Source organism: Dasypus novemcinctus, chromosome 6 (genome assembly GCF_030445035.2).
Source record: "Dasypus novemcinctus isolate mDasNov1 chromosome 6, mDasNov1.1.hap2, whole genome shotgun sequence".
Lineage (NCBI taxonomy): Eukaryota > Metazoa > Chordata > Mammalia > Cingulata > Dasypodidae > Dasypus > Dasypus novemcinctus.
Window position 1 is genome coordinate 24,526,586 of NC_080678.1, and position 142,933 is coordinate 24,669,518.

Genomic DNA, 142,933 nt, shown 5'->3' on the forward strand with positions numbered 1-142,933 from the left:
CATTTCCAAAGCAAACAGTAATTTTCAACTGAAAGGTAGCATCCAACCAGATTCGGGGGAGGCAAAACATTTCTCTCACTTTCTAGGGCAGTTATTGGACCCAATTTCTTTTACCAAACAGATTGCTTACCATCTTGGGGTGAAGTGTGGGCCTCAGGTAACATGACCAACATTCAGGAATTCCCCAGAGTGATGGACGAGGAGCTACTTGCCTAATTACCCTGCCACCATCTAACCCTCACTGCTGCATGGAACTGTGCCCTGAAGCCACCAACCCCCTATTAGGAGATGCCCATTGAACTTGCCTCTGCTCCTCTAAACCCATGCGGACACCCTCCAACAACCTTCCCCAGGATGCCTGAAAGCCCCGAGGAGTGAGGGGGTGGGTGGTAGGGTGATCTGACCTGGGAAAGCAGAAGAGCTAGACACAAAACATTGCTTTGAGACGTCTCCACCCAAGTGCACGAAAGCAGTGCTGTGCCATGCGGAGTATGGAAGGGTCTCTGGAGATTGACCAGGGCTGACGCCATCACGGTGCATCACACAGGAACACTTCCTTTACCCTGCCCCACAGTCAGTTTCCTTGAGTGACTGACGCCTGGGGTACCCCATGCCACATTCCCTCCGCTCACTGATTTTTAGCTCCAGGAATGCTGCCGGTCCTTCCTCAAGCTGCCACGGCAGCATCTCTCTGCTTCCTTATCTCTGAGCTTTCTCCAAAGCTGCAGAGGCCCCTTCTCCTTTCTTTAACTCACTTGCCTTAAACCCTCACTGCTGCCTCTAGGGCCATCCCCCAAAGAAACCACCTATACAGGCATTCCAGGTTTTATTATGTTTCGCTTTATTATGCCTTGCTGATACTGCATTTTTTTTTTTACAAATTGAAGGTTTGTGGCAACGCTGCATGGAGCAAATCTATCAGCATCATTTTTCTGACAGCAGGTGCTCACTTTGTGTCTCTGACCCATTTTATTAAGGTACATACATTGCTTTTTTTTTGACATAATGCTATTATACTCTTAATAGACTACCATATAGTGTAAACATAACTTATTTATGTCCTGGGGAACCAGAAAATTCATGTGACTCACTTTATTATATATATTGCGATATTGTTTATTGCGGTGCTCTGGAACCAAGCCTGCAGTGCCTCCGAGGAATGCCTGTACTCAAGTCATTGGCGCAAGCTCTGCCTAGGAGGACCTAAACCAAGGCAGGCATTAACCCCGGTGTGGGAGAACAACCCAAAGCCAACCAGAGTGACAGTGCTGGAGTGACGTATCAGCTTTTCCCTCACTTGTCATTTGTCATCTCTATTATTTCAAAACTGCTTCACATCCACGGCCCGAGCGGGCACTAGAGTGATTCAGACCAGGGAAGAATTAGTTCATACCCTGGATGACGGAACCAAGGCACAAAAAGATCTTGGCCTGCTGAAGTAATGGGGTCACCAACAGAATGAAATTTACAAGAGTTAAATAAGGAAAGTTACAATTAAGACTTTTTAAAATGATACAAATTACCCTTGTACTGCATGCAGTGGTCATTATTACAGACAAAAAGCTAAGGGTATTTCAGCTCCGATGAGTCAAGGCGACTTGGGGTTGTGAATCATCCAGATCAAGGACAGACAAGGCTCTGCGTGACCTGACCCTGGCTCATCACCATCAAGCCAAGCCCTGGACCCTTGCTGATTGGACAGTGTATCAGACCCCTCGTAGGGACCACTTTAGATCCGCTCGGCTTCACCTGCCTTGGGGCCTCTGCCCACTTGTTGCAGCCCAGCCTCTGCAGTGGCTCCTAACTCTGGGTGGGCTCTGACCACAACCCAACAGGCCCTCTTCACGTGGCCACAGTCCATCGGGGTCTCTGGCCTCCTTGGTTGATATTGAGGCCTAATATGCAGAAGGACTCCCTGGGCACTCACTCACGCACAGGGGAGTTAACACCCAATGGGAGACAGGAGGCTGCAGGTCCACACTTCCCGTTCCTCCCAGCAGATGTTCCTGAGCACCAGTTGTCTATTTAGCCATTTGAAAGCTGGAGATCAAGGGACCCGACCGAATGCACTTTCTACCAGCTGGGGGCCGCCTTGAGAACAAACTCTCTGTCTGGCTCTCCCCTCCTTTCCTGCCTCCTAGTCCTGCTCCCTGGGATTACACTTCTAAATAAAGTCTTTTTACCTAAGCTTTTGCCTCAGATTCTGATTTCCGGGTCACCCAGCCTAAGGCAGATGTTCAAACCAATTCCTAAGGCCAGAGGAACATCATCTGCCCAAGGAGGAGCAGGGAGTGGTTGTACAGAAGGTAAGCACAGTGGAATGGATGGAGAGGAGACCACCGCAGCGTCTCTGAAGCAGCTGAGTGTCCCAGTCCTGCCCTCGTATTAAGGGTTTACTTCTATTAATAGTTCCTAAAACCGTCCCATTTTCAGTTCTCTGGGGTTGTTTCTCCTCACGATTTATGGTACCCAATAAATGTCTATTAAAATCAGAAATTGGGAAGCGGACGTGGTTCCACTGATAGAGCATCTGTCTGCCATATGGAGGGTCTGGGGTTTGATCCCCAGGGCCTCCTGACCCATGTGGTAAGCTGGCCCATGCACAGTGCCGCCACGTGCAAGGAGTGCCGTGCCATGCAGGGGCGCCCCCACGTAGGGGTACTCCGCGTCCCACGTGCAAGGTGTGCACCCTGCAAGAAGTGCCACCCCACGTGAAAAAAGCACAGCCTGCCCAGGAGTGGTGCTGCACACATGGAGAGCTGATGCAGCAAGATGATGCAACAAGAGACACAGTTTCCCAGTGCTGCCTAATAATGCAAGCAGACGCAGAAGACACAGTGAATGGACACAGAGAGCAGACAACAGGGGGCAGGGGGCAAGGGGAAGGAAATAAATAAAGCTTCAAAAATTAAAAAACAAAAGCAGAAATTATGTTACAAATCAAATTCAACATTGTTAATTTCAGTAATCCTTGTTTTCAAAGTGTGACCAAAGCGTTGTAACAGAACCACAACCTTAGGCAGAAAAGAAACGTTATAGAGCTTTTTCTTTAAGTAATTTCTGATTGAGATTCCTGTCCCTCTGGATTGGGGTAAAGCTCATTCTCAGCAATTAGTGGCGCTTCCACCTGGCGGAAGTGTCCCAGGTAAGGCTTGCGAAGTCTGATACAGAACAAAGCAGTTGGGAAACCTGCTGGAATTGGCCCATGCTTGTTGCTGTTCCCATTTGCTCAGGCTGGAGGTGTCCTGCTGCCCGGTCTCACCTTTCAGGCTGTGAAAGTCTTTCCTGGACCTGGGACACCTGCCCAGAGTCCACTCCCCATGCCAAGAGGAGGGGTCTTGTGCTCCGCTGTTTGGGGGCCCCTCCTTAGGCTCATGAGAACCCTGTTCTTCTTCACTTGCTGTACGCCCACCACTCTCACAACAGAACACAAAACACAGAAGGACTCTCCACCCCACCTCAGTACGTCCTGCGTAATCTTCCCAGAGCTCAGGTCAATCTTCCCAGAGCTCAGGTCAAAGGTCACAAGTTCATAGCCTGCTGCCCAAATACCGCCCACGGCCCTGTTTCATTGTTTTATTCCTAGTGTTTCACGAAACAGGGAATTTCACATATAAATGTAGGTTTCTGGCTTCTCTGGGAAAACCAGAGTATCTGCCAACGCTGTGCTGGGTCTCTCAGGATGACCAAAGGCCTGGACTGAGGCATGGTTGCCTGCTTTCGGTGGGGTGGGGGCTCTCCCCTTGGAGAAGGCCCCTGCTATCACTATTACTCCACACCTGGCCCCTCGAGGCCTTTTGACTGGAGCCGTACATTTATTTCATTAATTCAATAAATATTTACTGAGCCCCTTTCTGTGCCAGGCTTTGTTCTAGGCTCTGGGGAGACAGAAGTGGCAACAAGGGTCAAGATCCTGGTTTGATGGAGCTTGTATTTTGATTGGAGAGATAGATAGAAGAAAATAGTCCCTTAATATTTAGCATGTCTGGTGATGACACTGTGACAAAGAACATAAGGCTGGGAAAGGGTAACAGCAGGTGATGAATGGGGGTGGGGGTGGGTGAGGGGGTTCTCTATAGGTACTTCTCTAGGGTCTGTGGTAAGGTGACATTTATGCAGAGACTGAAGGCAGTGAAGGGCCTCACAAAGCCAGGAAGAGAGATTTTGCCTTTAAGCAACTTCTGCTCCTGGCCTGTGAGACAAGGCGGTAAGCAGGCCTTCTTGGAATGGTCTGGGATAAAACTGTTCTGGCTTTTTCCATTCCAACAAAAGCTAAACACAAATTAGTATCTTAATAAAATTTGCAGTCTCACTGCTGTAAACTTTGTAAATAAATAAAGCTTAAATTCAAATATGGTATTTACCCTGCTGGAGAATGAATCAATCTTATTTTATTTCCTGTACTTGGGGGAGCTGTCCTTTCTGCTGTAGTCATAGGACTCCCAGAGCAAGTGTTCTCATTTCGTCGTTGCGTGAAGGTGTGGCATCTTCCTTTGGGTTCTTTTCTTGGGTTATGACCACAACTAGAGTTAAACTACTCCACGCTGCCTGATCATACACTAGGATTTGGTCATCCACATAAACATGATGTTGTGAGTTCACTTTTCTATTTAGAGAACCATGTCAGCTAGAAATACCTCCACCTTGTTTCCCAGACGCATGCGTGCTGAGTGAGTTGCCAAAATAGCCCTTGGTGTAAGTAGCAGCTTTAAAACCCATCCCGCTGCTGACTTCAAACCAGAAGGTCAGCAAAGGGAAGTGGGAGTTGGATTCTGAACCACCCAAGTGGCCACAGGGATTTAAGAGTCACTGGGATTTGGAGACTTGAACAGCTAGCCGGGGTTGTCCTTGGATTTCTTACCTGTTGCGCATCTTTGTCTTTTTTCTTCTGACCTCAAGATGAATGTGCCAGTTTGCTCTAGGTGTGGGTATGGGGTTTATCCTGCCGAGAAGATCAGCTGTATAGATCAGGTCAGTAGACATTTCTTGGCCTTTGAGAAGACTAAAAAGGATGGAAAATTTATCGTCTCATATATGGACATGTATTTTTTTTATTGAACACAAGAAAAGGATCTATTTCCATACCTTTCTTTAGTTGTCCCCATTTCTGTGTCTTCTAAGTCATCTTGAGAAAAAAAAATTATCTGCTTATTTAACATATTATTGCCATGTTTTCTTAGTTACCACTTTATCACTGAAACATAATTTCTTGTCTTAAAAGACATAAAAGTTCTGAGTATGAAAAAAAGATAATTTTGCTAAATCTCTTTTATATGATTTGTAGATATGGCATAAAGCATGTTTTCACTGTGAAGTCTGCAAGATGATGCTATCTGTTAACAACTTTGTGAGTCACCAGAAAAAGCCGTACTGTCACGCGTAAGTGCTGTCCTCCTTACCAGCTTTTGAGTTTCCCTTGTTTTTCAGTAATCAGCTAAGGCGGGCTGGGGGGAGGTTCTTAGCCTTTTTTATTCCACAGACCCCTTTGTCAGGTGAAAACCACAGACTTCGCCTTACTAAGGTCATACTATACTGTGTAGCATTTAATAAGTATATTATACCTACACTAACATGTCCCCACAAGAGTAATTTTTTTTTTTGAATTTCAATTCAAGCTCATGGACCCCTGGTTAAGAACCCCTGAACTAAGGGTTCAAGTTGTACACTTCAGGGTTCAATCCAAGAAATGGCTTCTCAAAAGTTTTCGCTTACGTACTATCACCAAAGAGACCTGCTTTGGGATTTTATGCATTAAAAAGAAAGGTTTGAAAATTCCAAATTTCTTAAAAAGTCAAAGATCAGACTCTCCACTATAATCCCTAATGTCAAATTATTAAATATTATAGGAACAATGTAATTGCTCAGATATACATATGGAGCTTTATATTTTTTCTTTTAAATAATTTCAGAATTACTTTTCTGGTTTTTTTTTTCCCGGAAAGTTTTTAAATGACCCTTTTCAGTTAAATTTGGTCTTTAAATTGTATATATGGGATTCCTTTGTTTTGCTTTGTTTTGCTTTTTATTTCTGCAAAATGTATAGCCTGTAAATTCATCAACCTAATTATGTTTTATATTTATTTTGATTGATTTAAAATTACAGTAAAAAATGACTGTCCCTTTAAGAATAGCACACTCAGTCATCTTGGATAACGTGCCTTTCTAATTTTGATTCATATCTAATTCTTTGTAGCCATAACCCCAAGAACAACACTTTCACAAGTGTCTATCACACTCCATTAAATCTAAATGCGAGGAGGTCTCCAGAGGCCGTCAGTGGGGTAAGTTACTTCATTTTCTATTTCAAAATGGCCTTTAAAGACAATCTCTCCACTTGGGCACCTATTAAGTTTTTGAAAGTCTTAGTCTAGTTGTGAACCTGCCCATTCTCTCCTCATGCATATACAAAGCACATTTAACTAACATAGGGCCCCACACACAGGAGCCCTTCTGTGCAGGGTCATCTGTGTCTGACCTGTTCTGGGCGCATGGGTGACAGTTCTGCAAAAGAGCCTGGGCACACTAGGCACTTAGTGCATAAAACAGTACTTAAAAAATATTACGAGGGTCTTCTCTATCTTTCTCCTGTGATATTTTGGTACAGAAAATTTAAAACCTCTAATTAAACACTCTTTTTTTTTCTATCTGGTTCCATCATCGCCTTTTTGGCCTGACATGGCCCGTGGCTCTCCACGCCCTGCAGGGGCCCGCGCCCATCTGCACTGCGCAGGTCTATGATGCCTTTTTTATTTTTTTACCAGGAGTCCCGGGGCTCGAACCCAGGTCCTCCATATGGTAAACAGGACCCCAATTGCTTGAGCTACAGCTGCTTCCCTAAACACTCTTTAATGTCTCTGAATTCAGTAGTCACTTAAGATTATTTGCAACCCCTCTTCCCCTTGGGGTAGGGGCAGGTCAAAGATTTTTGGAAATGGTATTTTGTTTGGGGAGTGGGGGTGGGATGGAAGGTACACAGGGGCCACGCTGAAAAGCCGGATCTCATTTGAAGATCCAACAGTGGAGTTGTGTCATATAACCAGCTATTGGTTAAACTCTTGTGTCTATTAAAATGATGATTCGTTTGAATTTAACTTCTCTTCCCCATGCCCCACAAGAAAGTGCTCTGTGGGAGGAAGCTTTAGCGGCTTTCTAAAATTAGAAAACTGCACAGGAGGTAGAAGGTTCCTCTCTGGTAATCTCCCTCACCAGAGACTCCTTCCCCAAGGGCTCATTCTGACTCCTGCTGGCCCAGACCATCCTCTTCCTCGAGAAAATTAGTATTAGATGGAGCTCGCGTCCTTACTGCATGCGCCTACTCAGACTGCCAAGGCACTATTTTGCTAAGTGCCTTGCAAAGTGTCATTGTGAGTTTATTATTAACTGTTTAATTTAATAAGCATGAGGCATTCTCTGTAGAAGTGCTTAATTCATTTAATCCACATTATGGTACAATGAAGTAGATATTATTATCCCCATTTTATTGGTGAGGACTCTGAGGCTCACGTATCATTGATTTTTAAGGATTCACAAGCAATCCTAGATTATGAGAAGGCTGATTCTTAAACAGGCCTTTGTTTTCACTTGTTGATGACTCACGGCCGTTACGTGAGATTACAATCAATCTTGAGTTTAGCTCTTACTTTAGCGGAGTGCCAGGCACGGCTCTAAGCTCTTTGTCTATTTTGTCTCCTGTTATCCTTCACAAATCCCCTCTGCAACGCCATGGCATTACGGCTGGGGAAGCTGAGTCTCCGGGAGGTTGAGTAATTTCCCCGGTTTCACTCAGCTGTTGGAGTGGGTACAAATCCAGGTCTGTCTGAGTTTGGAGCATATATCCTGTCCCACTTCCCTATATGTGAAGAGGAGGGAAACTCTCCAGAAGAAAACAAGCATGTCTGTATTTTCAAATATCCAGATGTTTCTGCAGTTGTGTAGCCATAGTTTGACAGATTAAACACGAGGAAATGAACTGATACTTTGGAGTACTATTTGTATACATTATACTTTCTATCAAAAGATCCATAATATCTGTGTTTTCCCACCCAGCCCTAGGCCATGGTAGTCAAGCTGGCATGGCTCCACCGTACAATCATGCAGCAGGCCACACAATATTTACCCACCTTGGGGGTAGCAGTGGAATCACTTCTTTCAACGCCGTATGACAGGCCCAGCCTGGAGAGATTCTAGGATTACCCCTGGTTCTATTTCCAGCCACAGTGATGTGAGCTTTCCAGGAGGCCTGTGCATGTGTATTTGTCTGCACATATATGAACATGTGTGAATATGTATATATATGTATGTGTGCACACAGGGATGTGTCTATATATGTGTGTATACATGTGTATACATGCCTGTATGTATATGCAGAGGTATGTCTGTGTGGGTGTGTGAATCTATGTGGACGTGGTGTTTGTATATGTGTCTATGTGTCTATTTGTGTATATGGTATGTATGTATATGTGGTATGTATATGTGTATGTCTATATGAATATATCTATATATATGTGCTATACAAATGTGTGTACCTGCATATGTGTGTGTAAGTATGTATGCATACTAAGTAATTGATGGCTGAGATCACTTTCTCCTCCTTCCCCAACAAGGAAAAATTCACACGGACAACTGTGTTTCTTCTAGGCCCCAGATCTTATAACCACCACAAAGGATGTGATGGATCACTTACTTATCCCATGTCTCTGAGAGACTTTGCCAATGAGATAAAAAGTAAATTCATTGTGCCTGTGCTGAAATTAAAAGGGGAAAGAAAGGGCTGCTTCATTGATGGTACTTCAGTGAAAGAAGAAAATATTCTGAGTTGGCATTTGAAGCAGATTTATATTTTTGTTTCCTAAATGTCACTCTTTCAAAAAATTTTTTTTTACTAAGACAGAATTTTCCTGTTTGGTGGGTGTAAATTGCATTTTTAGAATCATAAAACATCTAGGTTCTCTTCTATTCAGAGAATGAGCTGTAGCCCCTCGTGCTTGCATACCCCACTGGTAACGCTGACGCTTCCTCAGTGTAGTCATGCGTCCGGTGAATGGTCTTCGGGGGAGGCAGACACTCCTCCCCGGTGGTAGATTTGTCCTGTGGGAGGAGGACAGCGAAAGCAGCTTCCTGGAAGTGGGGTGGGTGGAAAGTCTATTTTGGTTGTGTGTTCCTGATTCCTTAAGTCAGTTCTCAACTGGAGAGCGTTTGGTGAGGTCTGGAGACATCTAGCTGGTAGAGGCCGGGGATGTTGGGAAACATCCTACAATACCCAGGGCAGTCCCCTATGATAAAGAGTGTCAGTAGTGCTGCTCTGGGGAAAGCTTGCCTTGAGGCTGAGGACTGCTCGTGGTGGTTTCTCAAAACCAAGGAAAAAAGCATGCACAGATGTCTCAAATTATATCTTTAAATTATATGCACATGAGCTGCATTGATTTGGAGCAAGCCCAGAAAGTCAATGATTGGAAGTGTCTTGATAAGAAAGTAGAATTCCTGGGTTTGAAATCTGTCTCTGCTCACCTATGGTGTGATTTTAATAAGTTTATTTCTTTTCTTTGAGCTTTTTTGCTCATTTGTAAAAGTAAGGGTTTAACCTCAACATTCTACGGCAATGAAATCAGAATCACCTGGTCAGCCTGTTAAACTTGCAGATGTTTGGGCCCCATTTCAGACTACTTAAGACTTCTGAGTTTGGAATCTAAGAAGTTCCATTTTATTCTTTTATGGTTAGTCTTTCTTGTGTTCTATTTACAAAATATTTGCCTATGCCAAGGTCATGAAGTTATTGTTGACATGCCGGTTCTTCCCTGAACTGATTTCTAATACATTCAATCCCAATAAAAATCCTGATTTTTTTTTTGTAGAAATTGACAAGCCAGTTCTAAAACTGATATGAAAACACAAAGTTTCTAAAATAGCCAAGAAATTTGATGAAGAACAAATTTGGAGGACTTAAGCTATCAGATTTCAAGACTTACATAAAAGCAGTGGTAATTAACTACAGGCACAAGGATAGACAAATAGACCAGTGTAACAGAATACAAGGTCCAAAAATAGAGCTGCACATGTGTGGTCACTTGAATTACAACAAAGGCACCACTGAAATTTAATGTAGCAAGAATCATCTTTCAGTAATGGTACTTGAGTGATTGGCTATTTGTATAGAAAAATGAAACTTGACCCCTACCTCAAACCATATACAGAAATGAATTTAGGGGGAGCTGATATGGCTCAAGTGGTTGAGCCCCTGCCTCCCACAGGGAGGTCCCAGGTTTGGTTCCTGGTACCTACTGAAAAAACAAAAACAACAAGTTAAACAAGTGAAAAAACCAACTCAGGAAGCTGATGTGGCTCTGTGGTTGAGCGTTGGCTTCTCACATACAAGGTCTTGAGTTCAATCTGCGGCCCTGGGTACTTTAAAAAAAAAAAGATTTTGGGGAGCCAACATTGTAATAAGCTCTCTGGATTTGTCTTACACAGACTAAAGTGAAGCATCATTGGCCTATTGTCTTATTGTCCATGTTTTCTGAGCTTGCTCTAACCTGAATAGTGTGTGTTATGTGATGAGCTTGTAGCGACCTTGTCAGGGCCTTATTACTTGCACTGCTGTATTCTGTTGAACTTTGTACACAGCAGGTTCTCTATGTGTGCTGCCTGGCTGGTGGCATAGATGAAGCCATGGGAAGATTCACAGCACAGTTAGTTTGCACTGTATTACAGTTAAGATGCTTTGCAGTTAAGACTTAGGAAAATTCCCGAAGTGCAGCTCTCTATTTTCTTTCTTTTCTTTGAAGGAAACATTGTTGACAATGTCTTTCTTTAGCAGATTAATGGTCAAGAAGATGGTGAACGATTTCAATCAGTTTTTCACTGGGACCTGAAATCCAAGGATGGGGCAGCTGCACCTAACAGGCAGCCAAGGGGGAATGAGGTGAGAGAAGAGTTATAAATGGGTTTGGGAAAAGAGAGCACTGCGTGTTCTGCAAATGAAGTGTATTATCATTCTTCTGGAGAAAATCAATTTCATTTCCTTTGATCCCATCTGTATTTCTAGCTGTCTACAGCAGACTCCATCAACCTCTAGCACCTCTACAACTATATCAGCTCCAGTCCAAGCTCATTGACTTTTCCCAGCCAACCACAGTAGCGCTGTCACAGTAGCAGTCACCCTGGCTTACACTATGGCTGCCCTTTCTTTCTCTGCCATTTCATTCAGTTCCTCTCCTTCCTCTCCATTCTTTGCCATCCCAGTTCATACAGCATCTCCTGGGTCTGAACCTTTGGGAGGGCCTCCCGAGATAACCTTCTCTCTCCTGGGTTTGCCTCTCTCCAGTCAGTTATGTTCACGTTGGTCAGATGTGAATGTCCCTGACTTACTCTTCCCCCAACCCGAGAACTTATGGCCATTCTCTTTTAACAGCCTCACCATTTCAAAATTTTTCTGACACTGATTTTATTTTATTTTAAAAATTCCACCATTGATTTTTAATTAGACACATACTACTTGAATTTTCTGATTGTTAAAAAATCCAGACAATACAAAGCTAACCACTTGTCCACCATCTCCAATCCCAGCCCTCTTTGTAGTGGTGTACATTGTCCTTCTAGAGTTTTCTGTTAGTTTACTAATAAAGATTATATATACATGTTCTTTGGTAGCATATATATGTTATGATACTGGTGTGTGTATGTACGTATATATATATTTCTTAGTACTTATGTTTGGACGTGCCTACTGCTACTTATTGAGGGACTTTGAATGAGTTACACATTTTGTGACTTTGTGGGGATTTAAAGAGTGCATACATCCAGGGACAATTGCCGGACATTATATGTCCTCCCATGGTCCACTGGATGGAAAGTGGGAGAGTGTGGGCTATGGTGTGGACCACAGGACATGGAGTGCAGCGATGCCCAGAGATGTACTCACCAGATGCAATGGATGTGTCATGATGATGGGGGAGAGTATTACTGTGGGGGGAGTGGTGGGATGGGGGCGGTAGGGGTGAATGGGGACCTCATATTTTTTGAATGTAATATTTTTTTAAAAATGAATAAATTGAGTAGAATTTGGAAAAAAAAAATTGAATGGTGTTAGACATCATAACAGCTTCTCAAAAGGTACATGCACTCTAAAAAAACCTGAATGCTGTACTTACATTCCTGATGAATGTAAAAATAAGTCTACTCTTTTAACACATATGAATAAAAAAATTCAAGTTCTGTCAAAAAAAAAAAAGAGTGCACACATGTGAAGATCTTAGAACAGTGATAGGGCACCATAAGTATCAGCTATTATTTTTGTATTGAAAATTATATATGTATTTCTATTGAATATATAGAACTCATAATTTTGTTTTTACATAAAACAAGATACATTATTTTGCAGCTTGCTTTTTTCACTCAACAAGTATCTTGGCGATATTCTCATACTAACGTCCTTTTAAACTGTTGTGAAGCTTGTCGTGTTATCCTACTGACAGGCAAGTTTGCTTCTGGGTTTTTTCCCCTATTACGAAGCTGCAATTAAATACCCTTGTTCCTAACTCCTTATAGACACTAGCAAGTGTTTCTCTCAATAATGAGAAATGAGGTTGCTAGGACAAAAAGTGTGTGCATTTTAAATTTTAATGGACACTGTCCAATTGCCCTCTAAAATGGCCATATGTTTTATAATTCCACAGCCGGAGTCCAAGGATACTGTTTGCCCACACTCTCACTAACACTTGATAGTACCAGATAAATGTCTTGACAAACTGGATCTGGTTGTTTTAGTTTCAACTTCTCCATTCCCTGGCTTGGTTGAGCATAGCAGCACCTGCTGTGTGCAAGGCACTGTTTCAGAGACATGCCTTTGAGATACATTAGTGAGCAAAAGAGATGAACATCCCTGCCTCTGTAGAGCTGGCTTTCTAGAGTGGACGCCGTTCTCTTCCCCTTTGCCTCCGTGGTCTGATCTCAACTGCAGGGGCCCTGCCCAAAGTCCATCTTCCTGCCCCAGGCAGGGTCCATCTCACACAGATGTTTCATTTTTTAAACTCCTGTTGTACTCATTGTCAGTACAAAACATATAAGCACAAAAATATTTTCTAATTGCAAATGGTTTTGTTAGTTTTATCTTCCTAGGTAAATCATAAGTATCTTAGAAGTGAAACTTTGTCTTCCTTTTTTTTTTTTTTGCTTTTCTTCTCCCAATGTTAATTGTGTAACGTAACAGGAGGTTTTTGTAGCTTATCTGAATAATGCTGATTAATCTTTAATCTGTCACGGCCACTTGCCCTCTCCCTGCCCAATCTTGGTGCGATGATGAGCAAAGAAATATTAAGTTATGCTCTGATAGTTCCTATCAGATAAGTGACTCTCAGAAAGTTCAGTTATTGAGGATATTAGGTCATCTTGTAGGCTGGAAAAATGAACATTCGGGTTCGCTGAGAACTGCCTCAGAGTTTTACAGTTTTTACCCAATGTCGATCTTATCTTGCAAGGGTATGTGAGTGTTGCCTGGACGGTGGGGTAGGAGGATCTTCCCAAGCAAGTGTGTGCTTCCCTTGTAGAGAGCCTATTGGACTGGACACGGAGAAGGGGATTCTTGGTGCCCAGGAGCCCTGCCCGACCCTGAAATCGTAAGGATGGTTGAAGCTCGAAAGACTATTGGAGAGGTAAGGGCCCTGAACCTTACCTGAGTAATTAGTTTAGCATTAGTTTAGAAAGTCCCTTTATTTTTGAGACTGTGGTAAGACAGAATAATGCTGTAGCACCCCTCCCCACCACATACCACCATTGCCCCAAATACTCACATCCCGGGGACCTATGTATATGTTACCTTACATGGCAAGAGGGACTTTGCAAATGCGATTAAATTAAGGATTTTGAGATGGGAAGATTTCTTGGATTATTAGGATGGGCTCAATGTAATCACAAGAGTCTTTGTAAGATGGTGACAGTGGGGTCAGTGGTGGAGCAAAGGTGATATAACAGTGGGCACAGAAGTCAGGGATGTGGGACCCAGAGCCAAGGAATGTAGTGGCCTCGAGAAGCTAGAAAAGGCAAGGAAAGCTAGTCTTCCCTAGAGCCTCCACAAGGAATGCAGTTCTGATAACCCATTTTAGACCTCTGATCTCTAAACTATAAGAGAGACCTTAGCAGATTTTGATGTAGAAGAAGCAGTTTTGGACTGGATTGTAGAAATCCTTAATAATTTGCACACCCATGGCACATAATTTTTGAAGCATCTACTTTGAAAAGTATTGCTAATCTTTAATGACTTTTCCTTTAGACAATAGAAAGAAAATAGAAACAAATGCTAAGGTGATATGTCTCATTAGGAAAACTAATCATCTAAGATAATAAGTAAGGTGGAAAATTCTAGCAGACATTTTATTCCGAAGGTTATAGAACCATCTCTAGCAGATGAGTCACAAAAAAGTCTCTTGATTTTAATTGCTGCGTTATCATACAAGCCTTTGAATCAAAGGGCATACCTTGGGTTGTGTCCATGATTTGATGATATAATTGGAGGGGAAGCTCTTTGATCAGGGAAATGTGATATTTGCAGTGTTGATGGTGTTATTCAAATCACTAGTTAAATAACATTTTCAAATTTATCCAGATAATTGAAATATTTTCCAAAACATTAATCCAGTTTCATTGGTGCTGATGATGCTTGTCATGGCAGTTTTATTAGGTCTTATCCAATATCATGTTAATTCTCATTCTGATGTTGGTTCTGACCAGCAGGAGTATACAGAAGACTATGAGCAACAGAGGGGCAAGGGAAGCTTCCCAGCCATGATCACACCTGCTTATCAAAGGGCCAAGAAAGCCAACCAGTTGGCCAGCCAAGTGAGTGCTTTTGCATGTTCACCATGGATGAGGCCAGCTTTTTATGTTATCCATGAATTTCTGTGATTCAGAAAGAGCAAATAAGAGAGTAACTTGGGGCAATAGGTACTGTTAGAGCAATATTAAGAGAAAGTTATTTTTATCTTTCCCCATCACTTATCATCTGTACCTTGTTTGGCCCACATCTATGAAGTAGAGGGAAGACTATAGTACTTCTCCAGAGACTGGACCAAATGATTTCTTGAGGTTGCTTTAGCCTTAAGAACACCGATTTTTATTACCTGGATGTCGGATCCTTGTGAAGACCAGCATAGCTTGTTGTTCAGGAGCTCAGAATCTGGAGCCAAAATGTTCTCCTTTGAATCCTGGCCCTACTACTTACTAGCTGTGTGACTTTTGTCAAATTACTTAACGCTGTGCTCCTCAGCTTCTCATTTGTAAAATAGGGGAAATTATAGTTCTGTCTCATATGATTTTTAAGGAGATTAGATAAGTTATTTTTTAATGTCTAGCAGTGTCTGGTGGTCTCTTGGACTTAACACATAAGCATCTATTCTTTCTGAGGAGGAGCCTATAAAGTAAGCCATGGATGGTTTGCCACAGGTGTTTATTGAGTATAGCCCAGTGGAAGCACCTGTCCTTCAGCAGAGCTGCAAGGAGAGGTCCTCATGGAGGCTGTGTTGGGTGTGACCTTGACTCTGCCCTTTTTCATCAGGTGGAATACAAGAGAGGGCACGACGAGCGCATCTCCAGGTTCACCACGGTGGCGGATACCCCTGAGCTGCTACGGGCCAAGGCGGGGGGACAGCTTCAAAGTGATGTAAGACACGATGGAAGCCAAGATTCACAGATTCTTGTTCAAGATTCCTCATTCTTTCTTTACCTGGTGGTGGAGAGAGGGAGAACATAAGAGGCATTCCAGGGCGGTGTTGGTGCCAGGAAGAACCTTCTAAGGTTGGAGATGGGCAAGACAGACAAGTCAGCTAGCATATGTTGCTAAACCTCTTCTTTGGAGAGAAAACTTTAGATCAAATTGGTACCAAACCACATGTATCTGATTCATCTGGAAACTCTTCCTGCCACTGCAAATTGGAGAACCTAATTTCTAAAAAGATTTCCATCGTGTGCCTTTTCATAGCCGAAATGCTCTATAGCAAACCAAGACCAATAACTTAATGCTGTTCTGGGTGAACTTATGCATGAATCCAGGTTCAGCAGAATAAGTGGTTTCCACTTCTCTTAGCTCAGATCAAGGGTGGAGAAACTTCTCTCCCAACCTAACTGGCAGCTCCCTGTGGGCAGAGGCCTTATTCCTCAGCCCAGGCCCATGGCCAGATATTCGACAAATGTGTGTTGAATTCTGCATTGAGTGCCTCCCATGTGCTGGGCACTGTGGTAGGTATTATACCTTGAATAAAAAGATGAGTAAGATGTACATGGTCCAATCCTTTGTGAGTTTAGATTTACTGGGGAATCAGACAAAAGAACAGCTAGTTGTATGCCATGATGGGGACACAAAGAGTGTCACAGGAGGCCATAGCCAAGCATCTCACTCCAACTGCCTGGTAGACAATGGGACTGTGGCATGCAATTAACTTTATGTTTTTCACTTTCCAGGTGAGATATACAGAGGACTCTGAAGGGCAGAGAGGGAAAGGCAGTTTTCCTGCTATGATCACCCCTGCTTACCAGATAGCCAAGAGAGCCAATGAGCTGGCAAGTGATGTAAGTGCCTACAGCTACATGTTTAGGGGAAGAAACAAGAAGTTACTTGGGCCTGGGTAACCCAACTTCCTGTCTACTTTTGCATGAACTTTGGGGCCAAGAAATAGCTTTCTTTCATTGTCTGCAAATGATTTTATATGACAGTAGTCTGGCACTTTTATGTCTAAGACATATCCCCTGGACTCAAGTCAAAAAACACCCAGCATAGAACATGCTACAAGACATTAATTTCCACTGTACTGGACCCTATCCATGGGAGGCTAAATTCACAGGACTTATTCTTTCCCTTCAAATAGGTGAGGTACCATCAACAATATCAAAAAGAAAAGGGAATGGCAGGTCCTGTCACTGGAGCTGAGGGCGGAGACTGGTATGGCCAGGTATGTGACCACATGACTTCCTGGGACACTGCCGGTTTCCTCGGAAAGTTCTCAGTTCAGTCCCTTCTCACCTGCTACACAGCCTTTGGCCATTCAATCAGCATTGATCTGTGGTTTATCTTTGTCCTGTTTATGAAAGGGAGATTTTCCAAGCCATTTCACAAGAGTTCAACTTGACCTACTTAGGAAAAGAGATTCCAAGTTGTTTTTTGTTTTCTGTTTTTTAAATAAAGGACCTGTACCAATGTACCAACACGGTGGATTTACAGTGTCACCTATTCATTGAAGACATCTAGAATCAAATTGCATTTCTTAAAAAATATCGAACACTTGTCTGGGTAGCAGGGCTCATTTCTTATGAAGTGAAGGTTGTGAGATAAAGCAGTATGCCAGCGAATGCAAATCCTTTCCCCAATTTCACTTTTCAAATGAACTACATCTTGACAGGCAGTAAAAAGATCAAGATGACATTTGCAAGCTATTTTTTTATTTGCACAATTTTCTATTTTTGTACTAGCCAGGTATTGTAGGAGGGAAAAGGACATTTTCTCCCCCTCACAGTTGAAAGTAAAGAATATTGTAAGAGTGTATATTGGAAGAGTACATTCAATGGATTTAATAGATTTTTTTTCTTAATTCAGCAGTTCAGTCATCTGGTATTGGATAGATACATGACATATAAGGAAACCACAAATAACTTATTTCTCTTCTTTAGAAAAACAAGTTATCTCTAAATCTGAAGCTATATTATGTGAAGGTAGATTGTGTTCCATTTGCGAATGTCGCTCTGAGAAAAATACTTAGCTTTGCATTAAAATGTCTATTTTATTAAACTGTAAGTTAAGTTAATTAAATGTCACTTAGTTCTTCAAACCCAAAGAAAATATGCTTTTTCTGGCTTCATATTTTGATTATGTTTTTGGCTCAGAATCATGTTTAAAAGTCAGTTTTGTGGAGTGGGTGTAGCTCAGTGGTTGAGTACTTCACATACATAAGGTCTAGGGTTCAATCCCCAGTACCCCCAAAAAAATCAGTTTTATTAAAAGATAGTTGGCTTAAGCTTTGTTCTGTATTTGAACAGGTCCTATTTGACTCTAGTTATAACACATATACATACTATTTCATGTGTGTATTTAGATATGTCTATACACCAAAAATGAAAGGTAACTTCATAATTTCAGTGTTGATTCTTGATTATTAGGACATTTTGATCAAAGTTTCCAGTCCTGATAATAACAAATTCAAGAATCAAAGTGGGTGTTGTTTGATAGCACCATTACAGCTGGTGAGAGGACTCAGTCTGGTGTGACATTTCACTACGTGATTTGGCATGATTTGCCATGGCATGAGTAGGAGGGAGTGAGAGAGAGGCAGGCAGGCAGACAAGCTATAAATAGCTCTCGTACTTAAAATGCCCAACAATTCATTCTTCTTTCTAACAAGTAACTACTTTTTTAGGATAATGAAATATACCATGTAATCAGTTTATTATTTATAACCAATCAACTTCCCAGTAGGATAAGGTGATTTACAGAATGACTTACATATCTATCACATATGCATGTAATAGAGAAGTTAAAATAAACCTGGAAACAAATCCAAAAACCATAGAGCAGAATGGGCTCTATTATTATATTTGGCTCAGAGCATTCTGGCTGCCAAGTTAAAAAGGGGAACTCTGGTTGAACAGTTTTTATTATTGGATAAAAGGAAGCCTGGGAAGTCTAATTTGACCCAAATGTTTAACTTAAGAGTGCTTCCATACCAGACTTGAAGCCTAGTGCTTGAAGGGAGCAGGAGTTGAGAGCCCAAGAGAGCACAACCAGGGCTGTGGCAGCTTTGTGTGCAAAATGCAGTGGGAACACCGATGAGGAAGCAGCCCATTCTGCCCGGGGTGGGGGGCAGGAGTGAGGAAGACTCAGGGACTTCTTAAGAGAGAAGCGGGGAGTGGATGTGGCTCAAGTGGTTGAGCACCTGCTTCCCACACGGGAGGTCCCGGGTTTGGTTCTTGATGCCTCCTAAAAACAAACAACAAGCAAACAAATGGAAAAAAACCAACTCAGGGGAGATGATTTGGCTTAGTGATTGAGTGCTGGCTTCCCATATACAAGGTCCCGGATTCAATCCCTGGCCTAAAAAAAAAAAAAGAGAGAGAGTGAAAGGGTAGCATCTGAGCAAGGTCTTGAAGTTTGTTGGGCAGATTTACACCAGTCACGTGATGAAAGTTTCTGTAAACCAAAGTTTTCCTTTTTTGTGAGTGGTTGGGTTGCAGAGGAGTAGGGAAATGTAGAGGAAGGAGGCAAGATAGATTGTAATACTTTAGTCAGAAATATGTTTTAGTATGAAATATGTTTATTTCCACTTCATATAGGGCAAGTTGAAATCTCCCCGCCCCAAATTACAACATTATTATATTATGCTCCCTTCCTTATTTTATGCTCACATCCCTGGGAGAGGCAGTATTTGGGATGTCAAAGTACCTCTCTGTGTAGATCTGGTCTCAATTAAGTTAGTTTTCAAGACGGCCGAAAGACAAAGGGACTTTCCTGATGTCAGTTAAGAGACCTATACTCCACAACAGCGTGGGCCTGGGAGACTGGGCAAGTCTTAATTTATCTGATGGAAAGAATATGATAATGACAATGATTGCATTTATTAGGTGCTGTCTGTTTGAGGCACCAGTAAGTGGACCTCCCTCCAGGGTCTGCTGCTCCTAGGATGATCACTGCAAAGCCCCAAGTGGACGGGGCCTTTACGGGACCCCAGAGCCGGGGTGGGGGGCACTACTGATTAAAGTTTTGATTGTCCCAGCAGGGTTACTCAGAGGAGCATGAAGAGCACAGGGGAAAGGGCAGCTTCCCGGCCATGATCACCCCAGCTTATCAGAACGCCAAGAAAGCCAATGAGCTCGTGAGCGATGTAAGTACCCGGCAGAGCTGACACGCACAGACGAGCAATGAGATGTGAAGGCTGTGCCAACTGAAACCTCCACACGGACACATTGCTTCCAGCCAAACCAAAGTAGGATGTTGACCAAGCCCTCAAGTCCTATCTGGATTTTTGACATCTTCTTTTGTTTGGTCTGTTTGGTCACATTCGTCTGCTTCGAAGGCGACTGACAGAAGCAAACAGCATAACCCACTTTATTTAGGTCGAGTGCAAATGCTGGTGCAGATATGCTGAGGCTGGGAGAGTCTTCATAAAACAACCCAGATGGAAATTCAACACTTGGGGAGAATGACTGATTAAAACCAGTCACGTGATTATCAGACTGGGCGTAACCCAGTGGATAAACTGATTCTTCTTTTTTGGAATGTTAGCAAGCTGTCGGTCCTTGAAAGCTAGGCTATAATTAAACTTGCGAGGTGAAAGCCCTGATGCTTTGTTCACTGCAAGTCTGAAAACGCCCACTGGAACTCGGTCCATTATCAGGAAGTTGTGAGGTGGTTTCACACCTACTTTCCCCTTCTTAATCTGCGGCCTTTCCCCTATTACCTATTTTCCCAGAACAGCGCCACCTTTGCCCTAAGAAGGGAAGTGAAAGGCAGATGACCCCTACAGCCTCTCAGGAGCAGGCTAGATGAGGAAGGACGTTGAAACCCAGGGCACGATGGTTTGAAATTGTTCCTTGTGCTATGACCGTTTTAAAACCTATTTTTCATGCAAAACTAGAGTAGAAAGTGTAAAAAGTCTGAAAAGGATCAATAAAATTTCATGCAGAAAAAAAAGGACAGTGGTTTATAGACTTAATGGAAGGAAAAAAGTGATTTGTTTTTTCCTTTCAGAAAATTCCTCAGTAAATGTGGGATAACTTTGGGGTAATTTCCCTCATTGATCACAACTCCAGTCCCTCTTTGTGCATTTCTTGCAGATAAAATACAGGCAGGACTTCCACAAGATGAAAGGCGCTGCTCATTATCACTCCCTCCCAGCCCAAGACAACTTGGTCCTCCAGCGCGCTCAGACCGTGAACAAGCTCGCGAGCGAGGTGCGTGGGCGGGGCGTGGGGGGTGCTGGGTGATCCCACTTTCAAAGCAGTAAGTAGTTTTTAACAAAGATGGAAAGAATATTTCAAACATTGAGCCTCACTCAGTCTTAGTATTGTAGTTAGCATTGTAGTTAGCTTTTCGAGAAGCTGAATTTATAATGTAAATTCTCCTGACCTTAGAATGTGGATTTTGCTTGGCCTACCTGGTGTTCAAGATTTTTCTTTAATTTGAATGCTGTTTGGCAAGGAAATGTCCCTTCTAGTTCGTCGCATCCTCTTCACTCCCCGGTGTCTCTTCAAAGCAGTTTCTACGATTAGCATTTACCTATCTGGACTCGGAAAGGCATTTGAGTTGGCAACCACTTGCAACTGGAAGGAGTAAGGCTATTTAAAAAACTCACATAACATGTTATCTGATTATCAGAAACAGATACGCAAATAACCTAAAATATTTTTTTTCTTAACCTGTAAAGGTCAGTCCATCCCCCAAAACTGTTAGTTACCCCATGGTTCCCAAACGTTGGGCTGCTCAGAATCACCAACAACATTTCTGAGCCTCTTCAGGAGACTCAGATATTTTGAAGTAGTAGGTGGGTGCATAGGCCTGAGGATTCGAATTTTAGACAAATATTACAGACAATTTTGATGATCTAGACAAGGGGTCTTCAAACTACAGTCTGAAGGCCTGTTTTTGTAAATAAAGTTTTACTGGTACATGGCCATTTGCTTTAGTCTTGTCTATGGCTGCTTTTGAGTTACCACAGCTGAAGTGATTAGCTGCCACAGGGATCATGTGGCCCAAAAGGCCAAAAATAAGATGCTCTGACCCTTTAAAGGAAAAGTTTCCTCCCCTGCTCTAGAAGGACCTTTGCCATATTCAGGCCCTGAAGCTGTAATAGGCTTGGAAAAAAGAAGGGACTTGTGCTGCTGCATAGAAACTCGCAGGGACAGAACCAAGACTAGAGCACTGACAGTGAAATCCTACTACCCAGGAATTACCACTATTAGCCCTTTTAGCCATTTTTCTATATGAACATGATATAAATGAATATATAAGCCTGTATTTGCAGAATTAGAATTCAACTGTCTATATAGTTTCGTGCATTGCTGTTTCACTTTATATCCTATTGTGAGCATTATAATGTATTTTGCATACTTAAAAAGGCATACCTCCCCCATATACTTTATAACAAATTAAGTTGTATTTCCTTTAGTGATCGATCACAAGGGAGTCTTCCATTTCTTTTTGCACTTATGTTTATTGAGTAAGACAAACCAGCCGTACCTCTACTAATGGTAATTGGCCTTTGGCTGCCTTCTCCACTTACCTGTGATGACTTGAAGTCTATTTAATAACTACAGCCTCACATTTTACATTCAGCCACCCCAGGAGAGCTCAAATAGCCAACCCTTTTTAAATCAGAAGACACTATCTGCATCTGTGAGCGATCTCATTTATTATACTCCTTTTAAAGTGAGTTTTTTTGGTTGTTAAATTGCATTGAAGGATAACATACAGATGGAGAAATGAATGTATCTTAAGTGTACACTTGGATGAATATTCTCCAGTGGACACATCTGTGTGACTATACCTGGATAGAGAAACAGAACATGACCAGAATTCCAGAAACCCCCTCGGAACCCCTGCCGGGCAATTCCCCTCAGGAGTTACTACCATCCTGATTTCCAAAGTCGGTTTTGCCTTATTTGAGTTGTTTGAAACCTTACGTACAGCTGGAAAGAGACTATACATTTAAATGTTTCAGAACCAACATGTTTTTAAAATTACTTTTATAAAGGGAAATATGTCCTGTTACTTATAGCATCCTATGCCTGGTATTTTAAAATCTTTAGTTGAAAGTTTTCTGAAAAGGTCCTGGTCAAGTCCTGGAGATGTTTTCAAGAGTGACTCCAGATCTGGTTCTATGGTGCATGTGGTGTTTTGGTTTCCAAGGTGGAGTATAAAAAGGATCTGGAAAGTAGTAAAGGTCGCAGTATCAACTACTGCGAAACGCCTCAGTTCAGGAACGTGAGCAAGATCGCAAAATTCACCAGCGATGTGAGTGGCTGACACCAAAGCATTTGTTTGGGCATTTTTGTAATCTTGGCTTCTACATCTCCTTAGAAATGGTCGGCGTGACTGTTTCTATGTGTCTTGGGGAAGCATGGCCTCCTGGGCACAATACCTGAGTTTTGATAAGACTGCCTGCTGACTGTCCTCAGAGTGTCAGTTCTGCCTCATTCCTCCTCCTCCCCCACTTGATCATGAGTCCTCAGGGCAGGACCCGCCCTTTGCATCCCGTACCCCTCGTGTGACACAGATTCCAGCTCCTAGTGGGGACTGCTGGTGCGGGAGCCTGGCTGAGCACGCAGCATCCTTTCAGAACGCAGCTTTGTGCTTCTTAATTGATCCGTGATCTCCTTTAATCCATGGCCAGGTGGGGAGCCAGGCATTATCCCCCCATCTTGCAGATGAGCAGAGATATGCTAGAGAGGCATTTGCAAATCTGGAAATTCTCCGACAAGGTCTGGGGACGTATTCTTGAGAAACTCCAGGACCTGTACTAGATTATGTGATGTTACCTCTGTTCAGCTGTACATAATACAATTTAAAATCACAAGAGACTTTGTAAGTCTCAGTGAGTAATTTATTTTTCATAAACATAGTGGTTAAGAGGACCAGTTTTGGAATAGACAGATTTGGTTCCACAGTGAGTCAACTGACCAACTTTGGGAAAGCTACTCAGCTTTCTGAGCCCCATCGCTGTAAAATGGGGGTGATAATACTTCTTTCCTTCTCATAGAGTGCTTGTAAAGATGAATGGAGATGAGTGGAATCACGTCTGATATCTAGTAATGGTATTTTTTATTCTGTTTAAATGCTCTCAGAGCCTGGAGCTCAATGGCCCCCCAGTGTACGTGATTTCAATGTAGCTGCAGTAGAAAGTTCTCCCTTAGAGAATCTTCCTATTTGTGACTTCTTACCGTCCCATTTTGGTCTTCTCTTTATTTGATAAGGCACATCTGGGACATAAGGGACACATGGTCACAGTGTTAACCAATTTTTACATCACAGAATTTGGCGAAGCTCAGGTTTTATTCTTCCTACATTATCTTCTCATCTGACCATTTAGAAATGGAGGCAATGGCCCTCAGTCATTTGTAACAGCTCCTAGCTTAGAGCTATGCACACATAGCCTGCGCAATCAGTGCTTGACAATTGCAGTGCTCCATGCTCCTGTGGTGGGTTTTTGCATCGAAAAAATCTGCTATATTTACAAATGAAAATGAAAAAAAAAAATCAAGTCTGTTTCATGCTGTGTATGCTCATCGGATCCTGAGTTTTTCTTGTGTCTTGTCTGCCTGTCTCACTCTAATTTCTTATGCTGACTTGAATTTTTTTCCCCTGATATTTATAATGCAGTGATACCCTTAAATAGGTTGCATTTAATCCTGTATGTTTTGGAGTTAGTACATTCAGAAGAATAGTTATCGTCAACTAATTGGGAGGTGATTGCTTGTGCTGAAAGTTTTGTGTTTCCATGTAGAATAAATATAAAGAAAACTACCAGAACCACCTGAGAGGCCACTATGAAGGAGTTGGTATGGACAGACGGACTCTCCATGCTATGAAAGTTGGAAGCTTGGCAAGCAATGTGAGTCATTTTGTGTAAGCTCCTACAGGTCATAGTGATCTACTGGGGAGCAGGGTGGTGGGCGGGCGGGCACTAGGAATCCAGCAAATTCTTTTTCAACCTATTCCTGCTTTTAAAAAATCAGTATTCTCTGTTGGGTAAAAGGAGACCCATGAGAGTTTCTAAATGTTAAGCAAGACTAGACAAACTTTGAAAATTTCTGAAAGCTTCAATTTATTACCTCAGCTTTCCCTGGTTTAAAGAGTACTAGATCTATTTTAATTGACCCAGTGTGATTAAAAGAAAAAAAAATTCCAAGTTTCCAAAAGATAAGGCAAAGTGGATGAGCATGATTCTTACCTGAACCATCCTGACATTTCCAAAGTTTTTGTAATTTATTTGGGATTGGTTGGTTGGTTCATTTGTTCATTTAAACAATTACAGTATTCATGAAGATCTACCCTGGCCAGGCACTGGTCAAGGCAGTGGGATAGCAAAATAGAGTAGGTTCCTGTTTTCCCTATAGCTTATAATCAATTAATCTCTTTGGCTTTATCAATCAAGGTAATAGGTTTGCAAATGCCAGGGTATAAATCTTGGAGTTAAACATACAAATGTCAAACTTCCTCTGCTTGAGAATCTCAACTTTGACCTTTAGAAAAAAATTTAAGTTCTCTGAAGATTCTTGACTTTTCATTTGCTTTCTTGAAATTGGTCAAGAAGCTCTTTTATTGTATACTCATTTGCAATGCTTCTTTTCAATGAAAACTATAAGGAGGTCCATAATTAATAAGAAAGATAATAAATGTGCTACAGATAGAAGTTAGCTCAGTTTAAATTAATTAAGGGAAGAATTCAAATTAATCTACAGCAAAAGTGTGAGTGTAACTTAATTTTCCTTGGAGGTGATGAAGCTGACTTAATTTTGTTTCTGGTTATTTAAAAAATATTTCTTCTGAATATATTCCTAAGAAGAAAGTGGGGACTGATTTCTTTTCTTTATTTTTCAGATCGCCTACAAGGCTGATTATAAACACGATGTTGTTGACTATAACTACCCAGCCACTCTAACTCCGTCCTATCAAACAACAATGAAACTGGTTCCCTTAAAAGATGTGAGTTCTTTTCCAAAGCCCTTTCTGCTCTGCTGTTCATTGCTTCTCTCCTGTAGAGTGATTCTTAGGCAATAAAATGGAAAGAAACAAGAGACAACAATTTGTAGGAAATGGAAGGGATTGAAAAAGGGGAACTCTTTTCCACTAGTGAGTCAATTTATATTTGGTTGGAAACTCAGATTTTCAATGGAAAATGGGGACAACTCTTTTTTTTGTCTTTAAAATAACCCAAGGTTCTTTTTCTCCTCTTTGAATTTGGTGGGCCATGTTGACTGGCCATGTTCAAAATAATTGTTACTTAGTAAGGATAAAATTTATGGAGCCTTTGATTTTGTTCTTAGCTTTGCTGTGTGGTATATTTAAGGATTGAAGGAAGTAGAACAAAATGGATATAAATTGACTGAAAATGTTAATGTTGATTTAATTTTTTTATCAGGAACACTTGGAAAAGTATATGTGTCCCTTAAGTATTATACAATGAATATATTTATTTATCATTGGCTTGTCCAAAACAAAATACGTACAATTAATTAAGTTTATAATATTCTGATCACAAAATTTTAAGGCCTGTTTACTGTAGGACTTCTAGAAAATAAAGATAGAAATCATCTAGTATCTTTAAAAGTATTTAAGGTGGTTTAGAAGTGAGTTGGTATCATGGTTCTTCATCAGTGAGGTTATCGCCAATCATTAAATAATTTAGCAAATAATTCAACAAATATTTATTGAATGCCTGGTGCTGGCGTTTCCTTTGCATCACATTTCTTTCTAATATTTTTGTTTGTTTGTTTTGTGGTTGGTAGATAGATCTTCACATCTCTCTTTTGCTAAATGGTAAACCTTCTGAAATTAGGAGCAGTGTCACATTCAGCTGGGTATTTCTAGTGTCTCACATGGTGTCCAGGACAATGAAGGGCAATTATTGGCAAATGAGAGTTTAATGGATGAAAGACATTTGCCAAACCCATGATAAGGCAGGGGATGAAGAGTAGGGGAGCATGAAGTGTCTGAACGTTGCTTCCCCTGTCCCAGGAATTTTCATTCTGTTGACTTACTTCACTTTAATGTGACCCAAGGTCAGACTTGATCAGTGCCAAAGCTAGTTTATTTCTGTCTTGGTTGCATAAGTTACCTGGAAATCATGAGAATCAAGAGCACCTCATCCAAATTTGAGTGTGAGTTTTTGCAGTAGAATTCTATAAACTATTCTTAATAACATGGGATAGATTCCAGCAAATTTGAACTCCCATTATAATATGACTTGCCATTACAATTGTCCATTTAAGACTCTGGATCAAACCATGCTCCTGAAATATAGATGTCCCCCTTGCCCTGGGGACATATGATACAAGAATTAAGCTAAACAGGGTCATAAATATTATTTGGAAGCAGAGGTATGTTCTAAATTGGCAGCCCATGAGCCAGATCCTGGTTGCAGGGTGTTTTGTTTGGTCATGTGGTGGTTGTTTTTTTTTTTTTTTTAATTGAATGAACATTAGAAATTGTGAGAGTTCACATAAAAATTCATATTTTCAACTTTCCTGGAAAAATCTGAAAACTCTGGGTACTGTAGCCTGAGTCCTGTGTGGCAGTAATTGCCTAGGATGGAGGGGTGGCTTTGCTTTCCCTTCCTGGCTCCAGTGTGAACTTGAGTTTACTATTGCTAATCTACAGGCTCTCATATTCAGGAAGTTTGGGAAATCTGTTTACAAGAACACTTGTGATCTCTCTTTCTGTCCAGTAGCCATAAGGGTGGTCAAATGGCTATGAAATTGAATAAACAAGCCAGGTCCTTAACTGCAGAGCATTTCCTTCAGATGAATTTTATAAATACTCATAGCATTAAAATTAGACTCTATCCTCAGCAAAGAGACCCTTCGGAATGTAGATTGAAGCAATGACCAAGCATTTGTGATGTTGAAAATATTTGATTAATCATGGAGACTGTTAATTATGTCCTGCAGAGAAAAGTAATTGTGTTCTGTAATGTATTTAATTCAGAATTCTCAGGGAGGAATATCCCATTTAAAAGTATACTTTTTGTGGCATCTTATCTTGCATAATTCTCAATTCTAATGGATTCCTTTATTATGAGATGGTAATTTTTCCCTCTGAATTAATGCAGTAGGAAGCCACTGTAATCTCATTAATAGTTGACATTGAAATGACTTTATATTTCCAATTTTTCCCTACAGACCCTATGTCCAAAATTCAGAATGTGCAAAAAATTTTCTCCTTGAATCATTAACTAAAAAGCACAAAATGATGTTGTCCTTTATCTCCAAATCCAAGAAAGCACTTGGTGTTTGGAGAGTTCTATTTTCCTAGACCGTCCTAGGAATGCAAGTCATTTGTTTGCACCTGCGATACATTTTCCTATATAAATGTTAGCTCTGGCTCTTGGGAACCCCTAGTCCATCTATGAAATAACAAGTCATACTTCCAAGCACATTGCTTTGGCAGAACCAGGTTAGTCATGCAGAGGTTAAGAGGCACTGTGGGAGGCAGATGGCTGGGCTTTACACACTAGCTCTGGCACTAAAAAGCTGGGTGACCTTGAGCAAGTCACTTCAGCTCTCTGCCTCGGTTTCCACATTGTAAGGTGCCCAGCACAGGGTGGTTGTGAGGATTATAGGAGTTCATACTTGTAAAGCACTCAGAAAAGTGCTGGGCAGTAGCAAGCTCTATGCTTTAGCCATAATTAGCATTAGTTGGCATCGGGACAGTCAAGAATAGAGTGAGGGCAAGACCCAGGGAGAGATGGAGAACACGGCTGGCCGCCAGTGGGCCCAGAGTGGCCCCTTGATTAGTACACTTGGCTCACCGAGTGTTAAAAAATTATTGAATTATTTGCCAGCATTTAAAAAATTGCAGAACCTACATATCAATATGGATTTCTGGTTTCTCTTGAAGAACTGGAAAATCTGATTGCCCTGGGCGCACATGTATGCATAACCATCTACTAGACCTGGGTAGCAACTGCTGCCCTTGCCACAGTCCCCACCATTCCTTACTGCATCCCTGACACTGAGGCCAGTGTTGAGCCCAGACCAGTGCTTCACCTCTACCTACAGATATTTGTGACCTCTGAGCTACAAAGACTCTCTGACGTGGACTGTGATCCTGGGGAGGTGGCATTAGGAAATGGCAGCCGGTAGGTAGAATGGTAACGGCATCTGGTTCAAATCTAGACAGCAGGAAATGGTAGGAAAGTGTGATGGTGGCCACAGATGTGGGTCCCTGTGAAGGGCAGAGTTGGCTGCCAGGGAATACGGCCAGAGGCAACGTGTGGAGGTCCCGGCAGAAAGGGCAATAGATAGTGGGGCTACAGCAGAGGGTGTGGGGTGTCAGCAGAACCCAGGCTTGACAAGCTGCCACACAGCCTGCGATGCTGGGTGGGGCCCTGGGCTTTGGGCGATGAAGAGGTGGCGTGACGCCTGAGAGTGGGGTGTTCCATGGGGACTTGGTTGCTGTGAACAAAGCCAGAGCCCAGGCCTAACCCAGAACCTGGATGCAGGCAGGCTCGAGTGTCCCGAGGAGAGTCCAGGGCAGTTTGGGATCCTGGGAGCAAGTTCTTGTCCGAGTTATTCATGTGGGCAGGAGCTGTGTCTGAGTTTGCTCACTCTGCACTGAGTGGTCACCAGATGATTGTTGAGGAATGAATGAATGAACAAATGAATAAATGAGAGGGGCCCAGGCTGGCACTGGGAAGAAGGGAGGGATTAGGGATGAATTTAGTTTTTCCTTCTTTACATTGCTTTAGGGCTAACCTCGGTTCCTTTGTGAAAGAGGCATTTGCCATGCACAGCCCTGCCCTCTTTTCCTGCACCCTTGGCTCCCTAGCTCCCCTCTACTGCTACAGGTTCAGCTCATCTCAGCCCCTCACCCCTCATTACCTACCCTCAAGCCTCAATCATATTCCTTTCCTGCCCTTGTCCGAGTTCCCATTATCTCTGCTATTGATCTTGGCCAGGTGTCTTTGGAGGAAAATATGATTAAATGAATATATTCTCATGTACAATGGTAAATAATTCTTACTTTTCTGTAGGGCAATTTTTACTTCCAAAAGAGAAAATTCACTAGCAGGCAACGCATCAGGCTGCACTGATGGACTGAGGAGAGTCCACCTCCTCATATTCCAACCCCGTATTTTCTAAGAAAGTGCCAAGCTTTGGCACACAGCCTCAGGAGCTCTGGCAAGATGGAAGTGAGGGCCAGGCAGGCTGGTGTGCATGTCTGGGCCCTTTGTAAGTCAGGCGTGGTAGACTGGAGAGTCTATGTGATGGGATGAGTTGGCACCAATGTATACCCAGACCTTGGCATTCTGAATTCCGTGTACCTGTAACCAAGATCCATCCATGCCTGATGAACCATGAATTGTTCTGATGAGTTGCTTGGACCAAGAAATCCCTCAGCTGAGGTCAGCTCTGCTCATAGAACACTGAGGAAGGATTTGAGCTTTAGGGTGCAGCTGGAGGCACAGGGCAGAGACATGTTAGTCCTGTCCACACGTGGAGCAGTTGATGCGCTATCATTTCCCAATTAATGACACATAAACGGCTCTGATTGGACTTTCTGTCTCTCTCTCTCTTTCATTTTACTTTTCTCTTTTTAATCTCCTTTCTTGTGAAATATAATACAAGTCGAAAAATGTACAATAAACATAGATATGCAGCTTGAATTATTATAATGTGATCTTCCAGATCAAAAATAGAGTAAAGCCAGAAGCTTTTTGAATGTACTCTTTCTGTCTCACAGCCTCATCCCTCTGCCCAGAGGTAACCACCATCCTGACTTTTACGGAAATTGTATCTTTGTATTTTTTATAGTTCTGCCACCTGAGAATGGGTCTCTGAACCATGTAGTTTAGGTTTGCTTCATTTTTTGCACTTTATATAAGTGTAATCCCATAATACATATTTACTTATGGAAGTAATTCATTTTTCCTGTAGCATTAGTTGTTCTCTTTTATAACTATATAATATCCCATTGTTTGACTATAGCACAATTTACTATTTATTCAACAGTTGATAAATCAACAGTTGAATGGGTTCTGTTTTGAACCATTATGAATGTACTTATGTATTTCCCTTGGGCATACATTTTCACGTGGGGATGCATTTAGGAATAAGATTGTTGGGTTGCAGAGGATGTGTAGGTGCCAAAAATGCCAAACCATTTTCCAAAGTGGTTGTACCAATTTTCACTTCTACCAGCAGTGTTATGAGAGTTTCCGTAGTTCCCCATCCTTGCCAACATTCAGTTTTGTCACCATTTTTACTTTTTGCTCTCCAGGTGGGTATGGAAGGATATTTCCTTGTGGCTTTCATATGCATATCTCTGATTAATTATGTGGATATGTATCTTTTCCTACATTTCCTGCCCATTTGATTGGCCTCTTTTATGAGTTGCCTGTTCAAGGTATTCATTTTAGATGCACTGCTTTTCTTCTTGTGGGCTTAGGGTTTCTGTTGGATTCCAATTTGAATCTTAGCTTGTTTTTCCAGCAAGTTCAAGAATCACAACTGTTGAGTCTAGGAGGAGAAAGCTAAGCAAATCTTTGAGAAAAGAGCAGCTGACATCTTCTTGCACCTCTTTCTACGCAGGTCAACTACAGGCAAAGCATCGACAAATTGAAATACAGCTCTGTGACCACTACGCCTCAGATTGTCCAGGCCAAAATCAATGCTCAGCAACTGAGCCATGTAAGTAGTTAACCTTGCCCCCATAGACCTGGGGGTCTCGCAAGCTTTGTAGCCTCCGAACATCTAGTGCCCCAAGAATTTGGCTTTCATTAATGGTGACACATGTTTTAAAAATTTATTACAACCATGAAGTGACACCCCTCTTTGAAAACTTATTATGAAATTTCAAATATATCCAAAATTAGACAGAATAGTACAATGAATCCCCATATATCCATTACCCAGATTCAACAATTATTAATTCAGAGCCAATATTGTTTCATCCATACATCCATCCATTTACTCTCCTCCATATTATTTTGAAGAAAGCATATTTACACATTTTTAACATATTATGCCAGCTAACAATAATTCTTATTATCACCAGGATCCAGTTAAGATTCAGAATTCCAGTACAATATTTTTTGTAGAGTTTGCTTGAATCAGGGTCCAAATAAGCTCCATGCTTTGAGATTGGTTGCTATGTCTTTAAAATCTCTTTGAATTTTCATATTTTCCCCTTATCTCTTTTCTTTTCTGGCAAGTTGCTAATTGAGGAAACTGTATTGTTTCTTTCAAACAATTTTTTGAGTTTTGCTGATTGCATCCCAGGGTTCATTTCCTATAAAATAGTAGTTGATCTGTAGGCTTTATCAGGTTGAGGGTTAATTTGGGGAGAATTGGGCTTCTCAATGATGCTTTATTCTTCCATCAGGAATTACATGATGCCTCATTGGCTCTTTTGTGTGTGTGTGTTTTAAGATGGGCTTTTTCAATGTGGGCAGTTATGTAACAATTACTCTTTGAGTATCTACTCTGGGTATAGCCAGATACTCAGTACTGCAGCAAGTTAAAAAAAAGTTTACCCAGACATACCCTTAAGGAACTTGTAAGGAGAGCTCGTGAAGTCACAGGAAAGTCTTTTGCAAACTCATAACTCTGAGTGTGCCTTTGGGCTATTTTACTCTCCTTTTGACATCTTTAATCTATTGAATTAAAACATTGGTAAACTATAAGCTCCTTGTAAAGTGTCTTTTCCAGAACTTCTCAGCTATGGGTCTAAGAGAAAAGTAGAAAGAAGAGTGTGTTCCCACCAAATTTCTCTTTCTGTCCCTATAAAAATCCTGCATTTACCCTAACTGATTATTTTTTAATTATTATTTATTTATTTTTAAAAGATGCACAGATCACACAAAACCTACTGATTATTTTTAATTGGACAGGTGAATTACCGTGCTGACTATGAGAAAAACAAGTTGAATTACACGCTGCCGCAGGACGTGCCTCAGCTGCTGAAGGCGAAAACCAATGCTGAGCTATTCAGTGAGGTGAGTGAGCCGCGTGAGTGGGAACGTGGTAGTGGGTGACGCACACACGTGAGAGAGTAGATCCCGGGTGATCCCACAAGCTGGGGAGGTGCTGGTCATCCAAAGGCATTCATCACATTGTATATTTACTGGGGCAGGGGATTGAAAATGGGACTTTGAAAGTGGGAAGCCAGTGCTCAACCACTTGAGCCACATTGGCTCCCTCATATTGTCATTTTTTTAAAAAGATTTATTTTATTTTTTTATTATTTCCCTCCCCACCCCCCAGTTGTCTGCTCTCTGTGTCCATTGGCTGTGTGTTCTTCCGTGACTGCTTCTATCCTTATCAGCGGCACCGGGAATCTGTGTTTCTTTTTGTTGCGTCATCTTGCTGTGTCAGCTCTCTGTGTGTGCAGCGCCATTCCTGGGCAGGCTGCACTTTCTTTCGCGCTGGGCGGCTCTCCTTACAGGGTGCACTCCTTGCGCGTGGGGCTCCCCTACGCGGGGGACACCCCTGTGTGGCAGGGCACTCCTTGCACGCATCCGCACTGTGCATGGGCCAGCTCCACACGGGTCAAGGAGGCCCGGGGTTTGAACTGCGGACCTCCCATGTGGTAGACAGATGCCCTAACCACTGGGCCAAGTTCACTTCACTCATATTATCATTTTTAATTTTGCTGTCTCATGGCAGGTGGCAGTTCACTGGGGATAAATTGGTCCTAGCAATTAAATTCTTGTTATATGAGCATGTATAAGAAATATGCACACTATCATCTTAGCAATTTCTAGTGGTTTGCTGAGTGGAAAATGTGTATTTTAAAAGCCAATCATAATCATCAGATTCTTCCTGAAGTCACAAGAGGGGTGTGCTTATGCTTCTCATTCTAGGTGGGATTTGTGGGAAAGGAAAAGTAAAAAAAGGAGCTATCATTAAAAAAAAATTTACTGAGGTGAACATGACATAACATAAAATAACCACTTTAGAGTGAATAATTCCCTATCATTTAGTTCATTCACAATGTTGTGCAATCATTACCTCTGTCTAGTTCCAAAACATTTCCATCACTGAATGGTAAAACCCCATACCCCTTAAGCAGCTTCTCCCCATTCTCCATCCACCCCCTCCAGCCCCTGGCAAATACTAATCTGCTTTCTGTCCCTAGGGCTACACCTATCCTGGATATTTCATATTTTGTGTAAATGTAATCATATAGTATGTGACCTTTTGTCTCTATCTTCTTTCACTTAGTGTAATGTTTTAGAGACGTATTCACATTGTAGCATGTTATCAGGATGTCATTCCTTTTCATGGTTGTATAATACTCCATCGTGTGGACAAGGAACTAACATTTTTTTGACTGCCTCTTCTATGTAGGGCATGGTGCTAAGCACTTATGTGTCAAATTATTCAATCATCCTACCCACCCCCTAGCAGGTATTGTAGGGGCACAGATAGTGGCATGGGCTTTGCTCTTAGATAGACTTGGGTTCAGATGATGGCATTGCCATCTTTTAGCCATGTGATCCTGAGTGAGTGTTCTAATGCCTCTAAGCCTCGCAGTCTTAGTGTGAAGGTTCAGTTGAGTAGAAAGTTCTTAGGAAGAGGCCAATACACGATAGCTGTTATTACTACAGCGGTGTCAGTACCTTGCATATGTGTTGTACTTTATCATTTTAAGGTCTATTTTCATGCACTGTATCCAATTTAGTCTCCCAGTAACTCTGAAACAGATAATATGATATTTATTTTGAAAATGGGAAACTGAGGCCCAAAGCGATAAAGTGATTTGCCCAAGGTCACACATTCAGGAAGCAGCAAAACTAAGATGAGCACATCGTTCTCTTTGTCTGACCCCATTATAACTGCCTTGCTTGGCTCCATCTAAGGAATCAATTAAATGTACTAGTCATCACTATTATCATTTTGATACTAAGAGCCAATATTCTGTCCTGTGAACAGATGAAGAAACTAACTTTGTTTTTGTTAAAAAGAAGATCCTCTTTGGCTTCTGGCAGGAGTATGAAGAGCAACTCCTGTTCACCTGTGTTTTTGTTTGCCAGGTTAAGTACAAAGAAGGCTGGGAGAAGACAAAGGGGAAAGGATTTGAGCTGAAGCTGGATGCCATGTCTCTGCTGGCCGCCAAAGCCTCCGGAGAGCTTGCGAGCAACGTAGGTTGTCTCTCATTAACTCAGAGATGCATAAGAAATGGTTCCAATAAAATGTCAGTGGCCCTGCAGTTAAAAAAATAAGGACTGTTAACATTGTCAACATCATAATACTTTACTCTTCTGGGTTTGTGAAAGACTGAGAGGTGTCATTTTTCCCAGAACCGTTTCCCTTGCACTTGTTAAAGCCAGAGCCCTTCGATGGCAAAGTTTCTGTCTCACTCACGGTACCCTTTCTACTGTCTCTCAAGATTAAATACAAAGAAGAATATGAGAAAACAAAAGGCCGAGCCATGGGAACGACGGACTCCAGACTTCTGCACTCCCTGCAGGTCGCCAAGATGAGCAGTGAGGTAAACTCTTTCTTCACCCACCTACCCCTTAGAGTTGATGTACTTCACATTTTTTTCTGGGCTGACCGTACCTGGAATTGTTACTTTTTTGTGGACTTCCACCTAAAAGCCTTTTCTTTTCTGTTTCTTTGTTTTGCCAAAGCATAACCATTTTTTTTAAAAAGAAGATAAGGACTGTGGTCCTGGACGACCAACAAATGTGGATCAAGGCAGAAGGGTGTTCATATTTACTCATTAATGAGGTGTTTACTAAGCAAGTGCCCTAGGCGAGACGCTGGGCCAGACACTGGGGCTGTAAGAACAAGCAACACTTAAAGGTTCCTCCCCAGTTCTCTTGGGGGGACACAAAGTCCTGGGTGACTCTCATGGTCACAAGCACAAGAGTGTTTGTGATATTTAGCAAACAACTAGGACAGCCTTGCTCCAACCAATCCGAATGACACTGTTTGTAAACAACTGAGACAGTTGGAAATCAAGCTTGGTAAATGTCTCTTACCAAAAGCCTTTGGAGAAGGAGAGTTCTGCTGGAAGGGACACATGAGTCTTTCCTGCCAAAGCTGAACAGGCAAAAAGGGACACATGAGCATAGGGATTCAGCTCAACAAGTTGTCTTCTCCAGGCTAGGAGTCTGGCATGCGCTTCTCCGATGGTGCAGTTGAATATAATTATCTGATGCATCATTAAGGAGCCATGACTTGAGTAGAATAGGAGTTGGTATCTGAGCTGCCATTTTGAATATGTCTACAGAACAAGCCCTCTGAGGTATATAGTCATAAACCAAAAAGAGATGTTAAGAATCTGGCTTAAGTTTAGACAGAGAACAAATTGGTATTTCCTATTTTCAGTTGGGGCAACTGAGGCCAGAAAAATAGTTCACAGGTGGTAGAGGAGGGGTAGAGAATTAGACCCTCAAACTCTTACTTACTGGCACCTCACTCCTGGTACTGTAGCACACTACCCTTCCAAATCTTCATCACCATCACCACCATCATCTAATCCACCATCTCTAGCGTTATCAAGTGTTTGCTCTGTACTAAGCGTATCTCAGACACTATTTCCTTTACTTACCACAGCAGTCCTCTGAGGAAAACTAACCTTTAGAGAAGTGATGTAACTTTCCAGAACTCACCAATTCATAAAGGGTTTGAGTTCAGGCTTGTCTGGCTCTGATGCCTAAACTTTGTTATTCCACCTCTTAAGCTTCCATGTGAACCACGGGCAGAGCATTCTTCTGGAGTAGCCAAGTGAAAGGATTAGGATTAGTTGGGGGTGTTCCTCCATGAGACATTGCTCCCTGGAAATACTCCATAGAGAGCAGGAATGGGGTGACTTCTTTCTGACAGTGGCATGACCCAGCGTTCTGGCTCTCACTAACGGCTGGGATTCTTCCCTGATTTTCAAACCACTCCTGCATGGGCAGGCTTTAAGTAATAGGTCTTGTCTCCATACATTCAAGGTGGAATATAAGAAAGGCTTCGAAGAGAGCAAGACCCACTTCCACCTGCCCATGGACATGGTGAACATCAGGCATGCCAAGAAGGCCCAGGCTCTTGCCAGCAACCTGGACTACAGGACAAAACTGCACGAATACACGGTGCTGCCTGAAGACGTGAAGACGCGATGGGCCAAGAAAGCCTACGGGCTCCAGAGTGAGGTGAGCCCTCCCTCCTTGCCAGTTCTCCCCTCATGACTCTTGTCATTGATGCAGTGATGCTTTCAACGTGATATTGAACCTGGCCATGAGTCTAGGATAACTCGGAATGGAAAGACTGGAAATTTACTTTAAGATCCTTTGAGACACGATTGTTCACAATAACCAAATTTGCAATCACCAAAAGGTAGAAACAACCCAACTATCCGTCAACTGATGAATGGATAAACAAAAAGTGGTATGTCTATAAAAGGAAATGTTATTCAGCCATAAAAAGAGTAAACTACCATCATGTACTACAATGTGAATGAAACTTGAAAGCCTTATGCTAAGTGAAAGAAACCAGACACAAAAGGGCAAATATTATGTGATTCCATTCATGTGAAAGCCCAGAAAATCTATAAGGAAAGAAAGATTAGCTCTGCTTAGGGCTGGGGGCAGGGATTGGGGTGAGGGTACAGCTGAAGGGAATGGGGTATCTTTTTGAGGTGACGAAAATTTTCTAAAATTGACTGTAGTGATAGTTGCATGTATTTGTGAATATACTAAAAATCAGGGAATTGTATACTCTAAATGAATGAATTGCATATGTGAACTACAGCTCAATAAAATTTCTAAAACCAAATCCATAAAGATCCTTTGAGGTTCTGACAGAAGACTAGGATGAATGCTGGGGATCTGCTGGACCCAGGGAGGATGGAAGGGAAGTGGAGACATGGATGTGGTTGAGAGGGTGGAGCCTGGAGGACGGAGGAGTTCGGGCTCCAAGTGGTTGCAAAAGTCAATGTGTGTTGGTAATGGGGATGAGCAGAGAGGAAGTAAACATTGAACAAACTAGGTAAGTCTTGGAAATTTAGCAGCCTGGCAAAGAAGGTCCTTGGTCAGAAAGTATGAAAAGCCCTGTTTTCGGCAAGGTGAGGTATTTGAGTACCAAGCTTTCAAGGTGGACCCGGTGGCTTGGCCTGTAATTAGAATTCTGTCTGACCATAAGGAACAGGACACAGTTCATCCTGGAAGACAAATGCAGCATCAAGGGTCTTCTTTATTCTCCCTGACCTTGGCCTGTCTGATGTGAACTTGTGGCTTTCTCTTGCAGCTGCAGTATAAGGCCGACCTGGCATGGATGAAGGGAGTCGGGTGGCTGACCGAGGGGAGTCTCAATTTGGAACAAGCCAAGAAGGCTGGGCAGCTGGCCAGCGAGGTAACCCGAGCTAAGTCCCCGAGCCTCCCTGAGAGTAACCTTTCCCTGTGATTTCCTTCCGCCCCCATGCTGGCTTATTCTGAGTATAGTGTAGAGAAGAGTGCTTCTCCATTCTGCACCTGTGCACACCCTATGCAGACTTTCTGCAGACTTCAACTTCCTGTGCAGGTATTTCTAAGAAGCTTAGTAATTGTCTTTAAGTAGCAGTTGCATCCAAAGAATAATTTAGTTAAAAGGTTTCTAATATACAGTCAATTGACATGTGAGAAAAATTTGCCTCTTATGTGGGGTGTGTGGATTCTTACCAGTTAGAGCCTGATGTTGGCAGGTCAGCATTCTCACTATGGCTAATGCCACAAACTTGCTGCAGTCTTTGGGCAAGTCACTTAACTCTTCTGAAACTCTTTTCCCTCATTGGATAGGGCACTCTCCATGGTCCCTTTTGGCTCTAAGCCCAAGCTTCCTTTTATGCTGGCTTTGTCGGCCAGCAGAGGAGACTTGGGAAGGGCATTTTATTTGGAAATGTGACTATTTCAGGAACTTTATTTAGTCTCTTCAAAGAGGATGTTTGTGTCTGAACCAGGCAAGCTGAGCCAGCTTATCTTCTGCAAATGACAACAATAATGATAAAAATAGCTGCCATTGATCAACATATAATTTTATGGACTCATTGCTATCCCTTATTGACCACTTACTGGGCAAGAGTGTGTCCTGTACATACTGCTCATTTATTGTTCACAACAGCTCTATACGGGTAGATACTACAGTTATCCTATTTATACCCCATTTTAAATATGAGGCAAGTGAGACTTTAGTCGCACATCAAGTAAGTAGCAGAGCTGGGATCTGTACCTTTTGTGTTTGTCCAACATCCTAGTTCCTAACCACTTGGCAATATTGTATCCCCAAAGCACATTTTGTAATTTATTCTTATTTTTCTACTGTACTCATCCTTCTCTCCGACAAAGACGTATTTAGGGTTAAACTCTATAGATAGGGAAGATAGAGAGATGAGAATTATCCTTTAGAGTTCCTATTGCTCAGCTCCTTTGAGACCAGCTGAAACCCAGGGGGAGCAGCCAGGGCCCCTTCTGTTCTGGATCGGGCTGTGGTGGGGGACCCAACCAGCACATCCTTCAGCCTTATGACTGTTATTTTCTATCTCACTTCCTTTGTCACCTACTAATTTTTAAGCTCCTTGAAGGCCAGGAGGATACTATCTCCTTTGCTTTATTTATATCCCTGATGTGCCAGCATAGGGTAGATTCTTGGCCCTCAGTAAGTGCTCATGACTTGACCAGTGTAGAGTCTGGGATGACCTGGAATCTCCAACGACAGGAGGGCAATGCAATGGGGTGTTCTTCAATCGTATGGGGAGGGGATTTTCTCATTCAACCCCGTGAAACTAGGAAAGAAAATGAGAAGCCTATTTGGAATATTTTCCCACAGAATTCTTTTTTACCCTAAATAGCTTCACTAATTTTGGTTCATTTGGTGGCTCTAATGCTCTTGCTGATGGCATTGAGAGTTTTGCTGCAACCAGGTTGTAAGCTCATCTCTCACCCCCACCCCCCATATGTGAAGCCATCCTCAGGGGTCTCCTTTCCCATCAGCTCTGGCACCCCCTTTGGAAAAATCAGCGGCACTAATCTCTGGGAAGGACAAGAAGTCCCTGCGGGGAGACAAAATTAGCACATTTGAAATTTGGCCGACTGCTTTGTGTCTCTGAGACAGGGGACACTGTGAGGACAAGTCTCTGCGATCTGGAAACTAAGAAATGGTGAGGTCGAATCCCCACCTCCCATCTGACCACCAGGCTTCTGTTGGTGGCTCCGGGTGTTTCCTCGATGATCATGCTAACACCATGAGTAGCAGGAACAGCTAACATCCTGGGCACTGACTCGGTGCTGAGGGCTATCCTTGCAGCATGGCAGTGCAGCCTCCACTCTGCCCCAGAGTGAGGCAGCTTCCACTGGGGTGCCATTTAATAGTTGAAGCAAGAGCTCTTCAGGTCGACTACCTGATCTACCCAAGGTCAGGAAGCTGGAAAGAGGTGGAGGCAAGGTGTGAACCCAAGTCCTTATGACTGTAAGGCCCAAGTTCCTTCCCTCACCCTCCTGCATCAGATCTAGATTTATAAAATAGATACATCCCAGGACACATGGTGAAATATAGAATTGACTAGGGGAGGATAAAGCCCCCTTCAGTCAAACTAAGATGAGCTCAGCAGCTGTGACTGTGCAGGGCTGCATGATCCTGTTTAAGCTGCAGGACCAGTTGAAATGTTCCCCCCAAGAAATGCTGGGACCACAGAAAGTGTACCTTGTGTATGTGTGCATGTGTGCTTGTGTGTGTCCTAATGCCCTGGGGCCCCTTTTGTTTGGAAACAGAAAAACTACAGACAGAGGGTTGATGGACTGAAGTTCACCAGTGTGGCTGACAGCAACCAGATGGAGCATGCCAAGAAGAGCCAGGAGCTGCAGAGCGGGGTGAGTCCTGGGCTGTCCTTTCCCCACCAAGCTGCTGTGTCATGGGCCTGGGAACCTCCAGAGAGAGCAGCAGGTGCTGCTCAGGCACAACGCAGGAACCAGAGAGCCTTCCCTTTCAAAAGACTGGACGCAGCGCTCTGCAGGCTGCCAGGCTCTCTATGGGAACTGGCCTCCAGGCCTCCCTCCTTGCCCATTCCACTTCTGCCCTGGTTGTTAGGGATGGCTGCAGGACTGACTCTATTCCTTTTCTGCTTTTGGCATTCTCTAGTTTCTTTTTCTTTCTCCTTCTTCTCTCTCTCTCCAAAGACTCCGTAATCTGGAGCCACTAGAGAATTATCCTGGAGGAGCACAGCGTTTGCCTGTGGCACATGTGCAGGCCATGCCCACTTGAGCTCTAACAGGGAAGGCAGAACTGTGAGACACCCCGTGCACTGTTTACATGCACCTGTCAGCAGCAGGGTGCTGCACACCTACGTTGAACAGGCGTCATGGTTGTTGCTGCCCATCTGGCTTGGCCCTTCCTAGTTTTTCTTCCTAAAGGTCCAGGTACACCTGCCTCAGAATTCAGGGTCAGCAGAGAACCAGTGTTTGGGAACTCAAGTCAGGGGGTGGTAGGTAGAGAGAAAGAGCAAGAGAGAGAAATTTTCCACGTGGAGATGTTCATGTGGTGGTGGCCATGGTGGATGGAACAGCCTGGGGAGGTGACTACCATTCAAAGGAAAGATGTGACCGCAGAAACCTTGGAGAGGTTTTCAGGTTGGTCCCCCGGCCACCTGCTTCAGCCTCTTACTGTTTACTACTACCATCACCTCTCCTGCCTTTTGCTGTGCTCTGCCACCCGGGGCGCCCTGTCTGATTGGTTTTGTAATGCACTTCCCATACAAAATTAGAGACTCCATGAAAACTCCCCAGGTGACGTCATTTCCTCTCCCCGCCTGGCGTCCTGCTCCTCCTCAGTGCTGTCTCCCAACAGGTGGCCTACAAGGCAGGAAACGAGCAATCCATCCATCAGTACACCATCAGCAAGGATGAGCCGCTCTTCTTACAGGCCCGAGCCAACGCCGCAAATCTCAGCGAGGTACGGCAAGGGGGAGTCAGGATGGCCACCTGGTCAGCAAAGCCCACCAGCACATTGGTGGTGCCCTGTCATGCACCTGGTTGTTTGACATACAGCTCACCCCATACACCTTGTTCCTGATCAGTGTTTTGGGGGGAGGGGAGGAGAGCCTTTATAAGAATGAACTTGGGTGAGCCTTGAGTCATTGAATATATCACGGGGTAGGAGGTAGTAGCTATCCCAGGAGGGGGGAATTGAAATGGGATAAGAGTTTTGGTTTAGAGGAGTGGGTAAGAGGTCAGACATTTACCTCCCAACTGCCTGGGTTTGGTCCTTGGTTCTGCCACACATTAGTTGCGTGACTTTGGGCAAGTTTTATTCTCAGTTTTCCCATTGGTGAAATGATGCTGATAATAGTTTTGTCCTTACTGGGTTGTTGGGAGGTTTCATGAGCTACTACATATAAAGCATGCAGAAGAGTGTGCACGGTGGTAACTGTTTCTATGATATTAGGAAGGAAAGCATCCCTATTCCCAGCTTTCTAAGGAGGAGCCTTTCTTGGCACAGGCCTTCAGGGTCCTGATCTGAATAATGGGTGGAGAGGAGAATTGGAAGAAGAAACCGAGGCTAAATTGATTCACACATAGACAAGGAGGGGAACTTTCCAGAAAAAAGTTGAAATCTGGAGGCAAAGGCAGGAGAGAGAATGGGGAAGCAAAGGAGAGCCCCAGGTGGGCTTGAGGCTGGGGACCAGGCAAGAGAAAGCAGTGCAGCTGAAGCAGCTGCTGGACAAGGTGAGCTGGTGGAAAGAGCCGGAGAACAGGCTTTTCAGAAAAGCTGCTGTGCCTTGTGCAACGTTCTTCCACCTTCAGCATGTCCTTGAGACTTCTCCGAAGACCACTGTTATATTTCAAGGCTTCTGGAGTTGAACTGTTGATTTTTTATTTTTTATTTTTTTTGCTTGAAACCCCCTGTACTGAGGGTTCCTTAAGGCAGGAACAAGAAGGCCTGGTTGTATTCAGGTTGCATGGTTTCTGGGGCTCTTCGAGTTTCTATGGCAGGCTGTAATAGATACTTTCTTCCTAGAAAGTCTAGAGAAGCCCCCCTCACATAGGGATGATCTGTTCTCTCCTAAATCCCCTTAGAAACTGTATAAGAGCAGCTGGGAAGCCCAGAAGGCAAAAGGGTTTGAGCTGCGCCTTGACTCCTTGACCTTCCTGGCAGCCAAAGCCAAGAGGGACCTGGCAAGCGAGGTGAGTCAGGCCCCCGCTTTGACAAGAGGCCTCAGAATCCTGCCATTGTAAGTCTGGGAGAGTCTGGGAGTGCCTGGGCAGGTTCTTAAGCTAGCTGAACCTCAGAGTTGTTATCTGTGAAACTGGGATCAAAACGACCACCATGCAATGAGATAATCATGTCAATGCCTAGTACACTGCTTGCTACACGTTGGTTTTCTAGAAGCAGTAACTGTTAATATTAGTACCAGAAACAAGAGTGAGGATCCAGACTCCTCATTAATAGATAATCTGAGGCACAGAGACATTCTGTGACTTTCTAAAGACCTTATGGCCTGTTAACATTTACAAGTACAGGCTCTGGTGTCAGGCAGATCCTGGAGAAAATCTCAGCTTCATCACCTACTCTCTTTGTGACTTCGGGCAAGTTGTTTAATCTTTCAAAATCTCAGTTAACTCACTGGGAAATGGGGGTTAATGATAACTGCCTCACAAAATGGTTATGATGTAATGGGAGGAATTTGAGTGTATTAAATATTCTATAGTCCAATGTAGCCTGTTAGGAGTCTGAAGTGAGATAAGGAGCAGGGGCCAGAATGCAGATCAAGCTCTGCTTCCTTTACCGAGAAAGTCTTGCTTCAAAAAACAAACAAAAAACAAACACTAAAGAGTAGCTTGGTATTGTAGTCCACTTGCATTCTGATCCAAGCTCCTTATCCTGCTGTTGACTGGTAGCCAGCAGTTTGCAGAGCAGCTCTGCTCTGGATGTGGCCTTTGCATAGCGTAGGTTGATGCTGTGCCCAGCGCCTACGAGTGGTCCATCAGTGGGGACAGCTGTCGAAGCTGCTGCTGTTGTTGGTAGTAGATCCCAAGACTCCTGATGGCCACAGCAGTGATAGTGTTGAAAATAAAGCTGCTATCATCTTATTATTCTTATGACTTTTCGTATGTGTTCTTTCTTTTGATCCTCATTACTTATGGCTCAGTGATTTGTCTATGCTTCCTTTTGCTCCCCAGGCCCCTAAATATTTGCTCTCTAATGAGCACCTTTCTTAAACAACAATTATATTTTGGATATTCTGTGTGTGCTTTTTCTTTTTTTATTATTCCCCCCCTTGTGGCTTTTTGCGTGCTGTCTGTTCTCTATGTCCATTCACTGTGCGTTCTTCTGTGTCTGTATTTATTTTTATTTCCCCTCCACCCTTGCAGCTTGCTTGCTGTCTGTTCTCTGTATCCATTTGCTGTGTGCTCTTCTGTGTTTTTGCTTGTCTCCCTTTTTTGTTGTAGTTGTTGTTGCATTACCTTGCTGATTTCAGCACTCCATGGTGCTTGCAGGCCGGGCAGCGCTCCACGGCATCTGCCGGCTGGGCGGCACTCTGCGGCATGTGGGTGAGCCTGCCTTCACAAGACAAGAACCCAGGGCTTCCCATGTGGTAGATGGGAGCCCAACTGATTGAGCCACAGCTGCTTCCCAATATTCTGTGTCTTTTTCATTTCACAACTACTTTTTATTTATAATATTCACCCTATTACCAAGAAGGATTCATGGAAAACAACAGTCCTCTTAAAAATAAATCCAGAAAGAGCCATCACAAATAATATAAAGAAAAAATGGAATTTCTCCAGAAAACTGAAGGAAGTCTTTCTGGTGGGCCCTGCAAAAAGAAAAATAATGGGTAATAATGTTTTATTTCACTGTCCCTTGAAAGGAAATATCTTAGTTGTTCAAAAGAGGCATCCATTTCTACGACACAAATTCTGCTAGGAGTCCATGGTATGACTTTAAAAAAAAACAACACAAAAAACAACTCTCCTGCCTGTTGCTCTGAAGCTCAGCAATTCCCTTGGGAGACTCTAATGGGCCCTGCTCTGTTCCCCTTCTCTAGGTGAAGTACAAGCAGGATTATGAGCGGTCCAGGGGGAAGCTCGTTGGAGCCAAGGGGGCACAGGGGGACGCGCAGATGAGCCACTCGCTGCAAATGTCCAAGCTGCAGAGTGAGCTGGAGTACAAGAAGGGCTTCGAGGACGCCAAATCCCAATGCCACGTCTCCCTGGACATGATCCACCTCGAGCACGCCCGCAAAGCTCAGCATCTGGCCACGGACATAGGCTACAAGACGGCCTCTCGTCACTTTACCGCTTTGCCCACAGACATGAAGGTGGAATGGGCCAAGAAAGCCTACGGCTTACAGAGCGATGTAAGCGCTGTGTGTGTGTGTGCATGTGCTTGTGTCTGTGCCCACAGGCACTGGCTTCGCTGCAGGTATTTTCCCAAATCTTTCCAGGCTATAGTTTACACTTACGACCAACCTGCTGGTGTACCTGTCACTGGATCCCTAAGTGGAAATACGATCTCTTCCTTGTGGTCTAATTTAGATTAAATTTAGATGTCCAGTTCAGATTCTGTACTAACAAACATTTTCATTCCTGGGAACTCTGATCTATCTATCTTTTCCATGTTTCCTTTTATTACAAGGAGAAAAATATACCTGGGGCATTTTTAACTGTGACATACTCATCCCCACATGAGCTGTCCCAGTTTTAGAAGGAGCAGCTTGCTAGGAAACAGTGTCCTTCCTTCCTCCAATCCGCCATCCGTCTGTCCTCAGGTGACTCTTGTACAAGTGTGTGCACCGGTCAGCGGCAGCTGGGCTCTTGCACCCAGGGGTCAGTGTACACACACTCTTCCCGGTAGATTTGTCTCCTGATAGATAATATGCCGGTTTTAGAGAAGTGACCACTTAAATGGCTTTCCATTAAAACTACCTGTTCAATGGCAAGTGAAGAAACGAAGTGTGCTTGCCCCCCATTGAGGGACATGGGAAGGAACTGGAGCCACAGAAAGCCTCCGGCGTCTTGTGAAATGCCCTCCAAGAGCTCCCCACCTGGGTTCTGGTGTGAATTCTCCTTTTCTTCTCCCCTGCACGTTATTTTAAACAAGAAAACAGGTGTGCTGCCAGCACAGGTGGGCTTCTTTCTGAGGTCCACGAGAGTCTGTATGAGGGTCCGGGCCGGGTTGACTTCGCCCCTCCGGTGCCACCCGCCGGCCGTGTTGGGTGGGGTCTTAAGCCACCGTCAGCAGAGATGACTCCAATTAAGGGGACATTCATTTACATTGTGCAGCCCTACCTGCGACAGTGCAGCAGTGGGTAAGACAAAGGCGGCATCTAATTTGACTCAGCTGGCACCGCGGCCGCGCCGGGCGCCGTTAATGGCCCTTTCAATGTCTGTGCACCAACAATGGCCTGCCTTTTCTCCCTTTCTCCTTTGTCAGAACCAATACAGGGCAGATGTGAAGTGGATGAAAGGCGCGGGCTGGGTCGCCACCGGGTCATTAAATGTGGAGCAGGCGAAGAAGGCAGGAGAGCTCGTTAGCGAGGTGAGATTTCCTGACAGCGTGCAGCAGGGCCGGCTGCATTAGGCGGCGGCTGTTCGGTAAAAATTAAAATAATTTCCACTCGAAAGGCAAAGCCACATGAAAGGCCTCAAAACCCAGACTAGGGCTGGTAATTAGAGGGAATCCACATACCAAACACACCCCAGTAGGGACTCGTTGAGCCCTGGCAAAAACAAAGTGGGCGACAAATGATATTATGAATAATAATGACAATCAAACGGAGCTCAATTGCTACCCGCCACCTTACCTTTTTAATGAAGCAACACAGGAGAGATGATGAAAAGATGAATTATTGCACCCAGAGGCCCTTTTGTGCTTTTCTGTACATTTTCTCCCTCTCTTTCCTCTACAGTGTAAACAGCATTTGGATATTCACGTGGTATTGAACACGTGACACCGCTCCCTCTTGGGGGGGGGGTCTCACTTCTGTTTAAATCTCTCTCCTGCTTCCTTGTAGCCACCCTGGTTGGACCCTCAGTCTTTACGACTTATAAAAAGAGCCATTTCCCTCACATTTTAGGACGGTACCGTTGAGCAGCTCTTGCGAAGACTGCAGGATTTCTCGACCTTGGCACTATTGACATTTTGAGCCAGATAATTCTTTACCGTGGGCAGCTGTCTGGTCACTGTAGGATGTTTAGCAGCAGCATTCCTGACTTCTACCCATCAGAGGCCAGTAGCAGCCCTCCCACCCCAAGCGTGACAACCAAAAAATGTGTCCAGATATTGCCAAAAGTCAGAGTTGCCTTGGTGAGGACCACTGGACTAGACACCAGGTGTCTCCGTGCTCAGAGGGCTCAACACTGTCAGACAACCCCAACCCACCCCTTAGTTTGTGTCTGTCTGGGAGGGGCCTTGCCAAGAAGGAAAATGAGCATCTTTAGTTGCCTTTAGGATAGCCTGGACTTTCTGGACTTTTCTGAGTGCTGAGGAGGCAATAATGGCCATAGCCCCAGAGGACTTCAGCCCTGATGAGGAGCCTCCTGGGATGTCATTTTGAGAAGGCTTTCTACTGACTCTGTAGTCGAAACAGAGAGACACCTATGTTGGGCATTCAAATCATACATGCCCCGTGTTGATATTGTTCCTTAGGAGAACATTCTGGAGCTGAGTTCAAAAGTGGCCTCGCTCTGATTTTTCTGCTTTTTAGAGACATTGGTCAAGAATCCAAGGCTCAGAAGCCCCTGGGGAGCTCAGGGAGACTTTTCTGCCTTAAGTTGTTCAGTCCAATTGAGGAGAGGCACTTTCAGGACGATGAACACACTTCTGGCTTGAGGATCCGTGATCCCAAACTCTAAGTATTGGGTCCATTCATAAAAGGAAGTGAAGAAAAAAGACCATTGTACATGTCATTTAAGCCTCAAGATGATTCCTTCTTGTGTCTACATCTGGCAGCCAAGGGATCTTTTTGAACCATTTATCCCACAGTGGGCTCAGTTTTCCACCTCAATTTGCAAACTTACTACACAAATTTGCTTATCTTCCTTAATGTCTTTGCCTCATACCAGTCCTTCAATTTCTGTAAGTAAGACAAGGCATCTTTCAGCAACATTCCCAGCCATCTGATTTAAGGCTGGCATGTTTCCAGTTTAGGGTCAAATTGGGCTGAACTCTTAATTCTGAGACTGAATGTCAGGCACTGCTGAAAGAGCCACAAGTATACACACACATTGTCCCAAGCAGGTGCCAGCACATCTTTTTTGTAAATGATTAGCAGTAAATATTTTCAGCTTTGCAGGCCTGAAAATATCTGGTCTCTGTCATGACTCATCTCCACCATTATAGTACAAAAGCAGCCATAGACAATATGTAACCAAGGGAGCATGGCTGCGTTCCAATAAAACTATATTTACAAGAACAGGTGGAGGACCAGATTTGGCCAGATGTTGAAGGATGTGTTTTCTTAAGGTTACACAGCATACAAAAATCTAACCAGATAGAAGAAGGAGTGTTTATGAAATCTTATTTGATTTGAGAAAAGATATACTCCATGATTCTGCTAAAATTGCAACTTAGACCCCTGAGAATGTTTTTTGATTTTTAAAAAAAGAATTAATTTAGGCATGATTTTTCAGAATACTCCAAAATAAGTTACCTAGGTCTTTGCCAGCTTTTAGATTTTTTTTGTTTGTTTCAGTGTCTTTCAAATCGTATGATGACTCCTTTTGATAATAGCATCCTTTGTCCTGTTATTGTAATAATTTAAAGTTTATTGCATATCTTAACTGAGCCAGCCTGTAAAGTGACTAGATGGTATTCACCCACTGATTGTTAAATGTAGTCTCTGCCACACCCTTTTGTGAAAAGAAAACAAAAGCATCAATTGATAAATATACCATGGATGCTCTTTCTTGCTTAGAAGACCCCAACTAAAATAAGTAAACAACTACTGCAATGTAGTTTTTGAAGCCTCTAAAAATACTTTCCTAAGTGTATATCCTACAGTATTTCACTGGTATAAACTAATTTGGAGATGCTTTCTTTCTACTAGGTAGAAATACTTTAATGTTAATTGACATAAGGTTATTCTTAAATTGAAACAAATATTAACCTGAAGGCACCTAGGATATAAAGATGGAGGAAGCAGAATAATAATTATGTTCACAAATTCACTCTAATCTCAAGCAACCTATGATTTTCTCTTTCAAATGGCATGAAAGAGCCGCACAAAATTCACAGCTTTGATCTTTTCCTGCTCAACAGAAGAACTACCGTCAGCATCCAGATGCTTTGAAGTTTACCAGTATTAAAGACACTCCGGAGATGGTCCAGGCCAGAATTAGTTATACCCAAGCAGTGGATGTAAGTGATAATGTATATACATTATGACGAGAAGAGTGGGCTCTTCTTTCAACACGGCGATTGAAGCGGAGGGGTTCTTGGGCTTGCTCCTTCTGCGGTCCTAAGGATGAAGCAGCTTCTTGTCCTTTGCTGAGGCTTACCTTAGCAGGGATGCTTCCTCATTAGGATGCAAATGGGGTGTTACTGCACTTACAGGCCAAGTGGGGCTCCGCCACCCCACAGCCCCCATGCTCTCATTCTTTCCCTCTCGCACGTCTCACAGATTGGTCTGTAGTGGGGCCTTTTGCTCTCTCCTTTTGTTTCCAAGTGTTGTTTCAGAATTGGAACTTTTGGATGAAATTCTTAGTAATTGGAATACCCTTGGGGCCCAGTGTGGGAATTGTTGCTCTCTGAATTTACCAGAGACTTTGAAGATGATTTGGGTCGGATTTATATACATTAGATTAACTTTAAAACCATCTCCCGTACCCCTTTTATAATGTGAAATCCAATGTTGACCTTTGGTTCTCCCAGCACAGGGCTCATTTGGGACCATATTGAAAGATGAGGTCCTATAAAAATTCAGGATGTGGGTTAACCCTGTTGCCTGATTCTACTGGGAGAGGCCCACTGATTTTTGTGAGGTGCAGATATGGCTTTTAAACATCTTCAAACCATTTTACTTACTATTGGGTCCGGGTGTCAAAATTCTCTCCCTTGCTTCCTGATTGAACAAGTGATTCTGGTTGCACCTTATTCTACAGACATTCTGAAATGGCTTGAGTGTCTGTTAGACTACGTTCTGAGGGTGGTTTGCAAGGTTATGGATTTAAGAATTTCTAATGTCTTCATAATCAGCTCATTGGATTCAAATTGAATTCTGATAAAAGTCTATGGTCAAACAAGAACTTTCGTATGAAGAGAAAAAAAGACCTGGTTCTTTCTTCCAGTCACCAACTCTAGGGGGCACTGCTGTGATACGCAGAAACTAGGACGCAGCTGCTAAGATTTGGGACGCGAAAGCTCAGTTGAGAAACTTTCTCTGGTGGTGGGGAAATTCGCCTGATACCAGCTCCCTGTGTCATTGCCGGATGCTAGGATAGGACTGGTCCAAATCGGAGTTGGGGTGAAGAGAGCCCCGGACCCACATTTATCAGGGCAAAACTCCTGGAGCTGGGGTAGGGGAATGAGACTGAAGAAAACGTGGTGGACACTTCGCCTGTGGAAGTGCTGTCTTCTCTCGTGACTTCTGAATCCTGACGGCTTCTTGTAGCTTGTACTTAATAACAAAATTACTGGAGGTTAACTAGAACCCATTTTCTCATTTGACACCATCTCAGCAGTATCTTTACTGCAAGTGGGGCACTAAGGGAGGGGAGTTCCAGCCTGTCGTGTTCTGAGCTGGGCAGTAGAGCCGCAGAGGCACCTATTGCCAGGGGGAGGCTGGGAGCTTGTGTTCCCATCTGCGGGGAAGTGGCAGTGGCAGCACCTCGTCCTCTTGGAGTGTAATTTGGCTGATGGCTGCGTGCGGGGAGGCTCAGGCTTTCTAATCCACAACTTCTCTCCATCCACAGAGGTTGTACAAGGAACAAGGTGAAAACATAAAGCACCATTACACACAGACCGCAGACCTCCCAGAAGTCCTGCTGGCCAAACTGAACGCCATGAATATCAGCGAGGTGAGGCTGACCCAAGGGGCAGTGGCTTTAATTCTGGGAGAGCAGGGTCGGCTTCATGGGCCTCCATGCTTGGCTTAATGCTCTGCTGTCGCCATCTTGAGTTTTTGAACAAAGGGCCCCATCTTTTCACTTGCACGGGGCCCTCCAAATTTTGTAGCAGCAGGTCCTACAGAAGAGTTAAGCTCCATTAAAAGAACGAGATGGGGAGAAATGTCTATTTCAGTACAAAGGGCATTTGTAAAAGGAGCTGAAATGTGGGAGCGCCAAAATACAGCTGAGTATATTGGGGAGCTGTGCCAAGGAGTGAGTAGGGAACTCAAGTCCTCTTCTTCATCACCCCTTTATCTTATGGAAAGAGCCGTGTAAAGGCAACCTCATGCCTCCTTCTTCTCTGATCAAATTGCTGCTCAGAAATCCTGGGTCTGATCCAAAGCCAGTGTTTTTACTATCCCCCCACTAAGGCTCTACCCCCCACTGTTGGCATGAGGCAGGATCTACCTCCTGGGTGGCTTTTGCTAAGCCACAATGTTCTCTTAGCAAACCACACTCCCATTTTGGTAAACCAGAGTTTAGGAAACCACCAGGTCACTATGAAGTTCTTCATTGGTGCACATCTTCCCCACAGACTCGTTATAAGGAATCCTGGAGCAAACTTCGAGATGGTGGATATAAGCTGAGGCTGGACGCCATTCCATTTCAGGCAGCAAAGGCTTCCAGTGAAATCATAAGTGATGTGAGCATCAGCCTCCACTATGTGACAGTGTTAAAGCTACCCAGGTTTTATTCCACTTGCCCCCAAGTCAGGTCCTGTCTTCTTTTGCCTGTGGATAATATATACTCTCATTTCTGAACTGTATTAGGGCAATCAGGTAACGACCAGTGAGGAAGAACATATCTTACAACAAAAAAAAGTCCTAGCTTGGGGTACAAAGCCAAATGCTGGCCTGTAAACATGGGCCCTGGGCAGATGAAATACACTATCCACCAAGCGCTTTCATAAAGCGAGTCCATGTGAAGAGACTGCTAACAATGCACCCACCTTCTTCAAGCCTGGGCTGCCCAAGTGCTAACACATCCTGCCATTTCATATCGAGCCCTTTAGTCATTGGGAGTGTTGCATATGAAAGAATAGATCTTTTGATGAGTCCTGCATGTTCTCTTTTAACTCTCCCAGTTACTGTCAAAAGAACAAAACATTTTCGCCCAATACCCACCTCTTCCATTCCATGTCCCTTGTCCCTGAGCTGTTACTCTCTCCTGCTCTCTTTTCCTTTAGTACAAATACAAAGAAGCATTTGAGAAAATGAAAGGACAGATGCTTGGCTCCCGGAGCTTGGAAGATGATATCAGCCTGGCACATTCAGTGCATGCGACCTCACTGCAGAGCGATGTGAGTCGGAGAAAATGCAGAGGCAGCTGTATGCCCCTCACCTAAGGATGCTCAGAGCACAGTGGGTTAATGTCATTTGTCCTTCTGGATGTGGGTATTGGCTGTCACTAACTAGCTATGAGCACACTGTCACATCACTTGACCTTTCTGGACATTAGCTGCTGCTTCTGTAAAAGGAATCTCTAATCCCTAGTTGACTCCTGTACCAGTCAGGGTTCTCCAGAGAAAGAGAACCAACAAGATATCTGGTATGTGTATATGTGTGTGTGTGTTTATACATTTTATATGTATGTACATATACAGATACATGGTATATATGTATGTGTGTGAATATGTGTGAGATTTATTTTAAGGAGTCGGCTCATGTGATTGTGGGAGCTGGTGAGTTGGAATTCTATAGGGCAGGCTGAATTCCATAGGGCAGGGAAATTCCAGTAAGAGTAATGTTGAAGTCTTGAGAATGAATTTCTTAGGGGAGCCTGGCAAGCTGGAAACTCAATGTAGAAGGTATAGTCTTGAGGCAGAAGTTCCTCTTTCTGGAACCCTCAGTTCTTTGCTCTTCAAACCTCCAATGGATTAGGTGAGTTCCACACACATTATGGAGGTAAACCTGTACTTAAAGTCAAGAGAGTTTAGGTGCTAATCCCATTTACGAAAAGGCTCCATGGCAATCTATAGGCCAGCGTTTGACCAGACACCTGGACACATAACCTAGCCAAGTCAACCTACCCCTTAGTTCTCTTCCGGGTTGGGTGTTCTATGACATTGGCCAATGGCTATAAACTGGATGCCTATGGGGTCTGTAGAGGTGTTTTATGTGGTCTAAAGTATGTGGGGGGGGGCACTGAATTAATTACAAACCTTTAAAAATGGAAAAATTCACATAATAACTTTAGACTATTGGCCAGAAGTTGGATCTGGATTCCTCGAGGTTGCATATTACTGACAGGCTCATTTGGAAGGGATATGTGCTCTCCTGGTCACCAGCCACCCCTTCCCTCCACCCCCAAACCCCCACTTTATGACTCGCTTCACTTACTCATGTTACCTGTCTGGCTCCTGTAGAAATATGAGTTTGCAGCCCTTGATTGCAACCTCCTGGATGCTTGTATATATATGCTATCTTGTTGCACCTATATGAGCTGGCTAATGGCAGAGATGAAAGCCAGTATGGGTCTAACATGTTACAGAGGATGCAACACTTTTATATGCAATGTCTCATTTAGCCACCACACTATTGCTATAAACTTGATCTTGATATTCACCCTGGTTTACTGATAAGGGATGGAGACACTGAGTGGCTCAGTCCCTTCCTTAAGGCTGAATAGAAAGGAACAGAGCCAGGACATGGAGCCAGCTCTATCTCATGCTCTTTCCACAGCACTGTGTATTCTCTGCCGTTTTGTTCTCTGCCTCAGTTTCCCCATTTCTAACTTTTTTTTCCTTATTCTTTCCTGGGTTGGGAGCTCAAGAGTTGGTCATAAATTGTCTTTAGCCTTATGCTAAGTGAAGAGGGGAATTTCTAGGAGTGAGGAGGGGCTAGGAAAGATTGTCTGGAGCTGTAGGGAGGTGATTAGAAAGATGGAGGAGGAGAAGGAAGAGGGGGTGGTTCTGCACTTGATTCCCAAGAAAGCCCTGAATGAGCTCCATAGACATTTAAACAGCTCCGCGAAATACTGGCAGTGGAGCTAGTGGTAGGAAAATGGGCCTCCCTCTTGCTCCCACAGGATGCATGTTGGACTTTTGGGAATACCTGTCCCTCAGGACTGGATCTCTAAGCATCTAGCCCACTACCCCTGACTCCAAGATGTAGTAGACATGGTCATCTGACTCATTGCAGCTCTTCATAAGCTAGCATGAGATGAGAGTCCCTGGTGTCTAAAACTGAGCTGGTGGTGTGAAGGGGAGAAAATCTACCCAGCCAGCTGCAAGTTAGCCAGGCACCTTCTTGCACCAGGAAAATGGGAAGACCTAGAGAACTGAGCAAGGGAATCACTGACATATCTGTCCCTTGAACCTCTGCATTTTCCCCAACTGGACTTTTTTTACCCAAACCAGTGGCCTCCAGAAGCTGAGGCTGGTGAATGTCAGGACCTGGAGATGAGCCCAGCTTATTAGGCCAATCTCTGTAAGAAAGGAGCACTGACCCTGCCAAAAAATTTCTCCCGGGCTTACCTGGGATAATTGCATTGCACTTGCTCTCCCGGATGGTCCAGTTGCAAACACTGGCTTTGAAATAACTGCTGTTGGTTTGTCTGCCCCTCTAGGTAAATTACAAGAAAGGCTTTGAGCACACAAAGGCACAGTTCCATCTGCCATTGGACATGGTCACCCTGGTGCATGCCAAGAAGGCCCAGAGCCTGGCCAGTGACCAGGATTACAAACACCCACTCCCCCAGTACACTTCCTTGGCAGAAGACCTGAGGCTGAGCTGTGCCAAGAAAGCTCACAGATTGCAGAGCGAGGTAAGGGCTCCTGCCCCCTCCCGGGTGATTTTCATCTCAACTTTGACCACCAAGTAGGGACTTGCAAGCCCCTCCAGAGGTGAGGGATCCTAAACCTTGGTCTTCTTTGGAAACACTGCCCCAGTGTTCCCGTCTAGCCCTTAAGCAAGCTACACAAATCTAATAATAGCAACCACCATTTATTGAGCATTTATGTATGTTCGAAGCATTGTGTTTTCATGCAATATCTCATTTAATCCTTACAATAACCCTTCATGGATCATCTTTCTTCCAGCTTTACAGGTAAGTGTAGAGAAGCTCACACAAGTCACATAGCTTGCCCATGACAAACAGCTGTAAATGAGAAATGGGGAGGCTGGGATTCGAGCTTAGGTGGTGTCTTATGAAGATACCATGGTTTTGAATGTTCAAGGTTTGCCAGTGGTGTTGCCTCCGGTCTCGGCTGGACTGGAGGTTCCTCTTTGTATTTCTTACCTTCCTGTGCCATCGAATTCTGAGGAGTGCTAAGATCTGTTGGGTGAGGCTGCTCAGAGCCACTTGAGGACTGACCCACTTCAGGGAGAAGAGTGTTGGGAGGAAGGCAGGGAAATTGGTGCCCTGGAGATCCTTCCTGGGACCTCTCAAGGAGCCTCAACCTTCATGCCCCTCCGATGTGCATTTCTTGCTCATCACGCCTGTTTTCTGAGGCATGGGTCCTGGAGATTTGGGAGACACTGGGAGATTTCCTCACACCCCAGGAGAGGCAGGGCGTCTACTACCAACAGGCGAGAGCATCCTGTTTGCACACACCTTCTTTCCCCAGCTCGCTAAGTTTTCATCCTACACCACTGGCCAGTAATGGGCCTGTGGAGGAAAACAAAACCTGCACAAAACCCGTGTCTTGGTTTGGCAGTGCCTGCAGGCTGAGTGGCACTTGGATCTGGGTATCTGTCATCTGTTGGAATGTTACGCCTGTGTACAGCGTTTACTGAATGACATAAACTGTCAGGAGCCTGAGAGCAGCGGTAGGAACTGGTGATGAAGGAGCTGCCACATTCATCTCGGGGCCTGTTTGTCACTTGAGCAGAGCCCTTGCTTGTCCTGCCTCTCACGGTGAGAGCAATCGGAAGGCAGCACGCCCAGGGGACACAGCGGTGGCTGAAGGGGAGTGGATTTGGGAGCCCTTTAAACTGTCATTTCAAATCTCTCAGGTATACATACTCATTCCCACCCACACAGACAGGTTTTTCCTAGATTATTCTGGATTCATTGATTGGTTGTTTCTTAACCTATGATTAATTAATACCACCCTCTGCTGTTAGGTTTTGTTTTAGAAGACTTGCTAAACCATTTCCACATTTGCCTCAAGACAACTGACTTTCTAAACACAATCCTATCTAGCATTTGTTTTTTGATAGACCAGCATTAAAATAAAAATCTGTCTAGCATCTCTGTATCAGCTACTCTGAGCCAAGTGACAGCAGAATTATATTCTTCTGACCTACATTTTTTTTCCTCCCTAATAAGCTTTTATCAAGAAGTTCTTATGTGTTAGCCGAGTATAATATATTTGGAGAGACTGGTTGGCCTGGAGTTCTAATTATGACACTGTCCTGGTGATGACGTTTCACGAGTCCTTTGGCTTCTCCTTGCGTCCTTGTCCTGAGAGTTTGGCTTTTCTGATTCTTTGTACTGCTTCTTACAGAATCTGTACCGGCAGGACCTGAACTTCATGCGAGGTGTTGCCTGTGTCATTCCAGGAACGTTAGAGATTGAAGGGAGAAAGAAAGCATCTGAGCTCATCAGCGAGGTAACTGGCAACCCTGGAGGGGAGATCAGGGCCAAAGATATTTCCAGAGGAGGAGTGCACAATCCGTTTCTTTCTCATGGATAAAGCAAGTTGGATGCTACACTTTTAGCAATGGCAGTCCCCTGCTTAGCTACTTTGCCTGGCCTCTTTTCTTACTCTTTTCTCTATTCTAGACTGGACACCATTTAAGACAGCTTTGCAGGTGTGGAGTCACTGCCTCTATTAACTTTCAAGAATTATTCCCTGGCTTATAAAACGTGCTCTCCTTGTATCCCTTTGAGGAGTGGCCCTATGGACAGGCTTTGGAGATCAATGATGAAGATTGAAATTACAGGCCAGAACTCAGTTGCTGTGTGACCTTAAGTCAGGGACCTGCCCTTCCTGGGTATCAGCTTTATCAGTCAAACATGGATAATAATACATCCCTTGTTTGATTGATAGGAGGATTAGTAATCTCAGAATTCTCCCAAGAGTCAAAGAGAATCACTCTCTGAACTCCTGGGGGATCTTTTTTATTTTTTATTTTTTTAAATTATAATATGCTTTTTAATTTTTTAAAAAAGATACTTAGATTGCATAAATGTTACATAAAAAAAATGGGGGATTCCCATATGCCCCGCTCCCTATCCCTCGCACATTTTCCCACATAAACAACATCCTTCATTAGTGTGGTACATTTGTTACAATTGATAAACACATTCTGGAGCATTGCCACTGAGCATAGATTATAGTTTATGTTGTAATTTACACTCTCTGCCACACAATTCTGTAAGTTATGACAAGATATATAATGGCCTGTATCTGTCATTGCAATGTCATTCAGGACAACTCCAAGTCCTGAACATGTCCCCGTATTACACCTTTTTCCCTCTTCTTGCCTTCAGGACCTCCTGCGGCTACTGCCTCCACACCAATGATCTAAGCTCTTCCGTTGCTAGAATCACAATAAGTCTAAAGTAGAATGACAGTGAGTCTATTCTAGTGTCCTGGGGGGTCTTGGTCAACCCTGCAAGGGTGTTGTGACTTCCATTCATGGTCGATGCCAGGGCAGGAGGGCACCATGGAAGACACTGGAAGTAAAAACATTCAGTGCCTGACCTGGGTGAGACAGAAGGGCTTAGGTTTGCATACACGTGATTTAGGAACCCTGGGAAATCAAGGCTGGCCTCACTGTGGGAGTTTGAGTTTAGCTCTGTGCTTTGTTTTTCCAAAAAGATCTCCATAGTGAGTGATATCCAAACCCCATGATGCATCAGAATCCCCTTTAGGCCTTTTTACAAAAGCCCTAGGTAAAAGGTGCCAGAACCCCATTGATAATATACCGAACTCAGGTCTCCCAGGGCGGGGCACAGGCATGTGTAACTGCTTTTGCTGCACCATCAGACAATTGGATCTCCGCCGAGCACTGGGTCTCCAGTGGGCAAAGCTGGGGAGCAAACCTCCAATTCGAATAGTCGTGTTCACATTCATGACAAAGGGCTAGCTCTCCCGTTCCCATTGATAAGTATCTGATTCGGTCTGTCTGTTCTTCCTCTGCTTCTTCATCCCATTGAGTTCTGAGGTCATGAGAGCAGGGGATGGACTGGACTCTGGACTGACAGACTGACTAGCTGCCTTTGCAAAATGAGGTTTTATAATTGGTATTTTTCCCTTCAACTTTTTATTAGTTCAATATGATTTTATTTGGAAATTTGCAAACCTGGAGGAGGGATCTGAACTTTTGATATAAGAAAGCAATTTTCACAGTGCATATTTAGCTATTTTAGCTTTGTGTCAAATGACAACAGAAAAGGAAGTCTCTATGCAGGATCCTCATTGCAGAACACTCTGTCCATGCTCGGGCTCTTGTGGCAAGATGACACATCCCTGGAGCCAAAGCTTGCAGTAAACCTTTCACTCACCTGCAATGCCAGCTCTTCCCCAGGTACACATAGAAGGTCTTATGTCCATTGTTCTGCAAAGGATCCTGAGTCCTTAATTTTAAAGTTGAGGAAAATGTGAGAGGATAGTTGCAAAAATAATACAAAAACCCATACAGAGAACTACAACATACTCCCTGCTCAGATACCTAGATCCACCATTTTTAACATTTTGCTACATCTGCCTTATCATTCTATATTCCCATCTGTCCATCCATCCATCCTTCTGTATACCTGTCTCTCCATCTATTTATTTATTTTCTAAACATTTGAGAGTAGTTTGTTTACATCATCCTCCTTGAATGCTTAATACTTCCCTGTTCATTTCCTAAGAACAAGGATATTCTTTTTTAAAAAATTTATCTCCCCTCCCCCTATTGTCAGCTCTCTGTGTCCATTCACTGTGTGCTCTTCTACGTCCGCTTGCATTCTTGTCAGTGGCACTGGGAATCTGTGTCTCTTTTTATTGCATCACCTTGCTGCATCCGCTCTCCATGTGTGCGGTGCCACTCCTGGGCAGATTGCGCTTTTTTTGCGTGGCACGGCTCTTCTTGAAGGGCACACTCCTTGTACATAGGGCTTCTCTGTGCAGGGGACACATGGCACGGCACTCCTTGCATGCATCAGCACTGCGCGTGGGCCAGCTCACCACACAGGTCAGGAGGCCCTGGGTTGAACCCTGGACCTCCCATATGGTAGGCCAAATCCACTTTCAGTTGAGCCAAATCCACTTCCCAAAGATTTTCTTTTATGGAACCACTTTAAGTACAGTTACCAACTTCAAGAAATTTAACATTGATATAAAACTTACACTCTCTATTTCATTTTGCATATGTCTCAATTATGTCCTTTTGAGTTGTTTTTCTTCAATTATTAAATCCAGTCCAGGATCATGTATTACATTTAATTGTCATTGTCTCTTTAGTCACTTTTTTTTATAATTATAGAAATATATATACAAAACCTTTCCCATCTCAACCATGCCGAAACAGTGGGATTGATCACATTCATCATGTTCACTACCCTTACCAACACCCATTACCAGAACTTTCCCAGTAACCTGAACAGAAACCCTATACCCATTTCCTCCTTCACCCACCCCGGTAAACTGTACTCTACTTTCTGTCTCTGTGAATTTGCATATTATAGCTAATTCATATAAATTGAATCATAAGTCTGTCCATTTGGGTCTCAGTTACTTCATTTACCATGATGTCTCCAAGGTTCATCCATGTAGTGGTATAACTGACATTTAAAGAACTGGTTCTTCTTCTGGTTTTATACATTACGGAGTCTTCTTATTCCCCTCTTATGTGTCAATTCAGAGTAAATATCGTCAACAACCCCAGTCGTTCAAGTATACAGCTGTGACAGACTCTCCCAGCCTCCTCCATGCAAAATTCAGCAATCAGATTGCAAATGAGGTAAATTCTCCTGATGGTTTTGGAATGGGCTTTTTAAAAATGGCTAGACTGTTAAAAATATGTGTGCACATCTGTGGGGTGGGGAAGGTGGGGAGAGCATGGACGTTTGCATGGAGGTTTGAAAAGAAAAAAAACATAATTATCTGGAACCTAAACATTTTCCAGAGGAAAGAGGCCCAGTTGGAAATCCAGTTTGGTCTCTAGTCTCTACTAGTACCTCAAGTGTGGTCATGGGCCAGTGGCTGCAGCATGTCTTGGGAACTTGTAAGAAATGCTGAAGTCCCCTGTCCCACCCCAGACCTACTGAATCCAAATGATCCTTTAGCAAGAACCTCTGGTGGTTCCCTTTCACTTTAGAGCTTAAGAAGTACTGGTCTGTTATTCATTTGGTGTATCTATGCAGATACTGGCTACTCAATTTTATATTGTTATTCTGATTATTATAGGGAGGATTCTTGGTGATCCAAGGACAGTTAGTATGGTGTTTGTCATTCTTCTCGATTATCCACCTCCTCTTTTCACTCACCTTCTACCCAGTGAACACTAAAAATTTTCTAGCAGAGCAAGGAGAAAGAGGAAGGAATCTTATTACATACAGTTATCATTCTAGCCTTATTGGTTCTATTTCTTCTTAGTGACTCTCTCACAGGTTTGAAGTGGAAGGTGAGCTGGCAGAGAATTAAATTTTGAATCATCTCTAGTTTTTGAGATTCTCCTTCTGACTAAGGCAGTTGAGATTTGACTGTTTATGCTATTAGTTCCCTCCTCACCCCAAGTTGAGAGGTAAGAAGAGACAGCCTGAAATAAGAAAGTCCACAGAGGTAGAATTCAAAAGCTTGTTTGGTGACTTTATCAATGAAATTCAGATGTATCCTTTTATGCTCCTCTGTGATCTGGGCCCCGTGGAGGTAACAGTGCCTCTGGGGATGGCCGCTGGCCTTGGAAAACCCACCAATCACAGATCCACTTCTAATCGTAACAGGTGTTTTGGTACCAGATGAGGCCATCCAGGGTAGCGTTTGGTAAAAGTTCAGCAATGGAAAGGATCCTGGGGCTTTAGTAAGGCTAAGGTTTGGGAATCTCCATTTTGACAAGCCAAGTGTCTCCTAAATTTCCCAGGCCTTAGTATGGTCTTCAGGTTGTGTTGTCAAGGAAAACGCCTACACTGTAAAGAGCCTCAATAACATTGGTAAAGCTGTTTTTCTTTCCTTGGCCTATAATTGAGTAAAGCAAATTGCCGCTCCTTACGTATTCCTTTTATATCCAGTGAGTCCCGAAAAGCTGTCTTTATTGCAAGCACCCTCCTCCTCAATCCTGATGGTGTATCCATCGCACAGTGAATGGACTTTTACGAACACAGATCAGGGACCTCCAGTACTGCAGAAACGCACAGCGCTTATTCTCTTGCTTCTCTTTTTGCCCAGCGCCTCTATAGAGCAGCTGGAGAGCACGCGAGACACCAGTGCACAATGACCCTGGGCCTGCCCGAGTTTGTCCGGGCAAAAACGAACGCGGCCAATCTGAGTGACGTAAGCCTCTCTCCTTGCTGAAGCCCAGGCCTGCCCCGAAGCCGCTTAAATCTCTACCTGTGAGGTGATGCCGCCGTGGCCTTTCTGGTATCCCCAGAAACTTCTGTAAATGTGTATTCCCGAGGGCCACGTGAAATAGACCCGCTCACGAACGTGTTGAGCGGGTATCAGAGCCCACGACGGCGTGTGTGCTAATGAGACAAAACAGAAAGCTTTTTCGCTTGTCAGAAATCGATTCGGGAAGACTGTACTACAAATGAAAGGGGTCGCCTTTTGTTCGTTGCCTCGTGTAATTTTTTTTAAAAGACGAGCTACATGTGTTCCTACTTTAGGCAAAATACCAGGAGTCTTGGCGTAATCTCCGCGCTCAGGGCTACAAGCTGACGATCGAGGCGCTCCCCTTCCAGGCTGCGCGGGCCTCCGGAGACATCGCCAGCGACGTGAGTGGAATGAGACCGCCTTCCGTCTTGCCTAAGTGCTGTTAACTTCATGTAAAACAATGTCTGCAGCTGATTTTCCTGAATTAAAGCAAATCTCTAACTATGTAAGGCAGCATGTCACCTGCAGAATGTATTAGTTATGAATGAGGTTCTTTAGCAGAAGGAGGGGGGGAAAAGGGCTCTATTAAGCAGAAGCTAAATTCAGACAAAGGTCGCAGGCAGGAAGGAGATTAGGCTCTACTTCTGCTGGCGATGCCTAGGAAATGACCCCTCTATAATGTGAGAACTGCCTGTTTTCTAGCTCCACCCCGAATTTGAAAGAGTACCCTCGATAGAAAGTGAAATACAGCTGTTGCCCATCACCCCCTCCGCTCTCTGTAGTTTCGTGCGTTGGTGTTAGGATTTGCCAGCTGTGTTTCAGCCACTCTGTCCCTAACGTCCATAGCCTTGGAACATGAAGGTGACTTTCTCTTTCCCACAAACAAATCGCAGAAAAACGTGGACTTCAAATAAATGGATCCTGTCTTTTGGGTTTACTGTTTTGCCAAGTGTGAACGTTTAAAGCACAAGTTTCTCTTTTACCGTTTTTGATATATTCCTTTCGGCCGTGGGACATGTAAAGGGAATGGGGCCCTTACTTGGGTTCTGAGGCTCCGGGTTTAATTAGATAGAAAGAATGGAGCCATGTTTTAATTGTTCATCTCCCTGGGGAGCAAAGCACATTCTCAGGCCACCCCCAGTGTGGTTTTTCTTGTAACCATCCCTTCCCGGTGTAAGAAAAGGTAATTTTTCTAGGGTCGGCAATGAAAATGTGCAGACGGAGTGTAAGCGGGCTGAATGCCCGCCCCTGACCGGCTGCTCCTCCCTTCCAGTTTCTCTATAGACATGACTTTGTGAAGGAGCGAGGGAGGCTCATCGGGGCCCGGAGCGTGAGCGACGACCCCAGGCTTCTGCACTGCCAGCGGGTGGGCCAGCTGCAGAGCGAGCACCAGTACAGGAGGCGGGCAGCCAGCGGGCAGGCCCAGTGCCACCTGCCCTTGGACATGGTGAACATGGTCCACGCCAGGAGGGCCCAAGCCCTGGCCAGTGACCGCGACTACCGCACGCGGAGCCACGCGTTCACGGCGCTGCCCGAGGACCTGAAGCTGGCCTGGGCCAAGAAAGCCCATGCCCTGCAGAGCGAGGTATGGGGAGCTCGTGGAATGCAAGCAGCCTCTGACCTTCCTCTTTCCACCAGGCTGAGCGTAAATCCTTGCTGTCTTCCTTAGCCTTTTTTTTTTTTTTGAGCATTTATTTTTTTAATTGTATTTTTTTGAAGGTATATAAATCACAAAAAATGTTACATTAAAAAATACAAGAGGTTCCCATATACCCCTCCCAGCCCCCACTCCTCCCACCTCAACAACCTCTTTCATCAGTATGGCACATTCATTGCATTTGGTGAATACATTTTGGAGCATTGCTGCACCACATGGATTGTAGTTTACACTCTCCTCCAGTCCGTTCAGTGGGTTATGGCAGGATAGGTAATGTCCAGCATCTGTCCCTGCAATATCATTTAGGAAAACTCCCAAAAATGCCCCCCACATCACATCTCTTCTTCCCTCTCCCTACCCTCAGCAACTACGGTGGCCATTTTCTCCAGATCAATGCTACAATTTCTTCCTTTACTACTCACAGTAGTTCTATAGTAGAATACCAGTAAGTCTACTCTAATCCATATTTTATTCCTCCATCCTGTGGACCCTAGGATGGTGATGTCCACTCTACCTCTATATCGAGAGTTGGCTTAGATCCCACATGGCTGATGGATGTGATTCTCCTTCTTGGAGTTGTAGGTGCCCTCATTTCCCTGGTGTGCTTACCTCTGGGGAGGGGGTTAGGGCTAAACGACAACATGATAAATATATAAAATGTATAGTATGTTGGATGGTGATGTGGGCTCTGGAGACACACAAAGCAGGGCAGGTGGGATAGGAGTGTGTGAATGTGTGTGTGTTGTGTTTGTATGTGCACGTGTCTGTACGTGCCCAGGTGTGTTTTTAAATAGGGGTCAGAATGTGAGCAAGGACCTAAAAGGGATGAAGGAATGAGTTGTGTGACTATCTGGGGACTTTCCAGGCACATGGAGTCACCATCCCAAGGGCAAGGCCCTGAGGCCGGAATGCCTTGCATCTCTGGGGCCCCTGTGAAGCCAAGTGCGTGTGTGGCCGGGGGTGGGGTCAGAGGGAGAGCCGAGGGCAGGTGCCCAGGGCGGTAAGGATGCTGGAGATCTTGCGCAAGAACCATAACAGGCATCACTGATCCTTAACCCCTGCTTCCCGTGAGCCCACCTGGGGCTATGAGCTTGGCGAGTATTGCTTCCTTCTATCTCACTTGCGAGCTAAGAGGTGGGTACACCTGTCGCTCCCGTTTCTGCAGCTGAGATCACACGGAGGTGCAGAGGCTGGGCTGGCTCCAGGACCCACGCCCTTAACCACTGTGCTCTCCCCTGGGGAAGCACAGAGCTGCCAGAGCCCTGCCCCTCATGTGCAGGGTAGACACTGGTGCCCAGGAAGGGCAGGCAGCCCCCACCCGCCCCCTGAGTGAGGGCACCAGCAGGTGGGGGGTAGGACCAGCCCCCTCCCATGTCACAGTGGGATGTTCAGGCACCAGCCTCCCAGGGTTCAGATCGCAGCACCTCCATTTGCTGGATGTGGACTTGGACAAATCCCACGTCCTCCACAAGCCTGTTTCCTTGGCTGGGATGTGGCAGCAGGGACCACGCGCTCCTGGCCCCTGTCTCTGGAGCGTTCCCCACGTCAGGCACTGCACATCCACAGCGTCTCTCCAGGCCTCCCCGCAGCCCTAGAGGAAGGTGATCTCACGGAGAACACCACCCACAGGGCTGTGGTAACCTTAGCCCTCATCTTTCAGTGTTGCCAACCTTGGCAACACTGAAATTTTGGACTCGGTTAGTCTGTTTTGGGGTCTGGGCTGTGCATTGTGAGATGTTTAGCCACATCACCCCTGAGCTTTACCAAAAGTACCTCTTCAAGGTGACATCCAAAAATGTCTCCAGAAATTGCCTTGGGAACCAAAATCTCTCCCCATTGCAATCCACTGGCCTTAATGAAGCGCCGAGCCCAGTCCCTGGTCCATAGAAACACTCCAGTAAAGTGTTCCCTGTTAGGATTATGTTCTTTCAACCAAGACTCCCAGTTCTAGTGCCTTCCGGGCTAGGACTCCTCTCAACTTGCTTATAACTGGCAGCAAGTGGAGTATTATGGACACATAATTGATTATGCTATTAATAATTATTTGATTAATTAACTTAATTATTATTTGAGGATTAATCATAATTTACGAAAGTACAAGATCATAGTGTTCACCATCAAGTAGAGTATAGAGGAAGGGGGTTTCCTCTTAGCCCCTCACAGGGGATCCAGTTACCCGAATGCCAGCCCAAGTTCTACTTGCTAGAAGGCAGTCCTGCTACCCTCACAGCCCAGCCTGAGACCCTCTTGTCAATGGGCTGTTGGGAGAAGAGACACCTTCAGGGACAGGACAAGCCCCTGAGGACGTGGAGAGGCACGTGGTGGAACGGGGAGTCGGAAGGCGTGGGCTGGGAGCCCAGCTTTCTCTCTCACTGGCTGGAGGTTCCTGAGCTTTCTAGGCCTCCAATTCACTATCGGGAAGGCAAAGAGGTTGAATATGATCGGTGGCCTCAGACTTTTGGGATTCATGGGTAAAATATAAAGAACGATGGCATCTAGAGCATGCTGTCAAATTTTAATTTTACTAAGTAAAGAAAAAGAAAGAAACTAAGTATTACTCCAAGCAAACATTGGTCACTATTTCACAAAAGAAATTTCAACACTAAAAAAACTACATAATCTAAGATACGAGAGTCCTTCCCAAGAAGCAGTAGTTGACAGTATCATGCTGACATTTAAAAAAATAGGATATGTTTTAAAATTTTGAATGCTAAGAAATTATACTTGGATTTTAAATCACCCTATTATGTTGTGTGCATTTTTCTAAACTACAAGTTTGTTAATTTGGGGATCTGGATGCTGAGATAGAAAACCTCAAAATGTCCATCTGTCCATCTGGCTCTGAGGCTTCAGTTTTACTGTGGTCATTTACCCTCACACGGTTAAACTAACTAGTAAGAAGAGGGTGGGGGCAGAAAGAAAGCTCTGGGTCAGGCCAGCTGCTTGTCCCTGGGGTCAAGTGTCTCAAGGCCTGCGGTGCCCGATGCCCCGGCCAGGGCAATGTGCTGTCGTGGACAGGTGCCGGCTGACTGCCTCTTTCGACTTTCCAATCTGCCTAGCCACCATTCCCTCCGCGGTCTCGCGCAGGAGCTGCAGGGAATCCTAAAAAGCACATGCAGGGAGTGCCCTGGGCTCCAGCCCTGGCCCCACCCTTTGCAGCCCTGTGGCCTCAGGCAGGCCCCTGGAAATCTTCTGTTTCCCCATCAGAAACAGAGCCGCAGCAGCTGACTCTGGACCAGGCATTAGGCTAAATATTTTGCACAAACTAACAAACCCTCTCTTTTAACATCCAGGTAGGTACTAGTGTTACTCTCATCTTTACAGATGCAGCAACTAAGCCGCTTGCCCAAGGTCACACAGCTGGCAGGAAAATAACTTGCTCAAGGCCATACAGCTAGTTAAGAGGCAAAGTGGGACTTCCACCTCTTTTCTGGCACCCCCCGGTGGTTGAACTATGAAACTGGGTTCTTTGGCTCTGGGTCTGCTCTCAGAAACACTACCTAGGGTGGGGTAGCTAGAATGCAGCAGAAGATGGTTCTTCTGAGAATCTGAGCCATTATTTAAACACCAAAATAGGAATGAGCCCGTCCTTTGTAGGCCGATGTGAGGGCTGGGTGAGATATTTCTAAGGCACAACATGCTGAGTATACTGATTCTTATTACTATGACAAAGACACCCCACCTGCCCTTCCCCTGGCCCTCTCCTTAGCATGATCGTTTGCATCGCTCCTGCATTAGAACCTAGGCACTGAAAGCTGCCAGAATGGGGGTGCCAGAAAGCTTGTGACCCGGAGGAGGCTTCAGACCTTCCTATTTGTAAGGGAAAATAGCAAGGCTGCCGTTGGGGAAGCCAGACTCAGTTGGGCAGCAGGAGAAGGCCTCTATTATCTTAGAATCCTTCTTCCAAACCCTCTTTGGGTAGCTGATTCCTCTTGGCTCCCCGCCCCGCTCCCCCTTTTCATTGTGAAGTCCAGGGCAGGCAGGTCGTTTTTAGGGTCTGTGTGAATAGTCAAAGCTGGGCTGGGAGCTGAACTATCAATAGACAATCGGTTTATAAGAGCGTCCAAGGCACAGCCAGATCTTTGGGGAACCTGCATCTTGCTTTCTGACTCACCTGCAATCGTACTGTTCAGCTTAACAAAAGGCAAGTTGAAAGAATGCTCCCCACTTCATCTCATTTATGAAAGGAGCACGGCCTGGCTGTGAAGAGGCCCTGTAGGATTATTCTCTCCAACTTAGAAATTTATCCAATTTTCTCTGTTCTTTATCAGAGTGGAAGGCAAAAGCTTTGCCCGTGTAGACTGAAAGATCGCGGTATAAAAAGCAATCTTACTGACATGGGGTTTTGAAACCTTCTCCTGAACCTGAGTGATGTCTCCCTTCGCCAGTCGGATGGCAGAGTCAGATTTGCACAGGGACATTAACCAGCAGCGAGTAGATCAGAAACGAACCCTCTTTGAGGCCAGCTGTGAGGAGCACCGTGAATCCTGAAATGAAAGAAAACTGAAAAGGCTGACAGGCTGATTTCTGGAGTGATATTTTGCGTTAAGGAAGAGCTTATATCTAAATTAGAGAAAAGCCATCAACTTCGTTTAGATCCAAATTTTAGATTTCCTCAGAGAGGTTTTTTCCACCTTTAAAAAATACGTAATTTCCATAAAGAGAAGAGGAAAAGTATTCCTGCTATGGTCCCCATTGTAGTTAATGATGGACAGATGAAGGAGCAGTAAAACGATGTAACATTTTAGGAGACTTCTAATCAGACCTATTGTTTTTAAGCAACACTTAGTATTTTTCCCAGGTATGATGGCATCTCAACTGAAGTACTAATCTTCTGAGACCTTGAAATGGAGAGAGAGGATTAGCCCATGTTTGCAATATAAGAAAATTATAATTATGAGCAACAGTGGGAGGAGTGGGTAAACTGAGGCATGAAAAGATGAAATGGCCAGTTGTATCGTTCTGGTCTTTAGAGTCCCTCTATAATTGAGTACCCCCTTCTCACTACCATCTATTCCAAGAAAAAAAAATCTGACATATGGAGCAACTCTTGTCCTGAGTACCCTAGGAATTTTCATGAGAACAGAGGGATTCTGATCTTCAGGTATCACAGAGAGAAACTGAGGCACAGGTTTCTAAAATGATTTGCTCTAAGTCACAGTAGACTTAATCCAGAGCTCAAAGCCCTTTTCTCAACTAAACAGTGTGTAGAACTTTTCTCTTTAGACAGGTGGGCAATCACCTCATACCAGCACAAAACAAAATCCTCAGTACTGATTCTCGGGCTTGAGCATCTTTCAGCCTTTTCTTGAAGGCATCATCCATATGGGTCATTACCTTCTGCTTTGAATCCTGTTAATACATCGGTATTGTAGCTTGTGCATGATCTATTATTTAACTCCTGATGGAAGGCATAAGCAAATGGTTAGTCTCGACATGCAGAATATGCTCGGAATGAAGGTGTTGAAATGTTGTGATGAAGCGTTATTACAAATGCTATTAGTATAAATCAAGGATCTTCTTGAAATGCTCTAATAGTGTTAGACATTCTGTTGATAAAAGCCAATGATTTTCTTTCTTCAGTTGCGCTACAAATCAGACCTGATGGGCATGAAGGGGATAGGATGGCTGGCATTGAGTTCCCCACAGTTGGAGAGTGCAAAGAAGGCTGGAGAACTTATCAGTGAGGTACTGTCAACCTGCCTCTTTACACAGAGCTGACACAGGCAACATGGAATTTCCTCTTGAAGAGGGAACCTGCTTTGGGAGTGGAGATCCCAAGAGGGCTTAATGGCTGCTTACACTCCCAGCATTTTTCTGGGACCATTTGTAGGCAAATCCTGAGACAGAATGAGATCTCCCTCCAAATGAATTTGTTCCCTCCTGGGGAACAAATGGAAAGTGGATGATGCATTTGAAGGCTTTCAAAAGCCATGTTGTGTGCAATAATGATTAAAACTGGCCTGTTGTTTACATGGGGGATATATGCCATCTACCTACAGAGTCTACTCTGTGTAAAGTCCAGGTGCTATTACCTGATTTCATATGGTGTTAAAAATTGCACAGGGATAGTTACCTTAATTGAACTCCCTGCTGTATTGATGGACAGGGATCTCTGCCCTGGAATCCCCCTGAGTGACACTGCTTTCTTCAGTTCCTTAGTAATGGAGCTTATGTGGACAGGGTCCAAGCAGAGCCACAATGATGCAGAATTCTGCTTTCTCCTGAGTTCCTTCACTGTCATTAGACATGCTGTTTTAAAGCCTCTTCTTCAAGGGAGTAAAACACCTGTAAAAAGTTCCTTATCACAGAGGAAGCTTGAGTCTTTTCCACATTGTTGATTGTTATGTGCCCACCAAGAAGAGGGACTTGTTTTCCAATAATGTCATTGGCATGTTTGGTACTGACTAGGCAGGGGTGAAGCTGCATCCAGGAAAATGCATCATGTTTGATTGTGCTTCGTGGGAATTTTTGCTTTCCTCTTACAGACCAAATATCGTAGAAGACCAGACAGCCTCGGGTTTACCACGGTGGTTGACTCTCCAGACCTGGTTCATGCCAAAAGCAGCTACATGCACTGCAGTGAGGTGGGTCCTCTCATCACTCATCCCAGGACTCAGTGGTGGGCAGTGTGGGCCAGAGGGCAGTGCTCAGACCGCGGGTTCTGGCTAGGTGGGCGTGCAGACCTGCTTTTGCTGTCTGCCTCCTGATGACCCTGGCCAGTTAGTTCTTACTCTCTTCTAATCTCAGTTTCCTTATTTGAAAAAGGATGTGGGGAAGGGTAACAATAGCCACCACTTCATAGGACTTAATGAAGTAAATGAGGTTTGAGTAAACAAAAGCACATACAGCTTTTAGCAAGTAAATGAGGGTTGAATAAACAAAAGCACATAAAGCTTTTAGCAAGAACCTGAAACATGGTAAGTCTGGAAGATAGTAAGTCCTCAGTAAATCCCCCTTATTATGATTTGATTAATAATTATAACAATAATTTTAGATATTATTGATGATCCCTTACCGGACACTAGATCAGAAATATCTTAATTGTTGATAGATGGCAATGGAATGAACATAACATAACCCAGTCAGAAAAAAAAAAGAAAAAAAAATACCAGCAACATTAAAGGCTTCCTTCTGCCTTTACTCTCTGTGTAATGTAGCCCCATTTCCTTTCTACTGTATTTATTATGAAGAATAGGAAGTTAGCTGTTTTTTCCCCTGAAATTGCCAAAGAATTCAACTTTGCATACGCGGAATGAAGCTACCTCATCCTCACAGAGAGCCAAATGCTGTGCCGACTGACTCACATTTGCAAAGCCCAAAACTGGATCTGGGAATGGGTCAGAATATTAAATATTATATTTTCTTCTCTGAAAATAGATGAGAGTCAAAGAGCTCCTAAAATATTTCACCATTCTTAAATTACCACTCTAAAAATTTGAAGTAAGGACACATTTGAAGACATTTTATGGTAAAAAGGACTTGGTAGTTCTTGTGTTATATTATTATTACTACTGTTCTTATTAGCAAAGGCACTGAAGCTGTATTTCATTACTAGTAAAAAGCATGTCCAAGGCCAAGGTGCCAAGATGCTCTGAAATATCCACACACCTTACAATACACTGTGTGTAAGAAACAGGATGGCCAACTAGAATGTTGGTTTGTGGCCCATTTGGAGCAGACCTGGATGAATATTTTAAGCAGGGCCTCTGTAAAACCAGCCACGCAGCCGGCAAGTTCTGGAAGGACACGCTCGCCCCTTGGGGCCGGCTGGGCTCTGCTCTGGCCAACGGGCAACTCTGGTGGGAGGCTCAGGGAAGTGTCCCCCGAGATGTCCATGGACATTTCACCCACTTACCCTGAACCTGTCTTACCTGCAGCATCTGTACAGGAAGGGAGATGCGGAATCCCTGCACAGATACACCCTGATCCCTGACCACCCAGATTTTGCCCGAGCCCGCCTCAACGCGCATCATCTGAGCGATGTGAGTGAACGGTGGTTCATGGGGCATATGCCTGTTTTTGTAAAATTGTCTGTTCCCCCAACTGGATTTGCTTTGTTCAAAAAAGTCCTAGGAAGGAGGACTAAGAGTGGGAGGTGTGGGAGGCTTGGCCCACGCGGCTCTAAGTCGCCTTCCTTGCTGTTCCACCCTGTCTTCAGCTGTAAGATGGGAGTGGGGCTGGGCGAAATGATGTCTGTGGTCCCTTCCAGCTTTAAAGTTCTGACTCTGGGCCTGGCTCCCAAGACCTCAGTCATGTGCTGGGTTATGGTCAGGGAAGTGGTCCCAGCCCCAGCAGGTGTAGACACCTGCTTTGTTTCCGAGACCCCTGTCCTTAGCCATTCAGAGGAGCTTAACTTTGGAGACAGAGCGGTGGCATCGCACCCCTTGGTATGGAAAGATGTTGCATTTGAAGCTCGTAGGACCCCAATCCAGCTCGCTCCTTTGTGCGGGGGCTGTGGCCTCCGTCCCTTTTGTTTCCCCTGGACGTGTGCCCTTTGCATGCATAACCGAGAAGCTGTTTCCTAAACCCAGGCTTGTTGTTAGCGGGGGTTGGAGGCCCCTGGTGGTAATAGAATAGGCGGCTGCTCGGCGGCGAAACTGTGATCCTCGGATAACAGGTAGCCGGGCGGCGGAATCAAAAGACGCTGTCAGATCAGAATAACACAGGCTAGTGTGTCCGCCTGGGGCAGCACGGGCCTCCCAGAGTCCCGCCATTCTTCCCTCCCTGGCCTGGCCATTGTGTCCTGGGGCTCCGTGCAGATCAACAGCTGCTGCTCTTCACCCCAGAGGTGGCTGCCTCACAGGGGTTGGCTAGAGGCGCCTTCTAGTTAGCGTGTGTATTAGTTTGTTGCATTTGTAAAGCCCTGTGGGATCCCACGCAGTGAATGCAATGGTGCTTTGTAAATATGAGTTATTATGAGCATTTGATGCTTTTGAGGGATGCGAGAGAGATAATTTTAGAGCAGCAGCTGTGGTGGGCTGCCCACCACCTGGGAAAGCAGGACCTCCCCCTTGGCAGACCTGGACAAAACATCAATCTCATTAATGCTGCAAGGATGGGGGAAGGCAAGGCCTCCATGTGAGCAACGGTTGGAGGCCCAAGGCCGTGGAAACCAGGATGAAACTGCCAGGCCATTTGTGGCCTGGCTCAGGGAGGACAGCCTCCCAGGCTGTGCGAGAAGCGTCGGTCCTCTCCCGAGGGTTGGGGTTCTGCAGAGTCCCAGAACTGAAATGAGCTGCCAGGGTATGTGGATATGGAGAGCTCACGAACCTCTTTTGAAAGAGCACTTCTTTGGGGGCGTGTGGAATGCGCACAATTGGATCAAGTGCTCCGCGTGGGAGATGTGGAGGGAAACTGACCTTCCTGGGCAAAGAAAGCCATTGAGCTGTGTAAGGCAGCCGAAATAACTAAAAATCAAATGACTCTAATGTGTGAGGATGAGGACAAAACTGTGCCCACTGTGATAAAGAAGAGGGATGCCCAGGGTTCCAAATCAAAGAGCCTACAGAATCTGAAGACTCCCAGTGGCAAGGTAAAAAACCTCAACAGAAAAAAAAAAACTCTGAAAGGAAGTGATCACAATCAAGCAAATAGTATACAGGGAGAAATGACCAGGCGAAGGGCAGCTGGTACCACGAGGAGAACCCCAATTTGGACCACATGCTCTGGTTGACCCCAGCAGACTCCAAAACTGGGGTGTATTGGAGACCAAGTGGGGTGACGCTGGAGTCGTTGCCTAGCCATGGTGTGGAGGCTGCTGTTAGGAAACTTCCTTTACAGGGTGTGATAAAGGTTTTGGCTCTCTTTGCAACTCTAGTATTTGCTGGCCCACCAAAACATGTATTTCATATCTTCCTCTTTCATTGCTAAAAGGGGAAAGTTGTTTTGCCATTATCTGGATGTGCCTCCCCCTCTGTGTATCTTCCAGTTCTGGTGGCTAAACCCAACACTGACCCAGTAAATCTAGCCGTTTGCCCTTGTTGGTGATCTGTCAGTTAGGTGATAAGCCGGTGGGGGTTGTTTCTGTATCTCTAGGGTCCTGAGCGTAGCAGGCATTTGGGTCATGGCTTGCAGTGTTGGATGTTGGAGTTGGAGACGATGATGAAGGTGAAGGTGATGACCGGCAGCAGTAAATGAAAGTGATGAGTTCCACTGTGCTTAGCTCTGGCACTTGGTGGTCCTCTCTCGTTCCAGGCTCATGAGCGAGGACGGGCGAGGCACTTGGCTTTCCTTTCATCTGCCACTCCTCCTTTGCCTAATCCCCCCAACAGCCCCGCAGAACAAAAGCTCCAGCCTTGCCCTCCATTTCCAGGTGACAAAAATAAGGGTCTTAAGGGTCCCTGACCTGTCACAGCTTGTGGAATGATGAGTGACGGACACGGGCCAAGGGCCGTCACGGTGTCATCTGCTGGTAACGTGGCCTAGCCACTTGCACCTGCTCTCTCCTCGCTCGGCAAATGAATAAAGGACAGCCCTCCACTGGGATCTCCAGATGATCCCTTTCATGGAGCATTCCCTTATCTTGAAAAAAAAAAAGTATTTCCTACATGAAGGCACGGAAGATTTTGATGCCTCCATCGGTGATTGGGTCCACCTGAGGACTAAGAGGATATGATTACAGACTCCCAGAGGTTGTGTGAGAACAACTTGAAAAGGAAAAAATGAAAGAGAAAGATATGAAATACATGGGTCAGATACTTGGCCGGGTTTTGACAATAAATTTGATTCAGGCGAAGGCTCTTCCTTTAGGGCAGGTGTCGGGGGCATGCAGGAGACACGGCATGCCTCAGAGCGATTGTGGGGCGCATGGCCTCAAAACCACACTGGGCTGGGGGGTGGGGGTAGGGGGAGGGGAGGCTTCCAAGAAGTCAGTGGAGCCAGCAAACACCTGGTAGCCGAGACCCATGGGACAGGATTTTCATTAGGTGAGAAGAAATAGGATTTTTAAACTTTTGAGTTCTGGCATCGAGAAGCTGCCAACCTGGGGTGGTGCTAAAAGTGATTGCAAAGACAGGCAGGAGGAGGGGGGTGTTTTCTCTTAAACCAACAGGATATAGTAGGTGAGCCAGCCGCACAGGCTGTGAATGCAGGGCCTAACGCTCTTTGAAGCTCAGGTGAAGGCTGTGTGGATCCTGGAGCCAGGGGGTCTCCGGAAGGGGCAGAGTCAGGGACTGTGCCGCCCTGGGAATCAACAAGGCAGAGGGCATATGTTGAGGAACTTCTGCTGAGAACCAAAAGCTTACAAGACAGTGTAGCTACTCCCTCCCTGCTTACGCTTTGCTTTCCTTTCCCAATCTAGAAAGTCTACAGAAATGCTTGGGAACAGACCCGGGCTGGAGCTTATGACTTCAGGCTGGACGCCATCCCGTTCCAGACGGCGCGCGCCTCCAGGGAGATCGCCAGTGACGTAAGACTCGGCACATTTCTTACCGAGAGGTTTTTGTCGTTTTCCAGTTCTGTTGAAAGGCAAACCTCTGTCAAGATTATCTTTCTCTCTCTCTGCACCAAAATCGAACATGTAGTTCAAGTAAAAGAAAAAATAGGCCCCATTTTCTAGGAGCATAGCCAGAAATTTAGGCTTGGGGAAGGTTGTATTTAAAGAAGCACTGGTAAATGTTGAGATACATGTACTGAGAAAACAATGAACATGTGCTTGGTTTGTTATTTGCAATCGAGGGACTTCTTTTAGCTTAAGTTTGGTGTGGCAGGAAAGAAAGAGGTGGGGCTTTTGCCCTAAAGGAAATTGAGTATAATTCCCAGCTCAGTCACTTAGGGACAGGCTATGTGATCCTGGCAAGCTACTTAAACTCTCTGAATTCAAATTTCTACACACATGAAATAGAAACCTAATGCGTCTTCTAGGATTGACATAGGAATGAAAACAAAGTGGTATAGAGAGTCTGGCACATAGCAGGTGCTCAGAACACGACAGCTCTTATTATCCAAGTAGAAGATGTCACTGACCAGGCACTAGATACATGCCTGCGCGGGAACTGTTTGCTGCCAGTCCACAATGAAATGAGGACAGAAATTGGGAGCAAGCATTAAGAAACTTTAGCAATTTGACGCTGCGACATCCAAGCATGTAATGGGTGGACCCACATTGCTGAAAGGGGTAGAGGCCAGTTAGGAAGGGAACAAACTTGTGTAGTTCTACCACATACTTGCCACCTGGAGTAGAACCACATATTGGTCCTTGAGGAGTTGGAAGTTTTTAAAAAAGGAAAGAAAACTAGAAACATAAAAAATAAAAATAAAAAAGCAGAAGAAAACTGGTCCTTCATTACAGGTACTTTGAGGAGCATGGAGCAAGTTCCGTGAAATTTGGAAAAGAATCAGAGGAATAGTGGACATGGGTCTCTTCCTGTTGGTATATTCTGACAGCAATGATACCAGAAGCTACAAGTCCATGGGCACAAATCTGTGTTAGACCCTAACCTGGCGCCAGGCCTGTTGAATCCTCTCAATATACCCATGGGATCGAGATTCATTCTCCCATTTTATCAGACAGAGAAACTGAGGCTCAGAGAGACTCAGTAACTGGCCCAAGGTCATGCAGCTAGAGGGTGGTAGAACTGGGTTGCAGATCCCAGGTCTGCTTGAACTCAAAGCCTGTGCCCTTAACTGCTGTTGACCTTCCCACTGAGAATCCTGTGGGCTTGCCCAGACAGCCGGGCTGGTCCAGGAGAGGAGGTGGACTTGTGACCCATCTCTGCTCCTCTGACCTACAGTTCCGGTACAAAGAGGCCTTCCTGCGGGAACGGGGCATGCAGATTGGGTACCGCAGCATCAGCGATGACCCAAGGATGAAGCATTTTCTCAATGTTGGCAAACTCCAGAGTGACAACGAGTACAAAAAGGACTTTGCCAAGGGTCGCTCCCAGTTCCACAGCCGTGTGGACCAGCCCGGCTTCCTGCAAGCCAGGAGGAGCCAGCAGCTGGCCAGTGGCGTGCACTACCGGCAGCCCCTGCCCCGGCCCTCCTGCGATCCCCAGCAGCTGGGCCTGAAGCACGCACGCAAGGCCCACCAGCTGCAGAGTGACGTGAGTTGTCTTCGCCCGCCTCCTGGGGGCCTTCTCCCAGGGTGCTTCTTCCTAAAGGATGGCCTTAGCCCATGCCCTACCTTAGTTGCCTCCTAGGTGGAGCCAGGCTGAGATAGAGTGGAAGACACCTAACACTTCAGTGCCCAAAGCGTCCCTACCATGGGTCATGCTCAGAGCCAAATGCTTTACACACACTGGGCCGTGTGACCCTCACAACAACCCCATCCCTTTCCCATTTTGCAGAAGAGGACACAGAGGGTCAGAGAGTTCAAGGTCACATGGCAAATAAGTGGCCAACCTGGAATGTGAACTCTATTTGATTTGATGAGAGAGCCCAAGCTTTGGATTGCCAGGTTCTCCTGTTTCTAAGGGCTCTTAGTATCTACCTAACCCAGCCCTGGCCCTTTCCCTGGGAGGTAACTGATGCCCAGAGTAGGGCCGTGACTTTCCCAAGGCTATGGAGTAGGTTAAGTAGGTGTTGAGACGTGAAACAGGCTTCCTGACACCATGGCCAGTTTCCTTTACATCCCCAAGCCCCAGTGCAGCTCTTGTGACTTGAATGCACACTGCAATAGACGGCAGCGTGCCGGCCCAGCTCACAGCACAGTGGGTGCTCGACACCAGGGGCTTTAGATGAACATGCCCCCCATATCCTGGCTTCACTGGTAACAGCCCATTCTCCATCTCACAGTTACCTTTAAAAAAAATCTTACCCACTCCGTGGCCAAACCACCCCCAAACCCGGCTGACGTACTCCTCCTGCCTTCCACCTTTCCCCCAGGTCAAGTACAAATCGGACTTGAACCTGACTAGAGGTGTTGGCTGGACCCCTCCTGGCTCCTACAAGGTGGAAATGGCTCGGCGGGCTGCAGAACTGGCCCACGCGCGGGGCCTGCGTCTCCAGGGTGCTCACGTGAGTCGCTGGCTGCAAACCCGACCAGCCCAGCTCGGGAGGCCGCCGGGAAAGGCACACTCATTGTTTCTTTTCAAAGTTTATTTTTGGCCAAAGGTCAGCTGGCTCTAAAGAAGTGTGAAATGCAGCTCAAGCACGGTGCCTAATTTCCTGGGTCTGAGATGACCGGGTGGATGACACGCCGGTCGAACTCCCCGCAGGGTTTTCTCTGAAGTCCCAGCCATTAGTTCTGCAGAGGCAAACCGACCGGGGCGACATCAATCCTGGGCCGGGGCAGCCAAAGCTGTGATGACTGCTTGCTCGTTACATTTGCAGAAAGGGTCAGGGACTCGCTGGCTACAACAGACTGGGTTTTGAACCCTACTTTGTTCGGAGAAAAGACGCCACGTCAGTGAGAGATTGGCTTTGCTCCTTTCTCGCTCTGCCTTGAGGAGCCTTTATCTTGGGGAGGGGGGAGGAGGAAGGGGGAGCACGTTGACTGTCCCTGAGATGTTTGTCCTGCGGGAGTAGGAAGGATGCTTCCTTTGAACTCAGGGAGGATGTTTGATTTCTGCAGGGGGGGCCAGAGGCTGTGGAGACTGGAGAGAACCAGAGGGGGGACGTGAACCCCGATGCCACCGAGATTCTGCACGTCAAAAGGAGGAAGGCTCTGCTGCTGTGAGTGAACACTGTCCACCCAAGGCTCTTGGAAGAGAAGCTGGAGAGGAAGTTGGACGCCCGAGCGAGCTTTACTTGGCTTCGGTTTGGGCGAGCTAAACAAAACACGCACACCCCGCCATCCCCAATCCGCCTTTATTAAAGTAGCGACACTCTGAAAGTGAAGAGAGAAGGTCTTCATTTGGTTCTCGCTAATACCTAGCAGTAGATGGCTGGTTCTGCTGAGTTCCTTGTGTGTCTGGGCAGAGAAATAAAGACGTAAAGGTGACTCCCCCGTCTCGGAGCGTTCTGTTGACCTGCACCTGCAAATGTCTGAGTGGAGCCAGTCTCTGAACAATGATTTTTTAGCAGCTGCAAGTGCTTGAAGGGAACAAAACATGCTTCACTCCAGCATGCCTTGGGCTACCCAGAGAGGTGGAGAGAGCCCGTGGTGTGGTAGAAGTGCTGGCCCAGGCTGGGCAGCAACTGCCTCCGCTGAGGCCTCCGGGCACTCTCGCTGTGCGGTTCCTGGAGGCGTGAGGGGTGCCCGCCGCTGCCCAGGAGGCCTCTCCTGTCCGGGTGCTAAGGAGGAGGGGCTTTGCGGTTTGGCAGGCCCCGCCTTAGAAGCCAGCCTCTCCTTGGATGGTGGCTCTGATCCAACTCAGAAACTTGGTGACCTGGGTATAAACCCCCGGCTTCTGTCCACACTCCAGGCCCCAGCTCACGATCCCATAGACGTAATTGGTGCCGTCCTTCTCACAGGTCAGAGGGCCGCCAGAGTCTCCCTAGAGGAAAAGGTGGCACGAGTTTGGCCTTGGGAGCCAGAATTCATTTGGAGAGCACCCCCACTCCCACCCTCACCCCCCGCGTGGGGCTGCCGGGGTGCAATGGATGAAATCGCCAGCCGGCCTGCAGTGGAATTTTCTGAAAAGCAGTGACCAGGCTCTTCCCAGGCCTCAGAGGGTGCGAGGCTCTGACGGGAGAGAAGCAAATGTCCTACGTCCCTGAGCCCACGAGGGCTTGGTGGGGAATCCACACGGCCGTGGCCCCAGCGCCTGGCCTCGACAGCCCCCGCCCCCCACCTCCTGACTCAGTCAAGAGCTCTCAGGGGCCTTGACTTTCCATTCCGGCAGGCGAGCTGGGGGCCCACCCCTTTTGGATAGAGCCCTGGAGCTATGGGGCACCCACAGGCCAAGGAGGGTAGTGACTTAGACGGGACATGGCCTGGACGTTCACAGACACCACAGGGGATAGAGTGTCTGGGCTCACACCAGGCTCCTCTGCCGCTGGCCATGTGACCTTGAGGTCATAAACTACAAACTGCAGGTGGCAACAGGAAACCCCCCAGGGTTCTTGTGAGGATTAAAGTCTGTAAAGCACATTGAACAGTGACTACAGTGACTGGTTCACAGTGAAATTCAAAGTGGCAGGATGATGATGGGGAGTGAGGAGGAGGAGGCTGTGCAGAGGGAAGGGGCACTTACTACCATTTAAGTACTGCAGCTGAGAGGTTTTTTACCGTGAATCATCTCATTGAATCTTCGTTGCAACCCTATGATCTCGTGGATATGTTATTTCCATTTTATAGATTAGATGCTTGAGATTGGAGAATTACATCAGTGATGGGATTAAGGTCAAAAGTAAAAGATGGAGCCAGGTTTCAAACCCCTGGTCCTCTGTTTCAAAGCCTGCAAGGGAAGCCCTTGAGTTATCTGGGAACTGGACTATTTTTCTCTCACTCATCTTCGAGGGGCTTGGGGCACATCAGGCCATCTGCCCTTGCAGCCCCTTTTTTAAGGCTGTGAGAAGGGACAGAGGGGAGAGCCTCAGACCCTGGAGAGAGGAACTGTGGTTTCCCATCTCAAAGTGGGCAAAGCACTGTTGGGTACCCACGTGGGGAGGGTTCCTCCAGGAGTTAGAATTTGAATGTTCCTTGCTGGGTTTTCCAGAATAGTTAGGTGGTTCACAAGGGAAACAGGAAGAAAATTCTAAATTGAAGCGTTTTTGGGAGTCTGGGAAGAATGTTTGCTGTGTGATGTGACCCCAAGAGAGGAACTATGTGGCCTGAGGTCCCCTTAGCAGTGGTTAATGGAACCGCTCCCATCTCTCTGCCCAGCAGCTTTGCTGAGTCACCTGTGGCCTCGGCAGATTGGGGTTCCCCGAAGCCCAGGATGAGGGAGAATGCCAGGCAGCTGTGGCCACAGATAAGGCAGGGGGAAGTGGAGCCTTGGCTTGCTCGGGCTGAACTCTCCCTCTCTTCTGCCTTCCCTCCCTCTCTCACACATGTGCACATACACAGGCCTCTCCTCTAGGCCTCTCCTCTTTCTCCTTCCCGCCACTTGTCTTTTGAATAGTTCCTTGATCACTGGGATTTTCATCAGGCTGCCCAGCACTGGGGCCAGAAGCACCGTCTCTACATTGAGACACAGTGGAGCAAAGTGGCAGAGGCTTTGGTGTCCAGCAGACCTAGATTCAAATTCCAGCCCTGCCATTTACCACCCAGGTGCTATAGGGCAAGGAAACCTCTCTCAGTATCTGTAAAATGGCAGTGAGGGCAATCTCTTCACCAGAATGTTATGAGAATTAAATTAGACAATGCAGGCCAAGTGGCTGCTGTTGTATTATGCTGAGTCTCTTGGATTGATGTGGGTGCAGATGTGCCAAAGGACTGATATGCCAGGCAGTGCCTTAGCTTTGTGGCAGGTGGGCATCTGAACCTGCCTCCCACCCTGGAGAGCTACGGGGCCTCTGTGTCCCAGGTAATAGCCTGCCGGCCTCTCCTTCTCTGAGTGCTGTTTGAAGTCTCTGACCTGGCAGGCGTCTTGCCCAGGCTTCTGAAGGTTCCCTGCACAAATCATGCTCTCATCGATCATGTGGTCGTAGAGTCGGTGGGAGTTGCACACAGAATTAGCAATTAGCTTGACTTTGGCATCCAGGAGCTGGCGGGACCCTTCCCCTGTGGGGCAGAGTAAAGAGGTCATCACTGTGGGAGCCAGGGTGCCATCTGCCCTACCAGGAGGCAGCAGTGGTAAGGACAAGGCCACCAACTCGGAGCCCAGGAAGGACATTTTTTTCCCAGGAGGTGGGCAGAGAAACCTCATCTTGCAAGGCTGGGCATCAGCATCTGAGCAGGCAGCTTAGAGACTCTTTTTCTTCTACCTTCACCATGCCTGAACAGACTGCATTGTAGCACTTATCACAATGGAGAAGAATCCTTTACCAGTCCTGTCCCCCAACTAGACCAGGAGATCCTGGAAGGCAGGAATGGTGTCTTAACCTTGCCTAGCAGCGGGCTGGCACATAGTGCATCCTCAGTGAATTAATGGATAAAGCACCATAGTGCATCATCTAGATTACCACCTTCTTCCCAACAAAGACATTCCCTTCCCTTAAGATAATGAAATCAGTCAAAACATGTCACTGACTCTGAGCAGGAAGTCTTAGAAGCCTATTCATGAAAGATAACATCATTCTGATCTGAGGTCCCATAAAATTCTGTGCTGACCAGACTGTTTTTGAGCAGAATGGAAGTCGAAAGGTTTAGATTGACTATAGTGAAGGTAGGTACGAAAGGGTTTTCTGGTGGATTTTGAATCCAATGAGGCAGAAATTTCCTTTCCCCAAAGCCTCTGCCAAATTTGTATGTTACATTCCACCTTCTTCATGAATAGAGACCTATTTTAAGTGATTCTTGCCTTCCATTATTAAGAACAAACTTTGGCGAGAATCAGGGTCTATTTTGAGTATTTGAGAAAGACTTGAAATACCCTTCTGAGTTTCTTTGGGGACACAGTGTTTCAGTAATATGAGAAAAGTAATCTTGCTCTCAGGTAAGACCAAATCTTAGAAACAAATCAATAGTTAAATATATAGCATTTAAGAAAATGCTATAGAGTGTCTCTTAAATGTAGAACTCTATATAATGGCCTGTGGGAGAGACAAAAATGAATGAGATCTGCCCTCTGCCCTCCAGGGCTGATTTAATGAATATCTCTGTTGAGTTCTGCCATGTCCTGTGATCATGATCCCAATTCTAGGAGGTAAGTATGATTATAGGTGAGCTAAAAACTCAGTTGTCCAGGTAACTAAGTCAACAACTTTGTTTGATTCCAAACTACTCTATGTTCTTTCCAATTCATTCTCCAAACATAGGTCAGGAGATAGGTCTCCATAGATACAGGATCAGTGCTTGATAAAGGTAAAATATCTAGGGGTAGAGGATAGAGACAGATTTGAGGTTCATGGGAGGCTCCTTGGAGGTGGTGAGATGTAGATGTAAACTAGAGTGGAAAGATAAGGCAGACTCTTTTGATAATACATTTTGACTATAAAACTTATTTCAAGTTCAGAATAGTGGTTGAGTGTGGCCTTTCATCTCTTGTTGATGTAGCTCACATGGCCTTTGGGAGAATGTATGACCAGACTCACCTGTCTCTGTAATGCCCCAGCCAGAGATGTGGCACTCAGTCCCAGAGGGAAAAGGACCATCAGGCAAACATACGGTCTTCACATACTTGGATTCCAGAGCACAATGACCATCCACTGGCTTTAATTTAAGCAAAGCTATATGGAGAGAGAGGAAATGGATGGCTGATGTCACCTCTTTTGTCAAGGCATGAACTTCAACTGGATTAGAAGGTGGTTACAGCAAAATCCCACCACCCCAATGCCTGAAAGACCTCCCTCGGTAATTTCTCTACCTTTCACCTGGGGAGGAGTGACACTTCAGGCTGAAAGTAATATCAAAAAATAATAATTGAGTTTGAGATCATTCCCAATCCATTTTCACAAGCAAGAGAGAGAATGAGGTGAATGGGGAAATAGTTTACAGAGCTAATAAGCAGCAAGTAGCTCAGATGGGTCACATCGTGTCATTTAGCACATAGGAAACTAAGATTTATAATCAGCATCCCCATTTTATACAAAAGGGAACTGAGGCTTGGGAAAGTGAACCTGATTGGTAAGTGGCACAGCTGGGATTCAAGGCTGAGCTCTTTTCATAATACAATCTTCTTAGCATCTCTTCCTCCTGATTTACGAATCTGTGCATATTTATCCACGGTGTTAGTAAACACTTTAAGAACTCAAAAGTTCTGGAATAAGTTCTCTGCCTCACAGGGTCTATAAGGGACTCAAGACCATGTCTTAGAAGCAAACCTCAGCGTTTCCGTTAGGAGAAAGACCAACCCAGGACAAGACCGTGGGAGAGCCACACTACAAGAGACTTGCCGATGTCATTGTGGGGAATCTCGCCTCTTTCATTATAGTGGCTGTACTTGAATATCTTCTCCACCCCGAAGCTCTGCTCATGGAATTCTGTCTTCTTCAGGTCCTGGTCTCCTAGAACTACTTTTAGATGTTTGGCTTTTATTCTGCAAGGGAAAAAAAGAGAGTCAGGAAATAAACCTGGGGTTTCCAAGACTGAAGCCAAGCCTGGGTGCCACTCCTGGTAGCTGTGTGGCCTTTGGCAAACCACTGGACCTTCCACATCCTCAGCATCTTCATCTGCAATCATCACCTTTGCTTACAGTACTCTGCTGTATGGCCCAAATAAGATAAAGTGGGGGAACTGCTTTATTAAGGGAATCAGTCTCCAAATGTAAGTTTCAATTTTTATCCCACTTTTCCCAGAAACCCTCCCATTCTCCCTAGGCCTTGCTAGGGAAAAGCCAATTGGCCTCATGAACAAATCTTCTAAAACTTATAAGTAGGTGCTAATGATTGCATGTTTGACCTCTTCTAGGGAACATCTTCTACAATCCCAAGAGAAATTATTTAGTAAGGAGGAGTGGAAAACCTTCAAGGTCATCTATAAAACCTGGGCTTTGTGGACCAGGCCTGACCATAAATTGAGAGAACTCCAAGGAGGTGGTGATTCTTCATGTACCTCTGAGGCACATAGGAGTCTTGGCGGGGAGACACCTGACCCCGGAGGCTATTGGTGCTAGTATCAGACTCTGTGGATCACATTATTTTTCTCTGTTCAAGGAAGGGCCAAAGAGGTGAAAGGAGCAGATACTTCTCCCACACTTTTGGTGTCACTTTAGACAATGTGCCAAACCCTCCCAAGACTCAGGTTCTCATTTTTGAAGAGGGGATAACCATAACCTCTTTCACTCAATAGATATTATTTCCTGAGAACTTGCTAGGTACCAAGATCTGTTCTAGGAACTGGGGATAAGACAGTTAAACCATTTAACAATCCCATCCAACCCTCTGCTTGTCTCCCAGTAGGTAGTTCTGAGGATTAAATGTCATAATACATGCAATGCACATGGTGAGCATGCTAGACCTGGGAGCTGTTTTCCATCTGGTTTTAAGGAGCCACTCTTTGGCCCTTGGGTTACTCCAGTACCATTAACCCTACCAGAGCTACCAAGATGCTGCCCAGATGGGAAGAGGAGAGCACCCCCCTACGTTCAAGTCACTCTGGCTTCTGCTCCCAGCGGGGACCTACTCAGTGCAGTGGGCAGCAGTGAGCACCCAGCAGGGGTGGATCAGTGAACCCCCACAGAAGTGGCCATGGGGCATGGAGACGGTCAGTGGCTGTGAAGTCTGCAGGGATGCCTGCCACGGGTGCTTGCCCGCCGTGCTCTTAAAGCCACCAAAGATCCTCTTGATCTTCCTCTCTGCTGTGTCGGCCCTCCCGCAGGAGTCAAACCCTGGAAGCTGGGTCAGGGGCTCTGTGGGGCTTTCCTCTGGGCCGGCAGTGTCTGTGGGACACAATCAAGACAAACCACAGCTACTTACCTTTGGAAAGACCAAGGCCAAGGTGTGACTCTGAGTCTAGCAGCTCTGCAAGTATCCAGAGCTAAGCTACTGCACTGGTGACACAGGGTGGGTGTGCAGATGGCTGCAAAATTCGTATTGTGGAAGGGATTAATTAATAGAAGCAAGTCCAAAGAGTTAGTGATGATGACGTTGCTTTTTCCTTCTTATTTCAAAGTGTGTTACTCCTAGGATTGATGTATACATATACATTGATGTATTTGTAAACAGAAAAGTCCATCACTGGGTATGTACTTAGACATTTATTGAACCACACATATATTTTGGGTGTCTTGTAAGTATAGAAGGGAGAGTATTCAGATGAAATGGCATAGGGGAGGTAAGATATTTGCTTTGATAACTGAGATACAGAGAAGAATGTGGCACCTGCTGTATGGGTGATACTCCTTCCTCTGGGATTTGTAATAGGGACAGAGAATACTTCATGTGGGAGATCAAGGAGGACTTCCTAGAGGAGGGGGTATTTGATTTGGGCCTCAAAGAATGGTTATATATGGACAGGAGAGGATATGGAGTAGAGTATTTTGGGGATTGAATCATTTCCCCCACAAAAGGCATATTTAGGTCCCAACACCTGGTCCTGTGGGTGTGAGCCCATTTTTGAATAGGGCCTTTGAAGATGTTACTAGATAAGGTGTGCCCACACTGAATGGGGATGAACTTTAATCAATATGGTGGAAGCCTTCATAAGCAAAGGAAATGAGACACAGAAAGAGAAGCAAGAGGTTGGAAGTTAATGAAACCTGGAAGAGATGCTGCCATGTGCATTGCCATGTGCCCAAGAAGTCAGGGAACCCCAAAGATTGCCCACCAACCTGAAGATAGTGACCCTAGGAGGAAGCAAACCTTCTAAGCCTCTGAAACTGTGAGCCCATGCATTCCTGTTGTTAAGCTAACCCAATGGAATTGTATTTGTTTTAGCAGCTGGGAAACTAATACACAGTGTTATAGACAAAGGGAAAGACAGGTGCAAACTCACAGAAGTGAAACTGTTCAGGGAGGTAATCCCATTGGCCAGGGTATGGGGAAAGAGGTGGGACAGGGTAGCCAGGCAGAAAGACTGAGGCTGGAATGCAGACTATATTTTATCACGTGTCTAGGGGCCCCCAGCCAATGTTGGTTCATCACTGTATATCCAGGGCCTGGCATAGTACCTGATACACTGTAAGTGCTCAATAAATATTTGCTGAGTGCACTGACCTGGAGTCAGAAAACATGAATTTATAGTTAGACCCCGTGGCCTGCTTGGCATCCTGGAAGGGGAGCAGAGGAACTGGGCAGTCAGATTGCTACTGGGGTGGGAACTGGTGAAGCAGGTGGGGAAGGAAAACGGGGGCGGCAAGGATGGAGTGTCTGTGGATCTGTAACCTCCCTTCCACCTGGGGCACTGGACAGCCACAGTCTTACCTTGGGCTGAGCAGGCAGAGACATGGCAGTACTCCCATTTCACCTTTGCTTTGTTCACTTTAATGAAACACCAGGGCTTTTTGTCTCCATCTGGATTTCTAAACAGGCAAACAAAGAAAACCAAGGCCAAGACTTGGTGAGCTCACTGGGTCTGATTAAAGGACCTTCTAGTTCCAGGCTCTTGCGTTCTTCCTGGGAAACACATTCCATTTGAATCGTCCAACAGGTTAGCAACCCTGGGATATAAGGGTGGTTACAGTTTTTCAGCAAAGCCTAAACTTCTAAAGGAGAATTGCAACGGTCAGGAAGTAGTTCACACGCTTTGTGCCAAATCCATGGAGCATGTCAAATCATAGGAAGACATGAGATCCCTGCTGAACAGCATGCTTTTTCAGGAAAGAGAAATACCCACAGAAACGCAGTGAGTAACTTCCTCTGACAGAATCCTCAAATGCCATGCATGGGAATCCTCTGAGAAAGACTGACAGGGAGACCACACTGAAGAAGTCTCCATGAAGGGGACAGCTCAAGGGGAGTGAGAGTGGAAGGTAACTTGCTTCTTGTGCAAGGGAAATTCTCTTGTTTGCTGGAACAAGTTTAAAGCCTTGCACAAAATCTCTGCTTCTTATATAGAAATAATTTACGTCCTTGACCTTGATTAGCAGAAGGTAGTGGAGGAAGCCAAAGGCAGCAAAAGGGGAAGGTGTTAATCAGAGCCATCACCAGGGAGAGCAAAGGCATTAGTATTACTGGGGAGATCTGAACACCCTTATGACAAGATGTTCGGGTGTTCCCTATTTCTCCTGTATGCTTTCCCCTTGGAGTTTTGTGGGCCATTTGAGGACATCTGGCCAATGAAACGTGCATGGATCAGGCTCTATTGTTGAGCTTCTCCTTCCTCCCTGTGTCTTTGAGTATCTGTGAAGCAGCATCCCTGCACTAACTCACATGTTGCATGTAGCAGTAGTGAAAAATAATCTTTGGTGTGTTTAAGCCATAGAGAATTGGGGGTTGTTTGCTATAGCAACATAACCTAGCCTATTGAGCGGGCAATCTTCATAGGAGTAAGGCTGATTATTTTGATGATCGATTCCAAAATTTCTGAGCTGACCCTGAAAAACCTGAACAGGAGAAAGGAACAAACTCTTATTCTGACAAACAGCCAGGAATGAGCATAGAGAAAAAGGTAATTTTACCTGCAGAAGTTGTGCTCCCCAATCCCATGGGCCTCAGCATCCTCCATAAACATGTTGTAATTCTCCTGCAAGAGGAGGTGGGAGTTCCAGTGAAGGCATGAGTGCTGGTTGACTGTCTTACTCACTTTGCCTCGGTAAGAGTAGCCATCACCAACATAGCAGTCATCAGAACCTCGGAGAGAGTAGTCAGGGATGTGAGAACTGATAGCAACTGGCATGTTGCTCCTGAAAAGGTCTTGGTGGGCATATCAAGTGGTGGTAGGATTGGGTTTAAATTTTTACCACCCTGAGATTTCACCACAAATCCCAGAAAGAAGGCAGCTTGAATGCTCTATTTTCAACCCAGCTTTAAAATATGACATATGGGGAAAGGGGTTGTAGCTCTTTAAGTTTGGTTCACAAGAACTGCTGGAGGCTGGATTGAGGCCCAAAGTAGCCCAATGCATTTAATTTGCCCTTGGAACCAGGTATACCTGTGCCCTAAGTTTGGAAGGCTGAGGCACTAACAAAGTTTGGGAAACTTGACTTGAAACACATTCTGACAAGAAAACCCAGACAGAAAAGAATTCCAGAGGCCCCACTTGCAGCTCTGAGTTTCTGATAAAGTGGCGGCATAGACCCATACCTATTTCGCAGAATCTCCCTTTGAACTGGCCAGGACAGGTGCAGATAAACTTGGATCTCCGCTTATGTCGGGAGCAGGTACCACCATGTTGGCAGGGGTTTGGCCGGCATACAGGAACCGCTGTGAACATAGGAAGTGGGGCCGGGAAGACTCTTCAGAAAGCGTTCCAGGTGTATCTGAGATGATGAGGAGGGAGACTTTGGTAATCTTCCTCAGGGGTTCATCCAGATGGGTCACCAAACGTCAAAGACAGACCCACTGACACTAGCAAATAAACACATAAGCCTTAGGAACATAAGAAAACAAGGATGAGGCAACATAGGCGTGGGCTATGCCAAAAGGGTAGATGGATCACTCAGTAAGGACTAATGAGAAATATGAACTGAGCAGGAATTTGGGGATCAGTCTAAACTAGGCTGAGAAACCAGGGCCTCCCCTTGCCCTTGACATTGAATGGGTTATTTTTATCTCTGAATTTCATTTTCTCCATCTGTAAAGCTTTTCCTGTAAGAGTTGTTTGGAGAATGTGTGAGAGACTGTAAATCTTTAGAGAAAGTGCCTGGTTCATAGCTGTGTTTCAATACATATTAATTCCCCTATATGGTCTATTTCAGAAATAGATCAGACCCACCTCCTGAAGGAAGTGAGTTTCAGGATGACTCTTTTTGGACTGGAAGGGATGCAGATCATTCTGTTCCCACTGGGCTCTCCAGGGATGTTGAATCTTAAAAGGTCCTAGTTAAAAGGGCCATCTTGAGTTCCATGGAAACATCAGCTGCATTTGGACTTCTGCATAGTCGGATGCAAATACCTCAGGCACAAGCTCGGGAAGGGAAATCTTAGTATAGAAAGGGACCTACACCACTTACCTGTGGAGCAGTCTGGACCTGTGTAAGGGTATTTACAGGCACAGCGGTAGTAGGGAGGATTCTCAGTAATGAGGCATTCACCCTGACCGCATGGGTTGTTCTTGCACTTGTTTTGCACTGGAAAAGATCCATAGAGAGGCAGAGACAAAGTTGCAGGATGTTATTTGGGGGGATGTTTTACTTAGAGTGTTATCTGTATTCCACCGGCATGGTACCAGTAGAGTATTTGGGGGTGATGCCCAGAAGAGACAGATCTGGCCTTGTCCATGGTTCTGAAATACCTCCTCACACCAGGGCAAGAGTTTTCTCTTCTTTTTAGCTCGCTGATGATTGCTCCCCAGTTCTTTACAGTGCACATAGCCTTTCTTTTCTATCCTAATAACAATTTTGATTTCTTTACACTTGTAACAAGTAAATAGAACTGCAATTTGAGTTTATCCATTTTGTAGCTGATTTCATAATCTTTTTATAGGTTTTCTCATTCTTCTGAGAAGTTGAGAAATGAACATACTCATCTCAGATACTATGACTATGCTGGATATCCCCAACTATGCTGAAACATTTATTGAAGGAATTCAAATATTTAAAATGGAAGGAATAAGTTAAGGGAGCACAGAGCAAAGAAGCCAGCCATAAAACTATACATATCTCCCCATCAGTTAGAGGAATGTTAAATTGAACAGAATCCAGAGTTTCAATGTTTTCCAGGGGGTGCAATTGTCCCATAGGTATTGAAATTCTGAAGTTCTATCACCTGGTCTCATGCTACGCCTCCAAGAGCTCACTGAAGGCAGACACGATTTTAATCAGGGTCTCCATGAGAGAGAATGGCAGGAAGAAAGAGCACTGGACTGAGAGTCAAGTACCCAGGCTCTAATTCCTACTCTACTCCTAACTAGCTGTGTAACCTTCAGCAAGTCTCCAGAATGCTCTGGGCTCCCTTTCTCTAAGTGGTTGTGTCTATGTGCCCTGACAGCCATTCTACTCTCCCATTGAGGATAATGTTTCTCTGTTGTAGTTAATCTAAATATTCTTTAAAAACGTCCTGAGTTTGGGTATATATGTATACACACACACAATGGAATACTACCATGTGACCCAGCAATCCCACTACTAAGTATATACCCCCAAAGAATGGAAAGCAGGGCTCAAACAGTTATTTGCACATCAACATTCACAGTGGCATTATTCTCAATTGCCAAAAGATGGAAGCAACCCAAGTGTCCATCAACCAATGATTGGGGAAATGAAAATAGAATATTATTCAGCAGTAAAAAGGAATGAAATTCTGATACATGTAACAACATGGATGAATCCTGAAAGACATCATGTTGAGTGAAATAACTTAGACACAAAAGGACAAATATTACATGATCTCACTGATATGAAATAATTAGAATAAGCAAAATCATAGGGTCAGAATCTAGAATGTGGGTTACCAGGGCACAGTGTGGTGATAGGGCAAAGGGAGTTAAGGCTTAAAATAAACAGAATTCCTGTTTGAAATGGCAAAATGCTTTGGTAATGAATGGTGGTAATGATAGCACAAGATTGTGAACGTAATTAACAGCACTGAAATATATACACCTGACTGTGGTTAAAAGGGGGAAATTTAGGCTGTATATATGGTAATAGAAAAACAATTTTTAAAAATCCATGGAACTGCACAAAACAGTGAACCCTAAGTTAAATCATGGACTTCAGTTAGTAGTACAGTTATAAAAAGGTGCTTTTATCAATTGCAACAAATGTACCACACCAATGCAAGGTGTTAATAATAGGATTGTGTATGGGAATCCTGCATTTTATGCACAATTGTTCTGTAAACCCACAACTTCTCTAATAAAATGACCTCAATTTGGAACACTTCCTGATCAGAGTCCAGCTCTTATCCCCTCTTAGCCTCAATCTTCTCATCTTTAGAAGAGAGATACGAGGCCCATCTCACAGTGTGGGGAAGAGGATTCCATGAGAAGCTGCCTGAGACTGGGTTGAAGAATCCATTACACATGATATAATATCTGTGGTTATAATTCTTTCCATGGGATCATTAAGTCCTTCTTTATCCCCTAGGGTAGGAGACAGAAATGCCTCTGTTCATTTTGGAGGGAAGGGTAAATCTGGTGAAAACACACTCACCTTTCTGACACCTGTTCCCAGAGAAAGGGGCTGGGCAGCTGCACGTGAAGGTGTCCCCGCTGATGAGGCAGTTCCCACCATGTTTGCAGGGGTTGGACAGGCACGGATCTAAGACATGGGCAGGTGTCAACGTTTGCCGTGAGCATCAGGTGAGAAGTCCCTACTCGCTCGTCTAGTTTCAGCCTCCTGCCCCAAATGAAGGCGTAACAAGTGTTTGTGGAACCAAGGGAAGTACATATTGCCCTTAAAGAGCAAGGCAGACTGCAGTCATGTGATCAGAGATTGGGAGTCAGGTTAGTAAGAGGACAGGCAAGAAGGAATAGTGACTCTCTCCCTTCAGCTGGCTTGGGATGGGGCCTTTCTCACAGAAAAATCCTCTTTTCCATCGTCAGTATTTTTCTCCTCCCAGTCTTGCTGGGAGTGCCACGGGGTCTGTCTCTGATGCTGAAGGCATTTCATAAGCCCGAGGACCTCCCCTACTCCCAGTGCCCAGGGGTGGAGGTCAGAAGTGGGGAAAGAAAACCCACCCCTAATGAAGCACAAGCTCTCTGCACATCAGGAAAGAAGACCAAAGGCAAGAAGAGGGTGGCAGAAGAATTGACGGCGAGGAGGAAATGACCCAGTGGCCTTCATCTTTCTTCAACTACTTGTTCAGTTAGATTTTGTCATATTTCATCTGTGCCTTTGGCTTTTCATGGTTGTCTGAATGGATCTTCCCTTGGGGAATTCTTTATCCTGTTCACACACATTGTTCTTTGGTTCAGGAATGAGGATCCCTGGGCCTGGCTCTTGTTTTGATGGTCCCTTCTGATGTTCCCCCGATGCCCCTTATCTTGGCCCTGCCTTCCAGGCCACTTTGCACAGTTACACAGCTTTTATTCCAGCTGCTAAGTGCTTTCCATTCCTTCTCCTGATTTAATCACAGGGCATTGCTTGAACCCAGCTCCTTGTTTTCCTTTCTGTCCTTATTGCTTGGGTTACAGAGCTACACAAGCAAATCTAGTGGAAGCACATGTGTGTGAGTACAAATACACACACACATACATCCCATAATTGTGGAAGCTTCTAAAGAGTGAAAAGAAAAACACAGCAAAAGTGGAAGGGAAAGGAAGCTTCAATGCCAAGTTTGTTAATGTTACAGGCTGGTGCCAAATGCTAACTAAGACTTATGCATAATTAGGACCTGGCCTGTGCTCAAAGCTATGAGAATGATTTTGTATATGACTCCTACTCACCGTGTCTGGCCATGGGAAGCTTACTAGACAGGGAGTCTGGAGACCGGGTCATGACGCACTTGCTGACCTTAGCTGTCAGATCCTCACTTGGCCTCATTTACTACATCTATCATTTGGGGATGGGAGAGATGTTCTCTAATAACTTTGCTCCAAAATCTAAATTTTCTTTGATATCTGTTTGGAGAGGAAGAGAGAGGCCCGTGCATATGGCCACACATAAACTTCCCTGAAGGAGCAGAGGGCCTACCGTCCTCGGTGTAGTACCAATCGGGATTCTCAGGGTCAGCAGGCATACTACTGGTGTTTTCATTCTCGTTGTTAACCTCATAGTAGTACTCGTAGTTGTCAGGAGTCCAATCTGCAGCAGTGGGAATAGGACAGAAGAAACACTCCTTAGGGCCAAAGAAACCAGCATTTTATTTAGTTGGACACCTTTTCTCCTAAAGAGTTCAAAGCCTGAAGGAGGAATCATTTGTCTTTCCAGCTTGTCACACCTCTGAGGTGGACACGGAGGGCTGGGCGCTGTGAATTTCCATTTAGGAGAAGTTAAGATCAAGCAAGGCAGGGTTGGCGCTTGTTGGGGTCAGGAGCACCTGACTGGGAATTGGGAGAACCAAGTCAAGTTTTGGCTTTCCACTAAATGTGTCACCCTGGACAAACCACTTGAATTCTCAGTGTCTCCATCTTCTCATTTGAGAACAGTAAGAAGAGGGATGGATCCTAGAAGGTCTTCAAGGTCTTTCATGTGATCTGCCCAGGGTCAGATCAAGGGGCACTTGAATGCCTCCTTGGATGGTTTCATGAATGATATTTCTCCATGGGATTTTATTAATCACCTTGCTTACTGCAATCAAAGAAATTCATCACTACCCTCTTGGTCATGACATAAAATTACTCCCATAACAGCTAACATTTATGGAGTCTTTACTAGCTACCAGGTCTTATCCTAAGCACATTACTTAGGATGAACAATCTCATTTGATTCTAATTATAATCTAGGGGGTGTATTAATATCTCTGTTTTAACTTCAGAAACCTGAGGCTCAAAGAGGTTAATCCACTTGCCCAAGGTCACATAGCTGATAAATGATAGGATATGAATTAAGACACTTTGTCTCCAGATAGCCACTAAATTATACTGGCTCAACCGCAGTGCTCCACTGCCTCAGCTGTGTCTCCCACATGGCCTCAGATACATCCACATCTACCCTTGGAAAAGGGTCCAACCATCCCCACTGAATATGTAGCCAGCTAATTAGCAATTGCCCAAGGACCTCGAGATGGCTCATGGATTTTGCCCATTGAAAGAACTGCCCACAGTTGCAAACCTCATTCTAGGCCAAGTCCAGCAGGAAAATCAAGTGTGTGTAAGTCAACACTCCCACAGAGCCAGCTGATGACTCGAATAATGGCACTTCACCTAGGTCTGCTTATTAACCGCATTATCTTACTCGTCTCTCAGTCATTCTGCTATGGTCTTTATTGTTTTGGCTTTTGAAAAATTGGCTTTTGCACAATGGCTCTTTTATATTTCCCATTAAAATGCAGCTATCTTTTTTATTTTCTTTTTGAATACACCAGCTCTGGTTCCTTGCCAAAGTTTCACCTCATTTATCACAGTGGCAAGTCAAGGCTCCCTTTGCTCGCTCATTATTTCTCCTGAGCTACTTTTCCCCACTATGACAATGCTCCCAGAGGAGTCCACCTTTCCTGGGATGAGGATCTGGGGGAAGATAAGGCCATCGTCTTCCGGAAGGAAATAAAGTTTCCTTCCATCTGGCATGCTAAAGTAGAGACAGAGTAAGAAAGTGAGGGAAAGAATGTTTACCGAGTTTTACATGAGACATTTCAACCTGACATTTGGGGGAGACAATGGGGCTTGGTAATGAGACGATTGCATCATTTATTTATTTCTTTTTTCTTTGGAAAATTTATTTTTGTTTTTCCAATTGGTGTTTATAGATAAGTGCCCTTCAGCTTGCTCCTGTCCGTTTTCCCATCTCGCTCATGGGTTGGGGGTCAGACTGGCTAATCTTGGCTAAAGCATTTAAAATCACCTGGCGATGGGGAATGGAGGAAACGTCTGTTGGAGGATTTTGACTTGAATCCAACCGTATTAACAAGGTTTGCTCATCTCTCAGTGATGTGAAAGAGGGAATATGACACCTAGGCTTTGCATCTTATTTCTGCTAAGCTATAGAATAAGTTCGTCTTATTTTCTAGGGCACGGGGTCCTTGGATGAGGTAGAGAGAACTAGCAGAGGCTTTATGGTCCCACATCACCAAAGCTGACCAGCTGGAGGGTGGCGTGTGGGAAGACAGCAGCAACGTGTTTGAGGGTGCTTTAAGAGCACCAACTGGGAGTCTTTCTCTACCTCCAAACTTAAAGCTCATTTTGCCTTTCCTATTATGTTGAAATGTAATCTGATTTCTATTTAAGAAACTTGTGATGTGCACTTACAATGAGCCAAGTACTATACCAGGTGCAGGAAGGCAGTGGGGAAGGTGGAGACTTACACAAATAAAAGTGAAATGTGGTCTCTGGCCTCAAAAGAGCCTGGGTTGGGTGGGGGAAGAAAGCCAGCCAAGAAAGGAGACAATTCAGTAGTGAAAAAGTGTGCATATGTGGGGGGAACAAGGGCAGGGCACTAAATGTGGCTATGTCTAGGCCTGATAGCCTCTGGTAAAGGTAAGTGTCAATCTGAAATCCCTTTCCAAGGTGAGGAAGATTGATAACAAAATGGCCTCGATTATCTACCCGTCCCTGTAGCAACACCCTGGGCAATGTGACTATGCAATTCCTCCATCAAGAGACAGAGTCAATTTCCCCACCTCTTAAATCTAGACTGGCCTGTGACTCACTTTGCCCAATAGCATGTGGCAATGGGTCAGCTCCAGTCCAGGGCATCAAGAAGCTTGGTGGGTTTCTGCCTCTGTCTCCCACTTTGTCTGCCATGGGAACAAGTCCCGCCTATTCTACAGGAGGATAAGAGACCATGCCAAGCAGCAGGAGGCCCAGTAGTCCAAGCTGAGGTCATGGACATTTGAGAGAGCCCAGCCATGACCAAGAAAACAAGACCTCACCAATGAGGTCCACATGGTCAGATGAGCCTGGTCTAGACCAGAAGATCTGCCCAGCTAAACCCAGCCTAAACTGCCAACCCAAAGAATTAGGATCTAAACACATTGGTAGTAGTTGAAGCCACTAAGTTTTGGGGTAGGATGTTGTGCAATAATAAACCGATACACAGGGCTTGATTGATACTGGGTTGCTAATGAGATACAGTGCATTCCTCAGTGGCCCAGTTGACTGCAGAGTCTAGGTTTGATGGCCAGAAAAAAAGCCAGGTGGCATCGCTCTCCTGGGATTAGCATTTAACACAGACTGTTGGATTTGTTTTCCCAGCTGGATGGTTGGTTTCTTAAGAGCAGGGGCCATGTCTATCCCTCTTTCTATGCCACAGTCCCCAGCTCAGAGTTCTACAAGCAGTTATCGTATATCATTTGGCAGATTGACACTTCCCTCTGTGGCCAGGCCTCCCTGCCTTCTGATTAAGTAGCACATAGCAGGCAGGCAGCTCTACCAGCAAAGAAGGGGTCTGCCTAAAGCAGAATGAATGGAGAATTCAAAAAAGAAACACTTGTGAAACTTGGGTCATAGGTTTTTGGTGAGGAAAATTCCAGAAGAGCTCTGTCAGAGTCTATAAATTTGTCTAAGTGCTTTCCTGGGTAGAGAGGGATCAAAGCCTGATACAAGATTTGGCTCCGTTGGTAAATTGCAGGAAACACTCTGAATTTAAATACAGATTATTTGAGACTTTCTTCATTAGAAAAGGGGAGGGCTTTAGGGGCAGAATGGACATCTTCCAGAAGCATTTTATGTTAGGTGTGAAAAAAAATCCTGTAGGATTTGTCTATTTATCAGAGTCAGTTTCTAGAATTTATCAGGACTTGAATGGTGAGGTAACCCAAACAGTCCTAATAATAGGTTATTATGTCTTGAGTGTTTTCTATGCCCTGGGCAGTATACTAAATAAATGTGCTAGACACATAATCTTATTTATCCTTAAAACAACCTTGTGGTGTAGCTATTACTATTCCTATTTTACAGATAAGGAAAAACTAAAGCAGGAGATGGTATCATAACACCTATCTTTACTCCAAGTTTTGTTTGTCCTTTTATCAGCCCCAAAGCCTCTTGTAGGTTTGAGTTTCCTAAACCTCCCAGGGTTATCGCTTGCAGGAAGTAGCCCACCTTGGGAAATCTTCTTTAGCACGTGCTCCAGGTCCCTGAACCCACAAGCTGAGGTCCAGAGCCCGGGTCTCTTGGAAAGAGCTCCGAGTGCCTGCCACGGGGGCTTTGCAGCTGCTGTGGCTAAAGAGCTCGCCAGATGTGTGGACTGGAATAAAAATCCCTGGAATGCCGTCCCGGTTGGCGTCATCCATCATCGTGGCACAGGCGGCTCCTCCGAGGGTCTACCCCAAACCCCAGCCCTGTCGGCCTGCATTTGGCGCCTCCAGTCGGGCTGACAGGGCAAGCCCAGTGGAGACCCTCACTGGCAGGTGGCAGGACAGCTGATGGATGGGCTTGGCCTGTGTTGCCGGGCACAGCCAAGACAGCTTTGAAGAGGAATTTCCGCAGGCCTGTCGGCTGTCGCGTCACCTGCTTTGGGGAGACGGGCAGGGGTTGTGCCGTTTAATGGGACCTCTTCAAACACCCACTGCGGGCTGGGGCTGGGTCCCTTCTGCTCCGGCAAGCCTTCATTGTGCACTGTCCCCAGCAAGACCAACCAGCGCAGCAGCCTGCCCGTGGACATGTGCGCAGAGCTTGCTCGACCGTGCTCTCGTCTAAAGCAAGCAGGGATCTGACAAATGCCATCACTGCATAGCAACCATGTGAATTAAATCAGACTCCCAGCGGGGGTGTTTTAAAGTCACACCTGCTCTTTGTGCAAAGGCCTAGTCGCTACACCTCACCCCACTAGCCAGAGGCTGATGGAAAACCTTGCGCTGGACTCGAGCCCTGGCCTGCTTCAGATCCCCCTCACCTACCCACCACACTGCTGAAAGCCAAGGGCAGAGTCCTTTCAGATCCCAGGCTTTCAGCATGGGAAAAGTGACCTAGTGCATTACACTTCACCTCCTCCCAAGTGGTTTTTCTGCCGACACTTAAATACCTTCAGTGATGGGGAGCTCACTGCCTCTCAAGACAGTCCGTTCAGTTTTTGTTGTTGTTTTGGAAACTCTGATGGTTGGAAAGTCCTTGGTTGCAGATCACATCTGACCCCATATGTCCAGTCTGTTTAATTAAAGCTCTAAACCTGATGGACACACAGCCCGAATGCCTTACAATGACCTCTATTCAGCAGGATCACTAGGTTGCTCACGACACAACTCCAGGGGTGCCATAAACTCAGTCATCATAGGTGTCTATTCCGCCTTCCTGGCAGGTGGCAGTCAAGGGTTTGGTGGAAAAGGTGCCTCTTAACTCCCACACAGTTGCCCCCCGGGGTTTCAGGCAGGGCTGCTTTTCAGATTCTTGAAGGGAGTGAGGCCTTTCGAATCTTCTGTGTTCTGGTGTCTTCTACCGGGTGACCTCACAGTGCCTGCAGGGTGGGGTCTCCGAGGCCCTGAGCCCAACCCCACCCCAAAGCAGCCCCCTTGACGAGGGCCTGGGCAGGGCTTTGAGCCTTTTGCCTTTGGATCCTCCCCGCCTCTACACGTGGACGCTGGCATGGCCATCAGCAAGACACATGCTCTTTCCGGGGCCCTGAACGACACTGAGCTGAACCGAGCCCTCTCCTTTGCTTTCAGGAAAGACACAGGTTCTCTCAAAAGCCCACCTTCCCTGCTGACATTTATTTCTATTTAATTCCATAAACATTCCCTAAGCTCACGAGGCCGGATAAAGGCCTGGCATCTAGTGCCACTCGCCTTGAGCTGGCATGGCTCTGTCTGTCCATCCAGGGCTTTGCTGGCAGAGAACATGACCTGTCAAGCTGAATCTGGCCAAAAATCACCATCTCTGCTCCAAATAAATCCTCAGTCCAAAGTTGAGGCTGGACTGCAGCCTCCACGCCCCACTGTCCCCTGGGGGCGCCCAGCCCAGGCCTCTGCCCTGGTGGAGTCAGTGGAGCTTTCTCCCCTGGGACTCAGGGCAGCAAAGGGCGCCTTGACCCGGAATGAGGGACAAGGGCACCTGATGTGGCAGGCAGGCTGCCCCGCTCAGCCCAGGCGCAGCTGTGGGCACGGCACAGAGGAAAGAGGAAAAGGTGAAGCGAGCGGGCAGGAGGGTGAGTGGGTGAGAGGCAAAGGGCCTGAGTGTGTGTGTGCAAGTGTGTGTGAGGTGGCGTGCGGGGTACGCGGGCCCTGCGGGTGAAAGAGCAGGGCTCACTGGACGTGGCCACCCAAGCCTGGAGGAAGCACGGGCACAAGGCGGAGGGGGCGACGGGAGGGGTGCTGGCAGGAGGCCACCCCAGGGTGGTTGACCTGGGCGTGCGGTCACCGTCCCCAAATAAGGGGGTGGGGTGGGTGCAGCGATGCAGGCCTAGCCTGCCCAGCGCCGGGCACTGCGCAGCCACGCCCATGCCTTGCCTCGGCCTTTCCACCTCGGCTCAGCCTTCAAGGGAATGTCCGACCCTGAGCCAGTGGCTTCCCCTGTCTGGGTCTCGGTTTCCTTCTCTGCAAAATGAGGTTTAACGACATTGGGAGTTTTCCCCTGGGGGTCCTGAGTCTGGGCATGGGGGCGTCCCTGGGCAACTCAAAGTTGCGTGAAATGCTGTTCCCCGGGTCACACGGGCAGCAAGGGTGCATTTTCCTGGGCAAACTCTAGAGGCACCTGTGACCAGCTGAACCCTGAGGCGCGTGCAACACTCGCACGCTTGCGCCCTTGCTCCTCTACCCCGGGAGCAGCCTGTGCTCGTGGGAAGCCCCGGGGTGACTGGAAAACTCACCTGGGTCCGGGTCTGCAAGTACAGACATCAGGGAGAACTGAAAAACAACAGAGCAGAGCAAGGTGAGTCCAGCCGGGCGCCGGCCTGAGCTCCGGGGCGCTCTCGCCGATCCACACAGGACACGGAGCCCGGGGGCTGCGGTTTGGAGCTGCCCCCGCCCTTCCTTTCCTAGGCTGGGCAAGCACCAGCAATGCTGCCCTTCCTCCTCAGCACACACTCGTGCCCCTGTCCTCATGCTGGCCATGGCTGTCCAGGTACTTGACCTTGTCAGAGAGGAACTATCAGGTATGGAGCATCTACTCTCGGCCTGCCCGTGCATTGCTGTGTTTGCTCCTTAGAGCAACCCTATGAGGTGGCTTTTATCAGTTTTGTTATACACAAGGATATCGAGGATCAGAGAAATTAAGGCTCCCTGAAGACACACAGCTGTGAAAGGATTTGGCTTCATGTTCAGGTCTAGGTGATCTCCTCGAGTGACAGCTCTTTGAGGGCAAGGGATGAGCAGATACTTAAAACTCTCCAATGGCATGACTCCCATTATTCTTGGAATAAAATGCAAACTCCTACCATGACCGACAAATGCCCTCTAAACCTTGTCTCCTCCTTTCCACTTACTACCAAGTTCCAGCCACACACAGCCTTGTCTCGGAGTTTCAGAGTGCCACGAGCCAAGCCCCTCCTCCCCCAGTGCCTTTGCCCTTGCTGATACCTCTGCCAGGACAGGCCCACCCCCTCTCGTGACCTTACCTCGGTGTCAGCTCAAACACCCTCTTCCCTGAGGGGCCTTCCCTGGCCACCCTGTCAGCATGACGCCCCAACCCACCCCCCAATTATTCCCACCCTGCACCCTTTCATTTCCTTCATGGTCCTGATTATAGCTCCAGTCTTGGTCCTCCAGTAAGGCAGGGGTCTTTCTGTGCCGTCACTAATGTATTATCCAATTCTGAGCTTGGCGCTCACTGCACGCCCTCCCTCGAAAAGTATTTGCTGAATAAAGAACTGATGATCTATCTGACCAGCACCTTTTAGAATGCACCAATCAGATAGAGAAAACGCCACTCTTGTAATAACTGGAATGGCTCCTTTCCTTTACATCCCAGGTCCGCCAGTGGCTAAGTTCAGCTGTTGCATTTGCTAATAAAGTTTTATGGCACCGCGGCCCCGCCCGTGTGCTTAGGGGATTGTCTGTGGCTGCTTTCCTGCTCCAACGGCAGGGTAGTTGTGACAGAGACACTGTAGCCCTAAATATTTACTTTCTGGCTCTTTGCAGAAAAAGTTTGCCAACCCCTGACTTAGAAAATGCAAGTTCTCTCCCTGCACAGGCTGCCTTGGGGGTCTGGGTGCCAGAAAGCTGAGGGCAATGCACCTTCCGGGGCCCCGCGCCAGCCGAGGCAGTTTGCCGCGACGGCTTCCTCCACCCTCAGCGGGAGTTTAAGGCTTTTGTTTTACATGAAACCTGTTAGTAGTCTAGACCTCCTTAAACCTTTTTTTTGGGAAGGAGGGAGATAAGTTAGGAAAGAAAGATTAAAATAAAGAAGAATGGATCCTCATGGGATGTACCAAGGACACAACATCATCAAATCCTGACAAAAACGCTTCTCCTGAACCTGATCAAGAGCAACGTTACAGGCGAACTGTGAGATGGAAACCGTGGGCACTTCTGCAAAGAGCTTGCTTAAGCCCTCCAAAATGGACAACGTCATCAAAGGTAAAAGGATGGGAGGGCTGCTCTTTAATAAATGAGATGAGGGAGCATGTCAGCTAAATACAGTGTGTGGTCCTTGATGGGACCCTGGATTTTTAAAAAAAAGCTCTACAGGACATTGTTGGAACAATCGGGGCATTTGAATATGAACTTATATTAGATAGTATGATCATATCAATGTTGAATTTCTTGAGCGTGATCATGGTACTATGGTTCTGCGGGAGAATGACCTTATTCTGAGGAGACGCGCGCTGAAGTGTTTAGGGGTAGGGGCTATCACTTACTTATAAATGATTCAGCGAACAAAACAAATAAAAATACCCGTGAGAGTGTGAGAGAGGGCAAATGCAGCTAAATGTTCACAAAGTGTGTTATCTATCCAGGTGACGGGTCATTGTGTTGTTCTTTCCACTTTCCTAGAGATTTGGGAAATTATAAAATAGAAAGCTGGGGAAGGGAAAGGAATGCCAAAAGGGAAGGAAGGCTGTTTGCCGTCTGGGACGGTGCCCCTGTTTAATCACGTCAAGGTCAGGCAGCCCTGCTTCTGCAGGGAATGAGACAGGGGTGATATTTTTTTCTTGGGATGGGGTGGGTACTGGGAGGGGGGTGTTAAAGGGGGGGGGCAGGCGCAGATCCCAGGGTGTCCCTGGCCTGGTGAGCTTGCAGCCTGACACCTCTGCGAGTGAGGGCCAGGACGGAACCAACATGGGGTGCTGAGGGGGCCCCAAGGACGGCAGTGGCCCCTCATCCACACCCACCCTTCCGCGGCGGTCGCAGGCGGCCCGTCCTGTGCCCCCTCTGAGCTCGCCCGGAGGAAGGGCTGTCCCTCTCTGCCTCTCTCCCCCGAGCCCCGAGGAGAGGCCGGCGCCGTCGTCCTAGGCGAGCTGAGCGGCAGGTCCCTGGCTGTTCAGCCCTGAGAAGCGGGAAGGACAGGAGGGAGTGCCCCCGCAGGGAAGCCCGTGGCCCTGGCCCTGGCCCCTTGGCACTGGTCAGAGCCTAAGGGCCGGCCAGGTGCTGTGCTGCCCGGCGCCAGCAGGTGGCAGACGTGCTCTTTCCAGTTGCTGGCGCTCCCCTGAACCCAGACAAAAAGGCGGCCGGGCCTTCGGGGCTGCGCGGGCCCTCCAGGTCCCGATAGCTTCGGGGAGTCTGAAGCTGCTGCCACCCAGCTGTGCAGCCTGGGCTGCACCTCGGGGGGCTCTCAGGGATCCGAAGCAAGCGCCCTCATCTTGCATATCACCGTGTCCAGCTGCGGCCCAGACCCCAGGCTGGCTATCCGGGGATGAGGTGCACGAGGCCAGGCTAATACTTGGTTACCTGGCTCCATGATGCCACACATCTGGGTCCCTGAAAAGAGCCGGGGTGGTGGCGGGGGTGAGAGGGCATATTTCCCTCCTTTCATCCCATCATTCTGTCCAATTTGTCCACAGAGACGGGGAAATGATAGGAGAACTCATCCTGGGACTTGCAGATCCAAAGGGGAAGATGAATGGCGATGGATGATGAAGATGTGGCTGCTGCTGGTAACGATGGCAGTATGGTCTCAGCATTTACTGAGAGCTGACCATGTGCCCAGGACTGGGCTAAATGCTTCACATGAGTTTCGTTTCACTTATTGAACACCACAACTTGGTAATTTAGGTACTATAATATGCCCACTTTGGAGGTGAGAAAACTGAGGTATGCAGGGACTCAGGTGCCCAAAGTCACTCAGCGAGTGACTGCTGGAGCATAACGGAGCCGGTCTTCCACTGTGCCCTTGCCTTGCTCGCTGGGGCTAAGTGGGATGAGGGAGCGCGGACATTTAGAAATGTCGTTGGAGTGAAGGAACTGAGGGTTGGCAAGAGCAGAGCTCCCTAACCATCAGATGGCCAGGACATTGGGCTGGGTAAGAGATGGGGGCCTCTGTCCTTGGAAAGCTTTAGAAAAGAGAAAGCTGTTCACCCCCCCGTAACAGGGAGAAAGTTACAAATGTCAACTCCAGCCTCAGCTAGCCCCTACGGCACACACATCTCACCAAACATCTCCACCTGATCAGAAGGCATGTGGGCATTTGTCAGACCCCGTAGAAATGTATCTGCCAAGAGTGACCCCTAACGTAAACTATGGACTTCAGTTACTAATAACATATCAGTGTTGGTTCATCATTTGTCACAAATGTACCACACTAATGCCAGAGGTTAAAAATAGGGGAAACTCTGTGAGAATGGGTGTGTGGGTACACGGGAACTCACTGTACTTTCTGTGCAATTTGTCTATAAAACTAAATCTGCTCTAAACATAATTTATCATCCTCCCCCCCCCCCCCCCAAAGAAAGCATGCCAGCCCACTTCTGCCCACTTTTTCCGTCCCCTCAGTTCCACGTTCTCCACAGGCTAAAGTAGCACATGGTCACCATCCACCCACGGTGGGAAGAAGCTGCTTCACGCGCAGAGACCGGTGGGTGCCTCGCCATGGGGCCGAGAGAACACTTTAGGTCCAGTTGCCGCCCCATCCACCCCACACTTGGCCTTTCCCTGTGGAGCTGTGGCTCAGGGCTCTGGTCCCCCAAGGTCAGGAGCTGGACATCCCCAGTCGCCGGGCACACGTCTCAAGGCCTGGGCGCCCCCTCGGATAAGGTTGGTTTGTGGGTAGAGGGGCTATCTCTGGAATCTGGGAATGGGACCTTACTTGGATAGAGTCTTTGCGGATGTAATGAAGTTATGGAGCTCAAGAGGCGGTCATCCTAGTGACCTGGGGGCACCCTAACTAATCACAAGGGGCGGGGGAAGGAGATTACGCACACAGACACGGGAGGACGGGGGCGAGAGAGGCAGAGACGGGGCCCACTGCCACCTGCAGCCGCCAGCAGCTGGATGAGGTGGGGAACGGGGGCTCCCTCCTGGCTCCAGGGAGCCTGCCCTGCCGGCACCTTGATTTCAGGCTTCTGGCCTCCTGCGCTGCGAGGGTATGTTTCTGTTGTCTTCAAGCACCCCGTTCGTGGTGACTTGTTAGAAGGGCCTTAAGAAACCGATACGTGGGGAAGGCAGGGAAGGGCAGAGAGAAAGGGCGCCCAGGCTAGAGTCTTACTGATCTACGGTGGAACCTCCTTGAGGGTGGGGGCACCAAGTTCTTATCTGTGCGCTTCTCTCTTTAATCCAGTGATGGATTCAACCAGGTGCTTCTCCTAGCTTTCAGAATTCCAAACCTTCTAGAAAACAAAATGGCAGAGGCTGAGAGTCTAAGTGGCTGGGCTGATGGGAGAGGATCTCTTCCATTATTCTCAGGGGGCCCAGAGGTGGGGGACATGGGGCCAGACCTGTCCTTTGGGGTCAGAGGCTCATCTTGGAATCAGCCGCAGAAAAATCTTCCACCCGGTAGTTGATAGTTTGGGACTCAATCCCGGCAACGCCTTACTCTCAGACACTCTACCATGCAGATGGGCTGTCACACCAGGGAAGGGGGGTGTTTCTCTGAGGCCAGCTGGGCAGAGAGAACTCTGCACCACAGCCAGGTGTGGCTGCTCAAAGGTGGACGAGTGCCAAGTGCATAGCTCAGCAGGGCCAGGCCTACTGCTGGACAAGGTGCCCCCGGCCAGGGAGAGGGGTGGAGGTGGCAGGGGGTGGGACAGCCAATGCCTGGTCATCTGCCCCAATCCTGCCTCTGCCATCCTCCCACCCCTGCTTCTGCTGTGCGCGTGAGCTAGCTCATGAGAGCAGCTGTGCAAAGTCCCTGAGTCTTTTTTGTTACACGAATCTTGCCCTTCCTGCTTTCATGTACAAGCTGCTGAATGCTGCCTGGAGATTGGTGGGTACACAGAGGATTTGCTTTAATCTGAGCTTCGGGCACGGAAGGGAAGGCTATGATGGGGAAATTTGGAGGGCAAAGGAGAAAGCACAGGTCAGCAGTCCTTGTGGGTGGCTTCCTCGTTGGAAGCCTGGGTGCGCTGTTCACAGAAGCACAGTGACGAGCCAGAAGGCATCATGCAAAGTTGCTGGTCTAGTCCCTTCAGCTGCAGTGGAGGGAACTGAGGCCCGGCAGGGTGAAGTGGCTTGCGTAGGGATGCGAGCGCGCTGGGGCAGGGGAGCGACTCGCCTCTGCATCTTCTGGCTTGGAGAGCAATCCCCTGTACCTGGCTCCGAGGGAATTGGTGCAGCTTCCCTGATGTCGAGCTGAGAGCTGGCCCTCTCTGCCTCCTGCCCGCTACCTGAGGACTGGCTGCAGCTTCCCGTGGCAGTGTCAGATGGAGCTGGGCAGGGGCAGGTGGATGGAGAGAAGAGTCCTGTCTAGACCCGGGCAAGTTCTCTTTTAAATGCAGTGGTTCTCAAACACAATGCATAGAGGTCCCCTGGAGAGTTTGATAGAAATTCTGATTCCCTGGGCCCTACCTGCAGAGGCTGTGCTTCCTTGATAGGCCTGGGATGGGTCCAAAACATGCCTTTTCAACCAGTATCCAGGTGACTGCTCTTGCCACACTTTGGATCTATCTTTTAGGCATGAAGCTCCTGGCCAAGGAGACTTGTAGGCCTATCTTCCCTCCAGAGCAAGTTGCCTCGGTTTCCCCAGTTATTAAATTAAGTCTTCTCTTAGCCAGTCTGATGTTTTATTCCAGGGGATTTGGCTTCTCAGGAGGAGCGTGGCACTTGCATTGGATTAATCTTCAGGGGAGCACTGGGTGACAGATATCTGTACAAATTCACCATCTCAGGGGCTTCGGTCAAACTGACTGGGTCTGTGGGTGGGTGTTGGTGAAGGCTAAGGAATGAGACCAGGATGAGATTAGATAAAAACAAATACTCATTTCTGGATGTGGTGATGCACTTGGAAGCCCTTTGAAAAGGCAAATGAAGATAGAAAACCAAAGAATGGGCTAGGTCCACTGCGCATCATGCATTGTCAGCCCAGGGGGTCAGAAAAGGAACTGCCCACCACCATGAGCCAACTGCAGAACTAAAGCCGTCCGCCCGTGTGTCCTTCCCAAGGTGTGGAACGTGAGCTCCTGGTGGTACCTAGTGGAGGTGACTTTGGGGAGGTGCTGAGCCAGGGCGTGAAATAACATGAAACACAGTGCGGTTATTTCCTTCTCACGTCACTTTCAACCCTTCCATTCCCTTCACAGGGCAAGACCAAGGGTAGTGCAGGCGTGTCTCTAGCAAAGAGAAGCAGGCTTCAGGCACAGAGTTGTAGCACGGCCAGTAGCTCCCAGCTAGAATTCAACAACACCATTTTGCTTCCTTTGATTTGCCATTTATAGGATGGCCTTTGAAAATGAATTGTTTACATGGAGGAAACGTGAGTTGGTTTAGCAAAAGGATTAAGTAAGTAGTTCAGGCTTTGGTAAAATTTCTGAAGATGGGTCTACTCATGACTTGAAAATACTGAACTAATTGTTGTCCATCTAGCAAGGTGAGACCCTTTTGGTGTTAGAAAGAGAAACATCAGGGTCTGTTCAAAGCGCCTCCAGGGGTGAGAAGGCTCATCCTTTATCTGCTGCGTGAAGCTGGCATCTGCAGCCACTGACCAGGATGATATCTTTGGTGTCACATCAACGGTTTCATTTGTCTCTGGGCAGAGCCCGGCAAATAGACTTGCGGCCCAATGGCTACGCACATAGAACTTGGCGTTGGGCAGACCTGGGTTCGAATCTCCTGTTACCTCCCCCAGGTATGCTCTTGGGCCTCTGTAGCAGATAGTTTCTTATCTATAAAATGAGAACGACAATAGTCCCTTCCTCATAGGGTTGGTGGGAGGCTTAAATGAGATCATGAATGGAAAGCCCAGTTCCTGGCCTGGGGTAAAGACTTAATAGATGGATGCTACTGTTATTGCCGTTGTTGTTGTTACTAGCCACTGTGTGAGTGAGCTTGGCTCCCCACCCCCACCCCAAATCCCGGAGTGAGCCACCGAGGGAGGTTCGGACTGAGGAGCGCTCGCTCAGCGCAAACTCTTCCTGGAACTTGTTTGTCAGGTCACAGTCACGTCACACCACCCCCCTCCTCCCACCATTTTTCCTGGGATCTTTGCCAAGTCCTAAGCCAGGAAACCTTGTTATATTAATTATGAAGAAAAAGCATGTTTTATTTAAAATCCCGGCTGCCGAATATTCTGCATGCTGTTTCTCTGTGACAGCAGAATTGCTTTTGCATTTAGGAAACCCTAATGAATTTAAAATATAAATATACCCATGCCTATATACACAGGCGATTTCCTGTGACCTGATTTCCCTGAATACCGTTGCATACTGCCAAAGCTAATGAGCTAGACTCATGCTTAGGATCAGTTAAAAAAAAAATCTGTAAGAAGTTGCAGTGAAATTCAATCCCTCCATAAGACCCTGCAGATTAAACAACGGGGGTGTCTCTCCTGGCTCTCCTAGGCCTGAAAGAGACCCTGATGTTCTCGAGTATTGAGGCTTCGTAAGGGGAGGCTCGAATCTTCTCGTCACAGGCCCTGTTTGGTCCTGGAGGCAGGGTGGATTCAGAACGTTGAATTAATCAGGATGCTCAGCCCAGGTACTTGTCAGGTACTGTGTCCAGTGCTCCAACTTCCAGACTCTCTTTCTCTCTCTCTCTTCAGTCAAGCGAAAGGGTGTCAGCAATAGGGAGGGGTGGGGACTGTGGCACCTGGATAGGTTATGCTCTTCTAATAATGATAGCAGTTCCTGCTTTGCCCCAGGGAGGGTGCCTTGCCCTTGCATGAATGCAAGCCCTGCCTTACTAGAATGGCTAATACTCAAGAGAAGCTAGAAATCTGTTTTCATGTGAAAGGTTCTGATTTTCGAATGTCGCCAAGCAAGTAAAAGAAAATTAAAATATTCTTTAGGCTGACCTTCTACCTGCCAAATAAAACTTGGCTGTGTGCAGAGTATATCCCCATGCTGTCAATTTGCAACTTCTGGTCTATGCAAATATTTTGAGGCTTTTCTCCCGAGACGATTTTAGAATCCTGGGGTTTAAAAAGCCCAGAAATGCAAGCAAACAAGCATTTGGATTTTAAGTCCCCTTTCTGGGAGAGGAGAAGCTGTGGTCTTTCCCATTCCCGGGGGATGGGCTGAGATGAGCCAGGGCAGATCTGACCAGCACTGTCCCCCGCTTCTGATCCTGGAAGAGATCAAATTACACTACAGCAAGCCCGGAGGCACCCCAGATCACTTCAAGAACCACGGCAAGGAGAGGTTTCTAAACCCTGGAGACAGGCAGCTGTCTTTCACAGTTAACTTCCCTCCTACAATGGACAAGGCAAAACTCTGGGTAGGACCCACCCAGATAAATTCTGGCTTGACCTTTTCTGCTGTGTGACCTTGAGAAAGTTAGTTTAACATCTATGGGCTTATTAGGCAAGGCTAATGCATTATTCAGAGCAGAGTTTCTGACACAGGGCTGGTGCTCAAAAACCATAGATAAGAAACAGAGCGGGAAGGCTATGAAGGATTTACCCTGGAGTTCATGGTCCTGGATATTGATCCATTTCTCATTGACTATCGAAATGAAGTAGCTATTGGGACAAAAATCCCAGTTACATTTGATCCTCAAAGGAAGTCATCATAATGTTCCCTTTGTGGTCTGCATTCATGGGAGAATATCCAGGCATCTTTCTAGAGAGTGGGGACCACAGATCTTGGATTTCCTGCAAGTTGCTGAGGCCTGTGGAGTACATTATGCTCCGCCCAGCAAAGAGGCTCCTTGTTGTGATGGGGAGGGCTGGGCCCCTGCAGGTTTGTGGACTGAAGAAATCTCATCCTTGGCCAGGGCTCCAGGGGAGGAGACCTTGTCTGGACGGCATCAGCCCACAATCTAGAGCTCAGCTCTGCTACTTCCAGCGGAAGGACTCAGGCCTGAGTTACCCACCTGCTCTATGGCTCAGCTCCTCATCTGTAAAATGGGAACAATGATAGAACCTCCTTCTTGGGGCCCTCCTTCTTGGGGTCCTCCAGGGGAAGAGCTGATCCAGGCAAGCGCTGGGCCCAGGTAGGGGCACCCTGACTCCTGGTTTATGACTGCACTTGGCTAGTGTGCTTAGCTACAGGGGGCGGGATGGGGCTGACCAGCCCAACTGCAGAGCTCCTTCCCCACCAGATAATGCCTCTCAATTAGCACCTCAGCTAAATGGCCCCTCTCTCCTAGATTTCTGTACAGGCCTGTTGGAAAGCACCACCTGTCTGGCCCCCATCGGGTGAGAAAACATTCCAAAGCTCTGAATCCTCTCTTTGGAATTGACTAAAGTCATAGCCTGAAGGCTACCACTCATATTTTCTCCTTTATCCATTATTGACTTATAATTTCATTGGGAACCCTAAAAATTCACTGGGGCTTGCAAAAAAGGGATGTTTCAGGACCATTGTCTTTTTGTGAACTTCAAACAGACTGCCTCCGACTCTTCTCCTTGCCTGCAAACTTCAGGATCTAATTCTTCCCGGCTGGTACTTTTTCTGGGCCCCTCATGGGCCTCTGGTAATTTCTGCTGCCTCTCTCTACACCGGTGGCATTTTTGCTGTACCTCGGCCCAGATGTCAAACAAGCAATCAAATGAGGTAGAGGGCTTGATAACAATCTGTAATTGTAGCCACTGCACACACACAAGTCATACCTTGAAAAGAAAAACCTTTCGGAAATGAGTCACTTGGCAGCTTAATATGGAGCTAAGGTAGGTGTTTGAGTTAACCAAAAGGCGGGGAGAAGCTGTTGTTCTAAAAACGTGCTAATCAGAAAACCTCGAATCTAATCTGCTTCCTGCAAGCTCAATGGAGTAAAATGGTAAATAAAATGCAAAGGTACTTAAGAAGATAAAGAGATTATGAATGTTATTTCAGTTCTCACCCTCTGCCCGCCCTCGAGCACTCCATCCCCCACAAAGGGACACAGTCTCTGACTTTTTACAGGGCAGTTGCGTTCCTTCCAGAAATTCTAAAGGAAGACATTTATTGAAAGCCACGGGCATTACCTTGTTTCATCCTTCTGTGAGAGATTATCGCTTGTGTTATAGAAATGGAAACTGAGGCTGAGATGCTGTTCATTGTCCGACATTCAGCCGCCGGAATGCGGCAAAGCTCCAAAGCCCATACTCATTCCTTGACCCCATCCTGAGTGGAACTTCCAGGACGCTCTATTTCTGTATAAGACCCTCTCTCACGTGCCCCCCAGAGACACAGCAGACACTTTTGTACCACCAAAACTCAAGGCAGGAGCCAACAGCTCAGCTGATCCCAAAGGGCCCTGAGGGGCCCCATGGGAGAACCTGTTTACCACGTCCTCCTGCCTGCCGCATCTATTGTGGGCGTGTGGAAGCTAAAGGAGGAAAAGTTCCAGCTGTAACGCATTTCCCTAAATCTAACCCATTGAAGCAAACCTGTGGCAGGGTCTTCTGCAGCCAGCAGGTTTCCTCTCTAGGGTCCACTGGGAGTGGCTGGTGAGCTGGGTGTGTGTGTTAGCAGGTGCATGCAGGTGCGTTTTCTTGCAGAGAGTTTGTTGCTTTCAACAAACAGCTTCTCAAGGGGCTCCCTGTGATCCACAGCTGATTTCAGCACACTGCCTTAGTGGATGAATCGTCCCAGCCCCTTGGTTGCAATGCATTCATGGAGACTGTGCTCCCAGAGAGTTCCACGGAGCTCCCAGAGAGTTCCACGGAGCTCTACGGAATTGGCTGCTCAACAGCAGCCCACGTTACAGGGCATACACTCTCGAAATCAGGATATATTCAATTTGGCAACACCAACCTTTTACAACTGAAGTGGAGCACCACTCCTGGCCCAGCCGATTCAGTCCTCTTCAATAACCTCAGAGCCTCCCAACTACAGATATTTGAAAAGAACACTTACCCCGAAGGCAGCCTTTCCCATCAGAACCATTAGAAGCAGAACATGGAGATCAGACATTCTGGCAAACGCCTTTGCGGTTTAAGGACTTGTGTTTTGCTCTAAATACAGTTTCTTTTGTTGTCTTTGCCTTTGGGGGGAGGGGGGATGTCAGTCTCCAACGATTCAGGAACAAATGAAGAGGATGCAAATTATTAACTCGGCATCAAATATTGTTTAATGTTTAATGTTTTGCAAACCAACTATCTTGATTAAACAAATGGTAACTTTGGGGCAGGGCTGAATCATGGGGTGTTTTCTTTGCTTGGGGTGGAATTTCTGCAAAGAAAGTGCACTCCTGGGTGCACATGGTGGGGGAGGTGGGCATGGCAGGGTGACGACTGAGTGTTCAGTGCGGAAGGCCCCACGGTGTAAGTAGCATCCCAGCCACATCCCATGGATTCCACAGGATGAAAGGACTGGAGCAGGCGAGCCCTTGGCCATGGGCTTCTGCCCCTGGTGACTCAGGCCAAATGCTACCAGAGCAGCCCCAATTCATCGGCTCTCAGCCAGGAGGAAGGCATGGGTGAGCTCCTAATAACATTACACTTCATATTCATGAAAGATAAATTAAAGGATGCAAAACTGCTATTGACAAACATTGATTCAGGGTCCTTTGAAGCGTTGCCCATAGTTGCCTGCCAGCTTCAGAAGTTTTCTTTCAAATCTCATTACGTAAGGTTTTAATTCCACCCCCTTCACCCCCTCTTTCACTGGACTCTTTCTTTGATCAAAAAACAGAACAAAACCAAAACCATAATGCTCGTGTTTAGGGACAAGTGTTTCCTATGTCCCTGTTCTAGCTATACAAGTTGCAGGTAGTACTGTATGAAATCGCAGTTACCCACTAAGTGAGGGCTCTCCTAAACACAATGGATCTCCTTTTTTAAAAAAAATTTTTTTAATTGTATTTTTTTGAAGATGCATAGGTCACAAAAAACGTTACATTAAAAAATATAAGCAGTTCCCATGTACCTCACACCCCACCCCACCCCCCCTCCTCCCACATCAACAACCTCTTTCATCATTGTGGCACATTCATTGCATTGGGTGAACACATTTTGGAGCACTGCTGCACCACATGGATAATAGTTTATGTTGTAGTTTACACTTGCCCCCAGTCCATTCAGTGGGTTATGGCAGGATATATAATGCCCAGCATCTGTCCCTGCGATATCATTTAGGATCCACCAACCATGTGGCATCTAAGCCCCTTTGCCATATAGAAATGGATGGCTTTAACAGGCATCATCCCGAGCGCCTGCAAACACCTGACGGCCCCCAGGAATCCAGGGTCCACACAGCCCCTAGGTCCTCAGTCCAGGGATGGACACCCTGCCGTGGCCTGAGGCACACGACTCACCCCTCGCCTCCTGCCCACCCCGGCCCCATCTGCCATCCCTGCTCGGCACACCCACTCAGGCTGCCGGGAGGCTGCTTCTCCCTTGGAAACCGGGTGGCTAGCCACGGAGGTCCCTCAGGTTCCAGCCCAGGAGAAGGCCCCAGCCCCCAGGTGGACTTTGAAAGGGCTTTGCTGCCTGATTAACTCCCAGTTTGTTTTCTCTGCTCCGTTTATTTTGTCTCTTTCCTTCTTTGGGCAGCCATCTCACCCCTGGTCAGCCTCCAAATGATGCCTAAGACACGTGCACATACTAGTCCTTTTTGCTGGAAAGCTCTTCTCTAACCTTGCCCTGTCCTTCCCCTAAACCCAATCCTAACCTTAATCACTCTTGAGCAAATAAATTCAGCTAATGCACCTGGCTACTGCATCTTTCTGATCCTAACCCAGACATTACTTCCTCAGAAGGCCTGTGTGGACTTTTGCCTCCATAGCACATATCAAAGTCATAATTACACGGCTGGGTTGCTGTTTCACTCATATTTGTACCGCTACTGTCCCCACCAGACTGGACTCTCCAGGGGCAGGCAGTTTTGCTTATCATTTGGATCCCTGACATGTAGCACTTGCCTGACCCATGAAAAGTGCTCAGTAAATACACGTAGAATGAATAAACAAATGAATGACCAAATTTATTAGTGACAGTTGGACCTTTTAGAACCCAGATGCCTTAGATAGCACAGACAACATGAAAAGAAACACCGTATGTGAAAAACAAAAGCATGTGTGGCATTTTAAACACGCTTCGACTTATTCATGAACCACGTTAATGCTCATCAAATATTCACTGAGGGTCAGTTGTGAGCCATCGGCCATGCAGGGGTGAAGGAGGCACAAAGGAACCTCCCCTTGAGGAGGAACCATTCTGGCGGATGGGGAGTCAGGGAAGTCAATGAAAAACTGAACAATTTTGGGAAAGGGGATGCAGCTCAGCAGTTGAGAGCCTGCTTCCCATGTATGAGGTCTTAGGCTCGATCCCAGGTACCTCCTGAAAAAAGAAACGAAAAAGAATGACGCAGGGTGGCATAACAGAAAACCCCGTGAGGGGGAGGTCTCTGTGGACCGGGAGGCGGTGATGGTGTGGTGCTGAGGAGGCTGTTGGTGCTTATTCTGATCAAAGATCAAGGGAGAGGAGCGCGCCCCAGCTGCTGGCTGTTTTCCAGATTCGAAGCTCGTGTCTCACAGCATCTGCACAGCAGTGAAAAGTCGATATGGGCTGGCTCTGAACCTTGAGGACTGCTGGGCGGGGCGTCCTGGGTATGGCAGCAGCCCAGGCCACAGTGGGAAGATGGCAGACTGGAAGGCGGGAGAGGAGAGACGGAGAAGGGCAGCCAGCTGCAGTCGCAGGACTAGCGGAGGGGAACGTTCCCGTCGCAGCGCTGAGACGCGATCAGCTGAAGAAGCTGGAGACCTCCCAGCAAAGCCTGCAAAAACCTCCACGTTTGGATTTGCCGTACAGAGTCAAACAAAGCAAGCATCGGCCAAATCCATCAAACTCGGACCAAGTGAGCTTAAAGAAGCTGTTCTGACTCTTGCTCCAAAAACCCTTTCAGTAGCAGCAGCTTTTAATGAAAGTGAACAGAGTGAGCCAGAGGATATGCCTCTAGAAGCCAAGATGAGGATGAAGAGTATTGGAAGGGATTCACCAACATCGGCAAGACCAAACCCCTTCGAAAAAGGAAAGCACGGGAGCTATGGGAGTGTAATATAAAATCTCTTCTTGGAAATTGCAGGAGAAAAAGGGCACTCACTGGGACATGGAGACCGATGATTGCAGGCAGAAAGTTTATTAGGAAGCTCTCCCAATGGAGGGGATCTGAAGACTAGACTTCAGCCTGCCCCTGGCAGAGAGGGTCATGAATTTATAAAATACATCTATAGGTGGGAAAATGCTTAGTCAGTGGGAGTGGGTTGGGGCTTGGGTAGAGTAAAGGGAAGAGTAGAGGTGGATTTTTCCCCTTGTATGGCTAGAGATGGTGGGCTAGGGGCAGTGAATTCTAGGGATGCGGGAAGGGTTGGTGGTATCATGCGGCTCCTTTGTCTATCCTTGTGAGGAAATGAGCTGTATCTGGGCATGAAGGCTCTGCATGGGGAGAATGCCAGTCACTGTTTGTTAACTATTGTAAACCTTGTGATCAGTTAATCATTATAAACCTATTAAGGGAGAAACCTCTAACAGAAACGTCCATGATCAAGACAATCAGATGATGCGTTTTGAGATTGGGGGCGGGGCTGGGTGTAAAGTTAAGAGGAACAGTTTCCTTTTTCAAAGAGTGGTATAAGACTCTCTTTGGAGCGGCTGTGTTTTTGTTTTAATTAAAGATTGATTGGTACACTAATAAATGAGATTTTGAAATTAGAGGTAATTTATGTTTTATCTACAAATTTCAAGACATTTGCTAATTTTGTAGTTTTGTATGATTGGTTTCCAAAGTTTACAGATAATAAAGAAACCAGAAATGGTACTTTTAAGAACTGCATATTTTTTAAAGACACAACTATTAGCACATTAAGAGGGAAGCAAAAAGTTGTCTATTTATCCTGGTTCAAAATGCAAGCAGTTGCTCTCTTTATTCCCTCGTTACGCAGGAATAGTCTTATAGAGAGGGAGTATTGTATTGGGAAGAGACTGTTACTGGACTAGTGAATGAAAGTAAATTTAGATAAATTTAAAATACAGCTTATCTTCCTTATGGGTGTTTGTTTTGTTTCAAGACATCATAAACTAGGTATTTCCTCGCTATCAGCGGATATAGATACTTAGTTCTTTAAGGAGAAATATTTTTTAAAATTAAAAAAAGTAGATATGGAAATTTTCAGGCAAGTCAAATTACTGTGCCACTCGTAGGGCCCAGGTGTCTTTTTTCCCCTCCACTGACTCTTGTGAACTGGTGACTGTGTGGAGAATCACAGAAAACAAACCAGAAACTTTTCTTCCTGTGGTAACAGGAAGTGACCTGGTGAGTTTGCTGTTTATCTTTTTAATCCGGATTATTTTTCCTAACATGCAATCTTCCCTTTATTTCAAGCAAAAAGTGAATGATTTTGCTCATTCTAACCACAGGACTTCCACATATTGTCTCTTATTTCTCTAAAGTTTTATCTCAAGAATGTGAATGAGTGTATGTCTGCTCTTAGCCCTAAAGGAAAGCATTATCAAAAGATACTCAATCCTTTTCATTTAGAAAGACAGAAGGGCTGGTTTAGCCTGTAGTAAGTCTTCATCTGAGGAGTGGGAACAGACATACCTGGGATCTCTGTTTTGTTTTGTTTTGTTTTAATCCAAACACAGAGCTTTTGCCCTGTGTCAGATGTTATCAAGGTGGCATATTCTTTCCCGTACTCTGGATGACATTTTCTCACGTGTTGGGTTACCTGCTACTAAAGGGAGACCCTGTTTGACCATTGGGAGGCCTTGGGAGTCTGGTTCTCTAGTGGACTGATTTTTCTACCCTAAGGAAAAGTTTCCTCACTATGCCCTTTCCAGATACCACCTTTGATGTCCTGGGCTAGGGATTGCTTTTATACGGCAACCAACTCTTGGGCCTGAACAGATCTGTATTGTTTACTTGTTTGTTTTTCCTCCAGTGAAACTCATCTTCCTGCTAAGTGCAGCAGCTGGCTCACAGGAGAACTTTGCAAAACGCACTGGCTTTGATGTCAGTAAAGTCTTACGGGATGGTACCTGCTGAGTCCCTGAACACGCAGGGTGAAAGGGCCTGGTGCGCAGTGAGTCTAGTGTCCAAACTAGAGAAGGAATGCGGGCCTTCTTGGAGAGAACCCTCCTCTCATTTGGTCTCACTAAGACAGCCCTCAGCAAACTTGTTCTGCAAAGGGCCAGAGAGTAAAAATTGTCATTTTTTTTCAGGCCATAATGTTTTTATTGCAGCTACTTGACCTTGCCATTGGAGCAAAAACAGCCAAAGACAATACTTATGTGTGGCTATGTTCCAATAAACCTGTATATAAAAAAGAAGCAGGCTGAATTTGGCCAGTAGGCCACAGTTGGCTACCCACTGCTCTAGGAGGAGGCGATTCAGAAGCAGTCCAAGAAGTGAAAAAGTGCACATGGAAATCATTGCGAGGGGGCCCTGGACTGATGTGAGCGTTGACTCAGAAGTTACGTGCCACCCCCACTCCCTGCCCCAACCCTGGGGAATCAGCAATGCTTCCTTCCAAAGACCATTCAGTCATTCGTCCCACAAGCACTTCCTGGGTGCTGTCTCTGTGCTGGGCACTGCCATGCCGTCACATTTTGGATGAACAGCCCCAGGACATCTTTGGTCCAATCAGATATGGCAGGAGACACAGATGTGGCCAGGCTGGTCCAGGCCCCTGGAGTAGACATAGCAGGTGCTGAGTGGGAGTAATGAATATGTGGCAAAAACCAGAATACTGTTATGGAAACCATTGACTACAAGGCTATTAAGCTGAACTGCACACTTACAGCTCATCTTCCCATTGGTCAAAGAAAAAAGGAAAACCTGATCATCTGACATGAGGTACATCCTACATGGTCAGGATTACAGGAAAGTTTTACAGGAAAAATCAAATTTTCCTATGGTCAATTCCAGATAAGTTTTGAGTTTTCAAAAACCTTATGATCTGGTGAACACAGGTAGGGTTTGGTAAACAGGATGGAGAACCTCGCTGTCACACTGAGGACCCTGAATTCCACGGGACTCCTCAGCATGGCCAGAGGCTGAGCCAGGAGTCTGGATGAACCTGGGATACAGGCCTTCATCTTTTTTTCAGAAGCAGATGTTCGGTCTCTGGCACACAGCAGGTGCTCAAGAAACGCCAGCTAGACGAGGGAAGGAATGAATAACCTCTTCTAGTCCTCTCCATCCGATAAAACAGCACCAATATACATGTGGCTTTTGAAGTTGGAAACCTGGAAATCCTCATCAGTGTCTTCCTTTCCTCCCCTGCCCCAGATTCGAATCATCAGCATGTGTCTACCTCCAGAAAGCATCTCAGATCCTTCCACCACCTTCCACCTCGACTGTCCCTACCCCAGTCCAAGCCACAGCATTTCCTGCAGTAGCCCCAGCCTGCTCCTCTGGCTTTCACTCCTGCCTTCTGATGTATCCATTCATCACCATTCTGGAGAGTTTATCTTACACAAATCAAATCAGATGATGTCATGCACTTATTTGAAACTTCAATATCTCCCCATTGCACTTTCTTAGAATAAAACCCCAGATTATTGTTGAAACCCTGCTTGATCTGGCTTCTGCTTGGTCTCTGGGCTCATTATCACTCACTGTTCTTCATAATGCCAGGGGCCTTGTTTGTTTTGTACCCTGTTGAATCCTTATCACCTAGCACAGGGCCTGGGATGAGGTGAGCGTCCTTAAAAATGTGTTGGATGGATGGATAGATGGGTGATGGATGGCAGAATCGGGGAAAGGACGGAAAGAGGGATAGAGGGAAGGATGAAAGAACATTGGGCAGCCACGTTTGATCAGAAGACAGAGAACTCTCTTCTGACAAGGGCTTATAGCTGAGCCATGGATTCCTAATTCAGAGGTGCCTTCTCTTAGCACAATGGACCCCAGCCTTTCCTCATTGGTGGTTCTGGCTCCTGTGGTCTCTGAGGTTTGGCAAGATGTAAGAACCTCTGATGTGGTGCAACGGTGCAGCTTCCAAACGCAGCTTAGCCCAATATGAATTAAACAACACCTCAGGATCTTCACACAATAATTGATCTGCCCATTTGTACTTCTTTCCTTTCTTTAATCTTTCCTTGGGGTTTCAATCTTCCCTCTCGCATTTTAAATTTCCTCTCTTTGGTGGTTGTCTGCGGCAGCAATTGTATTTTCTTTTCCCAGTCTCTTGCATCCCATCAATCAGTTGTGCAGAAACACAAGTCCACCTCCTTGGATCTCCAGCTTCACAAAGATCTACCACCTGGACTCTGTGATGCTTCTTGTTCTAAGTGCATCTTTGATTTATTAAACATTATTGAATAAGATTCTGCATACGTTTGCATGTTGGGAAGTTTCCACCTGCCTCCTTTCATTGTATTAGGAAATCTGAAAGAGAGGAGGGAACTTGAGAATTGGGTGTCCCTTTCTGTCTAGACTTGTTGGATTTTGAATAAAGAATGCTGTGATATTTTCAAAAGCCTTTTTCACTTTTGGGGAAGGCAGACCTCTGAGAACCTCTCTAAGACAAACTCCTTCTAGACATTGCCCAGCATCGAATTCACCTCTAGGCACACCTGCATGCCAATTCTGCAGCATAGTGGCAAAAGCCTGGGTTTGACATCAGGCAGAGCCAATGGCATAGTCATTTCCTTGCTGTGTGGTCTTGGGCAAGCTGCCTAACCTCTCTGAGCCTGGTTTCATTATGTTTTGGTGTGATTTAGATGAGGACATATGGGACAATGCCTGGCACACAATAGGTACTTGATTTGTATTCATTTATCCTCCTCCCTTTTCCCATTCTATTGCTTGGTTCGTTTCTAATTTATTATGGAAACTGTACATTTTTCTCCGTATTGGCATGATAATCAGTGGAGCAAGTTTTTATGAAAGGAGTTAGACAAGAATAGAAACAATAACAACATCCACACATTCATGTGATTCCTCTCCCTGAACCATGCATTCATCCACTCCTCTTAGGGGAATTTATTAATGCAAAGAGACTCCTGTTTCTGTTGAGGAAAGAAGCTCAAGTAGGCAAATCTGTAGACACCTATGAAACCAGGTCCTTGCAGAGGCCAGCTCTGAGCCAGGCAGGACACAGGAATCTCAAGAAAATAGAATACGAAATGGTTCAGTTAATCAACGCTCTCAGCTATCACTCCAGCTTCACCACGCACTCCGATCTCAGGCTGCTCCATAAAACTTGATTGCCCTCTTTTGCCACCAGGTGTGGGTGGGAGTGGAAAGACAGACCCCACCCACGGTCTCTGCTTTCAAGGCCCTCACACTCCAGCTGGAGACACAGCCTCTCACTTCTCCATGCGCCTCACGGGAATGTCATGACAATTAAATGGGTTGAGGTGTGTACGTACGCAGTGCTTGGAACCATGCGGGCACAGCATTTGTCAGATCCTCTAGGTGTCTATGGCAGGGCCTGCAGATATTACGATCTAAAGCTGTACCGGGAGCTCAGTCAAGTAGCGTAAGGGTCTTAGAAATGAATTTTTGTGGGTGAAATGAGTATGTTCAAGATGGTTGATTAAAATCCCTGCACAGGTACATTTGCCCTAGCCTAACAAAACAGAAGAATCTAGCAAAGCTGGCAGCCCAGCACCTTCAGAGTAGAACCCTAGGGCCAGAGGTCTTGCCCTTCACTTCTGATCTAGCCGGAAGCCAGCTGACCCTGCCATGGAGCTCTGATTCAAAGTGACCCTTTCGTGCAACACGCATGTCAGAGTGTGTCAAGCAGTAGCAAGTGGGGACTTCCAAGGACAGCCCTTGTGAGTGATTCGGTGTCTCTTTGATCATGCGGCAGCACTACCTCTATTGAAACCCCACCAGGTAGGAAGGCTGCGAGGGAGGAGACATATCTCTCCTACCTGCCGTCTTGTTATCAGGGGCCCCTATTATTTCCAAAAGACCTGACGGCTGCTGAATGGCCAAATTGGCTTAGGTCCATGCACGGCACACAAAGTGCTGCGAACAGCTCCCGTCTCAGAGCTGAGGCCTGAGCGTGAAGCCAGTCCACCCTACGAACTAGTTAGAAAACGGTCACCCATTGCGTCACACGGAGCAGAAGACCCAAGCCGCAGAATTTGAGAAAGGGGAGCCAGGACGGTGTGGTCAGGGGCTAAACTTGGTCTCCAGAGATCGGGTTTACTTCTAACTCCCTCTTCTCCCAGCTTTGTACCTCTGGGCAAATCACCAACTTCCCTGAGCCTCAGCTGCAAAATGTGGTTAATTTTACCTATTTTGCTCGTGTAGTTCATTAAGGCCCAGAATGCTTCGTAAACACAATGCTCTCCCCAAACGTAAGGGTCTACTATTTTCTGGCCCTTGCTGAGCTCCCTCTGCCCTGGACTGCCGACTCTTGATTAGCGTGCTGTCACTGGGCCTTGCCCCTGGCAGCCAGGCCGGCAATTTGTTTGTGTAGTCGGTGCTTCTCCGTCGTCTTTGCTTCCAAGTTCCTTCTCAGCTCTGAGCTGCCTGGATCTGCTGAACAGGTTTCCTCCTGGCTCACAGGCCTGGCTCACCACCGGCAGGCGGCTCTGCAGAGGGCAGAGTGGGTTGGACTGATTGTGTGCCTCCAGGTATCTTTCAGTCCTCTCAGCTCCCCCTCATGCAGGCTGGAGGCTCAGGCCCTCAGCATCCCTGCTTGGACCGTTGCAGTGGCCTCCAACCTTTCAGACCTGCTCTCAGACCCGGCCTTCACCAGTGGTGACTCGTTGCCTGCAGGACAATGTCCAGACTGACCATTGTGATGCAGGTGGCCCTGGTCATCTGGCCCCTGGGGACTTTGGCTTTCTCCTCTCCTCACCCTTGGTTTACCTCTCCCCCCCACCCACGGCCACTCCCCTGACACACGTCCCAAGTCCCCAGGCACAGGCCTGTCTCGTGCCTTCATTTATTTTCACGCTAGGTCCCCCTGCCGGGAGGAGCCTCCTCCCACCTCCTGCACTGGGAGAACACCTACTCTTTCCCCTTTAAAACTCGGCCCCGGGTCCGCCTGAGTGGGCTCTCTTCCTCCAGCAGTCAGAGGCAGCCCTCGACCCTGAGGACGCCTGTGGCATCTTGGCATTTGGGGCCTTAGGACCCTGGCGTGGCCCTTCCAGGGACACTGTGGGATGGAAACTGTGAGTCTCTCATCTTCGGGTCTCTAGCCTCTGGCGCGCAGTAGATGCTCAGTAATTGTTTACAGAAGCCTATGAGATACTGGAGGAAAGGGAGGAAGAGGCACAAAGGCAGGCTCCAAAACAGAAGCCACAGCATCTCTGGAGGTGGCGATGGGTCCCCAGGTCTAGTCTGAGATTATTCAGATGTTTATCCTTACCCCCCACCCATCCCGGAAGCTAAACAAACAGAGGGGGCAGCAGCGACAATGAAGAAATACCTGTCAATGGGCCCGTGAGAACTGGTCCTTTCAGAATCCAGGCCTGCCTGGACGGCTGTGCTCCTGCTCCGCTGCCCCCACAGCCCCCGCCTGGACCTCTGCTGCGGGCTCATCAGGATGCCTTGTGTTCACACACGGGAGCCACGTCACAAGTGTGGATCCTGCTGCCCCGTTTTCCAGTCCAAAGATCTTGGTGGGACTGGTGATTCAACCAGTTAGAAATACTAAGGCCAGTCAAACTAGTACCGATAAAGGGCTTTACACGGTGCCTTGCTTGTAGTTAGCACTCAATAAATGCAGTTGTTCCTTTTCTGGGTCACTTAAAAGCAAGAAATGCAAGGACCACAACGAATGCACACATTGCCGGAGAAAATTATTAATGCGTTCTGTATAGCATCTTAATGATTTGTTTATGAGGTTGGCATTTTTCAGTTCATTTCTCTGCTTGATTATGGGCACCCAAAGAAACCACAATAAAAACCATTATACATCTGAATTATTTCTTAGAAAGAAACCATGTATTTTCTTGAAACCCAGCCCATTTTGTGGTTGGATTTGGGACTTTGTGATCACTTTGAGGCCAACAGACCCCAGGGACCTCCAGATCTCTGGGCCTCCTGCTAGGCAGAGCTTCTTCCAGCCCTTTCTCCTGAAACCAGTTCTGATTGCATTGTTACAGAGGCGCCTTTGGAATATTTACAATTGTGACGGTACAGGCAGCCCTGGAAAGGCACACACTTACCTGGAACGCTCTCAGAAACGTCCAAGTTTTTGAGAAATCATTGATTCACCAATGATCCTCAGGTCAACTAGTCTATTCTTCATTTTACACACAAGCAGTGTGTGCCCTGGGGCTGGCTCACACCTGCTCAACAGAGCTGATTGTGCATGTCTCCCCGATTCTACACTCATTTGACATCAGGTTGGTAGCTTGAAATCAACATGTGAGAGTATTTATATCATGGGAACTGGCAAATGCTACAGATCAGGAGTCCCCCCACCCCAGAGAGCCAGATAGTAAATGTTCACCAGTATACCCGCTGCAGCCATTGCAAACAAGAAACAGAGAGATCAAATGACTTTCCCAATGTCACACAGCACAGTTGTTTAGGAGAGTAAGGGCTGAGCAGGACTATTTAGAAGACATAAGACTTGAACTGGGCCTACTGAGCGTGATAGGCAGGAAATGGCCCCCGAAAGTGTCTACTCCCTATTTTCCTGGAAGCTGTGAATTTTTGTGGCAAAATGGATTTTGTGGGTGTGATTGAGGAAGGGCATGACCTTGAGATGGAAAGATTATCCTAGATTATCTGCGTGGGCCCAATTTTTAAAAAATGACATGAGTTCTTAAGAGCAAAAAAATCTTTCCTGGCTGGGTCAAAGAGATTAGACAGAAGGAGAGGTTCAAACCCTAGGAATGAACCTAGGCCTCTAGAAACTGGGCATATCTCTTATCTGACAATCAGCAAGAAAATGAGGGTCCCCGTGTGACAGCAGCAAGGTGAGCAGCCCTGCCATCCCCCTGATGTTAGCACTCTGAGGCCCACGATGGACATCCGACCCACAGAACTAAATGATAAGGAACTCGTGTTGCTTCAGTCACTAAGTCTGCGGCAATTTGATACGACAATAGTTGAAAACTAATAGTGGGACTCAAAATTCGTTGCTAAATTAAAAGTAGGTGAAACACACCAAGCAGGGGAAATGGCACATGCCAAGTCTCTGAGGAGTGAGGGGCACTGTGTTTTCAAGGAGCGGGGAATGCGCTTAGTCTGAATGCAGGCCTCCTGTGGCAGCAGCGTGGGAGGTAGCTTTGGAAGGGCAGGGGGTGGCGGAGCACTCTTGTTTCAGGTTTCCCCGGTGGCACCGGTGGCAGGTGGCAAGGACAGAAACTATGGCAGTAGAAAACCAGTGAGACTGATCCCACGCACAGAAACCTAGAGAGACCAGGCTGGTTGTCGAAATGGGTGGCATGGGCATGATGAAAGGAAATCAGCCTGAGGGTGGCAGGAATGGCAATTCACACTTAGCGTAAGGAGACCGTGGTCCTTACGCCTGGGTGCTGGGTCCACCCATAGGGGGCCTGGGTCCAGCCATAGGGGGCAGCTGCCCCCAACATCAGCATCCTTGCCCTGCCAGACGGTGGGCCCAGGGGGGCCAGAGAGTTTGCTTTTTCAAGAGGAACCAGAAATCCTGAGGTCTTCTGATTTTTAAACGTCGTTAACAAATGCATTGTTTTTTTTTTTTTTTTTAAATCATTGCATGTGTCACATAAAGCACATCTGTGGGCCAGCTTTGTCCCGGGGGCCCCCAGTTTGCGACCTTTGTCTTCCCCTTCCTGGATTTTTTCTCCAGCATGGAAGCCACGCTGATTCCGGGCTTGGGACTCAGTAAACCCCCGGGGTGGTTACACAATTCAGCGTGGGAGGCCTCATCAGGGGCAAAGTCTGAACTTCCTGCCAGCAGGGGCCCAGGTGATTCATTACAAAAATAAGAGATGCGCTCATTCCTCCTTCCCTCCTCCCACTTTCACCCCTTCCTCAGGAGAAAAAAAGGAAAAGAGAAAATTTGCTGACCCACTTGCCTGCTTTTATTTTTTTATTTTATTATTATTTTTAATGTATTATTATTTTTTAAAGATACACAGATCACACAAAATGTTACATTAAAAAATATGAGAGGTTCCCATATACCCCACTCCCCACAGACCCCCCTCCCCCCACAACAACTTCTTTCATTAGTGTGATACATTCATTGCATTTGATGAACACATTTTGGAGCACTGCTACACAGCATGGATTATAGTTTACATTGTAGTTTACACTCTCTCCCAGTCCATTCAGTGGGTTATGGCACGATATATAATGGCCTATATCTGTCCTTGCAATATCATTCAGGACAACTCCAAGTTCCAAAAATGCCTCCATATCACACCTCTTTTTCCTTCTCCCTGGCCTCAGCAACTACCATGGCCACTGCCTCCACACCCATGATATAATTTGTTCCATTGCTAGAGTCACAATACTTCTGTAGAATACCAGTAACTCCACTCTAATCCATACTTTATTCCTCCATTCTGAGGACCCTGGGAGATGGCAATACCCACTCTATCGCCAAACTGAGAGGAAGCCTAGATCCCACATGGCTGTTGGATAGCAATCTCCTGCTTACAGTTGTAGACACTCTTGGTTCCCTGGTGTTGTGGTTGACCATCCTCATCTCTTTGTTAGCTGACCTGGGTAAGTCCAACAAACCAAAAGAGTAGGTGTTGCAATTCTGCTGAGGCTCAGGGCCCAGCTGGCACATGGACGGTCCAGAGATTCAAGTCTCCTGGGCACACATCAACCCCAGAGCCAAGCATAGGTTTAATAAAAGTGACAGGAGAGGCATGTGTAGAGAAGTCACATCTGAGTCCAACTCTATCACACCCAGGAGCACAAACCCCAAAGTAGGGCCCACTGGCAGGGTTCCAAAATCCAGAGTCATCTGCCATGACCTTAGGACCTGGCTGTCTCCATAGTCCTCAGAAGCACCACTACCTGGGGTTATATCTACTTTGGCTGTCTCTGCTGAGACGTGTGTAAGTATGACCCCTCTGATGACCTCCTGACTTATTTTGAAGTCTCTTAGCTATATAATCTTATCAGTCTTTACCATTTCCCCCTTTTATTCAAGGTCTTTTTCTAGTTGCATTATCAGCTGGTGATTGATAATAACCCCTCGGTGCCAGGGAGGCTCATCCCTGGGAGTCATGTCCCACACTGGGGTGAAGGCAATGCATTTATATGCTGAGTTTACTTGCCTGCTTTTAAATACCTGCTGCCTCTACTGGAGACTCTGGCCTCATGATGCTGAGGAAGGACAGGCCCAGCTGAGGGTGCTGCTCCTTGGCTTGATGAGAGGGTAGGGGTGGATGGCCATAACCCTGCCTTCCTGCTGCCTCCCCAAATGCTCGGGCCCTGCTCAGACTTACCTGGAGCCTTTGCGCATGGGGGGTAGAATTTGGATTTCTTGTATGAAACTTATTTATACTGTATTTACCTGAACAGAATTCATTATTTTTCTTCCCAAAAGTGATAATTTATTTACTTATTTATGTACTTATTTATTTTTGGCAATTGACCCTCCTTGCTTTTCCTATATTACCAGATTGAGTGTGGCTAAGGAAGCAATTCTAGGTGAGAAGGTGCATATCTATGAAAAATTAGAACATGAGGGGCAGTGGCCTTAAGTCATTTGCCTCTGCAAGTTTATTTGCTGTCCTGAAAGAATGGATCCCTGTTCCTTCATTTCCCTTACAATGCAACAGCGACATAGTTTAAACAAAAAGTGTAGCTCCAGCCAGCATTTACAGTGTGGTGAGTATGCGCAGGGTCAGGGTAGGTCTGGCTGGGTGGCCATTCTGGGCCCAGGGCTTCCTTGAGTTGCGTGACCTTGGATAAATTAATTCTGCTAAGCCTCAGTTTTCTTACTTTGTAGGGTATGTGACTATTAAATACAATATATTATGGTAGGTGCTTTGCTGTTGCTTCTCGATGTGCTTTATTTATGATCATGCGACCTGGACCACATGTACAGAGTGTGAACCTATGCACGTGTAAGTACACTGAAGGACGTCTGTCCACACATCACTGCCCGTCCTGCTGCCGATTTTCTTTGCACTGTGTTCATGGGCTCCATTGACCTCTAGCTTCTGGGTGGGTTTGGCCACTAGGGGAGCTAGTGAGAGATCAGAGGATGGTAGGAGGAAGAGGCTGAGGTATTGCCCCCTTCCCTTTGCTCCCTGAGGCATCTCTGGCAGCTTCTGTAGCTCCTCTGTGACCCCAGCTCCGACAGAATCTGCTGGGATTCACTGATTACGATGGTGGGGAACCGCCTTGAACGCTTCCATGGACTAAGTGCTTGGCCTGCATTTTAAGTTTATTTAATCCTCTCAACAGCCCTACAAAGAGGGCATACAATTAATTGCCCCATTTCACAGATGAGAAAACTGGGTCTCCCAGAGGTTCATTTGCCCACTGTCACCTGTTGTGGGCCTAGGCAGTTCAACTCCTGAGAGAGACGCAGGGTGACTGTCACAGGCTGACTCGAGCCTTACTCCAATCAGCCAGCCCTAACCCTCACCATCAGTCCCCGAGGGCTGAGTCAGCCCATGCTGGGCCTTCACAAGTGCCACTTCCTGCCCTCCAGCTCCGAGGCAGGGAGAGCCCGTCCCCAAAAGCCGCAGCAGGTATAGTTTTGATCGACACAGCTGGCTGGGTCCAAGAAAGCCTCCGTGTCTTTGATGGGAGACCGGACCCCATCCAGGCAGTGCCGGGAGGCGGCTTTGCTCTGAACAGATGACTCGACATAAAGGAGAAGAGGACAAAGTGGAGCGGTGGGCGGAGGGTGGAGAGAAAGTCCCCGATTTCACAGAGCCCAACCCTGAGGAGACACTCTCTGATGACCCGGGGAAAGTCTTTGAAAAGTGGAGGGGCAGCACCTCAAACCCAGCTCCCTGAAAGTGGGGGTGGATCCTGGCAGATATCACATCGGAACTCCTGCTGCGGGAGCCGGGGAGACAGGGGAAAGAGTTCAGTGATAAAAAAAAAAAAATGTTAATAGCGGGCTGTAATGCATCTGGCTGTAATTCCAGTCCTTCAATTCCCAGGTTGAAATCCTGGGGAAAGAGCTCGCCAGGCTGTCGCCTCCTGCTCCCAGCCAGCCTCCTCTCACCGTGGAATGACGAGGCTCCACGCTGAGCACACTTTCTGTTGGATTGTGGTGAGGGTCAGGGTGTTAAGTGTGACCCAGAAGGTATCTTGGTTTGAATAGCTCTTCTACTGAGCTCCTTCCTTCTCCCAGACCTCTGAACCATTTGCTGGCCACAGAGGCTGACAACATCTTGAGTGAAGATGGACCCCCCTCCCAAAGGAAGTTGGGGTGTACATAGGCCATTGGTTAAGAAATATAAACCCATCAATGCCTCCAGGTCATAGTCCAGGAAGAGCATCTTAGCACAAAAATTAGGTCATGTCGCTTCCCTGCTGAAATCCTTTGGTGCCTTCCTATTGTGCTTAGAAGAAAATCTAAACTCCTTTCTCAGCCAACCAGGCCCTTTATGATCTGCCCTTGCTGTCTCTCATCCTCACATTGAGCCATTCTCTGCTTTGTCTGCCAATCTCCTGCTGTGTGGCCACCTTAAACACATCTTGCTCATCCCAACACCACCACCTCAGGGCCTTTGCACACTCACTTTCCTCTTCTTGGCCCCCCTCTTTTGAGGCCTGGGTCCTTTGCATTCTCTGGTCTCTACTTGAATGCCACCACCTCTTTAGAGAGGAGAAGGTCTTCTATTATTTTCTATTTAGACATCCTTTGTGGTACTCCCACAGTATGTAGATAATTTATTTATCAGCTGTCCCCTCATGGCTTCTGAAGTACCCAGGGTTCAGGGACCTGTCTGTCTCCCTCAGTCCTGTGTCCTCAATGTCTAAGCACAAGATGGACACTCAGTAAATATTTGCTGAATCCACGACTCTATGAAGGAGAGTAAAAGGGAGAAAATCAGAGTTCAGCACTGCTGTAGGGGGAGCTGAAATTGCCCAAGAAGACTGTTTCTGGAGGGGCTGGGAATGAAGAGCCAACAACTAGGAGTTGGGGAAGAGTGATGCGTACAAAAGGGATGTCCCAAGAAGGGTGTTGCTGTGACAAGTACCACACAGTGGATCGGCTCAGACAACAAGCATTTATTGGCTCATGGTTTCAGAGGCTAGAAGTCCAAAATCAAGGTACCGGCAAGGTGATGCTTTCTCCCCAAAGTCTGTCCGTGCTAGTGCTTGCTTTCCACCCTCCTTGGGGTCCCTTGGCTTGTAGCTTTGCCTCCCGTCCGTGGCGAGTGCTCTCCTTGCGTCTGCTCCTCTGGCTGCTGCTGACTGCCGGCCTCTTCCCTGGAGCGCCTCTGCTACATGTGTGGGCACTTCTACTTGTGCGTGGGGACTTCTGCTCGGTCAGGGCTCCAGCAGTTGGGATCGAGGCCTGCCCTGATGCAGTTGGGTCACACCTGAACTGAAAACAGCGTCTTCAAAAGGTCCCATTTACTGTGGGTTCACACCCACAAGTTTGCGAACTGAGATGAAGAATCTGTCTTTTGTGGGGGTCCACGATTCAGTCCACCGCAAGGGGCCTGTGCAGATGCTGCCACCCAGACATTTCCTCCATTCGACGGGGGCCGTGGTCCAGGGCTGGGGCGCCAGCTCCTCAAACGCTTTACTCCTTTTTTCTGCTTCTCTATGTGACCACAGTTTTTCAACTCTTTTGAGATCAGTCAATGAAGACATGGTAAGAGAAAAGATGAAACTGGAAAAGAAAACACTCCAGGACATATAAATACAGATAGGCCTAGCTAAACCTATTTATATATTACTAATAATACATACACATGCCTAATTTCGTTACAAAGGTGTCCACCAGAGGAACTAAAAATTGTGATTTAGCTCTATGGGAAAGGAGAGGTGGGTGAGCATTTCAGAGTGAGCTCAGTTCTCATCTATCCACATCAATAGATAAAGCGCCTAAACGAGAAATCAAGAAATGGCAGAAGAAGCAGATTATTTGGAGCTGTAGAAGTGATCACCGGGAGAACTAAGAGCAGAAACAATTGTAAAAATTTAAAAGAAATTGCCTCTGGGCTTGAGAGAGGGGTGTTGTTTATCATTACAAGTCATTGAGTGTTACTTATTTTTAAAAATCATGTGTACGTATCACTGTGTTAAAAATTTAAAACTTTTAAATATTTTTAAGGTGTACAAGTCAGTGATTTTGAAAACTTTATAATGTTTCATATTTCTAAAATGCAAATACAGTTAATATATTTTTCCAAACGTGATAAAGACAGGTAAAATTGCATCAGGGCAAAAGGAATAGGTTAGAACAAAGGTGCCAAATCTGGAAAACACACTAAGGCTCTACAGCTGTCCATCAGCAGGGCTCTTCCAGGCCCCCCGCACGGGCTGCTGTGGGCTTTTCTAGTCTGTTCCCCCATCCCCTGCCCCACGCTCCTGGGAATATCTCACATCCCAGACAGCCATGCAAGCCCAGGACCCTCCCTGCCGATGCCCTTACCACACAACGGTGGGCAGAGAAAATAAATGACAGGGAAACACACACGAGTCAGTGAGCAGCACAGGCAAATCGAAATGTTCCTGTGATGCCAAAATCCCCATCAGAAAAGAGCCTGGAGGAGTGGGGTGGGGGCTCAGCGCCTTCCGGAAGCATCTCCCCCACTGGCATTTGAAGTGCTTACCTTCACACAGGCCTGCCGAGGCCCACAGAGGCCTGTCTCATTTCCCAGCTTCCGTGCTTGGCTCCTGGGCTCGTTTGAATCTGACCGGGTGTTCCTCGAGGCCTACACCTGCCTCCCCTCTGACCACTGCTCTCTTCCTTTCCTCTCTTGCTTTGTGAAAACACCAGGCAGGTGGCCCCTGCTGCAGCCTGGGAGCCTGCTTTCCCTGCCAGCCCCTCGGCAGGGCACCGTCACCTCCCTGCTCCTGACAGCCAGGGCTTGCAGGCTCATATCTGTTTGCATTTTGGTCTTCAGAGGTGTGACTAGAAAACCTGGCGGTGGCCATTTTAAATCACCAACCCCTCCGAATGAACGCTGGCCTCTTGGAAGCTCTCAGGCCGCTTGGAAGCCGCAGGGATTCCAGCGGGGCTGCCAGGACTCCCGCTGGGGCCCACCTTCAGGTCCCATGCCCTGTTGGTCCCTCTCAAGTCCAGTCTTCAGCCCTCAAGCACCGAAGTGACACCCTCTGGCACTGAAGCCTGCCTCTCGGGCCGAAGGCCGGGGTCCTGGGGCTGGAAGCGGGACAGGGACTGGCTGCTGGGGTGTCTCTGCGTGGGCCTGGCCGCAGGGCCAGCCCGCCTGTTCTTGGGTCTTTGTAGACGGTGAGAAAACGGGGGTGTGGTCCCCAGGATGAGATCAAAGAGACCTCGTCGTTAGGACAAAACATGCAGCTGCTTTTCCTTTCCCTGGCCACCTCCCCCGACTGTCCTCAAGGAAACTCCCATCCTCTATTCGACCTCCCCTTGCCGCCAGACTTTCTGTCCTTTGGCTGCAGGGAAGGACGCGGTCTTTATTTTCAGAAACCGCTCAATGCCGGGCTTTGCGGAGGGGCTTTCTCTCCTCTCCTGGCTTCCCTTTCTCAGAAGGCTGCTAGGGGTCGTTCATGCTGGGGATTAGCCTAACCAAAGCCCGGAGACTACCCCTCTGCCTGGAGACACGGCTCCTTCCGCTGTTTATCTGTCCTGCTCCCTGCTCCCTCCCTCTTCTACCCTAATCTTTGGAGCTTAAAAAGGCTTAAACCGCTTCTTAGGCAAGGAATAGTTCTTATAAGGCAACTATTGATGAGCTAAGCAGAAAAGACTTGGAAACTGAGTGTGTGAACTTTCCTCCGTGACTGCATTGCCTTACGCTGAGTGACAGGAGGAGAGAGTCGTCCGCTGGGTTGGGAGCTCGGATATTTTTTCCTGAGGAAAGGCTGGCCACCAGGATGCTCAAGTCTGGGGACTTTGATGTCTCTCCTGCTCCACCCACCCGGCCGACAAGATGGTGACATTCAGGATGGTTCCACCCCAGCAGAGACCCAGCTCTGGGCACCTGAGCTGAGCTGGGGAGAAGATGCTGTTTCCTTTCATGTCCTTCTACTGCATCTCCTTCCATGGATTCACAGCAAAACGACCCCTTAGAACAGAACCTGAACACCTGACTTGTCCATTGCAGTTTGCAAACTGCTTTCACATGCCTTATTTCATCCAATGCTCACCACTACCCAATGAGGTGTACAAGAATTTCCACTGGCCCATGAGGAGACCAAGGGTCAGAGAGAGGAAATGACTGGCCCAACGTCTGTCTGTTAGGAAGTTGTGGTGTGGGGATTTGAACCCAAGGATCCGATTCAACAGCCTTCCTGTGACCCAGTCCTGGTCCAGCTGGCTTCCCATGGTGAGGTGGGAAGCTGCAAGATGGGTGATGGTCGGCGTGCTTGGCCAAGGGGTGTGCCCTTTGTGGTGTTAAGGAAAGAAAGAACAATGAATCGTCCTCAAATGCAGTCAGTGGCAAACCCCAGGCAGAGCAGGGGAAAGAACGGACCCAGAAGAAAGTATCTCAGAGAGGAAAGGAGCATGCGAAGAGCAATTCACCTTAGTGACTTGGAAATTAGACTCGAGCTCGGTGAACACCCACCACCCTGTGTATGTTGGAGCTGCCCCTGTACTCAGAAGGGGGGAGTGGAGAAAAGAGGGCAAAGCAAGTGATTGAGGAAGTGCTAACTATTTGTGAAGGGAGCAGAGGCTACGAGTCTCTTGATTATTCCTCGTTTTTCCCCACACACTACATGTTTAGACAGGCTGAGCTGAAGGAGGGAGAATTTATGAAATGCTAACTTGCCTTAGCAGCCGCCATCAATGCTCATTTCAGAGGGACGCTGTGGAAATTTAAGTTTTAGGGTTAGAAACCTTTGCTGCTGACATTAGCTTTTGAATCCCCTCTTCACTTTGTTGAGAAAGCGATAACAGCATGATGCTTTCTTTAAAATGTTGGCATGTTCCGCTTATGTGGAAGGGACAACGTCAGCATGAAGTGAAGAGAAGGAATTTAGTAATAGGAAGAGAACCTGGGATGTATTTCTGGAAATCTGTGGACAGTGTCCTGAGTTCTGGGAGGACTGAGGCCCGGGGCTGTCGCCTCTAAATCATCCGAGAACATGCGATATCTCCTGAGGGACTCCTGGAATCCCCAGCAGTGTCCTAATGAAATAATAATGGGGCATATCCTCCTCCCCATCTTTCTATGGGGGAGACTTCCCGTTCCCCCAGGCAGGGATTAGGCTAATAAATTACACGTCAGGATGCAGGATGCACGCACACAGCATCAGGGTTGCGGACACACGCGTTCAGTCCTCGGCACAGAAAATTTATCATCCCCAGGTTAGACACACAGCAGGCGCCAAGCAGCAGGAAGTGGCCTGGAATGAGTCCCGGAGAAGTGGTTCTCGGAGCAGAGAAGGAAATACCAACAGCAACACAGGGAATATTTATCACAGGGGGATTTAGGGGCCCGGGGGACTTGGACACTGCATTTGGGATCCGCTCCATCTTCCTAAGAGCATCTTGCTCCTCTGTGGATCTACAGCAGGGTTTCTACCCCTCGGTCCTGCTGACATTTGGGGCTGGGTAATACCTTTTTGAGTGAGGGGACCATTCTGTGCCTTTAGCAGCATTCCTGGCCTCTACCAGCTACGTGCTAGTAGCACCCCAGTCCCGGGTGAGCCCACGAGAAGTGCCTTCAGACCTTGCGAAGGTCCCTGGGGTGTGGGGAGAAATCGCCCCTGGTGGAGAACTAACCCTGGGAGAGACAAAGGCTGACTTTTTTCTCTGAGTCCCACATCCTCCAACCACTCCCTGTCTCACTCAAGGCAAATGGTCCCCGAGGGGCCTTCCCGAGCTGCCCCTGCTGCCCATCGAGTCGCACGCCTGACATTTCTACCCCTTGCTTGCTACACCTTCAATACCCCCAGCATGTTCCCCTGTTAGAGCTTTTGTATTTACCATTTCCTCCACCTGGAGTACTTTTTGTACCTCCCTCCCCCCAGTTTCCACCTGGCTCATGTCCTCATTTATGCGGGTCTCTGCTCAAGTCTCACTCCCTTGGAGACACCTTCCCCTGACTAGTCCAACTCAGCATCCCACTTCTCTAACCTCTCAGGGATTCTAACTGATCCTCTCCAGAGCTATAATTGCTAGTTACCACTATGTGTCTATTGCGTGTTTTCCTCATCAGAGTGCACACACCCGAGGACAGGGCTGTCTGCTAGGCCAGGGGTCATATTCCCAGGTCCGGCATCGTAGGTGCTCAGAACCTTGCCAACTGAATTCTACAGGAGCTGTGTCTTTGTTGCTCACCAGCATATCTTCAGCACTGCACATAATGTTGAAGTGGGTTTTGAAGTTACGGTTAGTGAATTCTTAGACAGAATCCCCTCTTACAGATGGGAGGTAGAAATACAAATAGAAATTGGAAGTAACTAAACTCATGTTCTGGGTAGCTGCTTGGGGCCAACTCGATACAGGGCTAAGAGTGTGGCTTGGGGTCACATTTGATGTGGGTTCAAATTCCTGCTGTGGATCCCAATGGAAAAAAATCACACGCTTTTTGTTTGATCTGCGTCAAGTTGGTTAACTCCTCTTAACTTCAGTTTCCTCATCTAGACAATAGGGATAAAAATAGTTCCTTTCCTTGTAAGGTTATTTGGAGGAGATGATGAGATGATGCCTACAAAATGCTCGGCACATCCCACGTGCAATGAATGGTTGCTCTTAGTTCTACAGAAAGAAGCCCAAGACATGGGGCTGGTGCTCAGGGGAGGGAGCATCTCATTAGAGATGAGGAGAAGTCAAATCATAGAATCAGAGAAATACTCAAAGCCAAAGAGGGGCTAGACCTCAGAGGAGGGAGAAGGCCTGGGTGCCAGGTGGTGCTCATCAAGAAGCTCTTGGCTCATAATTGCCTCCATTTGAACCACTCTTGACAGTTTACAAAACTCTTCCCCATCTATTATCTCATTTGAGTCTCAAAATACACTAGTGCAGCCATTATTTCTCCCATGATGAGGAAACAGGCTCAGGGACACAGAAGGACATAAACAAACAGCGAGGAAGGGAAAGGACCCATATTTTAATCCAGGGTGTCTGACTCTAAATTCACTCCAACTTTCAAAGAATCAGGGTACAGTAAAAGTGCACTCATGCTATCATGATAATAGCTTCCATTTGTGGCAGGCTATAGCGGGCCCAAAGCTGTGTCAAGGCCTTGCAGGCATCCTTTCATTTTGTCATCACTGTGTTCCTATGAAGGAGAGCCTCTTATCCACACCTTGCAGTTGGAGAAGCTGAAGCTCAGGGAGACTAAGACCCTTGCCCACGTGGTCAAGCTGGGATTAGAGTCAAGGCAGGGTTGGCTCCAAATCTGTGTGTTTAACCTCTGTGAGATTCTGCCTCTCCCTCAAAGCAGGAGCACTGCAGAGCTTGTGCCACCCTTTCCTTGGCCCAGTGCTGTCTGGGTAGGTTGAGCTAGGTGGAATCAGGGAGAGAGGAAGGATGGCTGTGTGTCTTCAACGAGGCAAGTCCCATCAACCACGTCCAACAAAGCTGCCTCCTCTGCTGTGGGACAGAAAAGGAGAAGATGAGCAGAGAAGGGAGTGCTGGCTGAGCTCAGGTCTCAGGGGCAGTGGGCACTTGTGTAGATGGGGGGGACCCTGAGGGATACTGCTGCCACCCTCCTCCTTCCTAGCCCTCGATGGGGTCGCCTTGCCAATGGGGCTTCTCAATGGATCAAAAGTGATCCATTGAGCATCCAAACAGTAATTTGGGCTGAGTAGGTTGCCATCTTAGTGCCTAGGGCTCTCTCTCCCAGACCACAGGCTCCTTGGGGACAGCATCCATTTTGGCTTTGTATCCCCATCCCATAGCAGGAGGGTTCCTGGCACAGAGAAGGCTCTCAGTCAACATTTGTGGAATGAATAAATGAATCCGTGAATGAGCAGGTCTTAGTTTGCCAAGGCTTCTTTAAAAAATTACCACAGACTAGTTGGCTTAAACACAGAAATTTATAATCTCACAGTTCTGGAGGCAAGACATCCAAAATCAAGGTGCCGGCGGGGCCAGGCTTCCTCTGAAACCTGTAGGGTTCTGGCAGCAACCAGAGACCCATGATGTTCCTTGGTGTGGCATCGCTCAATCTCTGCCGCCCTCACATGGCCATCTCTCTGCCTCCCACTGTCCATGTCTAATTTCCTCTCCTTAGAAGGGCACCAGCGATGTTGGATTAGGGCCCACCCTAATCTATTTTGGCCTCATCTTAACTAATAACATCTTCAAAGATCCTATTTACAAACAGGGGGTTAGAATTTGGACATGTGTTTTTGGGGGGGAACAATTCCATAGCAGAGTGGACAACAGTCCTTCATTCAATAACCGTCCTGTGCCAGACTTGGGATCAGTGTGGCCCCAGTGATAGAGCAGTGTTAGGAAGTCTCTGGGGACCTTTCTTCCAAAGGTCCATGAGCTGCCTTTCCATATTTTTGACTCTAATATTTCTACCTGACATTTGTCCTAGGACTTCAAGGTCTATCATCATATTTACTTATATGATTTCTCACCTTAAAAATAGTATTTTTAGGCCGATGGCAGCAAGAGACTAGTGTACAGATGTCTTTCTTTGGGTGTCTTCCCTAGCCTGGAATGAACCCTTTAGCTCCTCTTGCTGAAGCTGCATAATTCCCAGCCTGCCATTCCACTCTTGCTCTCTCTTTCTCAATGACATCTTTAGAGCAGGTCAAGAGGGAGACAGTGGTCAAGCACCCTCATGCCCACTTTCAACAAGAAGAGGCATTCAAGTATGTCTCCTGGACTGTCACCCCAGTTCTTCTACCAGTTTGGAGAAGAATGAAGTGACAGGGAGGGTTTTACTTTTCTTAATTTAAAAATGTTTAGAGTTGAGAAGAGCATATCAGTAAACATAGGAATTAGAGAAAGTCTCTCAGTATCCTATTTTTTCCTCAGGAAAGGAACAAAAAGATAAAAGAACAGAGGCCCTTAGAAGGTCCAGAGGTTTCCTGAGGGTGACTAGTTTTGGGAATATCTGACAAAAAACTCTTCATCTGGATGCCTGGCCCAGGGCAAAATATTCTGCCGAGGTGGGCTCAGGTCCTGAGAAAACAGGGCTTATGGTCAATTCTTTTGCCAGCGAAGCCTTCCCTCAGGAGGCCAGGCCTCTCACTGTGGCCCTTTCCCATCCCCTTCCCCTCACATCTGGATCCCAGTCTTGGAACACCATTGTAGCACAGAAGTTACGATGACGGGCTCTGAGGTCAGTCTGCCTGGATTCAGATCCATCTTCTGTCAGTAACTGGGAGACTTTGGGCAAGTTACTTCATGTGCCTGGGCCTTAGTGACCCATCTGTGGTAATTCCCTCAAAGGTCATGGTGAGGATAGAATGAGTAGGCACACATTTAGAAAAATTTCTGGCACATAGTAATTGCTCAGAAATGTTATTATCACATGGGTTGAATCCTCCACAAAAAAAAAACAACCCCAAACTCCAACCTATAAATCAGAATCTTCCAGAACTTTCCAGGCTTTCAGGAATCATCAATGGTAGGAATGCTCCAAAGATCTTCTGAAGGACAGATCTGGGATCAAGAAAGGGCCCTTTCCCTGCTCCCTGGCCTTGTCTCAGAGACACCCCCTTTGGTTTGGTGGGACATCCCCATCCCCGGGTCAAGGGGTCCCATGCAGCCCCTCAGGAGCTCCTGAGTCCTGTAAACATTGGTGGAGTTAGGGAAGACACTCAAAAGCCGAGAGCTGAGCGCTCCAGCCCCGCCCTGGGGCACAAATCCACAGAACATCACCAGTGAGCTGTTCATCACCAGGAATTTCTAGAACCTCTTTTCTTTTATTATTGGATGATGTAGCAGACTTAGACAAAAGAAACTCATTTCGTTGGTTCATATTGGTGTTGAGTTTCTCTGCATCCCTCAGAGAACTTTGCAGGAATCCTTTCAGCCAGGAAAAGACACATTGGCTGTTTAAAATCTGTTCCTAAAATATCAGCTGAGTAAAAATTGCTAACTCTCATACATTGAATGCTTATTATGTGTCAAATACCTGACAAGACCATTATATGCCTTTTTTCATTTGATTATCCCCATAGCCCTATGAACTTGGTGTTCTATTATCTCCATTTTACAGATGAGGGATCCAGGGTTCAGAGAGGTTAAGTATCTTGCCCAAGGTTACACAGCTAGGAAGTGGTGGAGCTGAGGTACAAATCCAGGTCTGTTTGCCCTTTGAACTCAAGTGACTTGATTACCCATTAAGGAATAGAGCCTCCTAACAAAGGAACTGTCCCTCTGACCTCTCTTCTGACTGCTTGGTATTTCAGTTAAATTGTACTTTCTTCCTCAGCAAAAATGGCATTGAGGGTCCTGTGTATGAGCCTGACTGTTCCCCATTACGTACAAAAAATTTTATTTCCTACTCATTCTCGGTGATATTGTGAAAAGGACACTTGACCCAGAAATGCAATGTCTTTTGGAATAAGCAGATAACAGCGAAGGCCTCTTAATTAAGCCATGACCTTTACCCAGTTCATTCTCCCCCCCGAATGTGCTCTCTCTCTTTCCTATTCAAACGGCTTTGAGCAAAAGCAAAGCTGGATCCAGAAAGTATTAAGCTTTTTCTCTCTCTCAGCTTTGGCCCCAATCTCCCATTCCCGGCTGCCCGCAGGAAATTGCCACTGGATGTCCCAAGGGCACTTGCGGCACAACGGGCCTGAGACAAAGCCCATCCGCTCCTCTGTGCCCCAGTCCCCCTTCCTGTTGGAGGCGCCATTATTCTCCCAGCCTTCGGGGCTCAAGGTCAAAGAAGCCTTTTTGATGGCACCATTTCCTGCGTTCCTGATGTGCCAGGAGTCTCCAGGTGCACCAAGGCTTCCTTCCTAACCTTAATCTCCCTCAGCACTTGGTCCTGAGTCCCAACCCTCCTCAGCTCTCCCCAGGACCCTGCCCCCTTTACAAAATGCCCAGCACTGGTTGCCAGAGAGGTCATCCTCCCAAATTACCTTTCTTACATGCTCACCTACCCAGCGACCTGCCACTTCACATCAGCATGAAGTCAAGGGGTTCCTTGCCCAGCCCTTCTCTAACTTACTTCCTTTTCCTATCAGATCTGCCTTCTCCTGCATGACTCAGCTTGTCTTACTCCCTCTTGCTAAAGTGCCTTCTCCCTTCCTCTGAACTATCTTCTTTAATTGACCCAGGTGGCAAGACCTGTGAAGGCAAATTAGATCGAATGCCACTTTTCTACTTTGCTGAATAGATGTAACAACCTGGAGCTGTAAGATGAGAAGAATTCTGAGATTAGAAATATATTCTGCATAAAGCAGAGCTGTGATTGATTAGCAATGTCTGCCATGGGCACCAGCAAATTGATAGCCTGGAGCTAGCTGATAGTTTGCCTCTTCCATGCAGCCCTATGGAGCACCTTGTGCATGCTTCATGATCATATTAATAGACACTTCATTGCAATGGGCTCTGAGAACAAAAAGCTGAGGAGATCTGCCTGTACAAAGGTCACTGTCAAAAGGATATTTATCCAGCTCTTTATTATATTCCACCCTGTTCTCTATCTGCACCAGACTATTAAAAATCTTTACTTATAATAAAATGACAAACATTCACAAGAACCTCCTCTTGTAAAGACACCATGTTAAGTTTTTTCTGTGCACTTTTTCATTTAATCATCAGCACTTTGTGAGGGAGGTACTCCTACGAGGCCCATTTTTCAGAGAAGGAAACAAACGTTCAGAATAGCGAGTTACCTAGGCAGAAAGTGGTGGCACCAGGATGTACTCACCCAGGTTTATCTGATTCCAGTTTGGCTCTTACGCTAACAGTTACGTTTATGTTTCTTTATTAGTTGACAGTGTTGCTCCATGTGACCCTGGACTCCTCACTTGTGGTGAAGGGGTTTCAAATAGACGGGAGGTCTTTGAGGGCACAAATCGGCTGCACACTTTGCTATGTCCTTCCCCTCCACGCCAACACACCGGACGGTCCCAGGCCTGAGTTGACAGACACTTGGGAATCCCTGTGATGCTCATTTTGAGGCTTGTCAGGCCCTAACAGTTATTTTTCTATTTCTCTTTTGACATATTTTCAAGACACTGGAAGGAGGATCACAGATGCATGCAGGGTATATGGGACTGGACTTAAGAAAGCCACTCAGGACTGTGCGCCAGGAGGCAAAAATAATCCGAAATCTCCGACTTTTCCAGGTGCAGGAGTAGCTTTTAGCCACAAGAGGGCAGTAAAGACAAGGCTACCAGGACCTGAATCCCACCTGATTCCATCAGGGTCTGGTAAGTGAGTGGAGACATTGGCAGCAAAGTCTTCCTTTTTTTTATTATGGCCACTGTCATAAATCTTCAGAGGAAACACACCGAAACAGGCGGATGCGAAGATATCATGGAGGACTTCTCTGCAACTTTCAGCATAACCTAAGCGAAAGCTGGCATTTATTCATTAATCTATTTGTTCCACATGCATTTACGGAACATCTACTATAAATGTGCTGTCTAGGGGCGATGACAGACAAGTAAACTGACAACTCCAGGACAGGCAGAAAAGTATCTGACCCTCAGAGGAGGCACTGACCACCACCTCCTGGAAGAGTCCAGGTGGGCATCTCAGAGGAAATGACCCCTGAGCTGTGTCTAGGAGAGGCTGTGGGCATTGACCAGACAAAAGAGGCCAGGGATGGGGGCGTCCCAGACCACAGAAGTCCTTGAGGGGGACTCAATCTTACTACTGCCTCCCCGGGCTGAGAATTTGGTGGCTATCTTCAGGTGGAGATTCCTGAAGTTCTCCCTTGAATTTTTTGGTCAGGTTCATAACCACCCAAGGGTGTGGAGCTCTAGGCTCCTGCTAATCAGGAGCAGTGGGAACCCGCCTTTCTAGAAAGTGCTTGTGCTTATAGTCTCCCTTAGCAGATTTTTGCACTCCACACCACCCCTCCCCCGAGGCCGGCATCTAGGGTTTTCCTCTGGAACAATCCCAAAGGGGCTGAGGCCGGGCAGGGAGCTCCAGCTCCCCCACCCCCACCCCCCACCGGGCTGAAGGTGAGCTGAGGGCCCAGCTCTCTCCCCAGGAGAACAGGCCGCGGGCTCCAAGCAGGTGGATTTCCAGTCCTGCTTTTTCTCCCTGAGGTCTTTTTCCAAAATGGCCATCCCCTTTCCTCTCCCAGATTCTCCGGGCCAACAGCAGCCACCCTGGCAATCGTGTGGCGGCTCTGGGAGTGAGATACGAGCTCATGCACTCATAGTGGCAGCCCCAAGCTAAAATCCAGGCTCTGTCCACAACTTGTCTATGTGAACTTAGACTTAACCCCTGTGGGCCTCAGCACCTCCACTGGGAAATGGCCACCACAGTCCCTGCCCCCTAGGCTGTGGTGAGGGATAACAGAGGAAACGGCGTGCGCAAGGCCAAGCCAGGGCTGTGCTGTGGTCTCCAGCATGTCCCAGCCTCCTGTGGGCAGTGGCTGGGGCATACTGGGGCATGGGGGTGCCCGGGCAGAGGACCACAGCTTACCCTCCCCAGGGAGATGCTGGGGGGCAGTTGGGTACCCTCCTACCCTCAGCACGGGAAACCCAGTGAGAGGACAACACCCAGAAGCAGCCCTCCTCAGTGGGCAAGGCTGTCACTGCTGTCCCCTCGGGTGCTGCCCCTTAGCCCAAGGAAACGGGGAACAAAGGCTGGTGATGGGTGCTGGCAGGAAGTGCAGTGTGGGAGCTGACCCCTGGGGGCGCTATCGGGAAAGTCCTGGTCCCTCTGGGCCACGTGGAGTTGCTCACTCTCAAGGGAAGGAAGGAGCCCGAGAGTGGGCAGGGCTGGGCGAGAGGAGGGCAGCAGCTGTGTGCCCAGGACAGGGTTGGGGGAGCATCAGCCTTGCAACTGGGGCCCAAGTGGAGAGCGGTGGGAGAGCGCCAGGGAGGGAAGAGTGCTGAAGACGAGGGGCATTGAGAGAACGGTTGTAGTCAAGGTAGTAATAATAATGATGGCAGGGTAAGTTTCATTTACTGAGCACCTCCCACCCCAGGCATTTCCCAGATGTGAAGTCTTCACGCCAGTCCTTGCAGTTAGGTGTCATTGCTCCTCCCATTTTACAGATGAAGACACTGAGGCTCAGAGAGTATAAGGAACTTGCCAACTCGCTCAAAATCGGCAAGAGCCACCGTTCACATCTGGATGCATCTGGCTTGAATGTTGGGCTCTTTCCATTCTCCCACTGCCTGTGAAAGAATTAGTTACTCTTCATCCAAAGGAAAAAGGCCCCATTATGTTTTTCTTTGACAGTTTGTTTACTCAGAGGCACATTCTGAAAGCCAGCTGATGCTTAAAAGCTGAGCAGTGACAAAGGCAGAACTCAGGGTGCAGAAAATGGGCAGTGGGGGTGACGGGGGTCACCCCAAAGTCCTGGAGGCCACCCCTGTGCCTTCCTGTCCTCAGACTTCCATCGCATCCTCCAGCCCAGCGGGCTGGGCCAAACCTTCCCCTGCTCAGAGGTGCCTGGGGAGCCGACACCCACCCTCCCTCCCCGGGGGTGAGGGGGCCACTTCCAGCTCCTGCCCCCGTCAGTCCATGTCTGAGAGCCCAGCGGACCTGGTGTCAAGCCCTCATAGTGGCTGTGTGGTCTTGGGCAGGTCTTCTCATCTCTCTGAGCTCAATTCCCTCCTCTGTAAGATGGGGCTAATACAAACGTCAGCAAACCTAAGGTACCACTGGGAATAAGCTGCGTCATCATTTTACGTACCACTGAAAATAATTGCTGCCAACTAAACTCCACGCTGAGATGCCAGGAATTCTAAGACACAGCCAAGTATTGGTGACATTGACATATGGAATGAATGCCGGCTTTGGAGTTGATGACATAGGGTGATCGTCCCCTCTCTGAGGGCTGCCATGGGAACAAGGTGAGATGACACACAGCCAGGACACAGCTATGGCCAGGGAGTGAGTGTGTGTGTCATTGCTCACACCACCTTTTGTTCCAGGGGCTCTCTTCAGAATTCCCTCTGCCCTCAGGGCCATCTCCCCAAGTGCCCCCAGGAAGAGCCCCTGTGGCCCCTTCTCTCCTTTCTCTTCTCCCTCTCTCCTCTCCTCCCTGAGCTCCCGGGAGCAAATTCTCCCCAGGCAAGAGCTTCGACAAAAGTGCCCTCAGAAATGGAGAGAAGAAAAATCAGGCGTTCTCAGGGAAGATGCGATTTCTTGCTCTCCTTTTTTTCAGTGAGCCTGTCATACTGCTACCTGGTTCTTTGAACATTGGAGCATGAGCGGGGCCAGCAGGGGAGCCAGATAAACTGCAGAACTTCTCCACTGTGGCAAAAGTTTCCTTCCTTCTGTGGTGTGAGTGAGTTTCTCCTCTGCCCAGCTCAGGACTGCTTGCTCTCGGAGCAGTCAGCTTTTTTTTTTTTTTAGCTTTGTGAAATACATGCAAGATCTGTCTGAAGAGGCAAAAGTGGAATTTGGTGGCTCTCCACGTCGCACAGGCAAGGGGCAGCCCACCTCCAGCCCGGGAGCTGGCTGTCATGTCACCCCAGGTGAAACGGGGGCGCCCCATACAGGGAGGGCCCACTCCCAGCCCCGTGCTCCCCAGCAATTCCCTCCCCCACAGCTTTGGCCTCTGATTCGGGGCTCCCTTGCTCTCCCTTGGTCAGAAATTCGGGAGCAGAGAGGTCAGAGGCAATGAAAGATGCTCTTGAGTGTGGAAGAGGACCGAGCCATGGAGACTGTGGTTCAGGGGGGTTGCCCGCAGGAGAGGGGCTCACCTGGGCCTCACCCCCAAGTACCTCATCTCTGCCCCCTCCTGGTGCTCCTCAGGGAGCCGGGTGATGCCCACCTGCCTCTGTGAACACCCTTTGTTTGCTTTCTTCCCAGCACCACCTGCGGGGAGGGTTTATTGCCTATTGAGCCGGCATCTCTGTACATGGACGGACAGAGGCCCTTCCCCACTGCCCTGGAAACAGTTATCGTCCAACAGACATGGAATGTTCTAGAGCCACAAATAACAGCTCCCAAGCCCTCAGGGCCCCAGGAATGGAAGTCCTCCAGTGTTTCATTTTTGTAAAAATGGGCCATAGTTTAGCCTTTTGTTTGTTCATTGATTTTCTCCCTTTTTTTTTTTTTTCAGTTGGATAGAACGGATGTCAGGAGTGGGCGAGGGAAAAAGAGGGAGAGCCGGTGGTACAGGCAAATCCCCACGCGGCTGGGGACGCAGAGGAGGGCTGGAGGCAGCCACGGCCACCACACCCAGGGAGGAAGCAAATTCTCAGAGGCCCTGCTTTGACCTGACCGCAACTGAGTTAATTTTGAAGCAATGGTTTAAGATTAGAAGAGAAGGAGATGCAAGGAATGGCCAAGTCTGGGCCTTGGTTTTCTTATCTGCTAAATGGGCATTACAATACACATGCAAAATTCCTTCCTGTCCTTCTAAAACCCAGAAGGCTCTGAAAACAGAAAGCCTTTTCTTTTTCTTCCCAAAGTTTGGCAACAAAAGTCATTTGGTGGCAAAGTCTGACCTGAATTGATGGGAGGTGACTTATAACTTTTATTTGTCCTGTCAAATGTGAATATTCGTAGTTTTCATTGTAAAATACTGATGTGTTCCCTTAAAGGGTG

General features: G+C 46.6%; 2 protein-coding genes across 13 annotated transcripts; one reads left to right on the plus strand and one right to left on the minus strand.

Annotated features, from left to right (window-relative positions):
• Nucleotides 1-4,722: 4,722 nt before the first annotated feature.
• On the plus strand, nt 4,723-77,765 carry NRAP (nebulin related anchoring protein). Of its 10 annotated transcripts, none has more exons than XM_058298366.2 (42): nt 4,725-4,971; nt 5,285-5,379; nt 6,194-6,281; nt 10,811-10,918; nt 13,542-13,646; nt 14,722-14,829; nt 15,545-15,649; nt 16,447-16,554; nt 16,851-16,934; nt 19,749-19,853; nt 20,806-20,922; nt 22,877-22,981; nt 24,471-24,578; nt 25,568-25,672; nt 31,279-31,377; nt 32,580-32,684; nt 34,725-34,832; nt 35,081-35,182; nt 36,639-36,836; nt 37,930-38,034; nt 40,425-40,523; nt 41,497-41,601; nt 42,726-42,833; nt 44,699-45,010; nt 46,087-46,191; nt 48,913-49,011; nt 50,565-50,669; nt 51,295-51,402; nt 51,946-52,059; nt 54,327-54,524; nt 56,209-56,313; nt 59,558-59,656; nt 61,081-61,185; nt 61,518-61,625; nt 62,498-62,809; nt 68,465-68,569; nt 69,370-69,468; nt 70,762-70,866; nt 74,184-74,291; nt 75,616-75,927; nt 76,709-76,840; nt 77,397-77,765. In XM_058298366.2, exons 1-42 carry the CDS (start codon nt 4,900-4,902, stop codon nt 77,499-77,501), a joined length of 5,178 nt encoding a protein of 1,725 aa, XP_058154349.1. In that variant the 5' UTR covers nt 4,725-4,899; the 3' UTR covers nt 77,502-77,765. The 10 variants fall into 10 exon arrangements, with proteins under 10 accessions (XP_058154357.1, XP_058154349.1, XP_058154350.1 ...); XM_058298367.2 differs by having other exon boundaries at nt 14,725-14,829; XM_058298368.2 differs by having other exon boundaries at nt 10,814-10,918.
• Nucleotides 77,619-110,336, minus strand: HABP2 (hyaluronan binding protein 2). 3 transcript variants are annotated; one of them, XM_004458069.5, is made up of 13 exons: nt 110,185-110,336; nt 98,689-98,725; nt 91,984-92,094; nt 90,502-90,609; nt 88,363-88,479; nt 87,494-87,613; nt 86,869-87,040; nt 85,673-85,770; nt 83,934-84,189; nt 82,706-82,848; nt 81,905-82,039; nt 80,287-80,432; nt 77,619-78,261 (listed from the first exon to the last, which is right to left on the minus strand). In XM_004458069.5, the coding sequence occupies exons 1-13, from the start codon at nt 110,239-110,241 to the stop codon at nt 78,097-78,099; spliced, it is 1,665 nt and encodes a 554-aa protein (XP_004458126.1). In that variant the 5' UTR covers nt 110,242-110,336; the 3' UTR covers nt 77,619-78,096. The 3 variants fall into 3 exon arrangements, with proteins under 3 accessions (XP_004458126.1, XP_012380411.1, XP_058154360.1); XM_012524957.4 differs by lacking the exon at nt 98,689-98,725 and having other exon boundaries at nt 110,185-110,323; XM_058298377.2 differs by lacking the exons at nt 98,689-98,725; nt 110,185-110,336 and adding an exon at nt 96,913-97,011.
• Nucleotides 110,337-142,933: the final 32,597 nt, after the last annotated feature.

Bases quoted from the DNA above. Each gene is read 5' to 3' on its own strand.
- NRAP (XM_058298366.2), top strand. From the start codon at position 4,900: ATGAATGTGCCAGTTTGCTCTAGGTGTGGGTATGGGGTTTATCCTGCC. The intron at 56,314-59,557 runs GTAACTGGCAAC...GTGTCAATTCAG, and splicing joins CATCTGAGCTCATCAGCGAG to AGTAAATATCGTCAACAACC. The intron at 61,626-62,497 runs GTGAGTGGAATG...CCTCCCTTCCAG, and splicing joins CCGGAGACATCGCCAGCGAC to TTTCTCTATAGACATGACTT.
- HABP2 (XM_004458069.5), bottom strand. From the start codon at position 110,241: ATGTCTGATCTCCATGTTCTGCTTCTAATGGTTCTGATGGGAAAGGCT. The intron at 80,433-81,904 runs GTGAGTCTGGTC...TCTGCCCCACAG, and splicing joins CTGGGGCATTACAGAGACAG to GGGAAGGGTCCCGCCAGCTC. The intron at 78,262-80,286 runs GTCAGAGACTTC...CTTTTCCTCTAG, and splicing joins CTGGGCAAGACGCCTGCCAG to GGAGACTCTGGCGGCCCTCT.